The following is a 127,426-nucleotide window of genomic DNA, read 5'->3' as shown; positions in this document are numbered from 1 at the left end:
AACCAAGGTGATTGACTGATTGATTGACATTTGTATCACTTATTTTTTTCTCCATATATTAATATTGTTTTCCTGAGCTAAAAACAAATTAAACAACTGATTGATTTACATTACTGACATATTTATTTAGCACATATTTTTAGATTTGTTTATTGGTGTAATATATGTATGTGTATATATCTATGTAACGTTAGGTTACCCCTTTCCCTCAAGTAGGCTACACACAGGGATGCAGTGTGCTGTGTTGTTCAAAGCCATAGTAAAATTTCATTTTCCTAATCTTGGAGATCAAAATAATTAAAAGGAGAAAAGAAAGAGAAGACATTATCCAACTAGCCGTGTCTATGGGCCCTCCATGGATAGTGAGCCTATACACCTTATAAAAAGAGCTAAACGCCTCAGTAATTCAACATTAGACTAGGAAATGCGTTAGCCTCAGGAATCTCATATTAATAGTCACATGTCTTCTTTTTTTCTGATGTTGTAGGCCTATTAAATAATGAATTAATTATTGAATTAGTCAATTTACTATCTAAAACTGTGTTTTTCACTTTTTTCATATTGTGTAACCAAAACGAAGAGTAAGAACATTAATGAAATGAAAGCACCTTTTACTTAATTGTAGACAAATACCAATAGGAGCTCTAGCAGTATAGATTAATGAAGCAACCCCTGACTTGTAGAGATTCCGGAATTTAATAAAAGAGATGGCTATAGCTTAAATCATTTTCTATCTGTATACTCTATTGAGATGATTGGGATAATAACAGCTCTTAGGTGGATTGAAGAGGTTAAACCAGTGAGAGCTGTGATCTGTACAGATTCCATGGCAGCTATTCATAGCCTAGATACAGGTCACTCATCAAGGGAAGATTTGATTATTGAAATTAAACATTTACTATTGCATTTCAGGAACCTTGGAATCACTATTCAGTTTTGTTGGGTTCCAGCTCATAAAGGTCTTTAAGGAAACGAAGAGGCTGATGAAATTGCAAAAAAAAGATGTTGAAAAACAAATGTATAGGAATTAATGTTCCACTGGGGAAGGGTGAAGCCAAATCCATAATTAAGTAAAAGTATGCAAAGATGGTAAACTGAATGGGAGGCAGAGTTTAATGCTAGACACTACCATAAATTACAGAAGACTGTGACCGGGAAAAGGGTTACTTTGCTGAGTTTACACAGAAGGGAAGAAGTGGTCTATACCAGACTTAGATTAGGTCACACAGGATTGAATGCTACCTTACAAATAGTAGGTACTGGTACTGGCTTATGCATAGAATGCCAAGACAAAGAAGACGTAGAACATGTACTTTTTGTATGCGAGAAATATAATGATAGTAGAATAAACTGACAGGAAATGGAAGGAGAGAACGCAATACATGATATACTTGAAGAACAGGTTATGACAAGGGAGAGACTTGAAGCTTTATTTATTTTTCTTCATAATACTGGTTTAATGAAAAGAATAGAAAAGTTTTGGGTTTTTTTGGTTATGGTATTTTATTTATTCATGTTTGTTTTGAATTAATTCAAGCCTAGACTCTATGAAGTTCATGGTATTACACACTCCTGTACAGTTGGTGGCGGTATAATACAAAAGTAGTAATCTGCCAAAAAAAATTAAAAAAAAAGAAGAAGAAGAAGAAGAAGAAGAAGAAGAAGAAGAAGAAGAAGAAGAAGAAGAAGAAGAAGAAGAAGACTTTTTTTTAAATTGTAAATAAAGGGTACAAATCACATGTGAATAGCCAAAATATACATAACATACAACAAAAAAAATAAACTAAACTTTTTTAGAGCAGAATTTACACTTATGAATGTGAAATTTTGCCAAAAGAATTAATAAATTTATAATGAAGTACATCTTTTCTTTACTATGGCTTTTATAAAAGCAAAAAATAACATCCTTCCACAATAAGGCAAAGTCTTTATAAATATGGTCAATGATGAATCTGCTGAGGTTTTGCCAAAACGTTCTGGTGTGTGGGCAATGCCAAAAGAGGTGCAAAACAGTTTCTGGGTGGTCTTCACAAAAAGAACAGTTTGTGTTGACTTTTAAATTTAATCATGTAATGATTAGCAGGGTAATATCTGTGAATTTTTCTGAAGGATAGGAAGAAGACTTGTAGAGGTTACGCTCTTATTCTGGAAAAATCAGACCGGAAGTTTTCTACTTGTTCCTGCCGCGGCCAACATGGCCGATGAGGTTGATTATTTTGTGAGAGAAATTGAGAAAAACGACGGTTGTACCTTAAAGGTGAAGCAGTGCTACTTAGGAGACGTTGGCTGCGTCGTTTGGGATGCAGCTATCGTTCTAGCAAAATATTTAGAGACAAAACAATTTTATGATCCGTCCTCAGGAGTGAACGTCTGGGCTGGCAGGAGTGTTGTGGAGTTAGGAGCTGGGACAGGAGTTGTTGGTCTGATGGCAGCAACACTGGGGTGAGATAACAGCTTAGTTTGTGCGTGTATATGTCACTCTGTCGTTTAAATAGTAACGTTAATATACATATATCACCAACGTGTTGCAGTTTAACGACTAACTAAGCTGCGTGTACTCCCTTGCTTTGCAGTGAGTGGAAAACAGCCTTGATATCCTTTTTAATTAATAACCTATAGAAAGCCAAAATATAGTTTTCATTGACGTGTAACGTTATTAAATCCCATAGAGCTCTAGTTACTGTGACAGACCTTGAGGATTTGCAGACGCTCCTGATGGTGAACATCCAGGAAAACCAGGCACTTATCAGTAGTGGATCCGTTACTGCCAAGGTACTGAAATGGTTTGTACTTATATTTCGTTTTTTGGATTTCAATCATCCAAGCTGCATACTCAACATATTGCAAGACATTTCCAAATGCTAACTTTTTGATGTCTACTCTACTACTAAGGGGTGAAGATGTGTCTGACTTCCAGCCTCCCCCACATTATGTCCTCATGGCAGATTGCATCTATTATGAGCAGGTACTTTACTATGGTTTCTACTTTTCTTTGCTTTTCAATTTAAACAGGAACCTTTGCAAAATTGTGCCTGTATCACCATCATTGCAAAACAAAACAAACAAAGTGTAGCACTGTATTTCTCTTTGTGACTTATGATTGATTTCCACACAGTCTATTGTTCCGCTGGTGGAGAGCTTGAAGCTGCTCTCTGGACCAGAGACCTGCATTATTTGCTGCTATGAGCAACGCACAGAGGGCGTCAACCCAAAAGTGGAAATGCAGTTTTTTGAGGTGAGAGCCCAACTGTGTGTTCCATTTTTAAATGCTAATAAATATGTAAATGCATATAAAGAAGCTGAGATATTTTACATTACCTCTCAGTGAGTCATTGTGGGGTTTTGTATTACCTTTTAGTTGCTGCAACAAAACTTCAACTGTGAGGAGATCCCTTCAGACAAGCAAGACCCAGAGTTTAGTAGTCCAGACATCCGCATCCTGCACATCCGGAGAAAAGTCTGAGTTTGTGTGGTCACATGGAAATGAGATTTAAGTCTGGCATGTGTATAGTATTCAATGTATCTTTATTTCTGCACTCTTTTTAACAGTTTTTTTAAGAAAGACATGTTTCTAATGAAGAAACACTGGCCTGATAATATAGTGATTAAAAAAACATTGAAAAGCGAAACCATTGTTTAAAAAAATATTTTTTTTCATACACTATAAACCAAGTTCAGATAATATCATCCGTTTTATTGATCTGTGTAATTGTAGGGCTGTGAAGGTAGATGACATGTCCAAGTACAGACATGACAGACTGTGGTTCTCTTTAATAAAAATAGTTATTTAAGCTAGAGGGGTCACAAATAGACCAGGAAGGGGTGTTTTGTGTTCTTTTGGATGTTTGAGATTGAGGATTAGTCTTGCAAATGTTAGATTTTTTGTTTTTAATGTTTTTTTTTGTGTGCAAAACACAGTGACAGAGTGAAAGTCCAGAGTTTATAATAATAATAACTTATTTATACAGCGCCTTTCATGAAACCCAAGGACACTTTACAGAATTACTGTGGCTAAGCTAAAGGAGGTTGTAGGCTGTGGTAAACAGGTGGTGTTTCAGGAGTTCTTTTTAAAAATGTCTGCAGATAGGGTGTTCCAGAGGGATGGGGCTGCTCAGTAAACTGCAGGAAACTACAAACATGTGACTGACTGTGCTTATAAAGCTAGTGCTTTGTTCTGCTGTGCATGATTGAACATACATTGATGTGGATTTTTACATTAGGATAATATGCACAGTCATGTTAGATTGAAATTGCTAAACTCCCCCCCCAGAAATGAGCAGCAACAGACAGCCATAAATTGCTGAGTGGTTTTCATCATAATTTACAATTGTGAATGAGGTATGTCAATTTAGACATTGCGCATTTTAAACACTAGGGGGCAATCATTGCTCAAAGTCCCCCCCCCAAAAAAAGTTTTTTTAATGTGTGTAAATGTTTAGTCTGTGCAATAAAACTGCAATTAGATTATTAATCATGAGGGCCAAGCTTGTTATCACATAACTAAATATGAACTTAAGTTGTGAAGACAATGTTGTTACTACATTATTAGAACTTAGGACATTGGGAGAGGTGGGAAAATAAATCATGACTAAAATTCCTCAATCCATATGTTTATCTTTATGTGAATTGATATATATTTTAAAACTGAGGCCAACGTAGTGTTTGCTAGCTCTCCTGAAAGCTTTGGCCCTTAATGCGAGGGGAATTCCACCCCAAGCCCTAGATTAGCTGGAAGATTATGGCTCTTTTTCAAGCATAAACCATGAAGTACGCCCCGTACTCCCACAGGCATGCAGGGGCCCCTCACAGCCTTTCATGCTGCTCTTTGTTTACACAGCGGCGCTGTAGTGTAATGAGCAGGGTGGCCTCCAACGCTCAGACCAAATAAATATGTTATGGTGAAGTTGATGGGGTGGGGTTGACACTAAAGGTCCCATTAAATACTCAAATCACTTTATAGAAGAATGCAATGGGAGCCAAGTTTGATTATGCATTAATAAGATGCTCCTCATGCCCATCCTAATATTTCTCTATAGGAACTCCAAAGCTAACCTTGCTTAACGTCTGCTGAAACTGGACAGCAGGAACATCTGTGATGGCATTGTGCCTCATCCTTGGGGATTTTTTATTTAAACAGAAACAAGTAACTTCATAATCCAACTTTAAGTAGATGCTTTAGCTTTGTGTAGATTTAACGCCAAATAATTGTTTAAATACAACATTGTGAACAGTTTTCTCATCTGAATTACAAACAAATACAACCCTTCCTGTCCCAACTAATAGATTATTAACCAATATCCCAACTGTGATTGTGAAAACTGTGTATGAGGATGGAGAAAGACAGACTGTGTGGTTGGGTTGAATCATAGTTTAACAATCTGACCCCTGAGTCCTTGGACGGCCTTGGTCGATGATATGACCTATCACAAGAGGGATAGATTGAGATTAATGGCCTTTATTTTTTTGCACAGTTACTAATATTACTACAGTGGATCATTTAAGACAATCACTCCCTGTGGCCCTTCACTGCCCTCTCATTTCTGCCTGGGACAGCTGAACTGCTACAATCAGAGCCAGTCTACTATTGAGGTATCCTTTGGCTTTGACCAGGACATGTTCAACTAATTAATTTGACTCACAGCTGGTATTAAGTCCATGTCCCCCTGTGTGGTGGGGACAGGACCCAGAGGGGTTATTGGGAAGATTAGAGGGGAGCTCCACTATTGTGTCAACATGTCATCCTCCTGCCCACCCATAGCTCTTTCTCCCAGTCAGATCATTTAGAAATCTATTTTCCAGTCTCTCTGGTGCTCTCTCCTCAAATGTCAACCAAAGAAATAATTAAAATAGGGTAGTTATAGTCTTCTTGTGGTTGGCTAATTAGGCTAGCTCTACAGGGGAATACAGGGAGGCTGAGAGTAAATGAGAACAGCCCACAATGAAGCAGTGGTATCTCTAATCTGTTATCATATATACATTACAGTTGATTCCGGTGACCATAAAAAATCATTACTGAATAGTAGCGTACATGCTGTATGCACTGAGACAGAATGGGGACATTTTCTGCCAACAAATGGTGCTATTAGTAGAAATAACTCTTACCTGTGTGGAATACCTGCAGTAAGAACAACACAGTTCAAGTCCTCTTAAATAGCTGCATAGGCAACATAGTGCACTGCTTTAACACAGGCTTATTATTTACATACCGTTTATTAATTATGGCATGATGATGGAATTTGTTGGCTGTTTTGTCTTTTTGTATGTGATTAGTCTTGCTGTTGTCTTTGAGATTTAATGTGCAATTCAACCCAGTCTGCACTTTCTACACACAAAACATAGTGAGAAGCATCTGCATGGACTCAGTAATGCACGTGGATCACCCCACCCGGTCCTTTTGAAACAATAAAACATTAGGGAGCAATGCAGCGCCCCTCTAAACCAGATGGGGGGAGGAGAGTCTGACTCCGTGCAGCCTGTGTGATGTGCACCACTCTGCTGCATCACAGCCAAGTGACACAGAAGATCCTTTGTGTCACCATCCTCACGCTGCCTGGAGCCAAGAGACACTGTTCCAGAAAGGAAGACTCATTTTCTCACTTACTATTAGGGAGTGGCTCAAGAATAGACATCAAACTGGGCTGATTAAAAATAGAAGAAGGCTGCATAAATGTGTGGCTCCTCTCATCCTGCAAAGGTACCCCCACCTCCATTATCTCCCCTTCCACACACACAGATCATCTTTCTCTCTTTCACATGACAAACAGGGCCCACTGAACTTTATGCTGCACAGACAGACAACAGGCTAGAGCTCCATTCCAAAATAGAGTATTTGATTAGTGTTGTTTTGCAGCTCTGTCCCCATCTCCAATAATGAGATGCAACAACGCACTCTTTTTCAGTGGATTTTAAAGCAAGAGGTGGAAAGGTGCCAGTGAAGCAAAGCCCAACGGGACAACTAGCTACACAATGCTGACTCAACCCCCCTCATCCCAATGCACCTCCCCCTTGCAGGGGAACATGAGGAGGGTGGGGAGGCTGTTACAACAGCTGTGCTGCAGTTGAGGAACGACACAAATTCAGTACTGTGAGAATATTGTGCACACTTACATATATATATATATATATATATATATATATATTTAGGTTCTATAAATATAGGTTCAGTGTGGCTCAAATGTGGTATCAATAATAGTGTATTGATCCCTTGCTTGAAATACCACCTTTCATTATGTGGAGGCTTGATTGCCTGTGACTGGTTGCTGTCCCTCCGGCATTCTAGTGCAATGATGTATTTGTCATCATTAGGGTGTGTGGCGGCCCAGCACAGAGGAGAGAATAGCAGAAGGGAGGGTGCAGCATGTGTGTGTAGCGTTTCCCTGAGTCATTACTTCTCAGTATCTGAATCTGGACTGACTTGCCTTAGATGTGAGATTTTCTCCAAAGCACAATGCTGGTGTTGTCAAAGCCAGAGACGCTGTCACTCAAAACATTGTCTCCTCTGTAAGTACAGTAATCCTGTCAGATATACAAATGTAGTCAGTCATGGAGTGCGACAGTGTGGTAGCAAGCTGCTGAGGGACGCCTTTGAGGTTGCTTTGCATGGATCATCATTTTGTCAGTCAGCGTGTGGAGGCTGTGAGTGATTACATGTGGCTGGTGGATACTGCTGCTAGGTGAATGACTCCTGTCTACGTTACTGTATACTTCGATGTTAAAGTCACCCTTCAGTGTTTCTGTGAGTGTTGATGAGGTAAAGCCAAATTACAGATGCCACATGGCATAGGCCAGTGCTCTGCTGCATACTGTATGAATAAGTTGAATCTCAAAAACCTCCAATTGGTTTCATTTTGCTTTAGAAACAAATGCACTAAGTTTTTTGTTCCTCGCAGCCAAGAGGCACAGGACACCTCAAGCTGCAGCACCATCTATAATGCCACCCCTACTCCCCTTGTCCTATACTGTAGCATTGCTTACATCTAAAGGCAAGATGGTTAACACTCAGCTATGATCCTCTTTACTCTCTGTTACAGCTGGAAAAACACAGCATATGAGTCCAGGGACAAACTGGTTCACACTCTCACACAGCTGAGGCAAACATCCTGCAATTCTCAAGAGGAACCATGTGGACACATTTTAGGTTTTCACATAATGCAATATAAATAGAAGCCTGAGGCTTAAAAAAATGTAATTGGACTTAGATTGGATGTTTTTTTAAAGTGGAATAACCAACATGATGATAGGCCAGTGAGACTGTACCAACAAAACTGTATGGTTAGTGGCTCAAATTATGTAGTTAATGCTTGTATGAGCACTTTATCCATTAAAAAGCAAATTGGTTATGTCATGTGGACATCCAGCCTTTCATAATAATTTTCTGGTTCTCTGAATTTGTAATTTCACCACAGAAAGTAACCTTCAGTTGCCGATATGAATGGAATGCATTTTGGACCAATGCCCAGAGTGTACCTTGGACTTCACAGCCTCACATTTTCAAACTTATTTAGCTGACCTATACCACAGCATAACTCCTATAAAAACCATAGCACATTTGTTTAGACTGTTTATGAGTAAAACCTGCACCGACACACTTGCAGTCAAAACAAACTTAAGTCACACCCACAATATAAACAGAAAGGAGTGCATCTGTGTAAAAAGGAAATAGGGGTTTGCATGTAGTGTGGCATTCAAGAGCATTAACCTCAGCAGGAAACCTGAAACAACTTTCAGCCACTTCCGGACATGTTTTACACTGAGCTCTGTGTGAGTTTATTGTTCAACAGCTCATTTGAAAAGGGCTAGTGAAGGTGCAGAGGACAGAGAGATAAGTTTCATAACCAAAAAGGCAATTTTGTTTTACTGTCCTTGAACTAAGCTGTGTAAGCTATGGCTTGGAGTAGGTGTTCCATCCTACCATTTGGCAGATAAATAAACTGCTTTAATAATAGTGTTCACCAATGTGCACAAGAATATCTGTATCTGCAGGCATCTCAAATCCTACAGTGATTATCTAGCTGGGTGTGGCTGGCTGTTGAACTGTAGGCCAACATTAAACCAGCGATGACTATATTCACAACCCACAGTCAGAAAGGACTATTACATTTGTGCTACCTGCGCAAATGTTACCATGCAGCTGTAGTTAAAAGGGAAGTGAAGACAAGTGAGGAAGACACACCACACCCCTTAAAACCACAAACATAACTCAGGCTAGGTTTGTAGGCATGTAATGAGCAGCTGTAATACCACTCATCACAGTTTTTCCTGATGCCATTTTAAATCTTTGTCAAGTTGACTAATGAAAGGCGAGTACGAAGAGCTGCCATTATAACAAAAGGGAAAAAGGTGTGTTTCTATATTGCAGAACTTTGCTCACAGAGAGTGGAGTCTCTTTCGATTTCTTCCCATTCTTCCTCTTTCTATGTTGAATAGAGGAACTAACTGGAAACTTGCAGCACAGTCAGCCACCTATGTGATACCAAAAAAGAAACCAGGCCACACTGGCAGAGATCCCATCACGTCGTTGTCATAGTACCCACCCTAACAAACAGGCATTTTGGCCATCTAAGACAAATCTGTCATAGACATTCTTGTGCAAACCAGTGGAAGTATTGTAGGTCATTTGCCATTTTACATTGTGAATGATGACACCAATGAGTTATGAATCTGAAGTAAGCTTTTGCTTTGTGAGATTTAAATGAACATGTTGCTGTGCTGTAGTGAACACAATCATATTCAACTCCACCTTTGCAAAAGCTGACCAGTCTACTTCTTAAGCATGAAGAATGATACCTATTTCAAGAAGCTCCTATTAATGAGCTTTCTTCTATGACCTTTCCTCTCAGGAAGTGTAAGGAATTCCAGCCGGGCACAGAGAGAGTTGACAGAAGGGCCAGGGGGTCTCATCTTTACAGCGGCGAGGTCATAAAACATTGCTTACAGTCTCTGTCCTTGCCCCAGGGGCCACAGTCTTACCAATAAAGCTGTGAGGATCATATGGTTGTAATGAAGTGGTGGGAACCAAAGTGGCCATTACAGCCCAATTAAACTGCCATCAGCATCTAATGGAGACCCTTGACCAAGCCGTCACTGAAAACAAGTATTTACAAATATCCTCAGAAGCTTGGATACGTTCTCGACTTGCTTTGTTTGTGGCTGATCATTTCAATTATAGGCCCTTTTTTTGTAATCGAGCATTTAAATCACAGCTGCAAGAGGTGTGTGGGTTGTGCTAACGATCTTCTGTGGCAGTGGAGCCATATCTGTATCTATGTCACCTGACTTGTGTGACGGAAACCTCTGTGGTGCTAAAGCAAACATCCTGAGGCCTCTACAGCAACTTACTAAGCACCAGATTTTCCACACAGTCAATGTCACCGTGATTATACACCCAACACTTGTGGATGCAGACACATGTAGGATACAGTGTCTGATTGTCAGTGAATACTGCAAATACTTTACTTGTATGCTTGAAGACAGTGTTCATCCTATTCTTGGACTAACTGTGCTTTTTGAACAGCTTACATAGTGCCAGTTTTTATGTGGATGTGTAACACAGGAAACAGTGCCCTTCAGTATGCTGAGTGGAAAAATACAAAAATCTGCAGAATAACACTGACTAATCTTCTGTAGCCCGAAACACAGCAGTCAGACCATTTGTCACCATTAATCCTGTCTTTGCCAGGAGGACAAACACAGGTTAATCAGCTTGAATGAAAACTAAAAACATTATTTCACTGTGTCTACTAGTAAACAGTTGAACGGACAAATTCAACTATTAGTCATATTTTACTGAAATGATTATTCAGCAGCAGCAATAATTAAATAAGGTCAGTATTTTTAGCAGAGTAGAAAAGGGTAATAATACAGACACATCTTCCTAGAATGTTGAAAACTCTCCATAGATTGTGGAGAACTTTTATAAGGTCATATAAACACACATAATGGCTGTAGTATTGTCATTATTACACACTCATTATGCCCATGATTATGTGAAAAGAGTTAAACACATGGTTATGAGTAGGGGTGCACCGATCCGATATCGGTCCCGATATTGACAAAATAGAAGGATCAGAAAAATTAACAGATCCACAGGCCGATCCAGTTGTTAGTTTTTTTTCCCTCTGTCGCACATGTGTCGCATGCTGGAAGAGTTGAGTGTACAAATAAATAAGAATTCAATACATTACATCTATGTTACTTTGTCTTAGTTAGGAAAGTAATGTTTGGTTAGGAAAATCTGGTGCCTTTAGTCTCTTCCACATGGTGGAAGGAAGGTATAAGGTGGAAGGTATACAGTGTATTATTAATTCAACGGTATCGGATCGGTATCGTCAGATACACAAAGGCCAGGCATCGGTATCGGGACTGAAAAAGTCGGATCGGTGCATCCCTAGTTATGAGTGGCTCGTTCTTTTGAGAAGTGCAATAAATGGCCTCATTAGCAACTGGTATGTCTTCACAGGCAACTCATAACTCACATTTGTATCCTATTACATTTCCCTTTCTCAACACCATCACTGCATTAGTCAACAGACATCATTCTCACCAAGTGAAAAGAACTGTGACTGGCTTTTTAATGCCAGTCCCAACCAAAAGCAAACTCAGGAAGTTAGAGCTGACAGCTCAGCGTCAACTCTACTATGGCTCGCCACCAACATGCAACATTCAAAAAGAATTCACATTCAGCTGTATATCTCCACTGCCCCTCTAACTCTCATGCAAACTATCATGTGGCTCTGTTGTTCCAAAAAGACCAGCGGTTGGACTTCCTGTTTTGTACATTTTCCCCATTTACTGGCAAGGAAATTGAGACCAGAAACTTAGTCTAAGGGTGGACATAAACTCTTTGTGAAGAATCTGCCCAATAGCACTAAACCCAAAGAAATGTTAACACTGTGGACTTCTAATTTGAAATATGAGCATTCTTGAAACACTATTTATATAATAAGACAGTTAAAAATACATAAAATGGTTTTATTACTCACACAGGCCTAGTCACAATAACTGCCATTAATCCTTGAAAAACCAAACAACAGACATAACAGATTTAAAATCACTTTTTTAATAAGACATTACAATGACATTGTTCTGTACATGGTTTCCCCAGTCAAAATAAGAGTAAGAGCTGCACCACAGGGTGTCTTCAACATTTCACCAGTAAACGGCTCCCTCTGACTACACAACAGATGGACTCTGATGTAGGGTTACTGTACTTCCGTACTCATGCTACAGATATAGGCTAATCATATAATGTCCCAAGACCGAGGCTAATCAACTGTGGTATCAGATTGAGAGAGCTCAGAGCTGAATGACATTCCTTTGGAAAGACTGAGTCAACTGACTGTGTTACCCAAAATCAAAAATGCATCCCAACAAGCATGTTTAAAGAGTTACTGGAGGCCTGTTTGTTGAATATTCAGCACAAGCACGACCCACATAAGGGGACTGGGAGGTGTAACAAAACATGTCTGAAGTAATTTGGTTTCTCTGATGTCAAGACATGACAATGAAATATAAGCTGTTGTGATTTTTTTTTCTCGCCCCCCTCCCCCTTGCAGCAGTCAATACCATTGAGAAGAAATACTTTTCATCACAGTACTGTGTTAAAACAAATGTCAAAGTCCTTCTAGTATGCTACATGACTTTAAAGATCTCACCTCAGAAGAAAAAAAAAGATCCAAGTTCAATGCACCAGAGACTGAAGAACCCTGAAACAAGTTTTAATCCAAGAATGAAGATAAGAAAAACTTCAGCTTCATTAGAAGAAAAAAAAAAGGAGAAAAAAAAGAAAAAAATCATACAAAACAGGGAAAAGAATAGGCAAAGATGGTGATCTCTGTGGCTTTAACATTAGGACCAATTACTTTAATATTCATCAAGCAAGCCCCAAGACAATGGATGTGATATAGGCCTGCTACAGAGAACAGGCAAACTTTAAGCCAGCAACCCCAGTTAAAGATAAATTAGTCAATGGGTAAACGTAGTATTAAAATAAAAGGGAGATAATCATTTTTTTCTTAACCATACTCATTTTGAGAAGTTATTTGTTACTTGCAACGTTATTATAGTTTTGACCTAAAACAGTCAGCACTCAATCATTAAGATTTGTAATTTGAGGTTAGCCATGTCAAGCCCTCATATAGTCCATCACCTGTGGTCGCACAGGAGGGCTGAACATACCAATTCCTATCTCTGATGCGGGTCAATCCGAGCTTCTCTTGGATTTCGTGTGGTTTCATGGCATCAGGAAGGTCTTGCTTATTGGCGAAAATCAAGATGATGGCATCCCTCATCTCCCGGTCATTAATGATGCGGTGGAGTTCCTGCCTAGCCTCGTCGATGCGATCCCTGTCCGCGCAATCCACCACGAAAATTAACCCTTGGGTGCCTGTGTAGTAGTGTCGCCACAGAGGACGAATCTTATCTTGCCCTCCAACATCCCAGACGTTGAACTTAACATTTTTGTAGGTGACAGTCTCCACGTTGAAGCCGACTGTGGGGATTGTGGTGACAGACTGTCCGAGTTTCAGTTTGTAAAGGATTGTTGTCTTTCCAGCAGCATCAAGTCCAAGCATTAATATTCTCATCTCCTTGTTTCCAAATATTTTAGACAGCACTTTCCCCATTTTGAACTATTGTGCATAAATACTTTGTTCCTAACGAGAAAAATGTCTGATACCGTGCTGATGATTATTCACTTTGACTATAGCTTCCGTTTATGGGCTAACTTGTGAAAACATGACTCAGTGAGGAGCATATGTGGGGCGAAAAGTCAAAAATGCACACTCATGTTAAAACCTAACACACAGTACCTAAAGGCGTTTTACTTGAAAGTCTGTGCGTCCTATGAAGTGCTGGGACATTTATGTTCAGAGTATCACAATGTTTCCAGGGCCTATACACAACATGGCACGGTTAGACTAAGAAATTGGCAGCAGCTGTTGCAGGACGTTCATTTTGTTGCCCAAATCAACATGAAGCTGCGTGACAGAGACAGACCGTGGCAATTAAAAACTGCAGAGGGCAGACACGGTGTGTATATAAGGCCCCGAAAAAGCCGCGGTACTTGTGAGTTTCTTCTGGTGTCCGGTCCTCCTCATCGGGTGCGCCCTTGTTCTCTTCACCGCTGCCGGAGGAAAAAAATCAGCTTTCTGCGGCTAGTCCATCAAGCGTCGCGCCGGGTAACTTCAACGTGCTGTAAGGGACGTCTTCGAAACAAAATCCTCGGTGACTCAGCAACACATGTAGCTACTCATGGAACTCCACTTCTTATCCCCCTGAAAAGAGATTTAGGAGGAGGGTCAGACATGCCAAATTAGCAAGCTAGCTAACGTTACCGCTCATGGCTTCTAAAGAGGGCTAGCCATAGCAAGCTAACATTAGCTAGCTCGTTGACTAGCAAGCTAGCCTTGAGCTAACTAGATAACGGTAGTTAGCGTTTGAAAACTAATCATATCTGGATAGAAAATACGTGCGGCAGCGACACAATGTTTGACTCACATCTTTCTGAGTTGTACACTTAAGAAATATAAGTATTTTACCTCCTATCTCCCCCTCCTGTCTCGATTAATACACCCAGCTCTCGTCTTTCTCCTTTAAGTCGAGCTGGTCGCAGTGCTGCTACACCGGAAAGGTGTGGAGCTGCATTAACCGCCACTTCCTCTCTTACTTCATTCAGCTGCTGCAGCCTACTAGTACGGCTTTCACTGTCTGGGGTATCCACGACTCATAGCATAAACAATGAAATACCCAAACTGGCAGGAAATAAAATGTAACGTTATTTATTTGTACACCGTGGATCTAGCTAGTTATTAGTTAACGTTATACATAACAAGTATTGTTAGAATGTAACGTTTTGATTTATTCTAAACTGTTACTATTTTCTTTTAGGTGTCTTTTGAATTGCCACTTTAATTACATATTGATGGAAATATATTGGTACAATTGGTAATGTTTTCAGTATCTAACGTTAGTCTAGTGACTCTCTGTATGTAAAGGGTAACAGCCCCCCCTTGAGGCAGTTATAGGCTACCTAAATTCAGTCAGTCCCATGTCCAATCATTTTGTGCATTTCCCTTTGTCTGTTTTGACGAGGGATGGCAAGTTGCTGGCAGCATACGGACATGTGGATAATAGCAGCATACGGACATGTGGATAATAGCAATATCTGGCAATCGATGTCTGTGCTTTTTATCTGCAAACACTAAGAACTAGCATTCCTCCACAGTGCCAAAGTTGGGTATCCCAAATGTAATAGGTACCAATGTGATACTTCATTTGTCATTTAATTATCAGTAGAAATTTAAACAAATGTCTGAAACGGGTCAACAACAAGCCTCAAGTCTAAGCTGTCATTAAATCTGTGTCCGATGTCAATACCTTATAGTGGACACAGGTTTCCACCAACTCTCAAGGAAATTTCCCATCATCACAGAAATATATAATTGGTACATTATTCAGCTTGACGAGTAGACTAATTTATATCTCTTTGTCATCTAACAATGAGGAAATGTGGAGAAAGACATTTAAAAAAATAATTCTGAGGCCTAAGCTGTCTTTAAATGTGTGTACAGTGGCAGTTCCTTTACATCGGTCCGTCCACACGTCAAGATAATCTTGAAGCTCTGTGACTAGGGGTTGAACCCGGATGGGTGTTTAAAATTGTGACTTGTGATTGTGCATACACTAGCCGTATGGTATTAATAGCCTATACAAAATAGTAGGATCCTAATATTGATTTCTATTGATATAAAGTAGCTAAGTACATTTACTTAAGTATTACTTAAGTACAATTTTGAGGGACAGGCTACTTGTACCATGTTATGCCACTTAATACTTGCACTCCACATTAGAGGATGATATAAACTTTATTCTCTACAACCATTTATTTGATCATTATTACTACATATTGTTTTACATAGAAAATATTATGAAATATGATACACTGTCATAGTGTTCTACCCCAAAGTCAATGAAATGTTTTAAGAAGTTTATAAATTAGATCAACCTTGGCCAGATATGGCACTGAAATATTGCTTAAATGTTATTGCATCAGTTACAGGTTCAATTATATATAATGATATAACATTATTGCAAATGGCCCTTCTGCATAATTAGTACCTTTGATAAGTACATTTTGCAGATAAAAGTTTTGTATTTTTAATTTAGTTCATTTTTAATGCAGAAATGTAAAGAGTGGTTTTTGTTCTGCTTTGTGGAACAGCTAAAAGGGAAGAGTTGGAGGATCTGAGGGGCCTTCCTGGTTCATAAAATAAAAGAATTTGTTGAGATGTAGTCTGGTGCTGGGCCATTTAGTGCCTCATAAATTAGTGAAATAATTTTAAAATCAATATGAAAACTAACATAACCAGTATAAAGATTTTAAAATAGGTGTAATGTGTTCTCTCCTCCTGGTCAGTAGAATTTTGATAAAATAGTCAGTTGAAAAACACGTCTCAGGACTAAGCTGTGTTTAAATCTGTGTACAATGGCAATGCCTTACAATGGACACAGGTTTCTACCAGGCCTCAAAGACACTTCTCATCATTACAGACCATTATAAATAGTACCAGTGTATTGAAGAGTAGACTGTATTTGATACCTCATTTGTCATCTAACTATCAGTAGAAGTAGAGTGAATGGTTAAAAACTGGTCAAAAATAGTTCTGTTTCTGTTGGTTACTTTCTGTTTGGCTTTTTTTTTCCAAATCACCCACTCCACTGGGTGTACATACTGACCAAAAACATCTCATTAATACAGCAAAAGATCTTAGTGTTCCCAAGTTTCTTTCTTTGTCTTATCCTTGTGCTCTTCCTGTTTTAATCTAATCTATGTTGGCTTGGCAAGTGTTCCTCTGTTCTATACAGACCACATCTCAATAACCTTTTTTGAACTCTTTGCATGGCCCAAACCACAGTTTGATGCGATGGATTGTTTTTACCCATCTGGACAGATGCTCTGTCAGCATCAGACTCTTGAATGTTGTGCTGTACCACTGTATAGATTATTGCAAGGTGATGTATGTATGTAAAGCTGTTGTTGCCTCGAAAAATAACCATGTGTGGTCAAAATATCTGCAATAAAATAAATACATTGGAGCTTCATGTGAACTCCCTCCAAACAGGTGCTTAGATGGACTAGAGGTTGTTTGTGCAGTTACAAAAATAAGATCCAGTTGTGTTCAAAATAATTTTGAAGCTCTGTGACTGGGGGTTGAACCCGGATGGGTATTGTTGGGCGAGCTCTTTTTAAACTGCATGACTCTGTTCCCCTGCACATGTCATAATCCTGACTGGAGTTCTTACAGTAAGTAAGATACATTTCAAAGGAACTTAGCCAACTTGTATTTCTCAATCTGATACATTTGACCTTGTTTTTGTGTTTGTCTCATGCATGATTTTTATCTACCACAGCTTTTTTTTTTATGTCAATGCAAGTAAAACTGTAGGAGGTAAGAGATGAACAGACATACAGCAGTAGTTACTATTGCCTTCCACATGTCATGTTATCCATATTATTATAATGCAGCAATTTAATAATTAGCACTTAGTTCACATGCAGTTTGATTAGATAAATTAATAAATAAATAAAAAATAATTCTGAGTCCTAAGCTGCCTTTAAATGTGTGTACAGTGGCAGTTCCTTTACGTCGGTCCACACTTAGGTTCCAGCTGTTGGATTCTGCTAAAGTGCCTGCAAAGGTATTGCCATTTGACACCTTAGCAGACCAAGTGTGGACCCCACCACTTGTCCAGTGGCAATACCTTTGCAGGTAAATTCAGGATGCTTTGCAGCATGAGGTGTAGATTGTTTTTGAAACCTCATTTGTCATCAATCAATCAATCAGTTACTATATAGCACCTTTCAAACATGACAAAATGCAATTCAAATTGCTGAACAGTGACTGAAAAACATTAGACAAGATAAAGGAATAATAAGAGAAAAATATATATAAATGGATTAAGAGACCAATTATTAAAATAAATAAAAAATTAATAAAATATATTTAAAAAAACGACGTTTAAAACAATATCAATCATAATAAAAAACTAAGAATCATGAAAATAATTAACACAATAACTGTCATAGTATGTATGTATGTATGTGTGTGTGTATATGTATATATATGTATGTGTGTGTATGTATGTATATATATATATATATATATATATATATATATATATATATATATATATATATATATATATATATATATATATACACACACACACACACACACAATTTATTACTGAAATCATGGACATTATAACACATTGAAACAAATATAAACACTTAAAATAATAAAAGAAAAGAACATTTTAATAAAATTATAATTATAAGACACTACATGAGAGTCAGACTGAATAAGTAGGTTTTTAGTCTGGGTTTTAAGGTATTTATATTTCCAGCTTCTCTCAGCTCCTCAGGCAGGCTGTTCCAACATCTCGGTGCATAGTTAGTCCAGTCATTTTAAGCCAAAATGGGGGTCAACCTTGAACAAATTGCAACAGAAGCAAACTCAACTGATTTTGTATCCTCAATATGTCCTGAGTAAGGAAAAAAAGCCCAGAAGAATCCCATTAGGGGAAAGTTTCGAAAACACCCAAATATAGCCTATTCATACGCCTATTCATTCTTTTTCTCATGTGAATAGAATAAACATTTTAACCTTTAGATATCACCATGAAAATGACTGAGTTGACATCAAGACAAACAAAAAATGTATTACAAGGTTTTTGAAATTGTTTGTTACCATGGGCAAATGGTGCATAATCTAATTATGTATGTGCTAATTTGCATAAATACCACAACAGATCTAAACATTGGGTATAGCCAGGTGAAGATGTCTTGTTGAATCTTGTTGACATTTTACAGTAAAAGACTTAATGTTAAGGTCTGAATGGAACCCATTTAGGCTACCCATGAACATCAATACACAGAGGCAGGAAGAAGTACTTTAAACCAGCCTTTATTAATTATTATTGCAGAGATGGGGAACAGGACCTACCTTTTGTCTTCTGCATTCTCCTTACCCTTGTCTCCTGTTCTTCCCTCAGACTCAATCCCCAGAAACAGTCCCACAGACCCAGCCCCAAACCCTGGTCAAAATCGGCAGGGCCGTCATCGGCCGAAACATTTGGTGTGTGCTAACCACTTTAGCTAATACCACATCAGCTAGCTGTTTCTCCAACTTCAGTCAGTACAAGGCAGGATTAGCCGGGAGACTTCTTCTAAACTAGGGCGCACTTCCAATTTTGCGTGGAATACCTGCAGACGAGGGACATGTAAGTAATTCTATACAATTTATTTTGTAGATTAGGGTGAACTTGTGTGTGTTGTAGCAGTGTTTTGCCATTGAGAACGAGGTGGCTAACCACTAGCAGCGCTAGCTTCTAGCTAGTAGTCCTTACCTAGTTACTGTGCATGTGCGACTCCCAACAAAGATGGAATAGAAGTGTGATGCCTCACTCTGTAGCTAAAACGGAGAGCTCAACACACAGGGTTAAAAGAGGAGTGTAACCCTGACTGCAATGTGCAGTACAACAAAAATATGGTGTTTTTTGAAAATTAAACCATGTAAACCTATTCTGGTACAATCTCAAAATATAATTATGAACCTGAAAATGAGCATAATATGGGCACCTTAATGCTTTTGGGTAGCCTAAATGGGTTCCATTCAGACCTTAACATTAAGTATTTTACTGTTAAATGTCAACAAGATTCAACAAGACATCTTCACCTGGCTATACCCAATGTTTAGATCTGTTGTGGTATTTATGCAAATTAGCACATACGTAATTAGATTATGCACCATTTGCCCATGTTAACAAACAATTTCAAAAACCTTGTAATACATTGTTTGTTTGTCTTGATGTCAACTCAGTCATTTTCATGGTGATATCTAAAGGTTAAAATGTTTACCCTATTCACGTGAGAAAAAGAATGAACAGGCATATGAATAGGCTATATTTGGGTGTTTTTGAAACTTTCCCCTAATGGGATTCTTCTGGGCTTTTTTTCCTTACTCAGGACATATTGAGGATACAAAATAAGTTCAGTTTGCTTCTGTTGCAATTTGTTCAACCTTATTTCATAAAATTACTGGAATAAGTAGCTAAAAGCAGCATCACCATAAGTTTTTGTTCTGCTTTGTGTAACAGATAAAAGGGAAGAGTTGGAGGATCTGAGGGGCCTTCCTGGTTCATAAAATAAAAGCATTTGTTGAGATGTAGTCTGGTGCTGGGCCATTTAGTGCCTCATAAACTAGTAAAATAATTTTAAAAATCAATAAGAAAGCTAACATAACCAGTGTAAAGATTTTAAAATAGGTGTAATGTGTTCTCTCCTCCTGGTCAGTAGAATTTTGATAAAATAGTCAGTTGAAAAACACGTCTCAGGACTAAGCTGTGTTTAAATCTGTGTACAATGGCAATGCCTTACAATGGACACAGGTTTCTACCAGGCCTCAAAGACATTTCTCATCATTACAGACCATTATAAATAGTACCAGTGTATTGAAGAGTAGACTGTATTTGATACCTCATTTGTCATCTAACTATCAGTAGAAGTAGAGTGAATGGTTAAAAACTGGTCAAAAATAGTTCTGTTTCTGTTGGTTACTTTCTGTTTGGCTTTTTTTTCCAAATCACCCACTCCACTGGGTGTACATACTGACCAAAAACATCTCATTAATACAGCAACAGATCTTAGTGTTCCCAAGTTGCTTTCTTTGTCTTATCCTTGTGCTCTTCCTGTTTTAATCTAATCTATGTTGGCTTGGCAAGTGTTCCTCTGTTCTATACAGACCACATCTCAATAACCTTTTTTGAACTCTTTGCATGGCCCAAACCACAGTTTGATGCGATGGATTGTTTTTACCCATCTGGACAGATGCTCTGTCAGCATCAGACTCTTGAATGTTGTGCTGTACCACTGTACAGATTACTGCAAGGTGATGTATGTATGTAAAGCTGTTCTTGCCTCGAAAAATAACCACGTGTGGTCAAAATATCTGCAATAAAATAAATACATTGGAGCTTCATGTGAACTCCCTCCAAACAGGTGCTTAGACGGACTAGAGGTTGTTTGTGCAGTTACAAAAATAAGATCCAGTTGTGTTCAAAATAATTTTGAAGCTCTGTGACTGGGGGTTGAACCCGGATGGGTATTGTTGGGCGAGCTCTTTTTAAACTGCATGACTCTGTTCCCCTGCACATGTCATAATCCTGACTGGAGTTCTTACAGTAAGTAAGATACATTTCAAAGGAACTTAGCCAACTTATATTTCTCAATCTGATACATTTGACCTTGTTTTTGTGTTTGTCTCATGCATGATTTTTATCTACCACAGCTTTTTTTTTTATGTCAATGCAAGTAAAACTGTAGGAGGTAAGAGATGAACAGACATACAGCAGTAGTTACTATTGCCTTCCACATGTCATGTTATCCATATTATTATAATGCAGCAATTTAATAATTAGCACTTAGTTCACATGCAGTTTGATTAGATAAATTAATAAATAAATAAAAAATAAGTCCTAAGCTGCCTTTAAATGTGTGTACAGTGGCAGTTCCTTTACATCGGTCCACACTTAGGTTCCAGCTGTTGGATTCTGCTAAAGTGCCTGCAAAGGTATTGCCATTTGACACCTTAGCAGACCAAGTGTGGACCCCACCACTTGTCCAGTGGCAATACCTTTGCAGGTAAATTCAGGATGCTTTGCAGCATGAGGTGTAGATTGTTTTTGAAACCTCATTTGTCATCAATCAATCAATCAGTTATTATATAGCACCTTTCAAACATGACAAAATGCAATTCAAATTGCTGAACAGTGACTGAAAAACATTAGACAAGATAAAGGAATAATAAGAGAAAAATATATATAAATGGATTAAGAGACCAATTATTAAAATAAATAAAAAATTAATAAAATATATTTAAAAAAACAACGTTTAAAACAATATCAATCATAATATAAAACTAAGAATCATTATGAAAATAATTAAGACAACTGTCATAATATGTATGTATGTATGTGTGTATATGTATATATGTATGTATGTGTGTATATATATATATATATACACACACACACACACACACACACACACACACACACACACACACACACACACACAATTTATTACTGAAATCATGGACATTATAACACATTGAAACAAATATAAACACTTAAAATAATAAAAGAAAAGAACATTTTAATAAAATTATTAATACTATTAAGACACTACATGAGAGCCAGACTGAATAAGTAGGTTTTTAGTCTGGGTTTATAGGTATTTATATTTCCAGCTTCTCTCAGCTCCTCAGGCAGGCTGTTCCAACATCTCGGTGCATAGTTAGTCCAGTCATTTTAAGCCAAAATGGGGGTCAACCTTGAACAAATTGCAACAGAAGCAAACTGAACTTATTTTGTATCCTCAATATGTCCTGACTAAGGAAAAAAGCCCAGAAGAATCCCATTAGGGGAAAGTTTCGAAAACACCCAAATATAGCCTATTCATACGCCTATTCATTCTTTTTCTCATGTGAATAGAATAAACATTTTAACCTTTAGATATCACCATGAAAATGACTGAGTTGACATCAAGACAAACAAAAAATGTATTACAAGGTTTTTTAAATTGTTTGTTAACATGGGCAAATGGTGCATAATCTAATTATGTATGTGCTAATTTGCATAAATACCACAACAGATCTAAACATTGGGTATAGCCAGGTGAAGCTCCCTCTTAATTTACTCCTAGGATCCAAGGTTCTTCCTTTGAGGAGAAAATGTTGGGAACATTATGAAGTCTATGTTGGCTTGGCTAGTGTTCCTCTGTTACAGACCACTCATTAATATTTACAGTCTATGATCCAGAGTGAACAGAACTGCGTCCATGGTAACGCTCTGCTATGCATGGCAACGGTGTGTTATACTTAGCAACGGTCTGTTATTAAGAAATAACAGACCGCAGAATGCCTTAGAATTCATTTATATTATTGGATTTTATTACATGGCTTGGTTGAATTCTAAGGTTATTTCTTCAACTGCAGCGGTTGTGTAAAACTGTTTACTGTTTAAAACAATATCAATCATAATATAAAACTAAGAATCGTTATGAAAATAATTAAGACAATAATAAGTCATAGTGTGTGTGTGTGTGTGTGTGTGTGTGTGTGTGTGTGTGTGTGTTCTACCCCAAAGTCAATGAAATGTTTTAAAAAGTTTATAAATTAGATCAACCTTGGCCAGATATGGCACTGAAATATTGCTTAAATGTTATTGCATCAGTTACAGGTTCAATTATATATAATGATATAACACTATTGCAAATGGCCCTTCTGCATAATTAGTACTTTTGATAAGTACATTTTGCTGATAAAAGTTTTGTATTTTTAATTTAGTTCATTTTTAATGAAAAAATTAGTATTTGTATTGCAGTAGCCTGGGATTATAGCCTGGGCTGACGAGCCCTCCATCTGGGCCTGGCTCCAGACGGGGTCCCCGGGCTTCCTCTGGGCAGGGTCACTTCATCCCTTCCTCGATGTTTCATAGGATTTTTGAACCATTCTTTGTCTGGCCCCTCACCTGAGACCACTTTGCCTTGGGAGACCCTACCAGGAGCACAAAGCTCCAGACAACACAGCCCTCAGGTTCATAGGGACGCACAAACCTCTCCACCACGATAAGGTGATGGTTCCCGGAGAAGTAATGTAAAGCATTGATGTGTTTTGTTCTCCACTTTTGGAGTAATTGCAAACTTAATTCTCTCGATGAAATAGTAACTACATGAGTGATAATAATGATAAAACATAACTCAGCAACAGCCCAACATTACACTGTAGACTTACTATTAAAAAACTAATTAAAAAATAAATAATGTGTATGGTACAGCTTAAATACACAACATAAATGTGTAAGATAAATGTAAGCAGTGGTGGAAGAAGTACTGAGATATTTCACTGAAGTAAAAGTAGCAGTACCACAGTGTAAAAATACTCTGTTACAAGTAAAAGTCATGCATTCAAAGTATTACTCAAGAAAAAATACAAACGTATTAGCAATACAATATACTTAAAGTACAAAAAGTAAAAGTACTCATTATGCAGAATGTCCCATTTTAGAACAATGTATATTTATATTATTGGATTATACTTAGTGGAAGCATGTGAAGGCTACATCATTTTAATGTAGGCCTACACACATGTAAACACGTACAATATTTCCCTCTGAAATGTAGTGAGGTAGAAACATAAAGTAGCATAAAATAGAAATACTCAGGTCAAGTACAAGTACCTTAAACTCAAGTACAGTATTGTTATATACTTAGTTACTTTTAACCACTGTAAGTACGTAATTAATGTAAAGCATCCATCCATCCATCCATCCATCTTCATCCGCTTATCCGGGGTCGGGTCGCGGAGGTAGCAGCTCCAGCAGGGGACCCCAAACTTCCCTTTCCCGGGCCACATTAACCAGCTCCGACTGGGGGATCCCGAGGCGTTCCCAGGCCAGGTTAGAGATATAATCCCTCCACCTAGTCCTGGGTCTCCCCCGAGGCCTCGTCCCAGCTGGACGTGCCTGGAACACCTCCCTAGGGAGGCACCCAGGGGGCATCCTTACCAGATGCCCGAACCACCTCAACTGGCTCCTTTCGACGCAAAGGAGCAGCGGCTCTACTCCGAGCTCCTCACGGATAACTGAGCTTCTCACCCTATCTCTAAGGGAGACACCAGCTACCCTCCTGAGGAAACCCATTTCGGCCACTTGTACCCTGGATCTTGTTCTTTCGGTCATGACCCAGCCTTCATGACCAGAGGTGAGGGTAGGAACAAAAACTGACCAGTAGATTGAGAGCTTTGCCTTCTGGCTCAGCTCTCTTTTCGTCACAACGGTGCGATAAATTGAATGTAATACCGCACCTGCTGTGCCGATTCTCCGACCAATCTCCCGCTCCATTGTCCCCTCACTCGCGAACAAGACCCCAAGGTACTTGAACTCCTTCACTTGGGGTAAGGACTCATTCCCTACCTGGAGAAGGCACTCCATCGGTTTCCTGCTGAGAACCATGGCCTCCGATTTAGAGGTGCTGATCCTCATCCCAGCCGCTTCACACTCGGCTGCGAACCGATCCAGTGAGTGCTGAAGGTCACAGGCCGATGATGCCATCAGGACCACATCATCTGCAAAAAGCAGCGATGAGATCCCCAGCCCACCGAACTGCAACCCCTCTCCACCCCGACTACGCCTCGATATCCTGTCCATAAATACTACAAACAGGATTGGTGACAAAGCGCAGTCCCTGGCGGAGGCCAACTCTCACCTGAAACGAGTCCGACTTACTGCCGAGAACCCGGACACAGCTTTCGCTTTGGTCGTACAGAGATTGGATGGCCCTGAGAAGGGACCCTCACCCCGTACTCCCGCAGCACCTCCCACAGTATCTCCCGGGCACCCGGTCATACGCCTCTCCAGATCCACAAAACACATGTAGACTGGTTGGGCATACTCCCAGGCTCCCTCCAGGATCCTTGCGAGTAAAGATCTGGTCCGTTGTTCCACGACCAGGACGGAATCCGCATTGTTCCTCTTCAACCTGAGATTCGACTATCGACCGAACCCTCCTTTCCAGCACCTTGAGTAGACTTTACCGGGAGGCTGAGAAGTGTGATACCCCTGTAATTGGCACACACCCTCTGGTCCCCCTTTTTAAAAAAGGGGAACCACCACCCCGGTCTGCCACTCCTTAGGCACCGTCCCCAGACTTCCACGCAATGTTGAAGAGGCGTGTCAACCAAGACAACCCCTCCACACCCAGAGCTTTAAGCATTTCTGGACGGATCTCATCAATTCCTGGGGCTTTGCCACTGTGGAGTTGTTTAACTACCTCAGCAACCTCCACCAGGGAAATTGATGCCAATCCCCCTCATCCTCCAGCTCTGCCTCTACCATAGAGGGCGTATTAGTCGGATTTAGGAGTTCCTCAAAGTGCTCCTTCCACCGCCCCTATTACCTCCTCAGTTGAGGTCAACAGCGCCCCATCCTTACTGTACACAGCTTGGATGGTTCTCCCGCTCCCCTCCTGAGGTGGCGAACGGTTTTCCAGAAGTACCTTGGTGCCGACCGAAAGTCCTTCTCCATGTCTTCTCCGAAACTTCTCCCACACACGCTGCTTTGCCTCTTTCACGGCAGAGGCTGCAGCCCTTCGGGCCCTTCGGTACCTTGCAACTGCCTCCGGAGTCGTCTGGGATAACATATCCCGGAAAGACTCCTTCTTCAGTCGGACGGCTTCCCTGACCACCGGTGTCCACCACGGTGTTCGTGGGTTACCGCCCCTTGAGGCACCTAAGACCCTAAGACCACAGCTCCTCACCGCAGCTTCAGCAATGGAAACTTTGAACATTGTCCACTCGGGTTCAATGCCCCCCAGCCTCCACAGGGATGCACGAAAAGCTCCGCCGGAGGTGTGAGTTGAAAGTCTGTCGGACAGGGGCCTCCTCCAGACGTTCCCAATTTACCCGCACTACCCGCTTTGGGCTTACCAGGTCTGTCCAGAGTCTTCCCCCACCCCCTGACCCAACTCACCACCAGATGGTGATCGGTTGACAGCTCCGCCCCTCTCTTCACCCGAGTGTCCAAAACATATGGCCTCAGATCAGATGAAACGATTATAAAATCGATCATTGACCTTTGGCCTAGGGTGCTCTGGGTACCAAGTACACTTATGAGCATCCCTATGTTCGAACATGGTGTTCATTATAGACAATCCATGACTAGCACAGAAGTCCAACAACAAACAACCACTCTGGTTTAGATCAGGGAGGCCGTTCCTCCCAATCACGCCTCTCCATGTGTCTCCATCATTACCCACGTGCGCGTTGAAGTCCCCCCCAGCAGAACTATGGAGTCCCCGACTGGAGCCCCATGCAGGACTCCACTCAAGGTCTCCAAGAAGGCCGAATACTCTGAACTCTTGTTTGGTGCATATGCACAAACAACAGTCAGAGTTTTCCCCCCACAACCCGCAGGCGTAGGGAGGCGACCCTCTCGTCCCACCGGGTTAAACTCCAACGTAGCGGCGCTCAGCCGGGGGCTTGTGAGTATCCCCACACCAGCCCGGCGCCTCACACCCTGGGCAACTCCGGAGAAGAAAAGAGTCCAACCCCTATCCAGGAGTATGGTTCCAGAACTAAGACTGTGCGTAGAGGTAAGCCCCACCAGATCTAACCGGTAGCGCTCCACCTCCCGCACAAGTTCCGGCTCCTTCCCCCACAGAGAGGTGACATTCCACGTCCCCAGAGCCAGCCTCTGCTGCCCGGGTCTGGTCCGTCGAGGCCCCTGACCTTCACTGCTACCCATGTGGCAGTGCACCCGACCCCAGCGGTTCCTCCCACAGGTGGTGGGCCCATGGGATGGAGAGATGTCCGCCACGTAGCTTTTTCGGGCTGTGCCCGGCCGGGCTCCGTGGCAAACCCGGCCACCAGACGCCGCTGACGAGCCCTCCATCTGGGCCTGGCTCCAGACGGGGTCCCCGGGCTTCCTCTGGGCAGGGTCACTTCATCCCTTCCTCGATGTTTCATAGGATTTTTGAACCATTCTTTGTCTGGCCCCTCACCTGAGACCACTTTGCCTTGGGAGACCCTACCAGGAGCACAAAGCTCCAGACAACACAGCCCTCAGGTTCATAGGGACGCACAAACCTCTCCACCACGATAAGGTGATGGTTCCCGGAGAAGTAATGTAAAGCAAGCAAGATATAATGGGTACGGTGAGGGACCAGACAGCAAGCCAACATTGAATAAATATTGATTTTCCATCTGAATCATCATTATGGTTGATATTGAAATTTCAATCCAAAATAGGCTAAATGTTGAATCATCATTACCATATCGATGAAACCTGACGTTATTAATGTTGATGACAACAACATTGGAACAACATTGATCTATAGTTATCTTTATGATTGATTAAGCATTGATATTTGGTTTACCGGGCGATATTGCCAATGTGTTGAAAAGTGATTGATTTAGAGTTGACCGGGAAACGACCTGTTGTTGAAAAGACATCGACATAGTTGACCGGGAAATATGATTGAAAATGCATTGATATATAGTTGACCGGGAAATATGACTGAAAAGCCATCGATTTTTGGTTGACCATGAGATCATCAGGTGGTAGTACCAACGTACTGCACCGGACACATCTCATTTCTGGACTCTTGGGACCCATACGATCAGGTAAGCTTGCTTAATATGTAATGTTAAATATGAATGAATTGTACCAAATCAAATACTGTTACTCGTTAACATGATGGTTAGTGTCCATCATGCGTTTGGAATATGCAAAAGACAACTTTTAAAAATAGCTAATGTTAGCTAGCATTAGCTAACATTAGTAATTAGTAATATCAGTAACTAGTCTTAGAATATGATACAGATGAAGTTGGAAATGTTTTGGCAAGGAAATGATTGGATATGACTGAATTTCCATTTGTAGTTGCATTATAGCTTTTGGATTTTGCTGAGGACAACTTTTAGAATTAGGTCATGTTAGCTAATGCTAGCTAACGCCAGCTAACGTTAGCTAGCGCTAGACGTGACAGTATTTGTTGCTCTAATGGTGTTGTAATGTGTTTGTAGAGGGGGAAAAAAGAGATCACCTGCAGGAGGGACTGAAGCAAGTAAAAAGGTAACCTTCGTGTGTGTGCGTGTGTGTGTGTGTGTGTGTGTGTGTGTGTGTGTGTGTGTGTGTGTGTTGGGGTGTGTCCTGGGGGCGAGGCCTCAGAAATTTTCCTTTTCCTGAAAGGTGTTACTGCAAGCTGATCCTTTTTGCCTCCCTTTAATTCGAATAAACCCACGCACATATTCTTGGGCAATTTTGAAAAGTGATTTGAATGTAGGGAAAACATGATAGGCTAGCCTACAACACTGGACAAATTGCCTCATCCTAGGCCTAGGCTACTGAATTTGTTTCCAAGTGTGCATATGTGGGTGTTCTGTTTAACTTAAAGGCTCATTTTTTTCACCCAATTTACTTTTGCCCAGGCTGTGCAACAGTTGCTGCGCTATTCGCCAGACAAGGCAGGATGGACTAGACGACAAACCAATCAGACGTGAGAGGACCATGAACCGTAAATATGCTAAAGAGGACAAATAATGAAATAAGAGGCTAATAAAATGAATTTGTTTTTACCTTAAACAGTGTGGTGTAGTCAGTGTTTTAGGCTAGGCTATAGGCATACAAGCTTTCAAATGTTCCATCACTTTCCAACATCCTGGCTGTCGATACAGCAGGATATTCATTCCAGGCTATTTCATTTAGGGCATTACATTTTCGTATGCCTAGCAATACTTTTCTATGGCTTAATAATGATTGAAATTCCATTGAAATCACGTTGATCCTTAGTTCAGTTGAAATTTCAACATTGTTTCAATATTCCTGATAATTGAAATACCATTGAAATTCCGTTGATCTATGGACAGGATTTCAACGTTGTTTCAATATTAAAACAGGTTGCAAAATGATGTAGAATCAACATCAGAGTTTGATGTTGATTCAATGACTTAATGTTGACAATGGAATGTTGATTTAACATAGTTTCAATGACTGTTTGCTTGAAACTACTTTACTTAAGGATTTTAGCATGCAAATTTGCAGTATTCTTATGCAGTAATATATATATATATATATTACTTATATATTATATTATTATATATATATATATTATATATATAATCTTATTCCAAACAAATTCTTAAAAACATATTCTGCAGTTTTATTGTAACCACATACAGTAGTGCAGAGGAGTTGACACCATTGAAACTGTCCCGTCCATCAAGTTTGTTGCCTTTGAAACCACCCCCAAAGCACTGACGTCAAAGTGGACACTGTCCATCGGCGATTCAGGTTTCAAGGGCAAAATAATCGATAGGAGGGGTCCTAGATAAGGAAGACTCAAGTACTGTAGGCTAGAAGTGTATAATCAAAACGATGGTACCGCCCTCTGTTTAATACATCACATGATAACGATGGAAGCTGCAGTTTTGTATAAAAGCCCGAAGAAACGGGACCTTCTTTCAACGTTGGAGCACTTGAAGACCACTGTTGTTTTTTAACACTAGCAGCACGCGCTTTTAAAGGGGCAGCACCGGGCTCACTTGTAAGTCATCATGGCGGATTCCAGCAGCAACATGACAAGCCTTTCCCGGGCTTTATCACAGCCTACACTCGATTTGACAGAATCGAGCGATGTTAGTCCTGCGAGAACGATTCCGCTGCATCCATGCCGAAGGAGAATGTTATCGAGCTGCACCTCGATCGAGTGCATTGAGCCGGTGACTTCATATATCGAGGAGCGAGTCCTGGTTATCAACACCGGAGGAACAATCGGGATGACTCCTCATCCTGATGGTAGCTATGGCTTAAACAGAACTCACTGTATTGTTTTCTCTCTGCCCTGTGCTCTGGGGCAACTACACTGTGGAAGCTCGATGGCTTGCTATTAGCAGGCACGTTGCATGTTGTTCCCTTTTTATTGCGAGTATGAGGCGAACATGCGAGTGCATCCTAAAATAGTTTTGCCAACTACAAGCTACAAGCTTAAGCTTGGTTAGTTCAGTGATGATCAGAACCAGCACATTTAGCTTTAATAAGAAAATTCGACTCTACCTAGACATCCAACTAAAATGCATTGAGTTTGTAAATATTTTAGGAAGGCAATGCTCCCAATGCCAACTAACGTTACTAGACAAGCTGCCCCTCCTTTTGCTTGAGTGACATCACAGATATCTCTCAATGAATAACTAGATGTTGACATAAGGGCACTGGGCAACATCTGGACATTCTCTTATTTACTCTGTAATATACCTAAAGGTGTTTGTTGTTTTGACAATGCTATAATAAAATGGTATTGTTGTTGAAGATTTGCCTCTGAATCTAAATTAAATGGCCTGGAGATGAATCACACTTAATTGTGGATATGTAGGTCCACACATCATAGTGTCTTTCACATTTGCAGCAAGGTTGAGATCCTCCGAGTGGCACTGGCACCTCAGTGGCAGGCAGATGTCAGGACATTGACAAGCAAGTGGCACTGCAGTGGAAAGTGAGTGGCAGGTTTCTGGACGGTGGCAAGCGAGTGGCACTTGTTCGGCACCTCACCTGCCGAGCTGAGTGGCACCACAGTGGCAATTTGTAGCAAATTTCCTGGAAAAACCTACAGGAGTTTTGTGTGCATGATTTGTTTGTTGTGACAGGTCATCTGTCGTAAGTTGGTTTATGATTTTTATAAAGCTCTACTTTTTGTTTTTAAATCCTTTTATTTATATTTCCACCAACATGGTTGTGATTTCACCCATCACTAGATGCCCCAAGCTGCTACAGGAGTGCCACAGTTGACAGTGTCAAGAGTCAATCTAGCTGCTTTTGCATAGATGTCAGCAGTCAGTAGCTTTGATTAGTTAGATTAATTTGATGTATTAGTCAACAATGCCATTAGCAACCCGTTTTGTTGCCTAAACCTAACCAAACTATATTGAAAATAATAAGTCAGCTAAGTTTAAAAATGCATTTCTCACGGGATACGAATCTCCGTCTCCTGAGTGACAGTCCTGTCTATGACCCATTCATCCACAGTGATGTCCTGGCTTTTACTCTTAATAGTACTAGGAGGCAAGGGCTTGGTGTAGCTGTGAGAGATATCAGGCTTTATAGCAGCACTTTATGTCCGGCAAGCCAGACTACTCAGCTGCTGCTTAGCTGTCATGAAAAAGTGAAAAACAAACAAGTTTGTAACTAAAAATGTGTAAACAGGATTATTGAATTTATTAAGTAGCCCACATGTTTTTTGTTGTTGTTTTTTTTATAATAATAATAATAATTAAAAAAAAGACTATAAACCTAAGTGTTAGTAAAGAGTGTATTTTGATTACTTTTTATTTCAAAATGGGTGAAATCATAACCTCCTTGGCGGAGGTAAATAAATAAAAGTAAGTCAATAAAATGAACACCTAAAAAATGTAAGCTCAACACAACTCCTAAAATGGACTAACAGCAGCTGACCTGTTGTGACAACAAACCATGCACACACTCCTTTGGGTTATCCCTCTAAATTAGCAAATCGAGGCAGCGTTCCATAAATGCAGACAGATTGCCACTATGGTGCCGCTCGGCAGCTTGTTGACATGTGCCGAACCAGTGCTGCTCGTTTGTCCTGACAACGCTCTAAAACCTGCCACACGCTTTCAACTGAGGTGCCACTCAACTGCCAGTGTCAGTAATAAAAACACTCGCTGTCTCTCCACATTTGTTCTGTTTCTAGCCAGGGTCTTTTAATCTGCCACACGACCAAACCAAGGCTATGTCCCAGTTCCTGAAACATGAGTTGAGTCTACTTTGAACCATTAATAGATTGTGTGCTCTAAGGTTTATAAGAATCATAAATAAAGGGAATCCCCTTTTAGTTATGATTCTTATACATTCTTTTAGCCCCTGCAAGTGTCATTTCTTACATTTACCACTAGGGTTCAGTATGAGACTGATGTTTGGTGTTGAGATGATTTTAAATCCCCTGTACTGTTCTCTTTAACTGTTACTCATTAACAGTAATCCCACAGAGAGCAAGCTATGAAATATTACAATACCCCCTTTTATCTGTTTCTGTAACCCACAGGGTTAAGCCCAGAACCCAAAGCATTTGGGAAGAACCTACGCAAGTTGCCCTTCTTCCACGATAATAAGTATGCCAAGGAGACCTGCCTGTCTGAGTACTATGGAAATGAGACTCTGGTCTTGCCGTAAGTGCACCCAGAATTCTTTCAGAAGTCTTTTTTTTACCGTGTCACAGCCATCTGGGTTTATTTTTCTTCCACTGATATTTAAAGTGTAATTATCGGGTACCTGGAAGAGTGTAACCATCATGTGAGCATCATGCAGGGTCAGTGGTGATCACTGAGTCTTTTGCTTTACTTGCATGTAAATCAGTGTACAGTAACAACAAAGGTAATTGTCATTTGCTAATTCAGAATATTAGTCACCTATAATGAATTTAAAGATTGTCATGCAGTGTGTTCTTCATTTTTCGTCCTAGAGAGCTAAACCAGACATAATCATATTGTTTCTACAGTATTTGCAGACCACTGTGAAGAGAACTTAATAATATGTAGTATAGGCAAAATCATGTTAGAATCGATAAACACTGCACCTTATTATCATGACTGTTTATCTATACCCTAGAGTACAGTTGGTTTTATGGTCTTCATACAGTGCAAGATAGGAAAAAAAAGAAAAAGCAGAGACTGAATGGAAGCAACTCACTGTCCTCAGTGGTTTTAATGACTCTAAACTGCTTTTGTTGCTTTAACAGGAGGCCAACGCCCCATGCTGACAATCTATTTCATGGGTACTGAAGTACTGGTAGCATTGTGTGTGCCTGCACTGTACTTGAGAGTGGTTTGATGTCTCTGCAGTCCTTAAGACCAAATGTTTGGGTGTGCTTGCCTGATGGGAAATGCATGCCGACATGGCCTTTGGCAATAAGAGCAAATACCAGAAAGGAAACGGGAGCACGGAGCTGTGTATTGCCTGAAGTATATTTTGTGTCTCTTACTCTACACTTATAATATCACCTATGTCACCAACAAGCCAGCTGCTTTAATGTGTGGCAGAAGAGTAGCCCAGCTGAGATAGACTAGTGTTTCTTCAAGGTTTCATTTGTGAAAAGCTGCTGTTGGCATGCTGAGAAAAGCCAGGCTAATCTACTCTATTGCTGTTTGTTTAATCCATGTTGTCTTGATGTCTGGTGCTTATGCTGTAAAGCAGTGAGAGCGGAGCACCTTGTGATAGGCCTCCCCAGCCGATCAACGGCCTCTTAATTGTCAGTGATAGTGGGGGCGCCTCTACTAGAAACGTACCCTTACTCGCTCATTTCCATACTCTCTTCATGTTGACTGCCACTATGAAAACTGGCTGAGCGGCACTGGGGTGTATGGTAAAGATAAGGTATACATACATCAGGCGGTGGCAGGACTGTTGTGATCTGTTTGTAAGGCTTTGAAAAATGATTTCGGAGGACTTTTCAGCTTTACTCTCTACAACCTCGCACTGTTCCTACACCTTCAGCAACTACACAGGAGCTTTCTGTTTGTTAATTAGCTGCTTGGTAGATGTCTTAAATGTTAGCAATCATTTAACTTTGACTAATATTAAACCTTTGCTAACATAGTAATAACATGTATATTTAACATGAATCCATGAGCATGTTTTTATTAAATTTCTTGTCATTATTTTGTGGTGAAAGCATGATTTACTTTTTAATATTTCCTCATCCTTGAGTTGGCATAGTGTTAATATCAACTGAATCTACTATAGGCTTATTGCAAGTATAATACATGTTGATAGAATGCAGTTCCAGCCTATGTTGAAGAAGGGAATTAGTTTATTGATTTATTCAAAAGCTTTATTCATGTGATGTTGAGAGGCAATGCCACAAGGCTGTTTGCCCCCCCCCGCAACCCTCTTCTTCCACTTCTTAAGACACACACACACACACACACACACACACACAGAGACATACATTCATTATTCTTAAGCTATGAGGCATTTTAGCACGGGTATGCTAATGTGTAGCTTTGCAACACCTTAGGGTACCCTGCCAGATAGCTGAATAATTGGTGATTTCAATAGTGTTTTCTTGTGGCACTTTGGCTTCAAGATTATCACCAACATATGTTCTTGGGTCGTGTGTGGACTTAAGGCTAATTAGAAGAGTGTCTGTAGGACTCGTGGTTGGGTGAACTGGGGCTTGCTTGGTCGCCCCCCTGCTGTTCCATTCAGCTCCTATCTTCATGTTATAAGGGGGATGTCCCACTCTTTTTTTTAAAAGGGAGATTAAAAAAACAGAGTGTCCCAGGTGGGGATGTGGGACGCCTGAGTTAAACTCAACTTAGAGGCGACATAAACATGGAAAGCTCTCTTCCTTGTAATCGGAATAAAAAAGAAACATGGACTTTTCCCCTAACCTGAAATTACTTACTAAAGAACCCTCAAGATATATGGCATCAGCCACATAATGTCCCTCAGCTTTGCCTTTATTTACAATACTCCACAGAACATTAAGGCTTTACTGTGGAAAAGGAAAAATGGCATATTTAAAGTGCTGTTCTCTTTAACAGTGCCAACCATGCCCCTCCCTTTTACACTTCCAAAATTCTCCCTCTGTGTTTTTGCACCCCACTGCTGAGACAGAAGGCCCGGCTAAATAGACTTTGTCTCGCTTCGCAAAGTCAGTTTGGTTTTTAGCGTTCCCCTTTTCTTCTTTAAACTCACATCTCAAATATAACCAGAACTTGATCCAACTTTGTTAAATGAGCACAAAGAAGACAAATAATCATTCGTCATAGTGAAGATAATAATCATTCGTTTAACCACGTGTCCTTTGTGTTTTGTAGTGAACGTCTTTGCTTGCAAAAACTAAACCGCAAAAAAAAATTAAATGTGTGTATATAACGACATGAACTCATAGATAACCTCTCTCTCTTCCAGCCTGAGTAAAGAGAAGAAGAGGATAGTCTACACTATTTTAGAGTACGACCCTTTGCTGGACTCCTCTAATATGACCACAGAAGACTGGGCTAAAATCGGAAAGGACATTGAGGTACTTACTGCTGGATCTATTTTCAATTGTTAGGTTTTTGATTGACTCTGTTTCTAAACAAACACCTCATAATTTAATCAATCAATCCTATAATATTCATATTGCTCAGAAAATACAACATAGAATATGGTAGAAAATTGTATTTAAGCTGCCATTTAAATTATTCACACTATGTGATCTTTTTTTTCTTGTTTAGAAAAACTATGAAAGCTATGATGGTTTTGTGGTCCTCCATGGCACAGACACTATGGCTTACACAGCCTCTGCCCTGTCCTTCATGTGTGAACATTTGGGCAAACCAATCATTGTCACTGGATCACAGGTAAGATCTGCTGTCCTCAAGGGTCCAACAAACAAAAAACAAACGATGTGAGCATTTTAAGTATTTACTGCCCTCTTAAGAACAAGACATATTCTGTCTTCAGGTGCCGATCTATGAGATGAGGAATGATGGCAGAGACAACCTGCTGGGGGCGCTGCTGATTGCTGGCCAGTTTGTCATTCCTGAGGTAAAGAAATGGAGATGGAACATAAATGCTACTCGCCTACATGATATTAGATTATTAGAGACATTTCATTTTAATTTGGCAACCTCAAAGAGGGAAAATTAAAAAAAATTGCTGTATTTGTGAATGTAGGAGAGAAACAGAGTAAATATGATTACCTGTAGTGGCTTTCTTTTGTGAACTTTCCTTTATTACTATCAAAATAGTATATATAGGGGTGATAAATCATAAATTAAATGAATTCTAAATTAATTGATAAATGAAAATAACCCTATATATTTGTCATGTTGATAAAATACAGTGTGTTCGGTAAAGACTGGTGTCGACACTATTGACATGCAAAAGGAAACAAAAGCTCTCCTAAACGACTTACTAATGCTTTCTAATGACAGTGTTTTCACAATACTGGACAGCTACTACCAGAACAGGAAGAACACTGAAAGCGTTATCTATGTCTATCTAACTACAACTGAAGTGCAGTCAAAATGTTGTCCATTGACTTTAATTTAACTGCATTGAGGGAGTGTACTAAACAGGCTCATATGTTTTCTCTGACTAGTGAGTTTTAATAAAAAAGGATGCCATCTTTAGACTGTGTACACAGGTTTCCATGTATACGTTGAGTCCTGCAATGTTCAAATGATATTGTCTTTGTAGAAGAGCAAAAGTTGTGCATTAAATATGTATTTGCCTCTATTCAGGTGTGCCTGTATTTTCACAACAAACTCTACAGAGGGAATCGTACGACCAAGGTGGATGCTGAGAGTTTCAATGCATTCGCCTCTCCTAACTTGACCCCTTTGGCCACTGCTGAAGTGGGCATTACAAGTAAGCCAGTGTGGTGTAATGGGTATGTCTTCATGTGAAAAATAAATGTCACTTTCCCTAATCTGTTTTCTCCATCTTTTCTTTAAGTCAACTGGGATACGGTGTGGAGGGCAAACACCACAGCAAAGTTTCAAGTCAGCCCTGAGCTGAACAGGAACGTGGGCCTGCTCAGGCTGTTTCCAGGGATCACCACTGATACTGTAAGTACCCCTGAACTGGACCAGAAGTGTTTACTCTCTCTGTCACAGCCACCTGTCTAGAGGGCACTTGTCGTCCTTGGTCTTTGGTTGCTATGACACACAACAGAATAATTAGTATGTTTTTTTTTATTTTATTTTTTTATTCAGCTGCTCAAAGTTTGATGTATTGCTTCTTGCACAGTCTTGACTGCTTTGTCCAGACAGTATGTGGTACAAAACGAAAATAATCACATTACAGATCAATTATTAACTGCTATATTATTTGTTTGCATAATATTACAATTCACCTTATGTTAAGAATATAATCTGATGTCTTTTCTTTATTTATGGGTAATAACGCAACAAATTCAAATCAACACCAAATGATATAGTCAAATTATGAAAGGAGTAGATTTAAAAATTTGACCAGCATGCTGCAATTTAAAAAAAGAGAAGGGGAAAAAATAGTTTTAAAGTGTATTAAAATTGAATCAAAGATATGTTCTTTAAAGATTAACTGCTCAAAACGGCTGTTTTGTCTAACTGCAATAAAATATAGTTAACTTTAATTTAATTGTGTTATTACCCATCTTCCGTTACCTTCCCGGTCATGTAAACTGCCATCAAAGCTCAGCCAGAGAAAGATGAGAAGGAGTTATGGGCCATGACCAATCCTCCTGGTGTAGATACTGTAACATTTAGCTGCACCTCCCCATGCAGAGGCTTCTGGGAGAGTAACTTTACTGTCTCAATCTGCTCCCGCTGCCCAGCTTGGCTATCAAGACTTTCTTACAGCCTTTAACTGCCTTTATGAGGCACTGTGTTGATTAGGCACCAGGCTCTTGTGTGCCCCCTGTCTCTGCTATATAAGAGCTTCATTTGTAATCTGCGTCAAAAATTTTAATTTATTAAACTGCTTATCACAAAAAATACTGACCAAACCTGGCACTTTTAGTGTCACCTTCTTCTAACATTTAATGGTTACTGCTCTGGTCTTGCCAAGTGACTTTATGCTTGCTAGCACCTTTTAAATTAACTGCTCTCTTTCCTGCCATTTCTGCCATTGTAGTCATATGCCATGGCTAATGATGTGGTATAGGGCCTCCCTGCTACCCAACCAGTGACTGAGATACTGGTTGCAAAGATGTCACCAGATGGGCTTTTTAAGAGAGTGGATTGGTGTGAAAGGCACTGCAGGAAAAAGAACATGGAATACTAATTCTTCAAATTGATTGTTCACAGTCAAGAAGCCAGTTCAGTTGGTCATAAATCATGGGAGTTTGTAATGTGAATCCTTGGCATCTCTGTGTCCAGGTAAGGGCTTTCCTGCAGCCGCCCATGGAGGGTGTGGTCCTGGAGACCTACGGCAGTGGAAATGCCCCTGATAACCGAAATGACCTGTTGGAAGAGCTGAAGAAGGCCACCGACCGTGGTGTCATCATCATGAACTGCACCCAGTGTCTGAGGGGGACCGTGTCTCCACTTTACCACACTGGCTCGGCATGTCACCTACTACTCAATACTACCCCATTTTTACGACATTTTGTGACAGACTATCCAGTTGAGAGAATATATATATATATATATATATATAGATATAGATATAGATATATATATATATATATATATATATATATATATATATATATATATATATATATATATATATATATATATATATATATATATGTATGTATGTATGTGTATATATGTATGTATGTGTATATATGTATGTATGTGTGTATATATATATATATATATATATATATATATATATGTATGTATATGTATATATATATATATATATATATATATATATATATATGTATATGTATGTATATGTATGTGTGTATATATATATATATATATATATATATATATATATATATATATATATATATATATATATATATATATGTGTATATATATGTATATATATATATATATATATATATATATATATATATATATATATGTATGTGTGTATATGTATATGTGTATATATATATATATAGTATATATATATATATATATATATATATATCTATATATATATATATATATATATATATATATATATATATGTATATATATATATGTATATTATATATATATATATATATATATATATATATATATATGTATATTATATATATATATATATATATGTGTGTATATGTATATATATATGTATATATATATATGTGTATATATATATATATATGTGTATGTCACAAAATGTATTATTTATATACATGACTTCTCAGGTATTGCTGAAAGCAGGGCTGATACCTGGCAGTGACATGACTCCAGAGGCTGCCCTTTCAAAGCTGTCCTACGTATTGGCCAAGAAAGACATATGTCTTGATGCCAAGAAAAAGGTCAGTGCCTAGTTTCAAAAGTAATATTGCTTTTAACAGAGATGTATAATAATAATCATCAGAAAAAGAGTGAAGCTCGGGTGTGTTTGTGTGTGTGTGTGTGTTCTAGATGATGGCTCAGAACCTGCGAGGTGAGATGAGTGCTGAGTTAGCAGGAGCCAAACTGTGTCTGAGAGATCGCTGTTTCATCCAGGCCATTGCCAAGTTTCTTAGCATCAGCTGCAAGGAGGTGAGGGCACCGCCCATACACAGACTTCAACAGTGTGACTACCTGTCACTTCACCGAACATCTATGCACCCATCCGATACCACATAATTTAGCCCCTAAAAAATGAACTTTTAAGTATTTTCACCCGGATAACAACGGCCGTTTGCTAACATTAGCTCTCCGCTAGCTTGTTAGCAGACCAAACCGGAACCAGTCTCGTATTGCTAGGCCTATCTCCACAGCGCTGTGTCAGAGTGTAATGTTTGTCAGAGCTAATGTTAGCAAAATGCTCGCAATTTGGCAATAATTTACACTGGAAAATCCCACCAGTGAAACTGATGTGTACAGTAAGCAAAGCTTCCGTTTCAAGGGGTGGCACTAGTGTTGCCAATATCAGTTTCACTACTGTTTTATGCTGTTATTGTACTATTTAAAATGTCTTTTATTTAATTAAATTGATGCACAGTTTTTAGTTATTTATTTACTGTATTTCTAGGTTTATTTATTTATGTTCTTTATCAGTTATGACTGGCTGTCAAACTAGATAATAAATGAAGTTCAATGGCATTCATTCTTTATGTATTTGTTCATGTTTTACAAAGGGTTTCAAGCCAGGCCATACAACAATGATAGCAATCATATCACATTCATACAGTCTTAGTAGTATACAGCTGTTAATATATAAATAAAATATATATATTTTTTATTTTGAATGCAGTGGCATCGGATTGTTAACTCGGTTCGGCCGATGCAAGTTTAGGGATTGGAATCAGTATCGGGAAGGAAAAAATGCTATATGAACATCTTTATTTGAAAGTTTTGTGATTAAAGTCTGTGGTGTGTACAGGAGCTGGAAGCCATCCGTGATGCCCTGACTCCCTCACTGGCATGTGCTGCTGCTAAGACTGGAGACGTAGCGACCTTGGAAGCCCTAAAGGAAATGGTAAGCAACCCTATGATCTCAACTACACATGTACAGTTGATAACCATTACCGGCTTTTAATTGTTTGTCAAAAAATGTAATAACCCTTTCATACACACACCCTTTGTTTCAGGGAAGTGTTTGCCCTGTCAGCCTATTGCCATCAAAATTAAATGCGTCAACCTTCTGAGGCTATGACACTCTAAACGCAGCTTAGCGCAAAACTTTTATGCCAGCAGAGCAGCATTTAACCTGGCTTACCTCGGTCATGTTTTTTTGTACGGTCAACGCACCCAGGTTTAACAAATTTCCAGGGTCGCTATTCCCGTATTAAAAGGGTATTGGAAACACACAGGCACACAAGCAAACAAAACATGAGGCTGGACTGGTAAGGCAGGCCTAGAGTTGCCCCAGCGGTCACGTGTTTGTATGATGCTCAACTTGTATGCAGTCGCTGCTTGGATTAGTCTTTCTATGGACACATTTAACGTGTAAATGTGCTACTAAATGTGCTAAATTTTTACCACCCACAGCAAATGTTTCATACATTTCCCCTGCTTGTGATGAACTTTGTCTAATAAGGATTATTTTTTTTTTCACTTTGATTTTCATTTATCCTCCTACTCCTTATTTATTTATTTATTTATTTATTTATTGCCTCTGTTCTACGTGTGCTGCTCAACAGTAATACAGAAATTACAGAAATTGGACTGTTACGAATAAGGCTGGCAAAAGTAGGAAAGAGCTTTGGCCTCACAGATAATACTTTATTACTATAATAATTACTGTATTGTTGGTCTTTCCATTTTATTTCAGATTTGTTGACAATGAGAAAAATATAGAATATCACCAGACTTATCCTCTATCCACCAGCTGAAGTACACTTATGTTTTCATGTTTGTCTTTGGCACAGGGCAGTAACTTGTGTCTGTGTGACTATGATGGACGTACACCCCTACATGTTGCCGCCTGCGAGGGCAACCACAAAGTGGTGGAGTACCTACTGGGTCTTGGAGCATCAGTCTATGCTAAAGATCGCTATGGGGACACACCCCTAAGCAACGCTGTACACTTCAGGTAAGAATCGCCTCTTTTTAAACAGTAAGGCCTGGTGTGTTTTGTTTTCATCTGTCTGTTAAAGTAATAATGTTGTTTATGAAGTTCCAAACACAACATTTAAAATCCCCCATTTGGCCATTAGCAACCATTGAGTGTTGCCTCAATATGTTGTTAATAGCTGCTATAGAGGGGACTTCATTAAATGAACTGCTGCAAGGAACAGTAGAGAATCTGGCACTGCCTAAATGACAGGAATGGAGCAGCGGCTGTCAGAGGGGGGTTGAGTCCAAGGGAGCAACTCGTAATGAAGTTTAGAGGCCAGGCAATAATTATAAAATAATTAGGCTAATTGTCATCTGACAGTTTAGACAGTGTTTATTTTAACCAAAGCTTTTTTTTTTGTCATTCGTTGACATTGCTGTAAATGTCTATGAGGGAAAAGCCACGCTTAATGTTTCAGTTTTAGCGCTATGCTGAGCCTCAGGGTGAAAACGTTGTATATGTCAAAGCAGTGCCAAATGGCTGTTGTCCTATTTTAACGGTTGGCACTGCAAGTAAGGACTTGTTTTCTTTGTGATGATAGAGGGATGCATTGGAGCGCTAACTCCTGCCGTCTTCACTTCCTGTGCTACACACCTCCGCTCACTTTGCCCTTCCTGAATGTATTTCATGAAATGACTCTAAGTAATGAAAACTGGAGTTTTGAGTTTGAGCTGTCAGGATGTCACCATGTCTCACACACTTTGAATGTCACTGACATTTTACAGTGCACTACAGCCTGATGCCCATATAAGGAGTGGCAGAAAACATAGAGAAAGCAGGGTTAAGGAACAACTATAGGGAGTGTCCTCTGAACCAGTCCTACCAACCTGCTCCCAGTTTCACAGATGAAAGATACTGGCTTCTTAACACTCTACAGGAAGTCTGCTGAATCATTTTTAATAGTTTAATTGGCTGTGCCTCTACATACCTAACAACACTTAAGCGTCAATTTGAACTCCTAGGTAACTTACCTTATTACATAGCAAGCTCAGCTCTTATTTATAAACTCTTTTGTTTTATTTAAAAAAAAATCCTGTCACCAAGTGTCACTGCAGGTGACTTGTGTGTGGGTGGTTCATTGCAGGGGATAAGGAACTTGTTCTTACATGCCAAACTACAATCACCAGCCACACTGGCTCTGAAAGTCAAAGGGTATTAAATTGTTAAACTTGTAAAAGTTATCCTTTTTAACAGGATTTATTAGTGATGCTTTTAGTATCAGCTGTGTTTAACTGAATGATATGCTAGTAATATTTATGTACTACATATGTATATATGTCCTCTAAATAATGTAGGAAGAAGGAGGTTGTGAAGCTGCTGAGAAAGACTGGAGCCCACTTCTCCAAAGATGAGTTGGATGAAGCAGGAACCGAACTGTGCTGGTGAGACACACAAAAAGTCACAAATGTATCAGTTGCTCAGCCATCATCACAGTGACCCACGCTACATAGCTGACTCAGGCTCAACCAGTTGTCCCACTGTCACACAAACTGTAGGAATGCTCCCTGGCAGCATAGCTTTGGATCTGTTATGTCTCTGGTGTCGCCAGGTGTACGACACACCATCTGGCCTCTGTTATTATGTACCTGAGATAGCCGACAGGTTTTGTCAAGATAATGCGAAAACATTGGAGTCCTGAAGTCCAACACTATTGATTTATTCCCTTGATGTGCTGGCCCAGTTTTAGAAAAAGTCTCTTTACACAACTTGTCCTTCAGCCAGTGGCTATTTGATTGTCGATAATACAGATTTTAGGAAACGGAGCCCTTTGCCGTATTAATTCTGTCATGTCCTTGTGTGTGTCAGCCTGGCAGCCTGCTCTGACCTGGTTGGACTGGAAATGTTTAGTCTTGCCGGAGCTGATCTGAATAAACCGGGCTACGATGGACGGGCAGCAATTACAGTGGTGGGTTCTAGGGACACGTATTCCACTTTTAAATAACACCATTCATGAAGTGAAAACCCTGTCTCATTAACCCTTTTTCACCTGTCACAGGCCCAGGAGGCTGTTGGCAAGCAGGACGTGGTGGAGCGTATAGTCCAACTCCAGAGAGAAAAAGCCAAGGTAACCACTATTTTCCATTCTAGCTGCTTCATATCTCTATTTCTTTCAAACACTCAACAGCTTTAACTTAATATGCACACTAGTGTAAAACTCAGATTGGAATAATTCTCTGTGTATAATTGCCTCCTAATAACACGTTTGTTTTGTTTAATTGCAGACAGTATTTGGTTATGAGTATGATGATGATGATGAGGAGGAGGTAAATGAGATGTAGTAAACGTGCATTTCACAGTTTATACATTTCCCATATTAAGCATGATATCCAATTTAGCATGGCTGCTTTGGCTCCCTTTTTCTTTGGTGTACATGCCCTTGTGCCTATTATCCATCCATCCATCCATCCATCCATCCATTTTATGAACTGCTTGTGTATCCCAGCATGCATTGCACAAGAGATAGGTTACACCTCTGGAAAGGTCACAGTCTATCACAGGACTAAAACACACATGTATACACAACAAAGGCATTCACACCTAACAATTTAGAGCTGCCACTTCACCTGGCTCCTGGGGGAAACCCACGGAGACAGTAGGAGAACCTCAAACACAGAAAGGGCTCAGTTGTCCATGCTGCGACAGTCCTAATCATCATCACAATACGATGCAAAGAGAATTAAAAGTATGGAACGAAAGAGCACTTGTAATTGTTATGGAAAAATGCATTTCTAAAAAAAAGTAAGATAAGCATGCCTCGGACCTCTCTGTTGTTCATCAAAACTACGTCAGATAGTCTGATCACCTTTTAATGCCTGCCCACCAATGCCTGTGAATGCTAAACCTGTGCAGCCTGCTTTACACTAGGCTGACCAGGGTGTGTTTGTGTGTACATACTAGTAGTTAATAGCACTGAAACACCTCTCACCTCCCCAGTGCTCCCTGTTTATCTTGCCTCTTTTTTTTCTCCGTGGCAGACCGAAGGGATCGACCCCCCGACAGGACTGTGAGCTGAATCTACCTTGACCAACAGGAATCGTCCTCTGACTATTTGAATCCCCCCCCCCCCCCCCAAGCCATCCTCTACACACCGTCCACGGTCCTATTGAATTTCACAGACTTGCTCACACTTTGAATGCTTAAATACTTTTTAAAGCCATCGCTGCTTACAGAGTTTCCCTCCAAACCCATTGATTGCGCAACATTGTGTAACCACTGTTTTAAGTGCAAGCTGATCACAAAGGGCTACACTAGATGTATGTATATGTTTGATTGTTGCACAGTAGTATATGTAATATGAAACATATCATCCTGAATGTGAAGGTCTAATCAGGGATTAAGGGTGAAACTCACCTGCGCTGTTTTAACATGGAGAATGCTGAAAGCTCCCATTACTCTTTCAACAGTGAAGGAGGTGTGCTAAATTACTTTATCAAGTAATGTCTCTTGCTATAGCAATATATTCACGTTATCTGAAACTACAGGGTACATTCACAAATTGTATTTGTAGGCTTATTTTTAAAGTGAGATGCTAGAAAGTATCATTTATTATCTGGTGTGTTATCCAAGTGTAGCACTTGTCCACTGCTCCTGAAACAGAGCTCTTCATTTCCTGTTGTTCAAACAGGTACTACAAAAACCCGTAGTTAATTTTCAGACTCATCCAGCCTGTTTCTTACACTGATTACTAAGCTGGAAAAGTTGCATATCTGACTTTGAAATGGAAATTCAGATTATTGTGTGAGTCAATTAAAGACTGCCTACAGTACAACATTTTGTATTTTGAATGTCTTTTTAAAGTCTTTTGCATCCATGAACAGTGGACTTGCTTTGTTTTCCTTATCTTTGTTGTGTATCGAGTAAACATAGCTACTCTTGTTTTGTTTAAAAAGTTGATTATATATCAATGAATATTAAAGTGCAAAAAAATTTAAATTACTTTAAATTGTTCCTGCTATTACCAATGCAGTTATTTCTCTACTGTTGTATTGCAAATGTGTGTGTGAGAAAATGATTCAGTGATCTTCCTCCTGTGGAAAAAAATAAATAAAAGGAACAGAAATAAATCTCTAGTTTCAAAGCAATGTCTCCTGTGATTACTACTGTCTTGCACCAAACGCTATACTCACATGAAACTGCATATACTGCTCCTGGCTAAGGCCTCCTGAACAATTTCTTGATTTGACATGGTTTTCTGTATGAATTAGCGCATGTCTAACCAATTGTCGGAGGTCATTTCCCTTTGTGTTCTCTACAGATATGTGTTCTGAATAATAAGTGGATTCATTGTGACTACAGCAGCAGGCCTTTAGGAGAAATACTACATCAAACCCAAATGTGGAGCTATCTGTTTGAGCTCTTACTGTCTTTACTGAGAGAAATATCAACCAGAAATGACAAAGATGACATTAAAATTCCTTATGTCCATGTGACTTCTCAGCCTGCAGTAACTGGTATTTGCTATCACTGTCTTGAGGGCGGCTGCCCCGTTGTGCACCTTGCTGGTGGAACCCAGTTCAGCCGGTTGGACCAGCATGGGCCTCATTCCTGCTTTTGAATGAGAGGCTTGTATGAGCCTAGCCCCAAAACCCTATATAAAGGGCTCTTAAGTCTGTAGTCATTCAGTCTGGGCTGGGATGACACCAATGACACAGCATCGCGAAGACAGAGCTCACCCTCTCCAGGTAAGCACTCTTACACAGCTTGCAGATTTCTTCTGTAAGGGTCTAAAATCTGCCGTAGTGATGCGTTTACTACCAACAGATCATTTTAATAAACTATTTTTTTCTTCTTTTACTAGTGGAATCAACAGTTTGAAGGACAGACTTCTTTTCCCTAAAAAAAGTGTGTGGTCCCTCTGATTAAGTGGTTCTCAACAGTTCAACAGTTCTTTGAAAAAATTGTGAAATGTTTAGGACCACTTGACCAGTCAGACAAATGCTGCCAGCTTGGGAAAATGCTGCCTTTGAATGGATCTTTAAACAGGAAAACGTCTCTCAAGGCCTGACTTTGAAGGATTTCAGAAAAACTGTGATTTTCTCTGCTTCTCTGTTTCCTTAATGTCTCTCTCTGTGTCTTCTACTCTCATTGTGCCCCCTTGTGTTACATTGCCAACTGCAGTCCAGGAACTGTGGGGAGCTGTAAAAATCATCAGGCTCCAATAATTTTGTTCTGCTGGCACACATTTACATTTTTAACAGCTCTGCTGCTGCAGTAACACCCATCTTTCTGCTGATTTACTGTTGCCACTATTCAGAAGTACTGATTAAAACAAGTCAATAAAGAATCATTTGTCTCTGTTGAGTCTGTGTGGGATGTTGGACCCCAAGTCTACAGGGACGCTCGCTGTCCAAAGTACTGAAACTTACTGCAAAATTACTGTCAATTTTTATCTCATTTTCTAAACTAGAGAAGACTTTTTTATGTCAGTGTAGATACATAATTGGACATGGTCAGAGGTGGAAAAGGTATTCGGATCCTTTACTTGAGTAAAAGTACTAATATATACCACAGGGTTAGGGTTTTTAAAGAGTTTGTTTAGCTTAAAAAGTAGGATAATTATCTTAACACATAAAGGAAATGCTTGAGTTTATCACAAACATTCACAATTCCAAATCACCAAATGTGGAGATACGTCGTTTTCACTGGACAGGAATGGTAAGAAAATTGTAATCTGAAAGCAACTATAGGCTAGCTGTCTGTGGAGTAAAAGTATAAAGTTATATCAAATGGATATGCTCAGGTAAATTATAAGTAGCCCTACTTCGATTATGTAAGTACAGTACTTAAGAAAGTTTAGGCCTACAGAACATGGGTCACTTTTTTTCTGCTTTTAACTTGATTTATGCAAAATTTCCTGTAATTTTGTTCTCTGTTACACTGATTAAACCACTTATTAGTCCAAATCTGGACTCAGTTAGACTGCAAATGCCTTAATTAAATTCTGAACACACGCGTTTGCGTTCAGATCTTGTATTTTTTGGGACCAGTTTGATGGGAAAACCAGACTTAAAGACTCAAAATCTGACACAAGAAAATCCGAATACCTTTTTCCCAAGGCATAGGCTACTTTATACTGCATATAAATCATTCATGAACGCACTGTGCACCGATTATCCCCCCCTCTCCTTTTAGACAGCCCCCTTCTTCTTTTCCCTTTGATCTCCTCCATGCGCCAAGAACTATCAATATTTGCTAAACGTTTCTCACAGAGCCTGTCCGTGCACCAGGAGAAGCTGCAGAGGTCTCACGAGCAAGGGGATAAGACATAAGAGAGACAATAATGAGATGCCCAGAGCGATTCCCCTGTGCGGGCGCAAGGGCAGCAGATGTACATGCAGTCCCGCAGTCCCAGGGGATCCGTCCTCGGAATTTCATCAGCGGCCCAGAGAGACCCAACCAGACCTCCTCCAGTGGGGAGGGATGGGTGACGGACGTGGTAAATCATCTTTACTATGGATTGTAATTATCGGTCTGCTGACAACCCTGCTTCCCCCATATGTGTGTGTGTGTGTGTGTGTGTGTGTGTGTGTGTGTGTGTGTGTGTGTGTGTGTGTGTGTGTGAGAGAGAGAGAGACGAGAGAGAGACGAGGGGGTGATGAGTTGCGTGGATTGCAAAGTGTTTGTGGGATCAAAAAATAATGTATAGGCTACATCCCTAGAATATGTATTATTTACTCCCCTCTTCTCAGCTGTCAAAGCACCATTGTTCCCTAAATCTAAATCTAGATTATTTTTAATGATTTCTGACCTGCTGAAAAATAAAATAAAACTTGTAAACTTAAAGTTTAATTAAAACTTTTTTGACAGTCATCTGGACTCAGGTGCCTCGGAACCAATCCGCTAAAACAGACGCGTCTAATGATTAAAGGGAAAATCCACCCTAAATATAATTTCCCTTTAGCTATATTTCACTGTTTTTTTTTCAGATAAAGAGACACCACCTATTTCACAGTTCAAGATCATCTCACTTGTCATAATAACTAGCAGCCAACCTGTGAAAACAGTTGTTGAATGTCTTCCGTTGCTTTGGAGGCAGTTTTCTAAAGGCTGAGATATTAACCCAATGATATCATTATCTCTGCTTGGACTTGGAGACTATATGATTTAACAAAAAGCCTGTGTTACAAACTGAGAGCATGGAGTTAAAGCAGAGACGGTTTAGAAGTATATAAGGTATAGAGGATATTTGGTTAAAGGTCTGGCATTTATAAGTAGGGGAGGTTGCATTATGGGAAATGTAGGATCCAGTGTTTTTGGAGCTTGCCCCACACTAGGAACTAACCGCCAGGATATCTCAGCCTCTGCTGCTTTGATTTTGACAAATGTGTCTGTCTCTTTGGAGAACCTCCAGCATTATATGAGTGCAATACAATACTAAATCCCAGGAATATCCCTTTTATCCAAAAACACTGAACTAGACATGTAATTCATACAGAAGTTGTCACAATCAAAATGAGATTTGAATGTAGTTCCCAGCTGTGAATCAGAAAACATGCTCTATCTCAGTTAAATCACCATATGTGCTGCTGTCCTACTGTGCCACTGTTCACCGTCTGTGGAGCAGCTTCATGTGGATGACATCATCACTACAGTGGGTCTCTCTGCAGTTGAGCTGCAGGAGAAACTGGTTCAAACTCATACATTAAATCTGAGCTGACAGAATGTTTTAGATTGAGTTTTACCATAAAAAAAAAAAACACATTTTCTTTACTGTAATACTGCACAGCAGTTACATCGACATAATGGCTCTCCTGGACCCCATGCAACTGGCCTCAGCCATTCAATCTATGGGATAACTAGCCTCAGCCTGCTATGGTGAATACTATTCATTGAATATTGATTAGCAATTATGAACTTTAGACATCAGATGCATTATTTAGCATCAATAGCTACAAATACCTTAAATGACCAAGTTGCTCAGAGGTTCCACAAGAGTTTCATTCAGTGTGTACGTTGATTATTTCAAAGCAAATGTTGATTGATATAGCCTTGAAGTATCTTAAAATCAAGCAAAATCAAATCAATTTGAAACTATCCCTACAGATGATCTTTATCATCATAGTAAGTAAATATGAAATGTGTGTCTCCTATGAGATATTCCCTTGTGAAAAATACAATGCAATAAAACAACCCTATAACCATGTACAGTACATCCTGCAAGAATATTATATTATATTATATAGGAGAAAGGAATTCCATAAAGTAAGCTATGATGAGGTCATTACCGCATGCCACATACACACTATCCCTACATGAATATTACAGGGAATCAGTCGTTAGGGGTTATGGCCAGGCTTGTCATTGTGTTTTACATCTTCGTGTGGGGGCTGACAACGACGCAGCAGCAAATCGGGTGGGAGAGCAGGTCATCACTATCTGACAGGGGGGCGAGTGAGTGAGAGAGAGAGAGAGAGAGAGAGAGAGAGAGAGAGAGAGAGAGAGAGAGAGAGACAGAGGGAGAAAGAGAGAGAGAGAGAGAGAGAGAGAGAGAGAGAGCGAGAGAGAAGGAGAGAGAGAGGGAGAAAGAGAGAGAGAGAGAAGGAGAAAGAGGGAGAAAGAGAGAGAGAGGAGAGAAAGAGGGAGAAAGAGAGAGAGAGAGAGAGAGCGATAGAGAGATAGAGAGAGAGAGAGAGAGAGAGAGAGAGAGAGAGAGAGAGAGAGAGAGAGAGAGAGAGAGAGAGAGAGAGAGAGAGAGAGAGAGAGAGAGAGAGAGAGAGAGCAGCACATGCACAAGGTGCTCCTTCGCTCTCAGACCTCCAGCGCTCAGAGATCAGGCATGACCAGCCTCGGGATGGATTAAAAAAGTATCTTACTTGGATGTGAACCTAATTGCATGCCGGATGGATTGTATTGCTTTATTGTCTTCTCGGACTACTGGAAATCTGAGAGGTTATTTTACGCACACGTGCAGACAGCGCTCACCGTGAGTCACTGGATGTCCGGATTAAAAAACCCTGTGGATCTTTTTGGAGGATACGAGAGAAATAAAGTAGATGGATATACTACAAATCAAATAGGTTTCCCGAGGAGTGGAATATTTTTTAGGCTACACTCGCAGCCCACATGGCTTTGCCAAACTCATCGGGGTCTCCCGGAGCTGGGATGCCCAACCCCAGCGTCATAGACCTCGGCACAATCTTCGTTGACTCTGACATCATATTTGGATTTACAAGTCACCTGCTAAAGAGAAAAACAAAGGTAAGAGTACCCTGTAGGAAACACATGTTATAAAAAAGAATGATATCATGCTTGTGTAGGCTACATTTTATAAAACAAGTGTGAAATAGTGACTAGACAAACAACTGATGTGGGTTTGTCCGGTGTTCAGGACCCTGAACAGCACCTCGCAGCATCCTCAATCCCCTCTCTTGCTCTAAACTTCACCCTCGCATCTCACTCATCATCACTTTGTCTTTTTCAACCCTTTTGCAAAATTGTGCTGCAAATGAAATTGTCTTTGCCAACGAAAAATCATGGAAATCATGTAATCAAATTAGAAGCGGCTCTCAATTAACACCTAGCCGATTTAAGTAAGGTTTATAACTTATTGTGGGAGCATTTGTGGACTGTGAAGATTTATAATGACTAATCATAATCTTAGTTTTCTGTTTCCTACATCTTTGAGAGTCGTTCAGACACTCATTTTGCAGCCTCAATCTTGTGCAGCCCAACTAGAAAACGGCTTTAAATGACGATACAACGTATTGGACTATATTCAAATCACCTGTTATTTGGCATGAGTTGTAGGCTACAACCAGATGACAAAAGACTGTGGGTTTACCTAAATAGGTCGTTTAAGGCCAAGAAAAAGAGAAAGTGTTTCAGAGCGTGCGGCCACTGTCGGTTACATCACCCACATGAAATATTCAAAGTTTACCGATTAAATATTTAACCTTGGTACCTCAACCCCCTCCAGTTTGAGAGATGCTGTTCTTTATTTTTGCCAGAGGATGGCGCCAGACACTAACAGCACACAGAGGCAGTCCTGTCTGGAAGGAGAGGCAACAGTTGCTGAAACTGAGCGGCCACAGCTGAAACAGAAACCTAATGATATAAATGATCTCTTCTATTCTATTCTCTTCTGTTCTATTCTATTCTAAAGGATGACCTGGAAGACCAATTAATCAAGACATAATTGGCACATAAGGAGCGTAAAGCACCCTGAACTCAATTTATTCACGTTTTACTCTGGTAAAATGTGAATAACAATATGAAAATTATGTCAGTCTTATGATCTTATTGGAGGGTACACACAACCAGAATTATTTGAAAATATCACTGAGTTTTCTAATAGTGGGACTACTTGTTTCCGCCTGAACCCCTGTATAAACTTGCAGCCCACCCTTATTTAAGCCCACATAACTCGTACTTAAAATCCTAATGGAGATCCCGGGGAATTTTGGGGAAATATGTATTAATGATTGGTAACACATTTACAATATTTCCATTTCATGGAATGATAGAGCCATAACAACACGGAGTCTGGGATTTGAATATTTTACTTAATGTAGCTTCAATGGAAAGGTGGAACAAGCTAATACATACGTGATTCTGTCCGACAGTGTGGAATAAGATGACTTTCCCAACCTTAGAGTAAGAGGAAATATTTTATGGGGGGGAATTCGTAGACTAATATATTTCTGTTCACCACGCAGACACTTGAGAGTGGTCTATGGTATAATAACAGCTCTGATCCCTTCCTGCGCAGGAAAAGTTTTCTTCAGCCCTCCCATTCCAGGATGATAATACCGCCTCCTGCTCACCGCTGAGTGAGCGCCCCACCAAAACTCCTCCGCGGTAAACTTATACACACTCACCAGTTGCCTTCGGCCAGAAGCTACTGGTCCAGTACATCAACAGATGACTGGTGACCCTCAGTCAGGTCTTCAGTCTAGCCTATGGCTCTGCCCGGCGTTTTTTACAGCGGCAAAACCTGTGAGTTTGGTGTTTCAGGAAGACGTTCTCCTGAAGGTGTAGCCTTGATCTGGGAGAATGAGCTCATTTTGGGGCAATTCAGCTCCTGATGGAAGGGACCCTAACAACCGCATGTTCACTGTAAGTGTCTCACTGCACACGATTAAGTGTATACATAGGAATAGGATCATGTAGGTTGTGTCGTTTCCACCTAACATAAAAGCAGCACAACTTGCATTTCATTGGTGCGCGCTTGGACAGGTGCTTTGTATTCAAACGGGTCGTCAAGGTACAAACAAACACACTTCAGCGCACTGGAGGTGTGACCTGCTATTATTCCTACAATATAGGTTAACCAAACGTTTTCCTTATGCTGAAGGTGGATGGATGTCCGAGTGGAGAGTCTCCAGTAGCCCCCAGGAAAAGACTTCAATCTGCGGAGGACGCGCGGTGCAGTAGCCGGCCTCCCCCTGAGGGCGCCGGGTCGGTTTCCATCTCAGAGTCGGAGGAGAAGGGAGGCTTCTGCCAGCAATGTCAAAAGAAAGTCACAGAGCTGAAGAAGCAAGCGCTAGCCCTGGCAGACCAGAATTCACTGAAGGTTAGTTTAATAACTTTTTTTTCTCTTTTAGGCCAATCTCATTTTCAAATTGAAACTGTTTTGCACTTATTTACACCTTAAAGTTTGAAATACTGAGATCACCTGAGCTGCATTGTTTTTTCACAGTATTTCTTGTTAAAAACATAGTCAAATTAAATTAATAAAAATTAAACATGTGAGTTAGTTATACTCACTGTTTTACACATAGCAGTAGGGAACTCTCTGAACTGCTGTAACATTTCTGTAGCACATACTGTACTAATTGTCTTTTGGCCTTTCTTGCCCACCTGCACCTGCTCTTAACGCTGATATCTAAAGACAATGACATTCGATCCTCTCTATGGTTTATAATTGTACCAAGAAAGCTCTCACCATCCACTTGTAAAGTTGTTTATTGCATGCTTGACTTCAAATGCTGGCCTTGGATGTGAAAATGGATGCTTTTGAGACTTTGAAAGTGGCCCATTGTTTGGCTAAACAATGCTTATCTCTTCATTTTGCTGTTGGGTGTGGAGGGAGGGGGGGCTAGTGGAGTTGAAATGACCGAGCTGCTCATGTTGGAGACTGAGGAGGAAGTTAAGTCCCAGTCGACCTTCTCTGTGCATTGAAAGTGTTCCTGTATGGCTGTTCCCACAATTCCCACCGCTGTTAAATATAGGTCCTGAGACTGCTGTTGTTGTGGCGGGCTGGGTTTACCCTCGGGTCGCTTCTCCTTTGTTGTCCCGTTTTAGAGAGAGAGAGTCCCAAAGTCGGATAGGATTACAGCTCTTCAAGATTCACCCCAAATCCCGCATCACCTGATTTTCATACGGGAACAGGTAGACAAGGGACAAGGGGGCATTTCTGAAGCACCTGGGCTCTCTGTTTGAGACATCTGCATGTGTGGTCTAATCTTTGTTTTGAGTATATCAGATCTGTGTTCAGGTATCAGGTAAGTTCACTCTGTAAACACAATAAGCCTACCCCTTACTGCCATTATCTGCCATGGGAACTGACCTCCCTCTTTTAGTGTGGGACCCTCCAGCAGTACTTTGTGGCCTTCACCAGGTGCTCTGTGTTGTAGAAATAGATGGGAGCAGCTAGTTAACCCCCTATTTTGCACTTGTTGATGGCTAAATTGGACCTTAATTCTGGGGTGGAAAACAGTGATGGCAGGGTGCTCTTATTGCACCAGGGTTATAGTATGGGACGACAATAAATCCATTGTCTTTGTGAGTTTGAGCTACCCACCTGTTGGGCCTCATCGGATGGACGTGGTTATGGATGATCGCTTCCAAATTGCTTCCTCCGTAGAGGGAATAAGGTCAACAGGGCGACTCTGGTGGCCTGTTGGTGTGTCTGCGATCACCATACCTGCTAGGGTTCGGCCAGTGTTGTGTCTGTGGCTGTCATGGGAAAAACAAGAGCGTAGACTGTTTACCCGAGGTTGCGCTTCCCCTCCCTCCCCATCCGCCGGCCATTCCGTTTTTGTGAAGAGGAAGTCGGCTTGGTCCCCAGACATCCCTCTCCCCCTTACCCTGCCTACAGACTTATTGTTTGAATACAGTAGTATCAGCGAGTGGATACAAATTCAAGGAAGAGTGAATATGCTTTTCTACATGAAAACTACTAGAGGGAAATTTCACTGTTCACATACACACTGAAGCCTCCCAGACAGCTTTTGTGTTTTCCTGTTACGGTCAAGAAGAACCTGCTTACACTCCTATCCTGCAAGTGTGCAAATACAGGGACGTAAAGGCCTTTTCCCTCTACACTATAGCCTAAAGGTGTATGGGTGAACCTGCCAACGGTGCAGTAAATATTTTGCACAGAACCCACTTGGCAAGCATTAGAAAACTCAAGATGGTAAATTATTTCTTTATGTGTCCACATCCACTGGCAGCAATTAAATATTTTTCATACCTCCTGCCTTTAAGTTCATGCTTTATATCAAGAGCAACAGTGCACAGGGTCTTGTATTTGACAACTTTTTGAAACAATTTAAACTTCACATGCAACTACATTGCCCTTTTATACACTTAATTTGCAATGATTTTTCTTATTATAAATATTTTATGACATTGTGTTGAAGTGCTCAACCCCAAATTAACTTTGCTGAAATGATGTCCTTGAGCTACCACCCTTAAGTTTCAGTTGCCTTGTCATTAAGAAAGCAGATAATTAAAAAAAAAAAAAAAACCTTGGAAAAGGACAGACGGAAAGAGTAGAGACACTGACAACCTCCAGACTGGATCTAATCAAGGGAATTCACCTACTTAATTTGCATAATTAAAACCTACAGTACGGAATGACTTCAGTAGTGAATAACAGACTTATTAATTTATAAAAGACAGATTTAATAATTGTAGACAGTGCTTATTGTGGCTGGACACAGTGGCTAGGTAAGGTATGATATAAAGAAAGACTATCACTTTAAAGAAACCAATTAGCTTCTTACTGTAATCAGAAGATTATATCCATCCTCAGGTCATAAATGCTTACAGTTCTCTGCTTTTTCTAAGTCTCTGGCCTGGGATACTTCATATTTATGGTTGAGTGTCATTGACAACAAAAGGCGATTAGGTTTGTATAGAGCCAGTATCTGGAGTCATTGTGACCTGTAAGAACTATAATTCCTTGCCCGTGCCCAGACTGCAGCAGCTCAAGCCCCTCAGTCACAGTTTAGACAGAAGCTCTGTCACTTGATATCTAATTTTTGAAAAGGCTAACAGTTATTGTATTCGCTGATCCATGAGATAGATGATATTCAGGGAGAATGGGAGCCAAAAAGACGGGATTATGTTGATGAAATATGCAAGGAAGTCCTTCACTACAAGTTGTACAAAAGTATTTTAGGAATTAAGCTAATTTGCTTTCTTGTGAAGATTGATGCATGTACGGTTAATATGAAGCTTGAGCCAACAGCCAGTTAGTTTAGATTAGCATAAAAACAGGAAATAGTGGAAACAGCTACAGTAGCTTAGCTCTGTCCAAAGTAACAAAATATGCCCACTAGCACCTCTAAAGCTCAGTAATTAGCACACTAGATCTTATTTGTTGAATCCATACCACAAAACAAAGAGTAAAAACAACACATTGCCATGTTATTGTTATCTATTTCTTGGTCGGACACTTACACACATGAGAGTGCTATCAACCTCCTCATCTAACTCTCTGCAAGAAAGCTAATACACACAATTACCAAAATGTCAAGCTATTCTTTTAATTTTTCAGCTGAGAATAGGTTTGTAATATTTGTATTTTTACTGATAAAACTGAAGGTTGGAAACATGGAAATATATTAAGTCTTCCATTTTATAAGACAGAGTTCTAGAGCAGACACATTGGAGTTTGGTATGTTGCAGAGACTGCAGGTCAGTGACGAAGTCAGCAGTGCTAACACCCACTCATAAATACTGGGGCCTATGAATATACAAGCAGTCTTGGACCTTGTGAGCTCCACTAGTACACTGACTGATTAACAGAGATGGTCCTGCAGGGCTGTGAGGGCTTGGACATTTGGATTAAGTTGAGGCGTTGGAGGTTGAGGTCAGTTGCAGCCAGGCCTTACTTTTCTGATGACCTTTGCCCTCCTGATATGGGGAAACTGCATTTAGGACCAGGTCACTATGGAGATGAAGGTGTAATGAACTTAAATTGTGGTGACAGATAATGAGCAAACTGCCAGCTAATCAAGAATAACGTGCGTGCAATGCTGATGTATGCACAAGGTGTCCAAGCCTATTATGGATGGTGTGTATGAGTGTGACTATGAATGTGGCTGCAGGAATTAATTTGTTCCATAAGGCCTTCTGCCAGTTTTTTCATGTCAAATTCATAAATTATGGGACCAGTAATTCTCACAAATGACTCATTTGGATTCATGTTTGGTTTGTTACTGCTTTGTTCATCGTTTGACCCTCGACCCACTTTACATGCAGAGTTATTATTGATTCCATGTAAAATATTACAAATCAGGTTTCGTGGAGCACAGAAGAAAGGAAATTGATCATCTACATCGTGCAAAAAAGAGTTTGTTTGACTATGTGGGAAATAAACTTATTTCTACACAGCCATTTGTGTGTGTTGTGTGACATTAATACATTCGGTGCCTGCTTGCCCACATAGGAAATTTGTATAGCTGACTGCCAAAGAAGGAGAAGTGGGGCAGAGTGTTTATTTGCCATGGCCAAGGAGCCAGCAGGAATATTGCTTTGTTGATATTGTTACTGCGCATAAATAAGTGTGTGAGAGAAGTAGTTCAGGAGAGACAGAGAGAAACAGGAAGAAGTGGGTGATGGTGAATGGCTGCACATCTACCTACCTGGCTACTGTTTCTCAGGCAAGTTGGGGGGTGTTACTTCTCCTTTGTTGACTGACCTCTGACCTTTCTGTCAGTTCTCCCAGTCTTTATGGTGGTTAGAGTTTCAGGAGGCCGACCTGGGCTGGAACAGGTGTACGCTGCCAGGTTCGCTGCGGGAGGGCAGACGACAGGACAGAGTGACTGGCAGACGGATGGAGGGAAGGATAGAAAAAAGACGTGTGTGAAAAACCTCTCCGGTGCTGAAACTTGAGCTAACGTAGAGTTAATACAGAGCATGGCCATGTTATTCTATTCACCTCTAAGCACCTGAGCCCCTGGGGCTCTCTGTGATGTGTGTGTTGCGTGCCTCTGTGGCTGCGCAGCAGTGCATGCACTCCAGAGAGCCTGGGAGGAGATGAGAGACGAGACAGGAGAATAGAGGAGACTCTGGGCTCGCCTCATCCCTGCATGCAGTGTGACTTCTGCTTTATGGCATGTGGCTGTATAAAACCGCAGAGCAATAATCTGGTGTCAAGTGGTACAGAGACCACAGACATCAGTCATGTTGCTACCGTGCTGTATGGTATCTGTGAGCCTCAGCAGCATGCAGCTGTTCACTGCCACTTCGCCTCTAGTCTCCACAGCTTCATTCATTCAGTCTTTCAGCTGTCAGATACCTCTCCGTGTGACAAATTTGCATGCATTGTGTTCGCTTTTTTTTAAACTACTGTTAGGGCTGGGCTAACAGTTCTTAATTTAAATCACATGTTTGCCAGACTGTTAAACATTAAAATGTTTACATTCAAGACTTGTGCCTTCTTTTGTTAAATGAAAAAGGCTTTTGTATTTCTCAAAGTAATTTAAAAAAATGACAACAATCTTTTGGTAGTTGTACTGTATGAAACTCATCTATCTGTTACCAGTAGTATTAAGTATTTTCAAACTAAACCAAGCTGTACTCACTGCATTACAGTATTATAGTACAGTGGCATAGAAGAAAAGACTAGAAAAAGGTTCACTTTTTGGTTCAAGTACTGCAGGAATTTAATTATCCTGGAAGAGAAATCCTTCATCTCCTCTATTTCCCAGCCTTTATCTCCATCTGGAAGCTGCACATTGTAGCCACAGTGCTTTGAATGTTGACAGTGGAACAACTCCGTCAGTAGTTAAGAGAGCGTAAAGAGTTTCTCATTTACTTTCCTGCCTCCAGATTTTCACAGCTGGTCCCGCTTTTCAAAGTAACTGACTTTCACTGGCCAGAAACCTTTTTTTCTAATCTTCCGGCAGCTCTGGAATGAAGGCCACATCTTCACTATGTCTGCTGCAGTTTCATTTTACATCTTTAATTTGGTGAGCTGAAAGTGAATTGACCGCAATTGTTGCTGTCCAGTCTGCTACTTCGCAATTGCAAGGGTAAATTGCTATGAGGCAGGAAATAGGTTTAGGGTGCGCAGATGCAAGGGTTGATGAGTCTGGAAGGAAACTAAGCTGCAGTAAGGCTGATGCTCATTGCCTTTCATCAGGATGACAGTGAGGGAATCTGTCAGAGGAGGATGAGGAATGCTCCACCTGGAATAACTGCCATTCCTTACGTCTGCACTCCACTGCTGGCTCCTCGGAGGAGCGGGCAAGTTAAAATGGGAGCTGACTGTGGGTCCTCAGCAGATGCCCAGTTGCCCACTAACACACACACATATATAATCTCTGTACACAGGCACATGCACATAGGTAAACCAATTCGTGCCGTGAGCTCAGACATGCACTCATAGATGCACAGAGTTTACCTGAATGTGTCCTTTTCTGGCCATCTGGTCATTTCTGGTGCGGCTGCATGCCACTGTAATGTCTACAGAGAGTCGTCCAGATGTTCCTGTTACCTGTCAAGGTGAGAAGAGCTATTTAGAGCTGCTTAGACCTGGGGATTTACTGCCGTCTTACTGTAAAGGTTGCAGTGCCTCTCTCATTTACTAGTCAAATATGTAAAGTCAACCTATTATCCTTAACAGCTATTCAGTAAAGACGTTCAATCAAAGTGTGTGACTTGGGAGAGCAGCTGCACCTTTACCTTTTATAATGAGCTGATGAGAAAGCATTAAGCTACCAGAGGCTTCACGCTTGGCAGAGCATCTTAGCTTTTCTTAAATATCTGTGAATGTTGGCCTGAAGTGTCCTGTTGCATGTAAAAAGATATGTTCTTAACAATGGTACAAAAATAAATAAAAATAAAATTATAAATGTGGAAGAAACTTTTCTTTTTCATAAATAGTAATACAATTACTTACTTACTTACTTTCCTTGGCATTTTGGGAAATACATTTTCTTGCTAAATATAAAGCTACAACCAGGAGACTAGCTAGTTAGCGTGGATGGTTAGCTTTTTATAATAACCTAAAGACTGGAAGCAGGGAAACAGCTAGCCTGGCACCTTGGCTCTGTCGAAAGGTTCCATTAAAGCTCATAAATTAACACGTACTGTATCTCATTTGTTTAATCTGTGCAACGTGTTTTTTAACATTTCATAGAGCCAGGCTAGCTATTTCTCTCTGCTCTAGTCTTTATGCTAAGCTAAGCTAACTCTCTCCTCTGTGTTTTCTATTTAACAGACATTTATGAGAGGGGCATCGAATCGATCGTTTTCATCAACGCTAACTCTCAGCAAGAAAGTGAATTAGCATATACCAAAATGTCCATTCCTTTAACATGTTCATTAGCAACCTGCTAGCTAGCATTGTGCACATTTGTTATGTGTGGTCATTTTGAGTAAGTGCAATAATATTTAAAGCACCTGTTCACATGTGTTTATTTACTGAGTGTTGTATCTTCTGTGGAAGAACTGAATGTCCACAATATCTAAATAAGTTTGTGAGTTTAATACAACCTGGCAGGCATGACATCTTTACAAGTTACTTAAGTTACTGTCACATGTCTCTCGCTAGCAACAACTTCTTCGGTCTAATTTAGCTAGTGTTGTCATCTGGTCTGCGGAACATACTCTGATTCAGAACTCAGTGTAGTAGCGCCTCCTTCTGGAACATCCCTTATTAGCAGATACCTTCTCAAACAGGGTAAGGAAATGAACAATTCCTTATTCTTAATAGGTAAGTAAACGACATAGCTTACAGATAAGCATTTCTTGTAACTTAATGTTACAGTTAGGATACCACACTGAGTATTTTAATTCAGATGTGACTCGGTCAGGCAATCAAAACTGAGGCCTGTTTTGTTTTATTAGCAATCTTTTTACAGAATTCTTGAATTAAAGCACCAGGTAATGCTGAGATTGTGACAACACCTATATTTTTTAGCTATATCCCCATTGTTAGTTTATTTGAATGATTGCCATGCATAATAGCACTAGTCTGAATGGGTTTGCTGTTGCTGTTTGGTGAAGGATCATGTGTTACAATGAGCCAGACTGAAATGAAACAATGGATCTGCTGTCTAGGCTTACAGGGTGATGTGTTACAGCACAGGTCTGCAGAGCATTAGAACTGAGCAACAAAAGCATACAATGTCAATGAACAAAAGAACACAAATTCAACAAGAAGTGTAACCAGTGGGAATTAATCAGTTTGACTTGTTAATTTAGGGTGGGGCGCCTGTGCGTGATGTGTATGTGTATGTATGTTTGTTTTATGCAATCTTGTAGCTCCATCTGCCCGGCTCCATATGATATGATGAAGTGAGACACGCATGATCTAGGCAGACTGCAGTCCATTATTGAGTCTGATTCATAGTATTGGAAAACCATAGTTGTTGAGATACATTTTCAAGACGGTAGACAGACACTGAGGAGCACTGAGTTTGAGGTAATCTCCTGCTGGCTCCATAAAACGTGCTCGATTGACAGCAGTCCTTGTGGTAGCAGACAAATCGCCGGGCTTATAGCAATGTGCTGAAAGAGAATGCCAGTGCTGTGTGTCCTTGCCAAGATGGATATGCAGACAGCAAACTCTGGGCTGTTTGGGCGTGGCTCCCTTGCTCACAGCAAACAGTGGATCAGTGGAGTATGGTGCCTAAAGTTGGACTCGACATTGCCTTGTTTGCTTTCCTCTTTGGCAGATGTTAATGGAGCTTCTACTACTTCTCACCTGCCAGCTCAGAAGACGGCCTCTTTGGCATTATTTACCCTAAGAGTGTGGCACATTAAGTGTTAGATGATAGAGAAGCAGATTTATAAAATCTGTGATAAATGTTTTCTAATGAGCAATCCCTTCTCCAAACAACCATTGTCAACGTGCCAGGAGCAAGGCACTTAAGCAGTTTTTGCAGGAATTTAATTTTTTCCTACTTACACAAAGTCAAGTAAACTAAAAGATGACTGATATAAAGTATTTTTTCATGTAGTTTGAAGGTATATTTAAATATAATATATGGGTAATATTGCTGAAATTACCCAATGCATTACTTGCCAAATGTATTTTTGCACTTTTGATGTATACATTTAGCTAATTTTTAGTTATTATGATCACCAAAAGCTGATGGTGAATATGTTAGCAAGTAGTGGCTTATTCACACAGCAACATCAAGCAGACACGTAGGAACATTAGCATTAGTTTTGAGTTGTGTTTCTGGCTGCCTGCCAAATATAAGTCGAATATTATTATTATTATTATTATTATTATTATTATTATTATTAGTAGTAGTAGTATATCCTTTTACCTCTATTTTGAGCTCTACCAACTCCTGAGGAAAATACCATTTAGTGGCTTAATACAAGTGCAATTGCAAAGCTTGTAACCCTAGTAAGCTGAGTTAACAGATATCGATAGACTTCATACAAGCTCCTTAAAGTGAAATACACTTTCTCAAACACTATTGTGTACGTGTTAGCAAAGTCATTTTCACATTCTTTTTGTTCGGGACTACTGTGTGCAATTTGATGTTTCTTAAAAGCTAACCAGTCCACTCCTAAAGGGGCCTCTCAGTGATCAACAGTAAACTGTGCAGCAGCTGTGTGAGTGCACCAGTGTGCTTTCATGTCATATTTCTATATATGTGTCTGGGTGACAGTATGCATGCATCACTGTGTTATTCTATTTGTGTTTGTGTAATAGTAGATGGATTGTGATGGGTTGTGTTGTGATTGGTAGATAGGTTTGTTAACCTGTCTTACTGGGCTCCCCAGCTTTGCGTTGGGCACATTCTTTATTGTCAGGAGCTCATTCTGATACCTATAGTGGCCCATATATCCTGGCGCTGCGTGAAAATGCCAGTCAAAGTTCACGCTGCTCATGTTCATTTCATGCTTGAGTGTCCAGCTCTGTGAGCCAGGATGAGTGTGTGTATTGATGATGTGTGAATGTGGGTATAAGTACCAGAGGAAAAAGAAAGAGACGAAGCACATTCAGGGTCCCTCCATCCTTTGCATTTTGCCGCAGAAGTCATCCTTCATCTTTCTGAACTTAACTGCGACCAATTTATGATTGCATTATTTTAGTCAGTGTTTTATCCTCATTCCAACATGTAGGCCTGGTAGTGGTCTGGTTAATGGAGAAGGTGATGGAGAAGGTGACTGGCCAGTGCTATTACTTTGGTACTCGGCGGGCTTAGCTTTAAGGGGAATATGATGAGAATACAAGCTATCTTTATCTCTGATATTAGCATTGCTGTTTTTTGACTTGCTCCTGGTTTGGTGCTCATATCAAACATGCCACTTATATGTTGAAAACTACAGTTCACTTAGTTATTAGTTATTTTTTTAGGAGTTCATAAGTTTGCTCCTATTTCGGCTGTTCAAGGTGATATGGGTTGGATTCCTGGTTCAATAATGAGAACATGTGAAATGATAAGGCTGTGGAATCGTTTGCTTAACATGTTTGATAATAGGATTAATAAAAAGGTGTTTCTCTGGGCCAAAGCACACAATTCCCCGTGGACTAATGACATATATGATGTTTTTGAAGTTGAATTGCATATATATATATATAACATATACATATATATATATATATATATATATATATATATCATAATAATTTAACTTGCAGCATGTACACAATCAGAAGTAAGTTACTTACACCCAAGAAGATAAAGGTTGTGCAAACTATGTAAAATAGGAGAAATTGAGAACGAATCACATTTTCTTTTGTATTGTCCGTATTATGATGAGTTAAGAACACCGATCTTACATGAAATGTCTGTCCAAAATACTGAAATGTTCTGGCGCATGGATGATGACCAATTGGAGTGGTTGTTTAAATTTAATATTTATAAGTTGGCAAGTTTTGTTTCTAAAGCTTGGCAAAAAAGACTAGAAGGGTTATTTGTTTAGGGTATGTGGTTACTTTGGCACCTGGTCCCTTATCCTAGGTAATGGTGTCTTGTAAGCTTGTGTGGGCTCATATTTTATTGTATGCATGACACAATAATAAAAAAAAAATTCATTCATTCGTATTAGCATAATTATTGGTCTATTGTTATATCTAATGAATATCCCAAACCTCCTATTTGCACCAAAACGTTTATCCCTTCTATCTATCTAGACAGAAGCAGCAGAAGAAAAGAAGTGTAAAGTGTGCTTTTATTTTTTTTTCCGTTATTGAATCACTTGACTTAGCAATTTGCCTGCTGACACTTTAAAGGAAATAGCATAGCAATGCATTCTACAAAATGGCAGCAGGGTTGCCTTTAATCCCATGAAAAAAGGTGTCGCTGAGTTTCTCAATAGGCAGAACACGAAAAAAGGTCAACCTCAGCTGTATGGATTTTCATAATGTTTTTTTTTTACCAGAAAGAAGTCAATCATGATACAGTAGCAGTGGTGTTTGTCTGTGATTGGCAGGTGAGGTCTGCACTTTCGGGTAAAACATTTAAGAAGCTTCCAAAGCAGTGAGGGCTGAGATACATTGTGGTTTTTGCTTGACATAACTTTTCCATAAAAGAGAAGAGATTTTCACCCCTTCTTTGCAACTTTCATGTGATACACACACATAGTTAGTATAGCCTCAAGTACTGATACTTGACAGCCTTCCTTTAATATGTCTGTCTCATCCAATGATTCGCCCAGATAGAGAGAGAGAGAGTGCACTTGTACAACACTTGTAAAATCTCAAAGTTGATAGAAGTGTTACATTGTGCCTTTAACTTTGAGAAACCGCATCAAGGTAAGGAAGAGCAATGACCTCATAATTGGCAAGTTAACGCAGTTTTTTTGTGTGCTGAATGATGAACTTGGCTGGCATTTTTGCCCACTTGTGAACTTTTAAAGTATACACATTTACTTTGGAGGTCACGGGAAAAAGATCTAAATGAGGATAATGAGATTTATTTTCAGATCAGCAGAGATATGCTGTCTTAAGAAACGATGCCATCTTGAGCTTGTCAGTACTCCCAGATGCTTGTGGCGTAAACCTTCCCCTGCCTCTCTCCCATGATCTGACTCCCATTAATAGATCCGTCCTTTATGCTTCCCCTCTTGTTACTGCTGCTCTATTTTATGATGTCACTCTCTCCGCTGAAGAGCTCTGGGCTGTTTTATCTCCTTCGTGTGTGTCGGGTACTTAAACTTAAACCTCTCTGTTTACGAGTCCCAAACTGCCTCTCCATCCTGCGTTTGCTGCTCAGTATCAGTTCAGCATCGCCCATAAAAAAACCCAGCCATCCTCGCTGTTCTGGGAACTCACTGTTGGGCTTCACTGTGCAGACCCCCAGCTAAGTGCTGCCCATTCCCATGCTGGGTTTGAGAACAAGTCTGGGTGGTGATGGCGCAGTAGATATGACACATGCCGTTGGTGTGGAAGATCCGGGTTCAATTCCCACTGTCATACATCAACCAATGTGTCCCTGAGCAAGACACTTAACACCTAGTTGCTCCAGCAGCTTGTGTCCTCTGACATATATAGCAATTGTAAGTCACTTTGGATAAAAGCATCAGCTAAATGACATGTAATGTAAAAGTCTGCAAGAGGGTGTGTGGACATATATTGTGTACATGTTTATTCATAAAATTGTCTCTTTCTTTAGCCCAACTGAATGTGGTTTGATTGTCTTGGCATTTCACTTATGTTTGGAGCTGCTTTCAGTTGGTATTTTGTCATCATTAATGTGTTGTGTTTGAGGTGCTCAACTGCGTCTCTCAGAAGGATTTAAATCGACAAGATAGATAGAAGCTGTTATTTACTGCTCTAAATTTATGCATCAACAAAAACATTGCTGGAATGCCTTTGAACGTGTCTGTGCAACACGGAAACGCTTCCCTCCCTCTGTGAAAAGGAGGGAAGCTCTCGGGGTGCTGTGTCTTTGGCCTTGGTGGATTCCTGCATAGCTTTACTGTTCAGAGGAGCGGATGCTACTGTTCCACTGTTCAGTTCTCTGACCCTTTGCTGTGTCCAACTCACCTCCCCCCTCTGTCCTCCAAGAGCAGCAACTCAGAGCAAAAACTTACAAAACCATAGTCATTCTCTTATGTCCGCTGCATGTCCAGACAGCTAGCAGGCCGTAAAATGTGGTCAAACTTAAATGTGTGTTTTATTTACACAGCATTTTTACAGGTTGTGTCAGCTTTAGTTTGACGTTTAAGCGTTGTGTTGGTTTCCAGGAGGAGGCGTCAGACAAGGCTATGCTGACCTTTGGCTTGACTTCATGAGCTGTTCAGATATAATTCATATGATCAACATCTTTAATTAATCTCTTCTTGTGATTGTAATCCTGCTGGCAAACATGAATTTGATTCTTATTTGTGAATGAACAAACAAATTGTGATTTTTCTCCTTTTTTTTCCTTTTCATGTGCTGCTCCTGACCTCTCTGCTCGTGACCCCAAACACAGGTAAATGTGAACATATGTATTCAATTTCTATAAAACTGCCCCTCTGTCTGTGTGAGCATTTCTTCACCAAAATGTATTCACCGCTGACACACGGTCATTACCACATCCATCTAGCGAGACGTTACCCTCCTCCTCCCTATTCTGTGTATCCACTGACCCCTCTACCGCCCCTTGTCCCACGCTGGGCATTTATGTCTTCATCTCTGTGTGAGTGAGAGGCTGTTTTGGCTGCAGCATTCAATGAATGGGTGAAACCAGGGCACACTTGAACTCCCACAGAAGCGGTCACTGGAGACCACATTTGAACTGGATTTGACCTGTCAGACTATACCATCTCTTTTATGCCCTTTTAACATGCACTTACATTCACATCTATAGTCAGTTTTCATCAGAGGTTGGTTCCCATACTAGAAAGCTGTTCAAAAAGTGATTCCTGCTCGAGTTGTTAAGTTATAAAGGGTGCTGTAAAAGGCCTACAGTAGCCATTCAAAGTCATGGTGGCACTATGGGGATGGAGGGCTCGAGGCTCCTGCAGCAGCTAAACAATGCTTAATTAGCTCATAAACAAAGGCTAGTGGGGGATCAGAGTGGGCAATCAAAGTGTCCCATTCCTTTGAGCTTCTCTCGCCATCAACAAAGCCCCTCTAATGGCCCCGTCACTCCACTTGTTGTGTCTCACCGCGGTGTGCTTCCTGACAACATAAAAGCCTCGCATTCCAAAAAGAGCCTCGGACAAGAGACGATACCCGTCCACACCTCCCTTGGCCAGTGCACGCACCCCCCCCAACCCTTTCTCTCTCTTCTAGATATTGACATTGCTCCTTCGCTCACCTCTGCAGTGTATGTTGGGTTCCCCGTGGCGACCACCGCAGCTTTCATCTCCCCTCTTTCAGTCTTGTGTCCGTGACTTTGGTGGTCTGTTTTATTGCGTTCCTTTGTGTGAGGCTGTGCTGGCACGCTGCTGGACGCCTGTGAGGAAGTGCTCGGATGTGCCAGGTTCTGGAGAGGTTATTCAAGCTTGGCATTAAGACAGGTTTGTAGGTGATGTGTGTGTGTGTGTGTGTGTGTGTCAGGTGTGTCTGTGTGCATGCCTATGTGTGGCTTGGTGTCCATGTTTGCATAAGACTGTGAGCGTGTTATTTTTTGTATGTTTGGACACGAGGCCCTCTAAAGAAAACAGCCGTCCACTGCCACACGAGGACAGCCAGGCAGCAGGTCGGAGGCAATCTCTGCTTGTTTGTGCGACTCTATGTTATCATCTCCTGTTTCCTGTCAAAACAGGAAAGGACAGGGGAGAAAATGGTGGCTAGGAAAGTGCTGCCTTGATGTGTGTTGGCTGGAGGTCCAGCTCTGCCTGACAGTGACCCTCCTGGCCTGGAAAAACAGACCTGTTCAGGGCGTAACCCACAGCGGGATACTTCATGGTGTTATTTTTATCACTTTCATAAAGCACAGCGAGGGATGCTTTTCCCAGCTGTTGACACAGGTCTCGGCCATTTTTGTCTCAAAAACAGTGAAGGAGCGGCAGGCGGAGAAAGAGAGGGAGACGTCCCATCTGGCCGTGTCCCTTTGGCTGGCAGCCTCGCATGATTGTGGTCTCTGTTTAGGAAGGGAAATCCTTTTTGACATTTTGTTAATCATGAAAGCGAGACACTCCTTTTCTTTGGATGATCCCTGGACCTCCATCACAATACCTTTTCCGTCAGGCTGCAGTTGTCATGTGATTTTATCCATCCATCACACATATTTGTTAATTCTTTTATGACAGGAGCACACACACACACACACACACACACACACACACACACACACACACACACACACACAGAGAAGACCGAGCAACTCACTGAAGTATTACTCTCAACCAAAATACACACATACACACACACACACACACACACACACACACACACACACACACACACACACACACACACACACACACACACACACACACACACACACACACACACACACACACACACACACACACACACACAGAGAGAAAAGACTGACCAACTCACTGAAGTATTCCTCTCAACCAAAATACACACACACACACACACACACACACACACACACACACACACACACACACACACACACACACACACACACACAGTAGACCTGGTAAATGCTCCTTTATTGGGCATAACTGTAAGTACATTCCAGCCAGCAGAGCCAGCTATCAGTGTGGTTCAGGCCGTGGCTTACTGCTGATGGCATGGCAGGTAAAAGCCCCGGCGTCTGCTGTGATATGGCTAAATGAGAAGGCACAGACAGGCATGCTGCACAAACAGCTCCCTGATTAGGGAGATGGCTAATTATTGACTGTTGAAAAATGATAACCATCTCCTGCTCTGCTCTGCTTAGGGAGTCACTGTGTAAAACCAAGAGTTGCTCTTGTGTGGAATTCCAAGAGTTTGAAGGCAGAGCTAACTTTAGCTCTTCATGGGGTCTCTAAAAAAGATCTTGCTGCTCCCACAAGAATGCTATTGTTGGATTAACCAGGTTGCACCAAGCAGGCTTTTTGTTTTCCTAGCAATTTGTGTTGAGGCCTGAGTGACCACAACTTTTATATGTAAGAAGCGATAGAACACTACCCACTGCTTCAGTTGCCAAGTTTGACCTTAATGGAGAATGAGATTTTTTCTATGGTTGTGTATTTGATGAGTTAGTAAACATGAGACCGGACAGGTAAACATCGGTTCTAGCTCCTTCAGCACGTAGCGTCTAGGCCAGCAGCAGTGGTCTGCTCCTTTCTCCGTGACCCAGATTAAGATACGGCGTGCGCTTGTTGACTGGGGTCGATGTCATCAGCAGGAAGGTCGTAGTTCATTTGTCTTTCTTGACAGACCTTCAGGTGATGTTCCAGTGCTCTGGCAGAAGGCCACACCAACGCTGACCTCCATGAGTCGCGCAATTAGTTACCCTTTGACCCCTCAGTTTCACAATCAAACCCTGAGCAAGGACCGGGCATGCTTCTGCATCCCCAGACCCACTTTACATGTGTGTGTGTGTGTGTGTGTGTGTGTGTGTGTGTGTGTGTGTGTGTGTGTGTGTGTGTGTGTGTGTGTGTGTGTGTGTGTGTGTTTGCAGCTCAAAAAGGCACAGATGTAGCATGTGATTCAGTCTGACAGGATGTAATAGCTTCTTCTCGTTTCAGTCTACTTCATGAAATTAACAAAATAAAGCGTTTGGAGGCATGCATAAAAATGTACACCTCCAATTTAATGATATATCTGGCTACTTTCCATTCTCCACTCATAAATATATAAACGATCCATTAGTCTGCATACATCTGCTACAAACGGTACATTTCTTCCCTGCTTGAGTGACTATTGTTGTTTAACTGCTCTTAACTGTGTTTCTCATGCTCTAAAGTACAGTTAAAGCGCATCACTTAGAGCTTATGCAGACAGACACTCAGATGAATGCCATCATACCCTTGAGCCAAATATATAAATCTCAGTGCAGACTCAGGTTTTCCATTTTCCCTCTGTTTGACATGTGCTGTCCTTGCAGTGTGGCTCTGAACATGCAATTCAGCTGTGAACCTGCAGCTTTCTTTTATTTCTCTCAGGACTACGTGTTTATCCATCACGATGAATTCCTCAACTCTCACTGAGCTCTTCAGTGTTGTGACATTTCATATGAACAGGCAGAAAGAAAGCCCCTGAAGACTGTGAAGAGCACATTTCAACACAGAACTACACAAAAGTGCCAACAACTCCAAGGTTATGTCTTCATTTGGTGATGTGAAATGCCAGCAGCAAAGTCCTTGTCTGCCCAAGATGGCGTCACTATCATGAGAATAGAGGCAGTTACGTAACTTGTTTCTTGTTAAGCTGAGAAAAGGCTAGATTAATCATGTAGAGGCTTGTTCAAAGTTGGATAACTTACAAAGCCTTCACAAATTGGTCTTCTTTCTCCAGTGTCTGCTGGAATGAGCATTACTCCATCTAGGCTTTTTTAGCCACGCTAGCAGCATGGCTCTTAGGATGGCAGTGTCTCTTTCAGTCATTTGGTTGGTCTGTCGGTCCATCACTTTGGTCCAAACTGAAATATTTCTACAACTATTGGATGGATTGCCATGAAAATGTGTGCAGAGATTCATAGTTCCCAGTGGATGAATCATAATGACTTTGGTGATCCTCTGACTTTTTAGAGCCAGCAGCAGGTCAAAATTTCAATGTGTCCAATACTTTGGCTTATGACCAGATACCTGCAAAACTAAAAACACGCTAAACTAAGATGGTGAACATTGTGAACAATATACCTGCTCAACATCACCATTCTAGCATTGTCATTGTGAGCATGCTAGCAAGCCGACGTTAGCAATTACATGAAAAATAACAATGTGTTTATGTACAGCCTCAAAGAGCTGCTAGCTTGGCTGTAGTCTCTTAGTTTGTCTCTCTTGTTTCAGTTTGTTCAGTATTATCAGAGGAATGTTTTCCATTTAACTTCATTGCAACTGAAAACATTATGAAATAAAGCAGAATAGGGAAAGGCGATATATATCGTCTAAATGAAATAAAAATGTCTATCGTATATATATATATATATATATTTTCATTTAATTTCTATTGCGATGTCAAAAAGCCAACGGCCAAACTGCGTTACGGCAATATTTACATCATTTGGACAACACTTTACGTCCTGATTCTTGCATGTAACATTCATTTTTCATGTTCTTATAAAATGTGAACATTTAATTCACACAGGAGCATACAAAATAGGTTATTTCATATTGTTTATTTATTTATTGAAATTACCAGAAAACATACTATATTGGATATATATATTGTTTATTAAGAAATGAAATGACCTATATTGGACATATCGCCCCAACACCTTTTTCACATGTTTTAATAGAAGTGAAAAATGAATATTTTTCAGCCCAACCAATCTTCACCAACTAATTAGAATATTAAGTGAGTTGCTTTTTGTTGCGGGCCATAAGGCCATTTGCAGGATGCTATTGTTCCTAAAAGACAAAGTGACATAAATGTGCATGTAAAAACATTTTGATAAGCCAAGCATTTCCTCCTTCCAAATCCTTCATACTCAGTAAGTGGATTAGTGTGTGCTATTCTCCACCGAGATAGTTCAGCCTACTTCCTTATCTCGCTGATGTTCAATTCAATGTGTCTAGACATCTCAATTAGCAAGAAATGAAAAAAACAAAAAACAGATAATGGTTAGTGCTTATCTCAGTGTGTTCTTTCTACCAGTACTCTCACCAGCCTACAACTAGTTCTCATAAACAGACAACAGTTTTCCTGGCTGAAAGCCATGGGCTGATGTTAACATTTTTATTATTAGTGATACATTGTGTTCTCTGAGAAGTCATTGGCATGGTAATGACATCTTTCATGATAAATTAGTATTCCCCCCCTCTCCCTGCCTTACCTACACTCGGCTGTTGCACCAGACTGCTTCCGCCACTCGCAACTCTGCTGCTCCATTGTTCTGCCAACACGCAGCAGCTTTGTGAGACACAAAGCATGTCACTCTCTGAGATAATGCTCTGCAGACTGGGAGTGGATGGGATAGGGACGCTCAGCACAGCTCACCTTGGCTCAGGATAATTTGTGCTTTGCTGTATGAACACGGTTAAGAAGCCAGAATGGGGGAATAACCTTTGGCTCGTACTGTCCCAATGGCTTTGTGTTGCTAATCAGTTACCTCGCTGCTCACGTGTCCGCGCTGGCACCTAGTGAAAATTGAGATATCCACCAAACAAAAAAGTGCCTTGCTTAACAATAACCACTTACAGTGCCTCATTATGTGGCTCTTCTTACATACCGTATATAGTCACTCCATGTGTAGAGTGGGAGAGAGTGGGAGGGAAACTCCAGCAGCAACAGCAAACTTGAATATTTATCCATGCGGCAACTTGCCAGCATAATTACTGTTCTGTCCAAAAGGAGAGTGGAGAGAATATTTGTCATAGGATACTAAACATTACACCTTGTCATCACTTTCATACCATTTTATTTTCATGACTTAGAGCATGTGTAGCTATGCATTTTCATACAAGGTGTTTGGGATGAAATATTGCAATAACCATATAAAGCGAGGCCAATGCCCATCTTGTAGATCCATGTGTTCCAAGTATTTAAATGTAAAAATGATTAATTCTAATCATGTTGATGTATAGACTGAGATTATACGATCTGGAGGATGTTGATGAAGATACCGTATGCAATTACTTCTGTTTCAGCATGAGTAACTCCTTTTGCATTTGTCTTTGATAATTAACCATTTGCGCGCACACTTGCATGTCACACTTTACCCTCTCTGTGGCTGAGGGGAGTCCTGCGATGGAGATTAGTTGCCATAAGCTTTATCAGCAGGTTGTTTTCTCTGTAAATAAACTGGAGGGAACTGGGAGTGTTCTGTTTCCCAGTCCAAACGAAAAAGCCCTCCCGTAGAACAAACTGAAGGGAATGCAGCTCTCTTGGTGCGACAGTTCAGACAGAGGAGAAGCAGGTGGCTGTCATCACTGCATATAGACTGAGACTGGGTTTGAAATACAAGTGAAGTAGTGGTTTGTGCTGTTGGAGGGAACTATTGTATCAGGATCCTCTATTCTGCAGTAAGTGTTTTAGAGTGGGCTCTTAGACAAAAATAGATCTCTCAAAGAGCTCCAGTGGATGGATACCGAATACTGTTTCAATTTTACACTGCACAGTCCACACTAATGAGGACTTTGCAAATGTACTGAACAGTAGTGAAATTTTGATTATGACTTTAATTGCTCAGTTTTAGATTTTAAATGCAAGTGGTCATACGTTTGCAAAATGGAAGATTCAGAGGAGAGGACCAAATACTAATCTCTTCTTTTCATTAGCCAATGGGCTCCGAAAATGTGCCAGATGATTTTTAACCCTATTCCCTTGTTTTCAACCTCCATCCCCTCACCCCACCTTTTCCTCCATCCTTCTGTCCTTGATTTCACCTGCAGTTTACAGCAACACCTGGCTCCTGCCTCTCCAGCTTGCCTGTTGAATCTTTCATTATGTACTCATTTTGGTTTGTTTCCAAAGCCATGCCTGGTTGGTAGAGAAACTACGTTGAGAGCGTCTCTGAGCCAAAAATCAGCCGTTCTAATTAGAGGTGCACAATCGTTGGTGCAAGTGTACATAAACTCAATCCCCTGCGTCCCTGGTGAAAACAGCATAGCAGGCAGCCCGCTGCTGTCTGAGGTGCTCCACAGCAGCAATGGGCAGGGAAGTGGAAAATGTGGAGCATTACTTTTTTCACAAATGAGAAAACTTTGGAGGGATGGTTCATGTTGTTCTCTCTGTGCAAGCCAGAGCATTGTTACCTCTCTGAAATCAGTTTCTTATTGAATTGAAGCAAACTCCAACACAAACATGTTTGTTTAAATGCGTTAAGCAATTATTTAATAAAAGTGAACATTTAAACACAGTAAAAAAAAAGAAAGAATAAAAAACTACACATTCTAACATATTCTAAGTGTTTCAGACTGCTTACAGAGCTGTAGCGGAGCCAAAGTAGCGCACTTTTTTATTTAATTAACTTCATCAGTTATCGGTAAAATAAAACAAAGATACAGATAATCTGCAAATTGACAAATAACGGCCCTGATAATCGGCCAGGCCGATGATTGGTCTATCCCTAGTCCCTCACTCTCCCACTGGTGAGTTCAGGCTGGACCTCCCAACAGCCTCACCCCGGCCAAAGTCGATGAAAGCTTGACGGATCCGGGACTGAGACAGGAGAGAGAGAGAGAGAGAGAGAGATAGAGAGAGAGAGAAGTCTGTCTAAACAGTCTGAAAGGGGCTTGTTTTCTTTATGTGCGTGAGTGAACAGGAAAAGGTAATTAACTGGCCAAGTGGCGAAAGGCTGGAGTGATGGATGGGTGTGGTGTAAAGAGACAGCTACACAAGGGGAGACACACACACACACACACACACACATGCGTGAGTTTCACCCATTTCTCCCTCTTGTGTAGAAGCCTGGTTTAGTGAACCTTTTATGTAATTGCACTTTTATAAAAACATGTATGCGAGTCTCATTCTGCTTTCAGTAGGAGAAGCTACAAGCACTCATGGGTCGACCATATGGAGTGGTGACACGTCATTATGTGAGGTCATTAATGGTTGCAGGGTGGTTTGGCAACGACTCATGAGTGATTACATCTGTCTCTATCTATGTTTAACCTGAGGGTCAGCGGGATCTATGGCCTTTTTATTTTTGATGGACAGTGACATCTGTTTTTATGGATGACAGGAGAATATGGAGGCTGCACTGTAGCGTACTGGAGCTGTATCACAGTGCGAACAAGCCCAAAACAAATCAAGTGTCACACCAGATCTTGTCAAGATTTTCTAAAAACAAAAAAAGGTCACCACTGTATTTTGTAGTAAATCTTGTGTGCTCATCCTAACGGCAGATTTGCTCGACTCTGTGATCGTTCATCAGAGGATGTGTCGCTGTGATATTCTGGACAGGTGGGGCTATCATGTGTTGAAAGTGTCACAAAGGGGTAAAGCCTATTTGCATTTTCTGTCAGCAGTTCACTGACAGTTAAAGAGAGGAAAGGGCTAAATCACACAGGGCAGACAGACTGACGTCTATGTGAGCTCCTCACAAACAGATGCTTGATACAGGGAGACTTGGCTGGTCATTAAAGGGAATACTGATGCAAAAATCTGATGCACTTCTCCAAACAAGGTAATTGTCTGTTTGATCTAAAAACAGGGAAGTTTGTTCACTGTAATGTGTTGTTGACTTTGTAAGTAAGCAGTTTGTCTTCAAGATAGTTGCAGAATTTGGTAATTTTATCTTATCTTTCTGAGAAAAATGTAATATTGCAAAGTCAGATGTGAAAACACAGAATATTCAGTATGCCTCAATTGGTGCTTTCACCTTTAGCCATGAGGTGTTCTTGCTATAAGAGATCAGTCTCTGAAAAGCAAAAGCAGAATCATTTTGGGACCATATCTGTCTATCTCACAGAAGCTTAAATTCAGATAATGTGATTAGACTTAGACAATAGCCAAATTTCACATTAGGAATGCGGGAAAGGCAGCAGAGATGTTTCATCATTATTTGATGAAATCTCTTTGTGCTCCAATAAAAATCCCAAAGAGTAACAGAAAAATGAAGCGTTTTTTCACACAGCCACGGAGGATGAATGCATTCATTACCATAGTGCTGTCTGCCTCTGTCTGAGGCAGTATTATCAGGTAGGTAATGACAGTGTTGCTCGTGTTGCTGCAGATACGGTTGCTTTGTTTGGGGGAAAGTCTTATTACAGGTTTGTTTAATCTTGTCAAGTCAGCAAACAAGGGGCAAACATCTGTTTCATGTGATTTGGTGAGCCGTCCCAGTTTGTGTTCTACCAAAGGCATTCCCACTGAGTTAAATAGCATGCTAGTGTGACATCCTGAGTCATTGTCTTCTCTGCCTCCGAGCAGGCAGTGGTTAAATTTAATGGTCTGTATCCCAGATCTGCTGCTGCACTAAAAGCTCTACCTGATACCTAATCAGAGTCACTGGCCTTCTAGCACTCCGCTCCTTCAGGGGATCCGAGTCGAGTCAGGTGGCTTGAAGGTGGTGGGAAAAGTTTAAAAGGGAGCAGGGGGCAGAGAGGGATTACACCACTGGATGGGTTGCTTTCATCCTGGGAATGTAATCTGTCTTAATGCCCTGTGCTCACCTGGGGCAAGGCCAGCAGCTGTGCTCATTTTTCTTCTGACTTGTTTGTCATGGTGAGCCACGCTAACTGTGGGAAAGCAGGCCTGCTGGAAGCTCTCGTCCTCACCCTGTGATCTGGACGGGGCCCTTGCAGTTTATTGGGGGGCCAATCCCTTTGAGACTTATGGAGACGGTGTGTGGTTAGGGTCAACACTGTCTCAGGCCAAGTAAACAGAGATCGGCTTGGTCGCATCCTTACAGGGAAGCAGAGGCAGGGAAAGTCAGGAGTTGAAAGGGCATTCAATTTGGCAGCTGCTGTGCGGTCTTGACTTTACAAGAAATGCAGTCATAGGAAGTACTCAAGAATTGTAATGTGTAAACAGGACTGGTGCTGGTGAGAACAGAGTTCAGTGAGGACAGATATAAAGCAGCGTGGTGTGACTCTTATAGAGGAATGTTTCCATGCTGGTAGAATAATAAAAGAGAAACCTGGAAGGCAAGGGAGGACAGAAAGGAAGACTGAGCAATTTAATCTTAAAGTCAACTTTCTGAACAATTGCAATGAACACAAAGGATTGAGGAATATTGAAAGTGTTATTGCTACAATGCCGGTTCTGGACTAATTCTGGGGGAAATTGCACTATGACTGATGTTAGAAATAAAGAAAGTAAATCACATTCAAACAGAATGCCACAGATTGCCAGCAACTGTAAAATAGTTTAGATATGAGCTGACAAACTGCAGGCTCCAGTATGTCAGAACTTTTCACTTTATTTTTTTGTCATCATAGATGCACATTGATACAATTTTGCTTAATTTCTCTTTCTGCCACTGCAGCAATGGGTCACAGCGAGCTTTTATGTCTGGGGAATATCTGTTGGGCTCAACTGGAATAGAAAATATGGCTTCCCAGGGTATTTTACTTTCAATAGAGCGTGCCTAAAAGTCTCTCACTAAAGTGGAGCCTCATGCATTTCAAATCAGTATGACATCAGAAAGTAAGAACAGTCAGAAGGCAGTTTCACTTTGTCTGGTTAGAGAAAAAGGTGTATTGGTAAATGAGGTGTGATTTGGGGAAGAATCCTATGTGTGACTTTCCCCGGTTCCATTTGCGCCCTAAGGAGGCATGGGAGAGAAATCATGCACATCTTTCTGCCTGTCTCCTCATCCATACAGTAAGTAGTTACGGCTGAGCTTGTTTCCATCAGCCTTTAGGCATGGGCTGTCTGTGATGACACTCTCCATCAACCCAGAGAGAGAGTCAGTTAGTCGGGTGGCTCTCTCTCCTGCTACTTCTGCTCTGGTTTTCATCACAGCTAGTGGGAGGGACAATGACAAACTTAGGTCTCTAAAGCCTGAGACACACCAAGCCGATAATCGGCCGTTGGACAGTCTGGCGAGGTCAGTGACTCGAGTCTGTTCAGTGTGTTCCGTGCCATCATCCGTCCGATGGGCTGTCAGCCTTCATTTTGGCCGATTTGACATGTATAATCGGCGGGGCGGGCACTGCCGGCAGTCAGACTCAAATGACCCATCTGATTGGTAGAGTGCTAACCCGGAAACGGGGAGCGGAATGAGCGTGACTAGAGTCTCTCAAAATCTGACGAAAATCTTTTAAACTGACCTTTGTTGATCTGAAATGAAGACAGATTCAGCAACTGCATGGCCTATTTCTCGCTTAAAATGTTTTCAGAAATACGTTTCGGTGAACTATTTTAGCACAATATGAGATCGAATTCTGAACAAGCCACCATGACAGTCTGTCTTTGAATTTCCGGAGAAACCAGACCCACGTGACGCGTTCGTCCAATCAGCTGCTGGTTTTCATTTTTGGGCGACAATACAGATTAGCGCCGCCTGCTGTTATGGAGACGTATTACGTCTCGTCGCTTTGGTGTGTTCCGAGGCACTTTTTTTACCAACTCGGGGAGACTGATCAGTCCAACTGCCTTTTCTGCTGAGGGTCGGCCGTCTGGTCAGTGTGTCTGGGCCTTAAGGGCAGCGAAGGGCTCATTCCAAAGGCAGGGCTTTCTCTCCCCAGTGCGCTCAGCGCACCTCCTTTCCATAATAAGGCCATAGCATCTGACTGCATTTGTCCCCAGAGTTTAATAAAGATCAGCGCTGACAGGCAGTAAACCAACACAATCACCCACAAGCCTCCAGGCAAGGGCCACAACCCCGGCCTACCTCCTCCCACTTCTCTTTCTCTCTCTGTCTTCTTATCCTCGCTCGTGCAGTTTAACTCTCTCGACGGATAAACCTCGGGTTGAAAACCAAAGCCGTCTCCCACTTGTACAGAGCAATGGCCGAGGAGCCAGAGCCCTGACCACGCCTCTCGGGAATGCTTTGAACATTTGGTTTGTGTGTTGATGCCATGCATTATATACTTCTCCACAGCAGTGCTGCTCTTCACACCTACTTGCACCTGTCAGTAATAGATCATATTGATGATAAAAGGAACAATATGGCTTCAGCGGACTGGGTGCACATATGTTTCATGCTTTTGACTTCATGCGTACGCACAAGCTCGCTTGAACGTGGTAGCACAAACATGATAGTAAACTGTTTAAGCTAGCAACTACATGGTAACTTTTTCAGCAAGCTTTACTGTGTTAGATTTCTATATTTTTATATCCAAACCTACATTCTCTGAGCGATGTGTGAAATATTTACTGATCTTGATGTCTTCTTTTGATATCCTCTGCTCCGCCTCTCAAGTGCCATACCGAGATGGATTCTGTGGCCTTCCGTTTCATCACACCCACATCATTCTCCTCTGCATCCCCAACATCAGCAGCACCATCACCCTCCTCATAAGCAGTGTGGCCCTGACCCTTTATTCACTCCACTGGGCATAAAGACAGCTTTACAGGAGATCCCCGCTCCCTAACCTCCAGAATCCTAACTGAATAGCAGATGGGCTCAGCTTTGTGTGTCTTTTTATTAGCTCCCCTAAATCAACACCTAACAATGCACACACAGAGAGAGAGAGAGAGAGAGAGAGAGAGAGAGAGAGAGAGAGAGAGAGAGATGTATTTCTTCCATCTACCAGTGCCTCGAGGTGGGTAAGGGGTGGTCGGAGGGTAAAGGGTGAGGGGTGACTGGTTATGACTTTGCTTCAATTTCCTGTCTAGGAAGCATATACATGAAGCCAGACTACACTATGAAACTAGCAGCCAAATGTGTGTTCTTTAGCTCCAACTTGTCATGGACTCTTTCATCTTATTTCAGCAGAACTATCATGTCTTGTGCATAAATATCATGCCTGAGCGCAACGATGGAGATTGTCCACGTGCCAGGATCTAGCTGCATTAGATATCATTTTTTAAAGCTCTATCATAGCATCATATTTCTATTATACGCTTCTTACATTTAAATGCATTCATCACCATAGCATCAACTTTTCACTTGCACTTGATCTACCATCGACCCATCTTTCATTGTGAGATTTATGGGATTTTCTACATCCTGAGTGTATTTCTTACTTGTGCTTGCATCCTGTCCGTGCCTGCCCATGTGTAAAGTGAGTAGCCAATATAGTAAATCATTAACCAGAAGCACTCAGTCAGCATCAGGCCAGCCCGGTTACAGTCCTATGCATGATTGTCCTTTAAGTAAAGTGATGATATGGAGATTATGCTTATCCGTCATTTAGTATAATTGTGTGGATACCACTTTTTTTAATCCGTTTTTGAGAATAAGGGAAATGTACAGATGATCCATTTTCTGTAAGGCTGTAAAAAGGTTGCATGATCATACTATTATTTCTATGGGTGTTTGCAGAGAAAGGTCATCTAAAAGTCTTTGTATTGAGCTGCTTTCATGGGGAGGAGATTAAGAGTCCCTCGGCCTAACTCTGTGGTCTCTGGGTCTATTGGGTTAGCTGTATTAAGTGGCACTGCATTAGGGTAGAGGATTGCTGTTTCCCCACTGCTTCACTTCTCCTGATCACCTCGGAGGTTCCACGGAGCAAAGGCCTCATAAACATTTATGTATGGGCTGTGGGCTCCTGTCTTAGGCCAAAACTCCACTGGGCAGAAGCCTAGTGCCCCTTTATGCCTCTTAAGAGACTGTCTGTGTGTGTAAGTGTTTGTGTGAGTGTTTGTTTCCCTAAAACACAGAGAAAGTTATGTTCCACCCTCACTTAAACGTGGGGTATATTCGCCGCAGCCGAGCTCTCGAGTGCCAGTGTGACGTCATGGGAGCGCCGTAACGGTTTATACTGACGCGTGGTGGTCCCGACACTAGTTGCAGTCTTCTCCTGAACAGAGGTGGTGCAAATGAGGAAAGACTACCGACTTTGCTATTTCTTAGGACTAGAAGAAGAAGAAAAAGGTAAACAACGCCAGAACTGGCAGCAGCATTGACGTCAATGCTTCGATTTGATTCAATGACCTACTTCGTCGGATCAAGCCTTTCATTCGCCATAAAAGAACTCATCTTAACCCAGTAAGTTTACAAGAGAGACTTGCAGTCACTCTGAGAGTCCTGGCATCCGGTTGCTCTCGAGCTCGTTCATGCTTCCTGTTTCCGCCCTCTGGTCATTCACTCAAAATCCTGGTGCGCCAGCGAGATCTACGTCATTTTGACGTCACATTGGCACGCGAGAGCTCGGCTACGGCCCTTAGGATTTGAATAGTTCATTGATAGCTCAGCATGCCTCCAGCTTCCTGGAGGTAGTTTTTTTTACATTTAGAAGCTTATCATATGATTTCATGCTGGGACACTTATCATATGTAAATTGTATGGCTTTGGGCACTAGAGTCCCCTCAGCTGTTATTTTCTTTTGTCATTCCTCCCAAGCAGAGACAGACACCCTAGAGAGCCTTCTTAGAGACGAAGTGAAAGGACAAAACTCTACCCCCCCCCCAGTTACTAAAAGCGCTAATAAGCTGAAATCTGCTTGGCCCTCTTATTTTTAAAGCTTCACAAATATATGACATATTTTACTTGTTTTTTGTTGCTCTTAGGAATGTCTCCGTGGGATCTTCAAATAATTCCTCCGAGCCTTATTTCAGAGTTGTCTCCTCACGTTTGGCTTGTTTCGTCTCAGCTCCCCAGCACACACAGTGAAATGAGCACATGCCTGGTAAACCAGATCAGCAGTCTTAAGTTGCATGCAGGCGAAGCATCTCAGTCTAAACAAACAACCATCCTGAAAAAGAGGAAGTGGTTAAAGCAGGGGTGTGAGGGTCCCGGAGGGCAGTCGGGGACCACACTGCTAGCAGACCACTGATGTGCTTGGAAAATGTGAACAACATACAGGAAATCCTTTCAGAAGAACAGATAGTGAGATATGCTCGAGATCAACTTGCTACATTCATAGAGTTGTGTTAAAGCCCCTCTCTTGTGTGTGTTTACTCTGCAGGACCCTGGATATGCAACCTTCCTGTTTGAGCAGCTCCAAAGACCTGGGAGCCATGATGCTGGTGTCAGCTGTTGCCAGGTGTGCTCCACACCTCTCCACCAACTGAGGCAGGAGGCCTTGCAGACGCTCCATGCTCCCATCCTCACACTCAGCTCAGACATGGCAGCCCTGCCCACTACATCCTTCTTACCACAGCCTGCTAGATACACTGTGTCGTCCTCCAGTGTCCATGCAAAACAACTGTCCAAAGGACAAACAGCTGCCCACTCTGTCCTGCCCTTAGGGGAGAGGCACAGGGTACCAGGCTGGTCCCAGAGCCCCTCTATCACTTCAGGGCCTAAGACAAGTGTCCAGGTAACAGTGGCAGAAGGGCAGATCAGTGGATCCCTGAGCTCCGTCACCATTCAGGCACAGCAGTACCTCGAGGGCATGTGGAGCATCTCCAGGGTCAACAACTTCATCCCTCAGCCTAAACCAGTATGTCTTTAATGTGTCCTTTTCAACTTCGTATTACATTTTATGCATTTTCATCCCTTTAGAGTGAATTTAAAATAATTGCAACAGTAGAATGAGTATACATTCTTTGAGGGCCAAATAGGGTTACAAAGTATCAATACATTTCCAAGAAATTAGTAAAATGAAATTAATTACTAGGTTTTATGGCATGTTTTGGTTAAAGTATGCCTTTATTATTTAGAAATGTGACCAATAATTTGTGACCAATAATTTTATATTTGGATTGATTCCTCCTCTTTAAAATGTTAGACTTTCACGGGCGCTCGCTCTTTCATTGGCGCTGCTGTGGCCAATGGCGCTGCTTCAGAGGCTGATGTGTGTCCGGCTGCATCACATAAGAGATTAACATGGAGGAGGAAGAGATACGTGTTCCACCAATTTCCTTTAAATAATCGACAGCTTCCCTTTATCTGTATGCACTGCCATTTCTCCTCTACTCTTCTCTTGTGTCACTCGGCGCTGATCGTCAGACCGCCCCTGTGCACCACACACACACACACACACACACACACACACACACACACACACACACACACACACACAGACACAGACACAGACATACCTGCATTAAGGCTAGGTTATGTTACAGAAGACTATCGCGCTTTCACACATATCATGTTATTGTTGAGCTTCACATACCGTAGGCTTACATTATGACAGTCTTACAACAAAATTATGATTGTGACAAAGTGAGACAGCCTTTAGGTAGTGGTGGGTGGAGTACTGAAAATCTTTGCTCGAGTTGCTGCAAATGTAGCAAATGATCGTTGGTAGTGCTCTGAGATGCATATCGCATCGGCCTCAGAACGGAGATGCACATCCCTATAAAAGAGATATAGCCCTGCAGAGAATTTGTGAGTTAGAACTTTGCAGCAGTGCTGACCTCTCATTCCTCAGTAGTCAAGGAGTCAGAGTGATCTGGGGTCAGAGGTCATCGCAACACTAATCTGCTGACCTTCTCCTCAAGGGCGTTTCAGATGACTACCCCACAGCGTCACCATAACTCTTCTCTCATGTTGCACAAGCATTAGTCTGTGCTTCGTTTAATGTCTAAGATACTTAGGTTTTCCCTTGGTGTCATGGGCTAGATCATGCTGTACCTTGTTTACGACTTTAAATAATGAACTTGCACATTTACACAAGTTTTACAGTAAAAAGTATAAGTGTTGACAGTGTTTTACTAGCATCTTGGAGCATATTTCCGGCTGCTGATATGAAGCTTTTACTGACGTCTCTTTTTCTGCGTAGACGGGGGCATCTGGTCTCAAACCTCTGTGGCATTCTTTACCAGGCAGACTCAGTGTACAGACCAAACACCATACTAACATCATCTAGTCCTTGCACTTTAATATTTCCCATCAGATATGTTGTCTAAACTGTAATTTTGCCATTTGTTCTAACTGCAGTCTGTCAAGGGTCTTGGCAGTGTTATTCCTTCCTTTCTGCTTGACAATTGAAGACGGATTTTCACTCCTCCCTTTAATGTCAACAAGTGCCTTTAGAGATGGTTTATGAGAGGCCATCAAAAGCTTTTAACTGCATGTACGCAGTCTAGGGCAAATCAAATGGCTTGGCACAGAAGGGAGAGGCTGACTTGTGTTCTCCATCTGTGTGTCGAAAAGCAATTAGTGGCCCTTGGAGCTGGGATGAGTTGCTCAAAGCCACATAGCTGAGGCTGGGGCCCTCCTTGGACAGAGAGAAATGTCCCTTCAGGACACGAAGTACAAACACAGCAGAAATGGGTGTTATTTTCTCAAGCTTGTTTCTTTCATTAAAACCAGATCCTTCAGCATGACAAAAACCCACACACACTTTACGAGGATTGTAAGTTACGCTGTGCCGAAAGGCACAAGCTTCAATTCATGACTCCCTTTTGGTTTCTCTGTGGGGAAAGCATGCACTGTTGTTCAGACATTGGAGCTGAGATGGACTTTGTGTATGTTAGACAGAAATCCTGTCAACCAGGGAGCCTGGGGCGCTCCCACACACAGCCCATTATAGGGCACCTTCATTCCCCCATTTGGAAAAAGGCTCTGGTTAACATCTGGAATGATGTGTGTGATTGTGGTTGTTGGAATTGAAACTATCTGGCTCCCTCTTTGTAATTGGCTGATACTGGTTCATATGACTGTAGCTGCCTTGAATTGAGCAAATGGCACTCAAATTCACGTCTGTTGCAAAACCCAAACTTAGATAAGCTCCAACTTCACAATTGCTGAAGCTATTCCTGGTTTTATTGGCTGTTTAAATAAAGAGCTGCAAGCTGTTAAGGTAATCCAGAAAAGCACATTGCAAGCAGTGTATGCTACTATTTAAAACAAGAAATTGATTCCAAATCTGCGATTCTCCCTTTGCCCCAAGAAATCCACAACCGTATGTGCACTAATCTATAAAGACCAAGTGCTCTTCACCCATGAGAGTCTCCGTTATTAGCCCACTGGTTGCCTGCTGCCATTGCCAGCTCCATTGCCACCAATTTGAAGCCCAGCAGATGATCTTGGCTGCTGTTTCTTTAGTGCAGCTGTGCTCGCATGAAAATGGGCCACAGAAAGCGACAATGACATGAGAAGAAAAGAATACAAGAAGGAAAGGGAAGGAAAATTCTTGCCAAATTAGGAAACATTTAAAAAAAAAAAAGAAAAAAAAAAAGGCAATTATGTTTTTGGTATTTGCTTATAGACAGTGGACATTTTCTGTCCAAAGAGAGAGAGCTAAATGTCAGTGTTTTACTTGAGTCCTTTTCTCACATGACAGGACTTGTAACAGTATTGTTAGAAGTCGATTCTCCCCTCAGTTGGATTATCTTGGTTATAGCGGCCACCTAAGCAGGACCGCCAGATTAACACAAGGCCTATTTCACTTCAGCAGTAATCGTCTGTTGACTGCTGGGATCAAAGGTCACATGGGAGTCCTGGTGCTCTCAGTGGCTGAGGAGAAGATAGTCTGCTGATAGGGTGCTGGCCTACACTGCTCACTTCAGGATTCACAGGAAGCACTCTCCCCAACTCTTTTTTTCTCTCTTTCGACTCTCTCCATTATGTTCAAATCTCTCTCGCTTTGTCTCTTTCCCCCTCCCTTTTCTGACTTTTCTTTCGAGTGGCACACCAAGGCAAAGGGATCAGAGAGAGCTGGGGGTTAAAGGGTGGAAGGCCAGCTCATTACTGGCTTTTGGTGCAAACGGGCGAGCACACATGGCTCCACTGACACGGCCTAATTACCTGACCAGGGGATAGATCGTTCTTTTCAGCCAGAATCAGGGCCAGTCCAGGTCCAAGGCTACAGAGAGCAGCTTGGCTGAGGGGCTTAAGTCCCCAGTCATAATACCAAGGGGAATACTCTGATAGGCACTGTGATGAGCTCAAGTGTGTGTGTGCACCTACAATATATGTGTGTTTGAGTCTATAGTTTGTCAGTTTTGAACCCACACCCCACCTATGAACAGCTGTCCCTGTATGCTTCAGAAATTCACTGCCACTTGATTTTAAAACCGACACTACGCCGTATCAATCAGTGACAGATTTGATGAGCTACACACATCAGCTTCCTGTGCGGCTGCGTGTGAAGTGCTCTAGTCTTTCGTGCCAGAGTGTAATGGGAGTTCCTAACCTGTCACCGACACCAGCATAGTGTGAGGCTTTCCGCTCTGGCATCTGCACGAGGATCTGTATTTGGCTCATTTCAGTTTGCAGTCAGTTTTTCTTTCCATGGGGTACTTCTCAAGTCATAACTTCACATTCCTAAGCTTGATATCAGACTTAACCTCCATGATAAAGTCTCAAGAGAGCAAATCCAGACCTCTAAAACAAGACTAGGATTCAAAAGGAAGAAAGTGGGAATTCATGGAGAACATGCACTGCCGGTCCACTGTTTGATGAATGCTCAGTGAAGCTTTTCTGGGAAAACATAATGCGCCTGTGCTATAATATAGCAACAAATTGTACTGCATGTAAAGCTAACAGTGGTGGCACTCTGCAGAGCAATAGCCAAGCCTCTTATGTGAATGTCAGAATGTAAGTATGTCCTCACATCCTGATGTATAGCATTCACATGTCAGGCTTGGCATATAAATAGTGCAGCTGTCAGCCCGTGTTGACAAATGGCGGATAATAGAAGGCCGGACACTTTATGAAAAAGACTGTAAAGGATGTTATTTTAGCTGCCAAACATGAATCTGGGACAAACACTGAGTTGGTAAATATGCGGAGGGCCTGAACTGTGTTTATAATACATATCCTGTCAAATGGCACTGAGACTGCAGCGCTGTGTTGTGCTCAATTTAAGGTTGTTGCTGATTACACAATGTTCATGTGTCAGTGTTATAAATGTTTTTAGGAAAACTTTGGCCTTTATTTATTTAATTTCCGATGCTGAGAAACCACAGAACCGGTTCTTGTCAGCTGCTATTGATCATAGTCTCGCTGGATAAACTAGCAGCTCCGGGAAGGGATTAACCTTTTGTCAGTATGGTGACTTCAGCTGAAGCGTAGTCTCGGAGTTGGCTTTTTGGCTTGTTTAATTAGCTCTCTTCACTCCCTCAGTTGGACTACGAACAATCAGTGAACCACTGCAGGCTCCAGAGCTCCAGCCAAACATGTATGCTCCATCTCCACTAAGCTACACCAGTTTTAGCTTCACCCTTAAACAGAAACAGAGGGCTTGAAGGCTTTAGTGTATGACTGGCTTCTATTTGTTCTGGACTGTGCATCTGTAGGTCTGTGTTAAAACCTTTTCAGCCATAATCATACTTTAAACTTAATGTTAAACTATCATCATCATCATCACAAGAATGAAAATGGTCTTTATATGACTCTTTGGAAAGCGTTTCAAAAAATCTGGTAAATACTTGTTTTCCTTTATCTAGCTCTAAAACTACTGCGTCGATGAAACTGGTATAGCTGTTTATAGATGACCTGCTGCAGCACATATGTAACAAATATGAAGACATACAGCTGGTACATGTATACCCAGTGTGGCTTTGGTATTAGTTACCAGAGCCCAAAGGCTAAAACAGATGCAGCTCACCTCTGTTTACAGTTCAACTACTAATCTTCCAGAGGAGGGTGTGCCCATGCAGGCACAGTTTTGATACCTTGTAAACATTTATGGAACAAATCTCATTCCTCTGTTTGCTGTTGATGCTGTTTATTCCCTTTAAAACTCGCTCTTAGATAGTCCTAACTCAACATGCGGGAAGTGCCAAATTAGTCATGGAGGTATAGATATAATCGGGTGCAGAGTGAAGTAAATCGCTTGTGATTTAATTACTAATTAAATGTGGGTTATCACTTAATTACAGTAGGCTCCAGCCAGAGCAACCTCAAGAGTGTTGCCAGAATCAATGAATGGTGCAGCATCCTTGCTGTTCTGTAGAGAGCTCTTTGCTGTGGATACTGCTGACTCCCGCTAACCGGTGCTGGCTGCAGCAGCTGCCTGTCCATCTGTGGCACAGGGGGAGCAAATGGAGTGGAAGGAAGGTGGGCAGGAGCAGTAAAACTTGTAAGTGAGGGTTGTGGTCTTATCTCTGTATCTGTGTGTCAACAGGCTCAGGGTTTGATGGGGGAAGCAGACAGGGATGTCACAGCCTCGGAGGCCCCAGTCACCACCATGACCACCAGCAGCAGCACCCTGACGCCCTGCCGACTCAGGAGCTCCAGCCAACCGGGACTCCCAGCACCCGTCACCGCTACATCCACCTCCCCCTCTCCTTCCTCCTCTGCAGCAGCCTCCTTCTTCATTAAGTAAGCGCCTTCCCCCGTCCTGTCAAATCGCACCATGTTTGAGTCTGTCAAAACGTTCAGAGATTAGATCGAGCTGTTGCGGTGCTAAATGAAGTGTTTAGTGTTTGTGTGAGCCTGTGTGCGTACACGCCTACATGCATTCAGGCTCCTGTGTGTGTGTGTGTGTGTGTGTGTGTGTGTAGGTGCACAAGAAGAGAGCTGAAGAGGAGATATGCACAGACTCGCCTTTAAATGTCTGTCGAAGGTCGTGGTTCATGGTGTTGGCTTCCATGAGGGGCACATGTTCCATAGAGATGTTGTTCTTGCCATGGTTGAATTATAGCATTGCCTTGGGATACGCACCATCATGGGACTAAATGAACCTTTAGCTACAGGCACCACTGCCCATGAATGGATAATAGAATTACATAATTCGATATGAAAAGGGACTGTCTCACGAAGGGGCTTAGGTTAAAGCCGAGTATTGTCCTGAGGTATTTCACGTTTAGTTCTTTTCTTTTCTTTGTTTTGCTTCTTCGACTTAAAACAGGTCTTCAGATTTCGCTGCTTTGCAGGACAGTTATTTAGTTTTTCGGTGAAACCATTTGGTCCACGTGTTTCTCAGATTGAGCGAGGCTTTTTCAGCGCTGCTTGGCTCTGGTGTTGTTGTTGCCCCGGGGAATACTTCACCCTCTCCAGGCGGGTGGACGGCTGGTGCAATGTGCTATATTGTCATTGATAGATTCCCTGGCAGGCCAGCCAGTGCATACATTCCCTGCCTCTTCTCTCCGAGGAGTGCTCCGCCATAATGAATGTTGGCGAAAGAGAAGCTGGCTAAGAATGATGCATAGGACCATTGAAGCTCTGCACCACAGGAGGTGAAGGGACTTGTGGAGTGTGACAGGAAGCCCATGGGGGATCAATGTGCAGCTTAGCTTTTCTCCAAGCATCCCAAATGGAGTTTGTCTTGCCAGCTTTCACAGGGTCAGAGAATATCAGTGGGACCATGAGGCCTCTCATTTAGCTAAGGGGACATTCCAGATCTTCCACTAAATATGCAACTTCCTGTGCATACCACTTCCTGTCACAAGAACAGTAAACCTGAACAACAGTGAGGTGTGGCCCACTGCTAGACAGGGTTAATTCCTGACACTGATTTATTAGTTGTCATGTTTTCTTTGGACCTGAGCTCAAAAAGAGTAGCATAGAGAGCCATGTCTGGCCAGCCAGTGTGTGCAGGGAAAAAGAGGGAGGTGGACTTGTTTTTCCCTGAAGCAGGTCCTGGTGGGGCAGAGGGGCTGTAGGTGGAAGCACAGTAAAAGGTTCCACCTTTCATTTCATCCCAAAGATAATTTGCTGCCAAGAATGTGGTGTTTTACTTGGCCCAGGGAAACACAATGACGATGGGCCAGTTTTAAACAGCATCACATTCTGCATACACAGAAAAGGGTGGTGGAGATGCACTGTGCTTGATTTGAAGCACACACCCGTTTCCTGACCCTCTGCAGCTGTTGCCTGCAACAGCAATATCATCATCGTCTTCTTGTTGTTTTCTTTGTTTCGTTTTGTCAATCACTGCTGATTGAAATGTAAATCCCCAAAAGTCAAAACAAACTGAATCAATCAACAGATTTTTTTTGTTTTTTGTTGGTAGCGCCTTTATGTTTTAGACTTGATTGAAAACTCATATCTGATTAGTATTCCTTTTTGTTCTCGAAAGATACAATTAATGGGATGCATGTGTAAATCCTGAGAGTCTAAGATGTAGGAGCAGAATAACCAAACAGCAGTTTCTACCCCGATGGAGTGAATAGGGCTTATTAGACACTTGTCTGACATTCACTAAAACCACTCCACTCAGAGATGAAATTTTAATTAGAATGCAATTAGCTAGAGTCTAGCTGCCTTAGCTAGTCTGCTGCTGAGAGACAATAACATTGTTTAATTTTTCCTTGCAAAAATAAGTCAACCGTTTAACTGGTTACAAAAAAAACATTTCCTTTGTTTAATTTAAGATGTCTACTGAGTTGAAAAATCATTTTAGTATAAATGTCGATTTGACAACTACAGCGATCAGCAGGCCAGAGTCCCATTTCTGTGCACAAATTAGTTATGTGTCCCCTATGAATAATAATTTGTGTCCCTGGATTCCTTAATTGTGCCGTCAAATAACTTTCCTTTAAAATTCCTTCAAAAGTCAGGTAAAAGCATTAAGTTATAAGAACCTACATACATACAGAATGTTTTGATTACTCAGTGGTAGAAGCAACCACAGGTTAACAGCTGTTGCAACAAATTACTGAATTCCTTTCATCAGATTAGTATCTTAGTATTAAGTCAATGCATTCATTTCAGTGTATATGTATATATATATACTAAGTCTGTTAAAAGCAACTCTTTGTAAATTTCACCTCCCTGAAAAATATTTTATGGGATAACAGATTGTTGTAGTTATTAATTCAAGGGAACAAATTACTTATCTGAATCGTTAACCCTTATACCTGCCAGGCAGTGTACTGTAGATGAATAAGAATGTGATTTCACTCTCTCGTGCTGTTGCTCATGGGAGAGCTTTCTCTTCAAAGTCCAGCTATAACTGTTATCTTGTGATACTTCTATTTTCAGAAACTTTGATCACACAATGAATGTATCTTTTAAGGCACTTTTGAAATCACAGTTATGGAATCATTAATTCATCCTGTTTTCTGTCTCTGGTAATTGTGGAAAGCAAAGAGATGACCCCAGGGTCAGTAATGACCAATGGATGGTGTGTGTGTGTGTGTGTGTGTGTGTGTGTGTGTGTGTGTGTGTGTGTGTGTGTTGCTGGGGGTGGGGGTAATGAATTTAAAGCCATGTGTTCAGCTGACTAGCACGTTAAACACTGATTGCCTTGTGACAGAGCATATGATTAGTGTATTGACACAGTGTTGTGTAATGAAACCAGGCGGAGATCACAACAGGGGCTAGACGGTGCGGCTAACTGCTGCCTTGCAGATCCTTCTACCCATCTTTCTGTTCCATTAACACCTGCTGATTGTGATGGTGTATTTATTACCCACACGGCACGTGGGATTTCTTAGTGCTTACTGCTGAGAGGAGCCGGCTGCTCAGTTTGCTGTCTACTTTTCTCGGCGTGCTCATTTCTGCATATCAGTATGAGATGTTGGTCCCTTGTTTATGTTTGTTTGGAGGGAGTTCATTCCCTCATTTATTTGGCTCCCTCACACTAATCACACTCCAGAGAGTTATAATTTACTCACTCTAAAGATATATGGAGGTAATGAAAAGAAGAGTATAAGACCCTTGGAGTCACAACAAGTCGGTAGAGATTCAGAGACTTCGGAGGTGGCACAAAGGCTGGCGGGCGGACTGTTGCAGGGGCAGGGCGGACAGCTGTTTGCTGGAATGCGGCCCTGAAGGAGTGTCAGGAGGAAGTGGTTTTATGGTCGTCCATCGCCGCCCTGCAGCTGCTGCCCAGGTGAGTGTTTGTGCAGTGATGATTGTGATTGTGCAGAAGGAATCCCGCTGTAATTGTGGCAGCAGGGCCATTTAGCCTCTGTTCTCCTGCACACACAAGACCCTGCCTTTGTGTCAGCAACACTCACTTTGCCCTTCATCCCCATGGCTGCTCTGAGTAACCATAGAAACAACCATTAGCTTGTGGGAATAAAATGTGACTAATTTTTTTCTTTCAAAAGTGGAGATTGGAAATCAGGAAGTTGAAAAAGGCCATCTCTACTCCACTGGACTATAATTTAGTCAGAGGGAGAGGGACAAGCTTCTCTCCAATAATGAGTCCTGCGTGTTGCAAATTGGAAGCACTGCAGGATCACAAGTGCTTGTTCTTGTTCTCAACAACGCATGTTGGATGCCTTGCTGAAGTCCATTGTCTGTGGTTTGAAGTTTCCATGAGGAACTTGGCCACTGAGTCCATCCTGTTTGTAAATGTGATGCTAGGATGTGTTGCTGGGGGAAATACAGTAGTTCTAACTTCTTTCATGGTAGGGGTGATCCGTACAAAGAGGCTTGAAGCAGACAAGGCAGGACAGTGCTGTGTTTGGTTGACTGTGCTGTGATTGACAGCGGGGGTCTCTGTCACTGACAAATAGGCAGGACAGATTATGTGGAGTAGAGGGGTCTGCTAAGCACAGTAGGTCTGGCCCACATGGTAGAGGGATAAAGATACAGAGCAGGACAGTAGCTGCCTGGGACGAATGTGCTTGTAAATGTTGTCATTTGCTCGGACTGATCAGAGGCAGGAGGTCTGTACCTGTGGAGAAGAATATTGAATTCACTACCATGGGAGTCAAGTAAGTTATGTTGTATGTTATGTTGTTGTACATGCAGCAAAATGCATGTCTGTGTCAGTATTTGATTCTGCCTGTTGAGCTGTGTTATCTATTGTATTCCCTCTCTTTCCTCTCTTTCTTTCGGTGTCGCTCTTTCCTTTCCGCTCTGTGGAATTTGCCGTTTTGTGCAGTTGGAGTTGATCTTTCTTTCTCCCTGGAGGTGAGAGGGTAATAGTTTTGTTGTCAAGCCACAGCGAGATGGATTCCTCCACCAAAGCGAGCAGAATGTATAGCATGGCAGAAAACATACTGCTGAAATGCTGGCTCCATTTTAAGGAAACAGCCACAGTGGAGCTGAAATGTTAATACTACCTCTACCTCCAGAGCCTGACAAATGAGAACTGATTCATATCAATCTGTTGAATCTGAGCAACACATGCCCAGGGCAGCGAATGGCTCATCAGAAGTATTGAGTGGGTGGTAGCTGGGATGGTTGAGCTGCTCTGTGGTATTTGTCTTTGTTTACTATTGGATAAAACACCAGCTGGCATTTTTCTGCCATAATCAGACTGATGGGACTAATGGCTGCCTCTGTGCAGCGGCAGACACAGTGGCAGCACCAGCTGAGGCCATGAAGGGGCTGCAGCCTGTAGATAAGCCCAGGTGTAAATCTATCCAAGGCCTGTCAGGAGCTGTCAAGGCGGAGGTGTTGATGGAGATCCAGCCTGGCCTTGCAGCCTCTGGGATCTACAGCAGGTAGATACATCCCACTACCCTCATGCACCTTCTCATCCTCCATCTGACTCATAATCCTCCACAATTCTCGCGTAACAAACATTGTTTTCTGATATAGCGATACAGATTTAATCTTCTCTTTATTGAAGATTGTTACAGAAAAGACCATGTCCAGACAGCCTGGTTGGCTCTTATATATTGCATGCTGCACAGGAGTATATACTGAATATTGCATGAGAAATTATTATTGGATTCTGTGTGTTGCTCTTCACATAATCGGTGTTCAGAAGAATTTGCTGCGCAGCTGTAGTAGCGCTCTCACTGTTGTGGATTCCCTTGCCTCTTTTTGGGTCTGTCACTTCCCTGGGATATGATAATATGGTTTGATAGTGCTGTGCCCCTGCAGCACCAGGGTGATGGGCACTGTTGTGGCAGGCAGCATAGAACCACTTGTGCCTGTCATCATAAATGGCAAACAGCTCCAGTGATAGAGAAAAGAAAAGCAGAGCGTTTGTCTCAGCCTGTGTGAGGGATAACCCCGGTGCCCTTTCTCCTGTTCCCCCAAATAAATCCCTGAGTCAGGAAGTCTGTCTGGCCCACTCATATAGCCTGCTGGGGGCCAGTGGAGGGGGCACTGACAAACAAAGAGATGAAGCGCTGACTAAAGCCTGTGCATTCACCCTGGGTCCACGTCTACTAAGCCCTGTGGGGGGAGAGAGAGAAGCACTGTCATCCACTCCTGACAGATTCCTTTCGTAAGTGGAGAAATGAGAGGATGTGAAGCACAGACCTCTATCCTGTAGGCTTGCCACCTTACATAGGGCTGCCTTTGTCTCTTAGTATGTTGGTAAGGGTGATCAAAAAGGCTAGGTTGTGTGTGACTAGTTGAATGTGGGCAGGAGAGGTCACACCTTCAGGTCAATCTATTTGCAGCTCTGTTTGCCTTCCCACGTCGGACATTCCCCAACTAGATAACGGCTCTGATAGTTGCCCACAGGGCTCCATGATCAGCACATTGGTGTTTAGTTATCATGTTCGACTCAATTCTCTAACCCCCCCTTCCTGTTGAATGGATATTATGCATCAGGCCTGTGGGCGATGAGGGATGCCATCTAAACCTCTTTAGTGTCCCTCAGTGAAAGGTGTCATGCAAATGGAGTCCATTATCTTTGCCATTACATCCGGGTGAGACACAGTGCGAGAGTGTTGTGGAATAAGAGAGTGAATTGCAATAGCTGGTGGCAGGGAATACACGTTAGGAAATGTTATGACCTATTGTGTGCAGATGCAGAATAGAGCCCGTGGCCTCTGCTCCCATGAGCTGCCTTTATGTCTTACAATCCAGAGAAACAAAGATGGCTCCTGGTGGGGCTTTTTAGGCATCACTGCTCCTAAATGCTCAGCCTCACCATGGCCTCTATTTAACATGAATAACTAATAGCTGCCTAATCAGTGGTTGTAGGTTGATTTCCCCAAACACTAGTAGTTAATTTTTTCAGACACAGCACCCCTATCCTTCTGTTTGTCAATGGGAAGGGCCCAGTTTTTATGGATGGAGCTCAGATTACCACTGAGGATAAGGCCATTGTCAGGACAGGTGGTTTAGCGTTTACCTCATCATCACCCACAGCCTGTTGTGCTGAAACGTTTCACCATCATCCCACTGTCTTCTTTTTTTAATCTAAAATCTTATCAAGAGGTAGTTTGCTGCTGGGGGATTGAAATAGTTCAGAAAGCCCAATGGCAACTGTGGGGAATTAAAACCATGGAATTAGGGGACTGATGAGACAGATGAAACATGCTGTATATTGTTGACAGAGTTTATTATCTGCAAATGTTTAAAATTAACCTTTGGCTTCACTGTAGACTGGTGCAATAAATACATAATAATCCACATCAAGACACGAGGAAATCAGTGCTTCTAGCACATATTCCACATCATATTTGTACCACAATGTACTTCTTAGTAGAGAATTAATAAAGATTACAAGTTATTGTGTAGGATATTATGCACTTGACCTTTTCTTTTCGGACACATGCAAAACGGTTGTATAAAACTCTCCTCTGTTTCTGTTGCTGCTTTCCTCATGCCCAACGTCTTGAATGGAAAGGATTATAGCCTGTAATCGGTTCATGACCCGGCACGTGAGAGCCAGCTGCAGTGTGCTAAAAATCCCATTATCCCCATACGCTCTATGTGGCCCAGTGAGTGTTGCTGTGTGTTATTCCTGTGGTTGACTTTATGAGTGTGTGATACAGGATAAACTGGTTAACTTGAATAATGCGGTTGTAGTCACTAACGTCTAAGCGGCTGTTCTCAGGGACACATTTCCCCATGCAGTGAGATTAGTAATTCCCTTTTCTATATACATCTGTTATGTGTTTATTGATCCAAATAATAATTTCTTCCTTATATGCAAAGACATGTCACTTCATCTTCTATTCCCAGATCTGCTATCATAGCCATCTTCCTGACCGTACAGCTCATTTCACCTGACTTGGACGCCCTCAAGTTTTTGTGAGGTTGCCTATTGACTTGAATATAGATGAAAGATTAAGAAACACATGTTAGAAATCCCCTCCCCCTGTGTTCTGTCTCTCCGGACGGCCCACTGATTAATCACTCCCAAATGTTCTCAGCAGCCTGCGGGCCTGTTTGTTGTGATAGCCTCTGTGTGGAGAAGTGCAAATAAATAATCACTAGGTGTCTCACCCTGGCAGCAAGTGATTAATGAAGTAAAGAAGTGGAGCAAAAGTATGTTGGCTTTCTTCCTTTCAGTCTGGCTGTCTGTCGCTCCCACACTCTTCATTCTCTTCAGTTATCCTCCATTCTGATATGGTGTTATGTACTGTATTGATCTAAGAGGAAAATATATGTTTTATTCGAATGGGACATGTTTGTAATAGTCTTTATTCCATTCCTCAGTCCTGATAGTTCACACCAAATGCTTGCTTTTGGGAGGAATTGTTGGGTCTCTGTAAATTATAGTGTGGTCAAGACCTACTCTATATGTAAAGTGTCCTGAGATAACTTCTGTTATGATTTGACACTATAAATTAAATTGAATTGAATTTGTGTCTTGTATATCAAATATCCTGCCTCCACTGCGTGATGTACAGAACAGGAGACGGAAAGGGAAACGCAGGTCAGTCAGCGATGACTTGATGCCTAGAGTTTTTCTCTGCATGCCCTGAGCAGAACAGCCTTCCAAAGGTTTTCAAGGCAAGGTGTGGGTGGGATGGCGGGTGAATTGGAGTTCAACGTGTGTATTAAGAGTGTGAAGTTATTCCAGTTATTGCAGCCTTGGAGAGAAGAGTGTAGCAGAATACCTGGAGCAGTGTCTGAGGAGCAAAAATGCACTGAAAGAGATGAAAGCAGCTGTTAATCTTTGTCAGCAGTGCCAGGGGTGGGGAGGCTGCAGTCTGCAGAGCAGGGAAGAACATCTCTTCATTATCATCTGTCACCCATCAGCTGAAAAGTGAATTTTCTTCCAAGACTTTTATTTTTTGCTGCCTGAACACATTTTGACGTAATAGCTGCGCACTTTCCTCGCTCGCATCCAAAGCTGCAGTTTTTTGGAAGCCTCTTGTAAACAAGTTAGGGTAAATTGCTTGAGACTTTCTTTCGCGGAGCTTTTGACTCTCATTGCCGGTATCTCCAATTCTTTCCTCTAGGGGCCTTAAATTGGCCCCTTTATCTCATTGACTGACAAATGGGTCCTGTAGAGCTAATGCCATGTGCTTTGTTCACCTCTTCATGGCCTAATGTTCAAGCTAGTTAAGGCCATAATAGCAAGATGTGATCCTGAATGCTAGGAAGAACAATAAAATGAACTGTAAATAGAATTATAGCCCCTGACTTTTTTCTTTAAATTTCCATCATTTGCTTATCTTAAGCCCTGCTTAAGCCCCTAACTTGGCAAGAGAGCTTTGTGGCCTTTCAGTGTGGGGATGGTGGGATTGGTGGGTGTGTAACTGTGTAGGGTGTCTGGAGACACAGTGCTTTATAGGCAGAGCATTAAACACAGAAAACACAGGATGTCAGTGTTACCACAAGAAGGGCTTGTCACACACTCCTGCAGAGCATTATTGCACCAAAGATATTCCCTCCTCCATCATTAAGGGTTTAACCTTGGCGCAGAGCACTGTGTTTGCACAGTCCTTTGGGAGGTGAGAATCTGTTGGCATGAGCCTTCTCTTGTTGATCTGATGTCCAAATGGACAGAAGATGAATCTGCTTAATGTAGTTCCTTTTATATTTTACAACACAATCAGAGTACAATTAATTAAGAAGTTGCTTTTACCTTTGTGTTGATACAAGCCAGTGTTTAAATCTAGTGTTGTTTACTCTGATGTACTGTAGGACCAAACTAGGTTTTCTTGAATATTGATGAGTTTTTTCACATTTTGGCGCCAACTGTTCCATTTATTCTTGGCCGACTGGGGATTCCCATCTTTGGGAATAAAGCAATTCCAAGCTGGCTGTGGCATAGCCCCAACGCTCATTTTTTCCTGTTTCCTTCTCAGGCAGAAAATGATTTACCTCCTCATGGACAGCGTCTCACTGGCACAGAGCCAGGCCCACTGATCGAAGAAGGGACTTGGCTGAACACTCTGCTGCTCCCTGTCTCGCTGCCTCTTTCTTTCTGTCTCTCGTCCTCCTTCCTCTTGCTGACTGTATTTGGGGATTTCTTCTTCTATTCCATCACAGTGATCTGTAATTTATGTTTTTTTCATCGCCTCTGCAATGCTTTCTTCCATGTTCCCCACTTGCACTCACTCTCTTTCTTCCTTGTGTTTCAAATGATCCCCCGTTATTCAAGCTATTCTCCAGAGGATGCCCTAATCCCTCGTTTTCCACCTCAGTCCACACACCGATTCAAAAGAGAATTTAGGATTTTATTTACGCAAAGCTGCGTGTTTGTCTCTTGCTCTGACAGAAGAGCTCTTTGAATCTGCATTATGACATGAATATTACAAGTCAGTTACACATGGCGACATCAGTGGGGAATATTTTCCTTTTCTATGACAACACATTGTATTCACAGATGTTACATGAATGCATTTGGCCTTACCTAATTGGCCGGGGATTGGTTTAGTGAAGATGTGCGCGCAGCCTTGGGCAGTCAGCACACAAATGATGCCCCATTTGGTATTCTGTGTCCAAGGCCAGACTGTGCAGGAACAAAAGGCTTGTTGAACACCTTGTTGGAACAAAGAGATTTTCTAAAAGGCCTTGGACCAATGTGTTTGAATATCCTGATATTGTTCAGCTAACTGGACATCACATTCATTGCTGTCTGGCTTAACTGGGATCAGTTTATCTATTTCTGAGGATTTATAGGAAGTGTATAAATCCTAGCCTGGAGGTGTTTTGCAACTTTCTGCAAACTGCTGTTGTGTAAACCGACACAGGAGAGAGGAGCTCTACGTTCAGACTTCCATTAAAACAGCCAAGCAGGAGGAAACAGGCTGGCAGTCAGTTGAAGCTTCAGAGCTTTGGATTGATAAGATTAAACTGACAGCCAGATAAGCCTGTTGGTTCTTTTTTCCATTTTAATGTATCTTGGGCTGCCGAAGGAGAGAGGAAACACATTTTTCAAAAGTGACTGGAGAGATCTGGGTTTCGGTTGATGGTATTCTGAACGATAAGATAACCAGACTGCACGAAAGGGGGAATGTCTGTTTCTCTAGCTCCAGGTGGGCACCTTTTTAGCAGCTTCTGTGAAGTAAAATTGCAAATATTTGCTACAATTAACATTTGTTGAACCGTGTTCAAATGTTTTAGCGGCGTGCATATTTTTTGTTTTGAGTGATTTAGGATAAGGGAGAGGAAGTGAAAAAAATTAATGTTTATACCAGTGGTCCCTTGATTGCAGGGGGACTTTAGAAAGGAGACAGGCTCATTACCAGACTAAACCCCAGCGCCACACAGGAGGCTCGGATCAGCTTTGTCATACATTCAACAGCCTGTGCCTCTGTTATTGTCCCCATGTGCCTAATGCTGTGTCTCAGGTAACCTGAATCCGCATATTTCTTTGGTTATTTTAAGAACCCACCCTATGTGACCCCCTGAGTTTTTAGTGTTGGGGTAATGCATATATTTATACATGAATGGCCATAAATCTGGTGGATGCTGACACTCAGACAGACTCACACAGCAAACCATCTGTACTGACCCATTTAGATACAGCTACAAAGGTTGACTCTAAGAAAAAGCGTTTTATGGTGAGGAAGCATACGTCTCATACTTAATGATCGGCATCCTGACTTCGCTAGTAAATCTTGCCTGGGTGGGCCTTCTTGCTGCCAGGGCTGGTTGGCAGAGTATGACATCATCTCCCCCGGTCTGTGCGCCACATGAATCTGTGTGTGTTCACAGGCTGATGTCATGGTCACTTTATCACCACTGAAGAAGGCTGCAGGTGACCTGGGATTGTGGTCATTGAGTCCAGCACAGAGATGCAGATTTGTTTTAATCCAAACCAAATTTGGCAAATCAGGCAGTAATGTCTGTCTGCACTGTGGAGGCTGAATAGTCTGATGCTCTTGCTTTAACTGAACTAAGTCTGTATATCTCTAACAGCTCAGGTTGTAGATTTATGTTATCCCCCACACCTTTGGGGCACAGGGCTGTTTGATCGTGTCAAGGGCAGCCCATCAATAAGACAGTGTGTACTGATTTTAGCTCTGGGGAGGTTTTCTATTGATTATCTTATGACTTAAAAACAAAGCACCTCACCTGATAGACCGACACACATCCAGCCCAATCAATCATGACCATCTGCTGATATGGCATTTTGGGCTGAGCAGTGTCTCCAGCACCCGACAACATGGCTTCATGCACCTATATCCACTCTAAAAATCTCACAAATGTCTCTACTACTGAGTCCAGGATAAATTCTGAATGTCAGCAGCAAAGGAGTGAGCCTGACTCATTGTGCTGTAGTCATTATCGTTGCATGGTGTCGAGGCTGACTGGAGCCCAGTATTCCCATCTCCATTCATGAAGAGCTATGCCGACCTGCTAATCAGCAGCAGTGTGAGCAGACTCACTGTGATATCAGAACCAGTGATCTGATCCCTGCATGAATGGCCAGAGCAGCCTTATCTTGTCTGCGGAGGGAAAAAAGGAGAATCACAGAAAGGAAATGTCAAGGATAGTAAATGTGGCAAACATGGTAATTAGCCAAAGAAAGGGGCTACCTAAAGAGGTGTGAAGCTGGCCTGGAGAACAGAGACAAATCTGCACAAACAAGCTAATGGATGTGCCAGCTAACAATTCTCTTGGGCAGAGGAATTTTTCTTGTTAATTTGAAAAGGCTTGAAAAGAGGGCTGGAGAGATTATTGACAGCAGCCCAAAGTGAGGCTTTGAACGCAGCGGGCAAACACAGCTTCTGTTCTCCAGTCATTGACATCCTCTCCTCCTCACTCACTGTCAGTCCCTTTTATAGGGAAGGACGAAATCTAGATATCCTTACTTGAACAAAGACACCAGGAGACCTTTTATTCCAAACGATCTTTGATTTTACATCTGTTTTACTTTTACTCATTTATATATATTAAAATCATTATCTGTCCCTGAGGTCTGTTCATAAGGAGACAGTGATGGAGCTGAAAGACTATCAGGACACTTCCAATTTGTGGCTGTTTCATATTTTTACATAATTTTGATCTATAACACTTGAAATCACAATAAGGGTAGTAGCAATGAGCGTGAGAATAATGACCGGTTACAGGGTGACCAATGTCCACATTAGTATTGTGTCCTACTCATCAACTGATGCCAGTCACGGTTCAAAGGGATTCAATGTAAAAGTAGCACGTGGCAAAGCTTCAGGAGACGGTTGTTGCTCTTTAAAATAAGCCCACCTCAGGCAAATTAATTCAGACACACTGCAGAAAAGCAGAGGTAAGCGTGCTGTGGCGAGGAGGAAGATAAAGGTTATGCCATATATCAAACAGCTTCATTACTACAGTATACTCTGCAATAGGTAGGCAGTGGTGGGGTTTTATTTTCCAGCTTTTATTTTTTTGCTTCCAAAATTTAATCCAGCAGAGTTCATAAAAGGGGCACTGTGTCAGAGGGAGAGAGGCAGAGAGAGCTTGGTGTGGGTTTGTGTTGAATGTACTTTCATCTGGCAAGTCTCACACCCACTCTGTCTGCCGATATGTTGTAGTAGGCACTCTGCAGCCAAAGCAGCAGCCTTTCAAACAAGGCTGGCTGGTTCGGGGGCTGAGAGGGCTTACTGTTAAATTGGCAGCCCAGGGAATACAGGGTACTCTCACCCCGGCGCTCGCCCACTCACATGCTTTCATTCCCCTTTTTACCCTTGACTGGTTGCACTCTTTCTCACTGGCCTGCATAAATCTGCCCTTCTTAGATGTCATCTGTTCATCGTTTGTCCTCTCCTCCTCTCTGCCTTGCTCTCACTCTTTTTTTAATCTCTCTTAGCTTTCCAATTGAGTTGGAGCATCGCTCATTCAGGCAATCCATCTTTCTGCTCTTAAGTATATCCTTCCTTATCTGTGTGTCACTCCTTATAATTAATAACACTCTCATTCATCTGGCTAATTACATCCTTCAACAAGGCAAAAAATACAAATGTGCATACAAGTGTGCACTCTCTAGCCACACAAACACACATACACACTCGTGCTCATTCATGCATGCACTGTAGGCATAATAACCAAATCTGTTTGAAGTGTGGGACCCTAAAAGAAGAGAAGGCTCCTGTATGCATTAAGTATTCATGTGACGTGTGGTGGGGGGCATACGTGTGTGTATGTGTGTGTGTGTGTGTGTGTGTGTGTGTGTGTGTGTGTGTGTGTGTGTGTGTGTGTGTGTGTGTGTGTGTGTGTGTGGAGAGAAAGAGAATACTTGCAAATTGCGCCGCGAGCAGCCAGTGATCGAGCGCTGACACCTCGTCTGGCAGTCGAAGGGAAAAGGGGCTGGGCTGAGGAAAGAAAGAGAGAGAGAGAGAGAGAGAGAGAGAGGAGAGGAGGGCGGCAGGGAGAGAGGAGGGAGTGTGTGTGAGTATGAGAAAGAGACAGAGAGAGAGAGGCAGGGAGAGAGAGACACGGCAGGACAGCTGCCAGCATTTCACCGATAGCAGGAGAAGGACCGAGAGGTGGAACAGGAGTAGGAATTCTCCTCATTCTCAGCCACCCAAGGAAATCTTCCAGCCTAGCCAAGCGTGCTGATTCTCTTCCCCCTCCTCCTGCCTGTAAGCAGCAGAGACTCTGGGAAGGACCTGGGCATCAGGACCTGAAGCCACTCACAGCAGACACACCACAGTGGATTGGAGACAACCATGCAGCCTGTGGGATGAATGCAGAATGGGATGTGAAAGAAGAAGCAGAAACTGAGTTGATGAGCAAGCTGTTGTTTTTTGAATCTCTGAAATGACGCTGAACTTTTTCTGATGGAAGAGGCATGGAAAGAGTTAGAGGGGCTTTAGTGGCGTATCAACAGAGGAGGTGCGCCTCCTCATCCTGACCTTCTTACCTCCTGCTACAAAGCTCTCTAGACCTGCACCCCTCACTGTGAACCTCCTACAGGATATTCATTCTGTCTGCCCATCTCCACCCTGCCCCACCTGCCGCTTGTTCCATTTAGTTACTATGGCGCCCACGCCTCCTCCTCATGGTTCTCCCTTCGCCCCCTCAGCTTCTTACAAACCTCTGTGAAATCAAGCGGAACTTCGATGATTGCGATCGGAGCAAAGAGGACCCCTGTGCCCCAACTATTGAGCAGCCCCGCCTCGCTCTGTTCTCGGCGACTGTGCCGGCATATCAAATGTGCAAGTAATGGAGAACAGTGACAACACAGACATGGACCGCAAAGTTGAACTCTATCAGTTGTCTGTTTTTTGACTATAAGCATAAACCAGATAATGGATTGGAAAGAGCTGTAAGTACACCATTGCAGCATTTTCTTTACTGATGCATGTTGAAACCAACCTGAGCTTCAGTTTGTATAGCACTCAAAAGAGAATATACAGTGTGTGAATATTTTGTTCAAACTTAAAACTGACTAATGTCAGTGGTGCAGTTTCTCCTTTGAGCGTTTAAGACCAAGTTGTGTAGGGAAACAGCATCATTAGCATGGAGATTGGGAGTGAACAGGTGGACAAGCTGTTGTGGGCGAAGAAATCTGAGCCTCTCCTCACCGCCTATTTTCCATCGACTGATCATACAGTTGTACAAGGCAGCGAGGGGAAGAGAGAAAGAGGGAGAGATAGAGAGAGAAAGTGACAAGCAATTAATTTCTCTGTGTGCATGTGGTTGTGGTGCAAAAAACACACGTGCACCGATCGTCATTGTGCAGCATGAAGGTTACAAGCTCAGCTTTAGCTTGTGAGCACTCCTCACTGGTCAAGACAATTAGGAATCAGTATAAGTCCTTTTTCCCTTCATGGTGAGTCCTGATGCTTGATTTATCTCTTTGCTGAAAGAGGAAAGAGACAGAATGAGGTGAGAGAGAGGGAGCGAGAGACAGAGACAGAGAGACAGGGTACATTTATCTTGAATGAATGTGCTGCAGATACCTCTCATAAATGCGCATAAACATACTCACCAGCCTACACACACACACACACACACACACACACACACACACACACACACACACATGTAGTCGCACACGGCCACGTGTACTCTGATGTAGTTTCCCGTTTCTTTCTCTCCATCTCACATTCATCTATTCATCAATTTTTTTTCAGTCACACGATCCGTCTCACATGCTATCACACATAGGCAGCTCCCTGGGGAGAGCCATCTCCTGTAGCCTTCTTGGATGCAATAATTATTCCATCAGCCAGCAGTGTGTTCCCTGATTGTGCTCTTGGGCTGTCGCTGCAGGGGGCGTACAGTGGAGAGGGGGAGTGTTGAGGAGAGGAGGGGGGTCGGTTGTCACTGGGACGCAGGAAGAGAGAATGGTAGGGAGGTGGGGGGGGGGGTTGTGATTTTGGCAGGAGCCTACCCAGTCCTGTCCGAAGGAGCCCAGAGGAGGACTAATGAGCTCATGCTGGCCTATTAGGAAACTGCTGCTCACCAGGACACACATGGTTCTGCCCTTTTTTGCTCTTTCACATGCTCTGCTTCTTTCATTTCTCCTAAAATCCCTTGCTCTGCAGATTTCTCATCTTTTAATCTCTCACTCCAATTTGATTTCATTCCCCATCCCACTCTTTCCTTCGTGTTGACAATCGCGTCTTTGTCTTCCCTGCATTGCTCTGAAATCCGACTGCTTGAGTAAAAACCATTTGAGTGCATTTGAATTTCCTCGGAGTATTACTTTCCTCCCTGACCTTGAATTTCCAGCTGAGGAACGGTGTTAGCTGATCCAGGGCGAGGCCATACCTGGAACCACTCAAAAGTCTGGCCAGATTCCCTGCAGACCATGCAGACATATTGGTGCTGTCCTTTGAGATGAAGGCGTTTAGACAGAAAGGAGTGTATGTGCACGACTCAGTTGGCCCTGTGTCCAATCTATGTCTCCTCAGTGCTGAGTCTGGGAGACAAGAGGCCAGGATGACAGTGGATTTTAATTAGAGGACTGTCAAAAGCTGGATTCAGTTACAGCAGAGGGTTCTGCTCAGGCAGACATTTGTCTAATAAAGTAAAGAAGACAGTTGGGTTTACCTACTGTACCTGCCTCTCAGCTGCTGGTGCTGGCCTGCTAGTCTAATGTAAATTATCAAAACTCCCAACGCTTCAGCTTTGACTTGAATGATGGGTGAACATACTCCGTCATAATTGCTTAGCTTAAGTAATAGAGATAGTTATAGTAAATCCCAGAGGGCAGTGTTTCAGCAGTCCTCACCTGTCATGTCTATGACAATTGTTTTGTGTTTCTGCTATGGCAGCCTATATTTGGAGCCCTGCCTGGCAATCGGTTTTATGGATTTGCAGAAAACATCACCTGAGCATAACATTTTTTATTTGCTTATGTATAAATTGTATAGAATGGTGGTGTTCTAAGTTTAGCTTCAACCTTATTTATTTCCCTTCCCAGGGCAGCTCAGAAGCTGAATCTGTCCTCCAAGCGGAAGAAGCACCAGCCCTCACTGCTCCATCCACAGGAGCCCTCCATTTACCCCACCAACTTCAGCGGCATCCTGCAGGTCTTGCCGCCCCCTGCCCCGCCATGCCTACTCCGAGCCGTGTCCAAAGTGAAAGAGAACCCAGGGATGGGAAAGGTGAGAGCGGATCAGTATACTCAAAGCTGGATGCATGATTTAATGCTTGCAAAGTACAGATATATACAGACTCCGCTCATGTTAAGCCCTCATAACCCCCCACCCTATACAACCACACATACACACATGCATACAGATACACACAGGCCCCTATTTGAGGGGTATAATACAGGGGGGGCGACACACTGGTCCACAGGCACCGTGCCGTCTGGTCCAGTCCATGCAGATCTAGTCAGGAGTCATAAGCCTCCTGGAATGTCATGAATTCATGCAGTTTGTGAGACCAGAATTCCTCTGTCTGAATACAGAAAGACAGCAAAAACTATAATCCACACATCTGCGGTCACGTTTAACAGCAGGATTTCTAACTCCATTTTAGGAACAGACCACGATGATGAAAGTCAGGCTGGCAGCAATAGGACGATCATTAAACAAAGCTGTATAAACACATCGCTCTTCCTTTGTGGTTTATTGGCTATTGTTTGTCTGAGCTGGCGTCCTGAATTTCTAAAGCAGAAGAAGTCCCCTAACAAGATTAGATCCCACCTGGATAGGAAATGCTCGCTTCTGTTGCCAGGTATCCAGACGGTTGAGACTTTGACACATATTGTAAATCTCCCATTGACACAAGGACTTCATAAAAAAAAAAAACTTTTATTAACAAGCCTCCTCAAGCCCACACCTGAGGTATACTATACATCCGTACAGCCAAAGGGCCCTGGCTTTAAAGGGGAAATCAAGATATATGACATTGTTCCAAGCCAAGTTCCAAGTTCATCAGACCAGGTTTTCTTATAGTAAAACAAAATGATCAATGTGCTTTCTTTGATTATTTGTCTCTGTCTCTCTTTCGTTTGTGAAATCACAGTTGCGATGACATTTTCAGTAACTTACACGGTTTTGATTTTGCCTGTGTCTGTTTCATATTCTTCAGTGAATGTCCTGTTTCCATCAAACGTATGCAAGTCACTTCCACTCTTCCACTTTTGACCTAGACACAGTTCTTTCAAGCATCGACAGTTGAGTGGATGGAGGAATGTCATGCCACACTAATGGATTTTGTGGGGGATCAAGGGGCAGGGAAACAGGGCCATTAGCACTAAGTCCGAGGTGTGAAAAGGCTGTAGCAATCCTCTGTGGCCTTCAGTATCTGATCTCTGCCAGCATAAATACAACTGAGACATTACCTCGCCTGCTAGCCTCTGTCTGGTAGACAGAGACCCAGCAGTCATATTTGGAAGCCCAGTTTAAAGGTCATAGCAAATGTAATTTACTCAACATATGCACACGTCAGTCATGATAACAGCCCCCTGTGGAGTATAAAGAGAGTTTGCACTTGGCCTGCAGAATGCAAGATGAATTCACTAACTGAAAGAAAGGGATTTCCAGTGTCATTGTTTCAGAGTGCTGGAGCCTGAGTCTGTAGCAATATTTATATACTAGTCGTGGGAAGAATGGGCCTTTTGTGTAGGCATGAATTGCAGGCTGAGTGAAACAGTCCTCTGTCAAAAAGGGAAGGGAGTTAGCAACCCGAGTTAGCTATATTTGAAGGTTTTTATTTCAATGCCGGAGAGGCATCATAGGCACCTTTTTCAAGAAGCTTTGAAATGGCTCAGGATTGAGTTTCCTATACTACTGTAGGATATAGAAACCGTTCAGTTGATATAATGCTAGGTGTAACACTAAACACTCAGAGAGCTGACAGGGACTCCAAAGACTGCTATACATATCCCAAGAGCCGTTTATGTCTCCTGTCAGTCACAGATATGTTACCGCAGTGGCTTTGGAGATATACTGTAGTAGAGGTGTATTTCTGACCATCAGATTGTAAGGCCATATAGAGTTGTCAGAATTACAAAAGAAGGTGATTGCAATGTAGGGGGTATCATGTAGCCTGACATGCACAAGCACGACCACACCCACACAAACCACACGCAGTACATCTACACAGCATGGTAGAGGCAGGGAATGGTGAAATCTTTATGTACTTGTGCCACTATACACAACTGGCAGAATTACCTCACTCCTGTAACCATGGCAATGACGTAAGACACGAATGGGCTTGTAAGAGCAGTGCCGAATCAACACCTTTAGATATAAGCCATCATCCTTTTTAGCGTCGTACCATGCAGGCATGATGAGCTTTCCCGTGACCTGTGGAATGCGTTAACACTGTTAGCTCAATTCATGAATGTCAAGCCCCAGAATGCAACAGGGTGGGTTTCAAGCTTCTTAATGGGGAGCTGCCATTTTCCAGGCAACAGAGGGGAGGGAGAGGTGAAGTAGGAATAGTGTGTAGGAGGGATAAGAGGGGGGGCCATATGCTCCTGCACTCCCATGCTGGTGAACTGCTCCTAGTCCAGAAAAACAACCCCGCTCGAGGGATAATCCCCCAGCGTGGCGCCTCACACATTAATTTCCACAATTTTCTGCTGTGACTTTTAATACACACCTTGATGCCTTTCACTGACACCATTAGACAATGTGTTGACCCATCAGGTTCATCAGTCAATGTGAGACTGAGTGTTTCCATGGCAACCATCGATGTCCATCAACTCTGACATAGTGGATGTGATGTTAATGCACAAAGGCTGAGCCATGCTCTCAGTTTGGGTACCTATAACCTATAATTTCAGAATGCCTAACTTACATTTCTTTTCTTTCATCTGCTAGTGCATTGTAAGAAAAAGATGTTAAGCTTAGCCTGTGATTTTTTCCTCCTCTGTGCTGAACCTGAAAAAATGAATTTTTACATCTCTCAGCTGAGTCCATTTTCACGTTTTATGCTTGCTCACTTTCTAATCCACCCTTTTATTTCCTTTTTTGTTGTTGCCTATCTGTCTCACTCTGTGGTTTAGGTGAAAGTGATGATGCGTATCTGTCCATCTCTGGAGACTGCAGACTCCTCCGAGTCTCAGTCCTTCTTGAAAGTGGACAGCAGGAAGAAGCAGCTGACCCTCTACGACCCCGCGTCCAGCCCACACTCCAGTTCAGGACACAGGAGATCCGCCACTGTGGCGGTCCCAAAGATATTCGCCTTCGATGCTGTTTTTACCCAGGATGCCTCACAAGTAAGGGCCGGCAGGGAATGTGTACTACATGTGTGTCTGTGTGTGTACGCATGTGTTTTTTTTTTTATGGTGTCGTGTGGGAATTCAGCCTCTCAAGGGCAAAGGGATGTCTTCATGCTGGCAGGGTGTGCCCAGGGGCTTAGAGAAAAAATGCCTGTCTTGGGTCAGAGGGCATTCTTACCAGTGTGGGCCAAACAGCTGGGCATTTTAAGCCCTCTGGGGAATGATTTGAATCCACTCCAGTTATATCTTACCTCTCCTTTCATAGAACAGCTATATCTAACCTCAGCACTCTGCAGCCCACAGCAGGCATACCCACCGAGATCAAAGACAAAGGTCAGATACATGTTTACTATATGCTGACTTGGGAGTAGACCAGTTTTGCTCTCTCCACATCTTAAAACAAACACTATAGACTTTTAATGGAATGATTGGATCTATGTCACAAGTTTGCTAAAAAAAATCTGAGGTCAAGTATTGTATGCATTTCCCCGTGGTGCAGTAAACTCTAAATAGCTAAGAGAGCAGATGTGAGAGTATTGTGTCTCTGTAGTGATGAGAGCCTTAGATCTTCTATCATACCACCTACTTGGAGCAAGTATTTTCCTAAGTAAGCCGCTGATAGCTAAAGCCTAAATGTTGCTGCTGCAAGCTGAAGCCAAGCTGCTAGATTGTGCCGCTGGGACAGCACTGCTGGTGGCTAACAGTAACAGCAAGCTGTTCTGCTGTTAGGTGCCTTGTTTGCAGTGTGATGTATGGGAAGGGGCCTCTGCTGCAGAAGCCTTGCCCCAGAGGACCCATGCTGAAACAGATTGCAAAAACGAGCCACACGTTGGGGCACACATAAACAACCACACACTTCTGAGTGACAAAAAATACTGAAACCATTAATGTGATTTGGGTGTAACCAATGCCAAATAACTATTTAGTTTATAGGATATCGTTTGGATTCAATTGTTCTCAGTATGCCTTTTTGACTGTATTTCTTGGATGTGGCTGAATTGTAAATTGACTGTGAGGGGTCTGTCTCTGTGTGCTTTTCACAGGCTGAGGTGTGCTCAGGGACAGTAGCTGAGGTCATCCAGTCTGTGGTGAACGGTGCAGACGGCTGCATCTTCTGCTTCGGCCAAGTCAAGCTCGGTAAGCTCCTCCACTGGCGAGAGATTAGACAAGAGCCTTTGTTAGCTGAAGAAAACTCTCATTGCCCTTTGTTAGCTGCACTTGATGTCCACAATTGGCTTAGCGGTGCACCGGGGTGAGTCAAGGAATGTGAGATTGAAGGAAAAGGAATGGGTAGTGAGTCTGGGGTGGAGGTGAGGGGGGTAAAGTGTTGCATCCAAGCTTCAGGGCTCAGTCTGTAATTAAAATCTTAGTAATTGGCCTGGGCAGTGCTCTTAGGCTAAAGGGCTTGCTCTCCTCATGCTGCTGTTTCTACCAGGTATAATTCTCCATGGAATTACTCTGGAATGGGTCCTTAGAGTAGGGTATTTTTATTTTGCATGTACTGGATTTTTTTTTTTTTAATCAGCAGTGGTTAAACACAATAAACCTCAGAAAATATCAAAGTCAATGTCTTTTCTATCAACTTTCTGCCCTTTCCAGACAGCGTGATGAAAGATTTATTTATTTAATTTTAGTTTGAACATACAGTGAGTGGAGCTAGCTTTCCGACACAAGGCAATATTTCCATTTCCATCCCCCTCTCTCTTTCACACGTCCCCAGGCAAGACATACACCATGATTGGCAAAGACAGCTCCACTCAGAGCCTAGGCATTGTGCCCTGTGCCATTTCCTGGCTCTTCAAGCTCATCAATGAGCGCAAGGAGAAGACGGGCACGCGTTTCTCTGTCCGAGTGTCTGCGGTGGAAATCTTTGGGAAAGATGAGGAGCTTAAGGACTTGCTGTCTGAGGTGTCCACCGGCAGCCTGCAGGAGGGCCAGTCCCCTGGCATCCACCTGAGAGAGGATCCCATCTGTGGCACTCAGGTGAGGAGCATTCCACCTCTCCACTCTCTTTGTTCGCTTATCCTTTCATTCTCTGTGATTTATACAGTCTTAGTCTGTCTGAGTATTGATCTACCTCTTCCTCTCTCAAAGATGTTTGACTTTTTCTTGTGAGTGAATGTGTGTGTATGTTTTCTATCTCTCAGGACTTCCCAGTCCGCCTCGCTCTATCCCACCTGCCTCTCAAATCCTGGTTTTATATTTCCACCAGGCCCATCTGTGGTATTGATGGCTTTCTTCTTACCTTTATACTGACTCTCATGTCAGCATCCATCAGCATCTATTACCCGTGTGTTAGCGCTAGCCCTCTACAGCACAATAGAAGTGTTATTGGGGGATGGTGAAAGACTGTAGGTTTGAAGGCACTCACAGGTGTTGCCGTCAGATGTTGTTTTTTGGGGATCTGTATGGACTCTGACTTCAAAGGCTGTGCAGTTCTGTGAAGCACCTTCATGCTCTTCCTCTCAACAGCCACGTGTGGGCTCCCTTTCATGATGCCCCCCGCCTTCTTTCTCTCTTCTACCTCCTCCTTTTCCCCTCCTCTTTCTGTATGTCACCACCACCATCGTCACATCCATGCAGAGGAAAGTGCCCCTGCCTCCTGCTCCACCATGACCTCTCCTAATCCTCCTCCCTCTGTGTGCATATCTGTTGTTTTAATCGCCCCCGAGACCAAATCTAATGGGCAAGAAATGTGTGCCGGGGTCCAATTAACTGGCTCCCCTTTCTTTCTCTTTGCTCTTCCCCAGTATCCTTTTCACATCTGTCATCTTTCTCTAGCCCTATGTGGTCTCAGTTGCTCACCCCAACCCTGTTCTCTGTCTCCTCACCCCCCCCCCCCCACAGCTCCAAAATCAGAGTGAGCTACGTGCTCCGACGGCTGAGAAAGCTGCCCTCCTTCTAGATGCGGCCATCGCCGCACGCAGCACCAGCAGACCAAACGTGGAGGAGGAGGAGCGACGCAACTCCCACATGCTATTCACTCTGCACATTTACCAGTACCGCATGGAGAAGAGCGGCAAGGGAGGAAGTTAGTACCATTAGATACATCTACAACTCTAGCAGTGTTCCAACAAGTTGCCACCTCACATTTATGCAATAAACTAATGTGGTCATTGTTCAATTTCACAGCACTTTTACATATATTCTAGCCTATATGTTAAGAATGAGTACATTTGCAGTATAATTTATTTTACCATATCCTCTCTTAATTATAGCTAATTAAAGGTGACCTCCCTTTCAAACTGAATAATCATGAGGTGGTTTTGTTGTGAGCTATGGCAGAAAAGTGCACTATAGGTATGATTGGAACATTAGACAGGCGTCTTAATTGCAATGTTTATGTATGAATTGGTTGTCACCTCTGCAATTCAGAAATGTGTTTGTATGCATCTATTATGCTTTGGTCAAGAGCGAATGAAGATTTGAAGCCTTACTGACAGGAGTTTAATGTTTTGCTGCTGCAGTAGCAATTACATCAGTCACCCACGTAACCGTGTGTAGCCCTGTGACTTTTACAATGATAGCCAATTCCCTCTCGCTGTATTTTAAATCAGTAGGAGGGGACTGTACACAGGCCTCCTTGTTACCATGAGTTACACATCTGGTGGGAGTTAAGCAGTCAGGCTGTAATTTGAATCACTTCAGTGTGAGAATCTTACTCATACATAAATTAGACAGTTCTAGTCTGGGGCTGAGCCATGCCACTCCTGTCATCATGGCCCTGTGCGTGAGTAACTGCCTTCGAGGAGGGAGTGTCTGGATTTAGCTCACCTGGTTCTTCTTCTGTCATTGGCACAGTGTCAGGTGGACGGAGCAGGCTGCACCTCATCGACCTGGGGAGCTGTGAAAAAGTCCTAAGTAAAAGCAGAGACGGAGGGGGAGGCTTGTGTCTTTCTCTAAATGCACTGGGAAATGTCATCATGGCTTTAGCAAATGGAGCAAAACATGTACCTTACAGGTAAGAAAACCTGAAAGAAACTACTACTAGTTTTACTGTCTCTTTTACTGTGTTTTAGCTCCTATGAAGTTATTGTCCATAAGTAATAGTTTTTTTTGTTTTGTCTTCAGTCTTGCAGGTTTGCTGTGTGACAGTTTATTTTGTTTGTTTAGTTAGTCTCATAATAGCTTTCACTGTTGTTGCACATGATTATGCTGTATTATAGTTACTCAGGTATGAAAAGATGAATGACTCGTCACAGGAGTATTTGTCAGCTCAGAGAAGTCAAAATGGCTCCTCCTGGAATCATGTTACCTACCTTTATTGTTCTTTTGAAATATTACTGTGCCGTTTGCTGATAAACATGTAAATGCGCCCTGTAGGGACAGCAAACTGACAATGTTGTTGAGGGAGTCCCTTGGCAACATTAACTGCAGAACCACCATGATCGCCCACATCTCCGATGCCCCCGCCAACTACGCTGACTCACTCACCACTATCCAGCTGGCTTCCCGCATCCACCGCATGAGGAAGAAGAAATCTAAGGTACACTGATAAACTGATTAGCACTGATAAATATGGTTTAACATATGCAGTAATAAACTGATAAATAACTAATGGAAGAAAATCCAGTGGTACATTTTTACAAGTTAACTACAGGCATTTAGCAACTTAAATTATAATACTTCTAAATAACAAATCCTGAATAACTGTGCTTCATTTAATGTCATTGCAAAGTAATTATTAATTTAACATTGTACTTAAGTATTGCTATTATAGCAATTACATTCCAAATGTTCATATGAAACTTTGATTGCATTCCTCGTATTTCATGCCATGACTCATGTCCCTAAATCTTTCTTCCTCCTGTAATTTTGGAGCTATTAAGTAAATGAATGTGTGAATGCTTCTTCAAATGAAAGATTATTAGTGCAGTAACTCAGAGCTAGTTTTTCTCGGCACCTCAACACATGATCATGTATTCAATACCACTGCCCAAGGAAGTGTAATGCATTCCCTCGGATAAGGGAAATATATGCTTCAGATAATTAGGTGGAATGACAGCATGTATTTATTTGGTATTGGTCCCAGGCATGATTACAATGCAGTCCACGTACAGCAATTTGCATTATTGACATTCATTTCTGTGTGACTATTGATGTGCACTTTTAACCTTTAGATAAATATCGACTGGTAATGTCATAGCAATTCATATTTGCCCTACGACTGGTTTCTTTATGATTTGTTAAGAAATTAATCTACTATGAATTATAAGAATTAAAATGGTTTTGTAAAAAAGATTGTTACATTAATATTGTAAGAAGATAGAATCACATTACTGTCAGCGCTTAATGAGATCATTTTTTAAACCCAGACTAACCTTTCTTCTGCTTTGCAGTATGCATCCAGTTCATCTGGAGGGGAAAGCTCCTGTGAGGAGGGGAGGATCCGCCGGCCGCCCCACCTCCGGCCGTTCCATCCTCGGACGGTAGCCCTGGACCCAGACCTGCCCTCCATGCTCAGTGACCCCGACTACTCCTCCAGTAGTGAACAGTCTTGTGACACTGTCATTTATGTGGGCCCTGGGGGAACTGCCATCTCGGACAGGGAGCTTAGTGACAATGAAGGCCCACCTGCCTTTGTTCCAATCATTCCCTCCCTGAACAGAAAGAAGTCTGGAAAAGACGGCCCTCTGGACAGAGACCAGTTCTTTAAATGCAACACATTTGCTGAGCTCCAGGAGAGGCTGGAGTGTATAGATGGCAGTGAAGAACCCACTGCTTTTGTTGGAGAGGGCAAGCGAGGCCAGGCTAGCCCCAAGGCTGACATATCTAAGGAGAGCCAAGGCTCTGTTTCACCAAAGACTGTAGCAAATATTTCTTACACCCAAGAGGGCATCTCACCCAAACAATCCCCTAAATCTGTTACTGCACAACCATCCTGCAGCCCGAACACTAAATCAAAACTGGACAATGCCAAGACACAATGCATACCTGCAGAAATGGCACCATCAGATAGTGTTCAAAATGTGTGCAGGACCAGCGCTGACGGCGAGAAAGCCTTGGTTTCAGAAAGCAGAGTTAGCACTAACAAACTCGCAACTGCTTCAGCGCCCAATTCTGAGCCTGTGGTGAGGGAGAAGGTATACTTCAACAAGAAAGCTTTGCCCAAGCCAGCCCCACCTCCTTCACAGCAGAGAGCGGCAAATACTGGCAATGAGGAAAGATCCAGCACCAGAATGCCTCCTGTAGGAATGAGCCACCAGGCTGTGAAAAAGAGGGATCCTTACACTTCCCCTCTGCTCAGAGCTCCGGTGGAGGTGTGCCAGGTGCGCTCTACCTTGAGGGAAAGATGTCTGGATCGGGACATCCTGAGAGCCACTGTGACGTTGCAGCAGCCCGTGGAGCTGAATGGAGAGGATGAGCTGGTGTTCACTGTGGTGGAGGAGCTATCTATAGGCAGTATTGTAGATAAGGGTCGGCCATCCAGCATTATCAGCTTTAACAGCGACTGCTCCCTTCAGGCCCTGGCCTCTGGTTCCCGACCTGTTAGCATCATCAGCAGCATCAATGATGAATTTGACGCATACACGTCGGCCTTGGGAGGATCAGAGGTGAATATTGCAGTGGTCACACCCCTCCAGGAAGGAGCAATGGAGTGTGTAGATAGCAGGGGTTCATCTATCAGCTCTTGGCTGAGTGAGGTTAGTGTCTGCACCTTGGAGAGTGAAGGGGCTCATTCCACAGACGTCTTTCTTCCACAGGCCAAACACATGGGACCAGAGGCCGCCTTTCACTTTGATTCCCTGGATATGTTCCATTGTGTGTCCTCTCCTAGAGATGCCAAGAACTCCTTAAATGACAGTGGATTCAGTTTTTCTGAACTAGACAGTGATAGTACCGCCTCAAGCAAACTATCTTTGACAAAGTGCCCCCCATCTCCAGAATCAGCCAAAGGCTCCCTCAGATTCACATCTAAAATAACTAAAGCTCACTCGCTTAGCTCTTCTCAGCTTCCACAGGGCCCCTCCATAGTCCACTCCAGTCTGCCCAGGAAGATTAAACCTACCTCATCCATCTCTCATAGTAGTAGCAGCAGTAGCAGCAGCAACAGTAGAGAGCCTCCAAGGCAAGAGGCTAAGCAGGAGGATCCTTGGCAGTGTGTTGACAACCACTCAGAGCCTCAGTTTTCAGACTCCAGCAGCACTAGCAAATTCCTCCGAAATCCCCCAAGTGGCATCCCTTATAGCAAAACATCCAACAACAGCAACAGTGTACCTCGCCCATCCAAGGTACAGGGGTCTACCTCATCCCAGAGGGTGGTCGATGGCTGTGAGAAGTCAGTCAGTAAGAATCCACCAAGCAAAATGCCTCAGCTGAGACGAGGTGCCACCACCCTGGGAACTGTGCCCGTCATCCATTCCTCCACAGACTACAAGGGGACCCAAGATATTATTGCATCTACCACAAGCCTTAAATACTCTTCCCTGGGGAAAAACAACAAGGCTAGCTCACAGAAGGCGAGCAATCTCCCTAAACCTGGTTGCACCTCACCTCCCCCCCCTCCAGTGAGAAAGTCCAGTCTTGACCAGAAGACTAAGATCCTGCTGCCCCAAAGTGCCTTAAAGTCAGCATATGGGGAAGTAGGAAGGGCCTCTGGAGCAAGGACTGCTGTATCAGAGGATGAGCTTGAGGTACGTCACAGAGTGGACAGTTTCAAAACCTCCAGCCTCAACACAGCCAAAGTTACCTCCAGCTTGAAGGCCAGAGGGCCGAGAGGAGAGGCTGGGCAGCATTATGGCAGCCAAATGTCCCTGGAAAGGTGTGAAAGCCTGTCCTTATCGGGTTCCAGAGCTGCGCTTAGCAGAGAGAATAGTGGGGCAAGTCTTGGGAGCAAATCCAGCAAGTCCATTCCTAGATTTGGTATTCCTAATTCATCCAGCTCTCCTATAGCTACATGCCCATCATCCCCATCAAGTGGAAGTATTGGCAAACCTGGTCAACTAAAAGCTTCTGTAAATCCCAGAGCATTAGGAGCAGTCAATGGTAGTAAGGCACGTTCACTGTCAGTCAACAACTCCAAGGGCCTAAGCTCCTCTACCAAATCTTTGGCCACCCCTGTGACCAGAAATACCAATGCCAACCTCCCTCCATCAGGACGGACATCAGCTCCTCGAGCCACTGCTGCGGTCAGCAGTAAGCCTGGGAGAGGAACTATCATGGGCACCAAGCAGGCCATAAGGGCTGCCAACAGCCGTGTGAGCGAACTGGCAACAGGCAACATATCAGGCAAACACATGAGAGGTTCAGGAGATTCAGACAGCGGGAATGACAGTGGGGTGAACGTGAGTGATGACAAATCCCCCATAGCCATGCTGCCCTCTCCGTACAGCAAAATCACAGCACCCAGGCGGCCTCAACGCTACAGCAGCGGCCATGGCAGTGACAACAGTAGTGTGTTGAGCGGGGAGATGCCTCCAGCTATGGGCCGCACAGCCCTGTTCTACCACAGTGGTGGCAGCAGTGGATATGAAAGCATGATCCGTGACAGCGAAGCCACAGGAAGCGCTTCCTCTGCCCATGACTCCATGAGCGAGAGCGGCATGTCAACTTCAGGCAGAACAAGGAGCTCCAAGTATCCCAAGAAGAGAGCAAATGGTGAGAAACTCATTTTGATTTTGGGGTTTAACACATACCAATGCAGTTTCAGGTAATATTCACACACATCATACTGGTAATAGCAGTGTGAGATCTAACAAACAGTGCTGTCTGTGAAACTGCACGTATCCAGAAATATATGCCCTCTCCTAGGATATTAGCCATATAGCAGTTCTAACTTTATGAATCCATTCTTATTACATTCACAAATTGGTGTATCATTGGATTTTCTCTCCTTCTGAATCAGCAGAATACATTATTCATCCATATGGGAAAATGATAATGAATGTTTCAAATAAGACAACCTCAAATGTGTGATGATCAGATAAGATTAGTTGAACAGGAGCAGCAGTGACCTGGTTCAGGTTTTTGTAGCCCTGTATATATAACCATTGGAATTCATGTGCATTAAACCATCCTTTTGAAACCCTTATAAATATTCAATCACCGCAACTCTGCCGGCCCATGTAAAGCCTTGCATCACTTTACATCTGAATGTGAGACTCATACATATTTTCTCACAAATCCCAGCAAACACTATTACTTTATGTTACCATGGTTCCTGTCTGACTGTATGCATGACTTTATAGGTTTCCAGAGACGACGGCTCATCCCTGCACCCCTGCCAGACTCCTCTTCCCTTGGGAAGAAAGTGGGCACATCAGGCCAGTGGGTGGACTTGCCTCCTATGTCAGGACCTCTGAAGGAGCCTTTTGAGATCAAGGTGTATGAGATTGATGATGTAGAGCGGCTCCAGAGGCGGCGTCAGGAGGAAACCACAGAGGTGAGCAGAGAGTCTCTCCCGACTTGTTCTACATGGTGGTACATCTTGCTGAACTTGTTTAAGATAATGTTATGTCTGGATTAAGGTCTCGTGAATCCCTCTTGCTGAGCCTCAGCCATATTTTGAATGTGCGACATTGATGCAATGCACGCTCAAGATGTGTCAGATTGACTTGCATTGTGGGAATGTCTTAGCTCACTTCTTCCCAGTTTCTTTTTAAAGAACAAGACAGTAATAATATGTCTCAGACGTCTGACCTTCAGTCAGCTCAGTGGCAAATCCCGGAGTTTAAATGTCTGCGTTCAGATTCCCAGAGCGTGGTATTTTGGCAGCGTTCCTCGGGAATGTCAAGAGTTCAGGAGGCAATTACTGATGAGGGTTAATTGGTTTGGATATGAGTGATGACTCGGCTTACTGCTGACGATGGTGATGTGTGCGGGGGAGTAAGAATGAAAAGGAAGATAGTGTGAGAAGATTGGTCAGGGAATGTGTGATGAATGCAGGGGCACCCAACACCAGCCCAAATCAGCTCTCTGCTAGTACTCATCATCACTGGACACCTGACCGCTTTTAATAGCTGACTCCTCTTCTGTGGATCATTAACTGCTCGCACAAGTTTGCCGCAGCCAGACAGGGATTTGTTAAGAGAAGATACAAAATCAGCTAGATGGGGTTTGATTTACTTTCAATTACAGAAAAAGGAATTTTTCCAGCGGTCACTTCCTGAATGACAAAATTGCTTTTCTGTGACTGTCCCTCACTATTCCGAAATTACATACTGTTCATATACTGTTACTATATGCTATTGCTATAATATTATGTCTGTTGAACATGCTAACTTGTTTTATCTGTTTCCCCCAATCTTGTCTTTAGCTACCATTCCAGGACGTTGACAAGGTGAGCTAATTTTATTGATGACTGAGGTTTTATTATTAGCAGCACAGGCTGTATTACAGTCGTTACATAACCATAATCATACATCAGCCCACAATGAAGGAAACATAATTTTTTACAATCGTAAAACATGTCCCACATTTACATCACAACTCAGCTTCTTAGACTGTTTTTTTATTTTTTTTTATTGTATTGGCTACTTTATTGTTCAGTATACAGTAGCTTATAGTACAGTACGGTATACTCTTTGAGGGCTGGGTTCTAAAACATGACATAGTAATATGGTAGCTTAAGAATTACTTTTACTTGTAGTTTTCCTACTAAATGCTGTGCCAGTTTGAAGTTTGGGGATTTTTTACTTTCAACAACTGTAATTAATAATATCCCTTGTTCTCTCAGGGCCTGCTTTATTTCAACAGTAAACTGAAGATGCTGGAGAGAAGGCAACAGCAAGTGAGGGAACTGAGGGCAAAGTATGAGGTGTTGTTGGAGGAGCTGGAAGACACCAAGGCCCGACTAATGATGGACCCCTGCAAGTGGATGGGAGAGTGTAAGTGACTGCTAAATGTTATTTTACTTTAAGTTGATATCTAAATGTTAAAAGATCTTTAGAGACCAACCATGTAACCAAACATTAATTTCCCCTTTTCTTAACAGTTGAGGTGGACCAGAATTTGGATAAAGAGTCTCCGGAGTATCTGGAGGCTTTGGCACAGGCCACAGAGGAGCTGGAGTTTTGTGTCAATCTATGCAAGTCCCGTGTCATGATGGTGACCTGCTTTGACATCAGCATGCCAAAATCTGGTGCTCAAGAGGGACTGCGTGAAGTAGAAGTCTGAGGACAAAAGAAAGTTGAGGTAGAGAAATGAGGAAGTGAGAAAACAAAGGATGATGAAATGTATCTATTGATATCACTGGAATGAAGAACAACAAGTGACAGAGGTGACATGAGAGTGGATCTTTGCATGAAAACAACGAGCTACAGTGCCTCGCTGACCAGGACATTTTTTAATGGCAGAGAAATGAAACGCGAGCACAACTGTTGTTGCCTGTCATGGCAAGGCAGTGGCCATCACCTACTCAAGAGTCAATGAACAACACCTGGAAGTGCCTTTTGTATTGTTTTATTTTGAGTCATTATTTTTCATATGGTGCAGGTATCTTAAGCATACCTAAGCAAACCCTGAACATATTGCTTTTAAGAAAAATATTTTATATTGCATTGTATAGTGTATTTATATGATTATGTGTTGTGTACAAATATCCTTTTTAAAGGAAAAAAAATAAAGAGGAAAAAAGAAAGCAATAAGCTAATGTTATTGCGCTCCCAGACTTTGCCTTTTCTCTTGTTTCAAACCTCAGTCAGCATTTTATCCATGTTCATTCAGCCTCTTGCGCCTTATGTTAACTCTCTGGTTCTGTAGTTTTCTAGATTTTCAAACTGGACTATGTTATCTCATCAAGGACTGCATTTGCTGTTGTCACATCGCCTGCCAGCTGGCCTGTGAAAGCCAGCAGGGTTGAGTGAAAGTTTTTCCCTCCAGTTGCCTTGATCAAAATAGGTCTCAGTGGATGCACTAAGGTAGAGCAGCAGTTATGTTGGGGGATGGAGGGCTTATTCAAGCTGTGCTTGCCTGTGTTTATCTTACTGAAAATGAGTGATTACGCCAAAACATATCAATCAGAGGGCCACTGTGATGGATAGTGAGCGATTATTCTTGATTCAGCCATTCTCTCTGGTGCCTCAGTACAGTATATGGTCAAGCAACCCTCAGAGACTTAACCTTCTCTACACTAACCATTGAGGATAGCATGATGAATGGTTACACTGATAGCAGTGCTAATCCATGAGCCCAATTTTTCTCCAAATGGGCTTTGACTGGGTGCCATTTATACTCTGTAAAACAAAGAGGCACAGATGAGATTGCACAAGTCTACTTGCCTCCTATACAATACTTTTTCAAGCGCTACCAAGCCTCGGCTCTATGCATTCCAATACATTTACTGCGACTACTGTAAGAACCTCAATGCTGACTAAAGGGCAGCAACACAGTTTGGCCTCTTTTTTTTCCCCGTTACATTTTTTGTATTGCTTTTTTAATAGGCAAATTAACAAAGTTGATCCAGTGTCTCAAACAATGACTCAAGAATTGTTAGTTTCCTGTGAAATTATGCAGTGAATAAGAGGAAATGATCGGGACATTGTTTAGGAAAACCAATCATGATATCAGCTCTTTGTAGCTGCTATAATGTGCTTTGTTATAAATCAAACGGCTGACACAGAACAAAGTGATCGGTAAAAATGATTGTTATGAAAAACAAACGGCCTTTGTTGTATTTTGGTATGTTTGATTTCTATATCTGTGACAAATATGACTTTGTTTTTTTTCTTTCTTTTACAAAGATGTACTCTCTCAGGCCCTCTCTGAAGATGCTGCATGAGATTTTTTAATCATTTTTTAAGAATGATTTCTACTCCATTTTTATCATTCTAATTTTTTACAATAACTTCAGTTTTCACTAATGTGGGGTCAGGCTCATAAATTAAATAACTATTACCAAACCAAGACCTTTTTTTCAAGAAATTATTATATGTGAGGTCATATTTCATATCAAAACTCATATTTTCGAATATCTTAGTTTTTGTATAGGATTTTCAAACCCTGTGTATAAATGTACGATACGGCAGCTTGTGTTTTACTTTTACAGTACCTGTGAATAAAATGTTTCTTCTAACTGATGATTCAGAGTTGAATGTTTTTCCCTCGGTCACATATTCTACAGTCATGGGATTTATTTTTTTGTTTCCACACCATTGCAAAGAAGAAAAGGCTGAAAGTTTGCAATCTTCTTGGGGAATCCAAACATTATTGTCAGCTCTACATCACTCTACCCACAAACAACAGTCTACTTGCTCTTTCATTTTTTTTTCTCCATTAATTGCCTCCTACATTACAGGTACAACCTAAACCACATAAGAAATTAAATGTTGACAAAAACAGTATGACACACTGACATTGGTGTAGCTTGCTTACTTTTGCACACCTTCATTTTCCGTCTTTATGCAATTTACAAACTCATAAGATTTCCATTAGTTTGATATAAAACTACACAATGGGGTATATGGTACTCTTGGCATTAGACAAAACATGTAACAAATAGTCTACATTTTAAATTAATTTTGTTGCACAAAATAAAAAAGGCATTCAAGATCCACAGTAATGCTCTGACTCAACTATTAACTATAAATGGTGGCTACCTAATTTGACATGTATTTCCCTAAACACCGAGGGTAGGCTATCGGTATATGGAAATCTGGAGAAATGCCAATATTAGGGCTCTTAACGGAAAATGTTACACCACCAGCAGTTGAATTTTGCTAATGTAACATGTCAGTGTTGGAACATCAGAACAACTTATTCACCACTATCATACTGGGGTAACGTTAGCGACAAATCTCGGATACATATCTGAAAACAAATCCAACCTCCAGCTATTTGCACAGCTAGATACCACTAGAGGTAAGTGTGAGAATGTTTGTAATGTGTTTGAACTGACAAGCTAGCTAGCTTACACGTTATCATTTGTATTGGTAACGTTACGGAGTTTGGTTTGGAGACCTCGTGCAATTCCTAGCTAGCATAGCTCTGTCCAACTGAGCAGAGGTTTAATCAGCCAGCCGTAATTGAAAACACCTGTCTGCCCACGCAGTAGGCCTAACACATTACATTGAAACAATTTAATTAAGCATAACTTCAAGTATGGCTATTTTTTGTTGTTGTTACATTAGCGTCACATGACACCACACAAAAATACACTACCACTGGTTTGTTCCACCATGATGTAATTTTATATCTTTGCTTTAATGTGCATTTTGTAGCAGTTTTTTCAACTACTGTAGGTTTCCACAGATTGCTGGACCCAGTATGCAGGTTGAAATTAGTAGTTTTTTTAAAAACTAAAAGTCTCAAACTCCCAAACTTATTTAGCCTAAATTTTGTGGATGATATTGTGCTCCTTGTGGGAGAATATACAGTTGTCTCTGCTTCTTGAAGCAAAAGTAGCTAAATTAAGTGTTGAGTTTGATATATATATAAATAAATAAATAAATAAATAAATGAGATAAATTAGAAAGGTGCAGGTCCAGACTGATAATTACACTCTGTATCAGGAGGGCCTTTTGCTCAGTGTGATACATGGAGTCCTGTTGAGTATTATACAGTAGATGTGCAAGTGTGTTCAGCTAGAACTTGAACCCTGCTGTGCAATAACATCTTGACCCCTCCTGGTTAATTCTGTTTTGATCAAAAGCATAAGCGGCTAATTTGGCTGACTTGTAAGACCAGCTGGTCACTGTTTCAAATCTAATTCTTTGGGTGATTTTGTTTTTTTGCTCTTCAGGCTCAGTGGTTTTTGGCCTCTTTGACACCTTGTGAAGACCATCCCAGGCAGAGTTTACCGTACAGAGGAATCAAATCAAATGTGCAGCTACACATGATTCTGACATACAATGTAGGAAATTGTATTCTTTTTTTTTTAATAAGTATTCAGTTAGTCTTCAGCCTGTAGTGATTTGGCAGACAGCAAAATACTTTTGACAAATCATTCAAGATCCTGTTTGGCTCAGACTGTACCTTGTTGCTCTTAGGAAGTTGGTGTCTGAGTGGAAACAGTTGGCCAGGGCTGCTGCAGACGTCTGATGGCTTCTGAGCTCAGTCAGCTCCGTGTGTCCCAGCCCACTTTGCCTCAGGGCTCTCATCATTAGCAGGGAGTTAGGTGTTGTATGAGAATAGAAATGAGTTCACTGAAAAGTCAGGAGTCCTCTCTCACCCTTCACCCCAACCCAGCAGTGACCCTGTGTTGGAACTGTACTCGCTGAGAGTTTTTATCCGAAAGCAATCCCAATCGACTCCAATTCTCAGTCCATTTGATATATTTCCCTTTCTTTATGTCTTAACGTCTTTTGTTTCTATTATCGTCTGCTGACATTGCAACGTCTGTACTGTAAAAAATGGTTTCTCTTGTTAAACCGAGTCAGCGCAGAGTAGAGTTCACTTTAACACTTCCTACAAATGTGGGGTCCAGATCTCTCAAATAATATTGCATGCATTTAGACCTTTTAATTCCTTTTGGTATTCATCATTTTAGATGACATCTTCAGTCAGACTGAATGTCGAATAGCTTCTTTCTATCCGCATCTGTTAGGCTGCCTGCATCTGCCCTGGGCATTGTTAGTGGAAGTAGTTGCTCACATTTGGATTTACAGCTCTGCAGTCCCACAGATTGGTTGGTCTAAACCAAGCTTTCTTCTTTGAAGAAGACCCATAAACCTGACCAAATGCTGCCACTTATTCTCAGTAATTAAAACAAGCTGGCGCCTTAAATTATCAGAGGCTAGGCAAGATGTAAGCCTCACACACACACACACACACACACACACACACACACACACACACACACACACACACACACACACACACACGGTCTCTCTGCCTGCGTGGTCGTGCTTCAGGGGGGTCGTAACCATTGACATCTCTATTCTCAGGACATATTGCATGTGTGAGGAGTTTTGCACCAAGACAGAAACTGTTTAAGAGTTGTTGTCCTGAAGGCTTTCCGCCATGTGCACTGTAAATTCAGAATGGGTGGCCATACAAGTCCGACAACATGCCACTGAGCTGAGATAACGCTACAGGCAGTAAATCAAACCAACGCAATCCATAATGTAAAAGTGAATTAATTAGCCTTTCAGAGACAACTTGAAATGATCTATCACTGAAGATTTAACCTTGTTTGCTGTGTGTAATTTAGCAAGCATCAGGACAAGAGAGGCTAGGGAACTAGCAAGCATTGCCATTATAAGTTGGAATGATGTAGTTACTGTAGGGCTAACAATTCACCATACTGGTACAAACTGTAATGTGAATCATCTCCCTTGTATTACCATTACTGAACACCCTGAGTCCTTGTCCAGCCCATCTGGTTTAGATGGTAATGAGGAGCAGAATGTGGGTCATGAGTTTAAACCATAGGCTGTAAAAATAATGGACGCAGCATCAGTGATGTCACCCATTGGTTTGTGGATTGCCATTTTGAAGCCAGGAGTTTGCATTTTGCTCGTTGCCATCTTGGTATTTTGGAGCCAGAAATGACCATATTTGGACCAAATGGCAGAGCTGGGGAGGATTATGCGTCTTAAGTCAGTGTTGTGTATGGTTTTAATTAGAGATGCACCGATTACAACTTTCTAGGCCGATTCCAGTTTCCGATTTTTCATTGAGTTTGACCAGCCGATACCGATTTTAGCCAATTCCGAGTTCATTTTTTCTAACCACTTTACAGCACACACAAATATTTATTTTCTATCTTTTCTTTAATAGAAAATGTTACATTTTGCATAGAACATAGACAAAATTTTGAATACAATAAAATAATGAAATGAAATAAATATAGCCTTAATGCAGATATTTCTCAAAACACACACAGGCCTTTTTGAACGTCAACAGTAACGTTACCTGAAAACAGCGTGTAGTTTCTTTTTTAGGAAGTTTGCTTTATGTGTCATTGTGCATAAATATGAACACTACCGTTGCTGTCAACAGGCTTATCTGCTAACGTTAGTTACCAACGGTTACCTCGGAACAATCCAGCAAATAGACGGTACCCTAGAGTGCCGTTACCTGAAACAGATGATTTAACGTCACCGCTCATTTTACACACAGTTTAGCAACAAAACTAAACGCTGAGGGAAGATTACTACGGTTTTACTGGTGGTTTTGAGCAGTAACCCTGCATGTGCACGTGTGGTGCTGATGTTGCGCGATGTAAATCATGCGGCGCCCAAGTGAATTTGACCAGCATAAAATCGGAATATGTCAGACTGACCGGCAGGTCGCCGGTCATGGCCGATGACGTGAAAATCGGCCAATTCCGGTCACCGGCCGGTCAATCGGTGCATCTCTAGTTTTAATTAGTGCTGGCAGGTGTGACCAAAAATGTGTATCACAGTATTTTTCAAGATTCTGGCGGTTTCACAGTATATCACATTATTTATTTTTTTCTTTTGCATGACTGGGCCTTTATTTAGGTTAATAATGGCTTATTCTACTGTCAGGAGTACATGGACTATAAAAACATTTTAATGTCATGTTTACTGAAAGCTTTGATTACTATAGGGTTTGCTTGGCCACACGTAAACATACACACCGCTTTCCTGAAGCCAAGATGCGTGTTATCTGTATGCATTTTCAGCTGTCCGCGTGTATGTTTACGTTGTATACAGCTGACTGCAGTCTGCAACGTCTTTCTAAAGCCACGTGGCGTGTGGGAGTTGGGTTGAAAAGAAAAAACGGTTTGGATTAAGAAAAGAAGAACGGGGTTGGGTTTAGGAAAAGAACAAACGTGGAAAGGAAATGCCACACGCGGTATGCAATCCCCGCTTTCCTGGGTGAAAGTCCTGTGTTTTACCCATCCACCACCCCGACCAACCTCCTCACGCGGATTTTTGGCCTTTCATACGGCGCCAATTCACACACAATCGCAAGGTAATGTAAGTCAATGGAGGCCAAACGGCATTGATAAACATGCAAAATAGCGAGTATGCGTCTTCATAACACGTAAATCATGGCGTATGAATTGACGTGTCATACATACGCCACTTCATGAGATCAGTCTGAAATTATACATTATACAACGGAAGCAGAATGCATTAAACGGTTGCAGAATGTAAACAATTTTTATTTTGTAAACCGTAAGTAGTGTTCCGACCTCGTCTTTGAGTAGCTGTTTGTTGATATTAGGGGTGGGAATCACAGCTTACCTCACGATACGATATGCGATACATGGCTCACGATACCGATAATATCACGATACAGCAATAATCGATATATTGCTAGACAATCCTATAATGATACATCACGATATCAGTCATTCAACCAATCAACTATGAATACAAAATGCCAGTGAAAAGGATAAGTGCAGGTTTTCTTTCTTTATTCTAGTGCAAAACCAGCCTGTGTATGCAAACCAGTACATGTTATGCTTTTTAAAAGCTTAAACTTTTTTTTTTTTCCAGTGGTTAAACTTTTAAAGCATGACAAACTTGTTTTTGTGTCTATCTGGACACATTTAACTGCTTATCAACTTGTTTTATATAAAAGTAGAACATTTCAGAATCTACCAGCCTCTTTTTTACCAATATCTCAGTGATTACCAGCTTCCTTAAAATAAACCTGGGAACATTTCAGTGCTTTGCAGCAACTTGCATAAACCTAAGCACTAATAATTCGTCCTCCTCATGTTCTTCTTCAGGAACAGCAACTGATCGGCATGCTCAGAGGTAAGCATACTTCTCTGAGTGGTGATTATGTCACCAGGGGCCCGTTTCAGAAAGCAGGTTTAGTGAAAACTGAGTTTGTTAACCCTGAGATGAGGGAAACTCTGGTTTTCCGTTTCAGAAAGGGAGGTTATTTAAACCTGAGAAGGAGGGGTAACTCCAGCTCGTTCCAGAAAGAGAAGTAACTTAACCTCCTTCTTTCAGTCTCCTCCCTCTGACAGCGCTCTTTCATTTCCTTATTCATTCATTCATTCATTCATTCATTCATTCATTCATTCAGTCTGTATCAGGCGCATTTTAGAGCAGTGTTGTCATCTGAATGAATAAAAAAAACGTGTTGGTTCATTAACTCTGTTAGGCAGACTATAAAACTTTTTTTCTCAAAAGTGGCATGTCCTTTTGTCAAAGATCCCGTTGATGGAAAAAGCTGTATTCACAGAGAGCAAACATAAGTTGGGAGATGATATTGAGGCCCGACTAGATGTATTTTCATTTCCAGATAACTACCTATTTGAGAGTTATCGTTTTTCTTCAGTCGATCAGATATGTAGATACCTTATCCGTCCTCATCACTAACGTCACCCATCGTGGACATGCTTTTACATCCCAGCAGATTCTTTGTGTCGCATTATGTTTTTTGCAAATGGCATTTTTCTTTTTCAAGATTTAAATGATTATAAATTATAGTTCTGTTAATGACATGGTGCTGCAGCCTCAGAATGGGATTAGTAGTAGCTTACTTTTTCGCCCACAGGATTGCACCTAAATGAAATTATAGGTGTAATACCATTCCAGTTTTCACCAGTAATATTATAGGTTACCTGTGATTAAATATGAAATTAATACACTGTCAACTTGAGCAGCAATTTTCTCCCACACCAATTCTCGCTATTTTG

At 41.9% G+C, this 127,426-nt stretch overlaps 4 protein-coding genes and 1 long non-coding RNA gene across 7 annotated transcripts; 4 read left to right on the top strand and 1 right to left on the bottom strand.

Moving 5' to 3' along the window:
- The first annotated feature begins 2,168 nt into the window (after positions 1-2,168).
- On the top strand, positions 2,169-3,629 carry vcpkmt (valosin containing protein lysine (K) methyltransferase). The gene is made up of 5 exons (XM_078277977.1): positions 2,169-2,442; positions 2,670-2,783; positions 2,893-2,965; positions 3,116-3,235; positions 3,359-3,629. The coding sequence occupies exons 1-5, from the start codon at positions 2,195-2,197 to the stop codon at positions 3,461-3,463; spliced, it is 660 nt and encodes a 219-aa protein (XP_078134103.1). The 5' UTR covers positions 2,169-2,194; the 3' UTR covers positions 3,464-3,629.
- A 9,071-nt stretch (positions 3,630-12,700) lies between these two features.
- arf6b (ADP-ribosylation factor 6b) lies at positions 12,701-14,647 on the bottom strand. The gene is made up of 2 exons (XM_078277515.1): positions 14,538-14,647; positions 12,701-14,273 (listed from the first exon to the last, which is right to left on the bottom strand). The coding sequence occupies exon 2, from the start codon at positions 13,620-13,622 to the stop codon at positions 13,095-13,097; it is 528 nt and encodes a 175-aa protein (XP_078133641.1). The 5' UTR covers positions 13,623-14,273; positions 14,538-14,647; the 3' UTR covers positions 12,701-13,094.
- A 15,266-nt stretch (positions 14,648-29,913) lies between these two features.
- On the top strand, positions 29,914-45,856 carry aspg (asparaginase homolog (S. cerevisiae)). 2 transcript variants are annotated; one of them, XM_078277713.1, is made up of 17 exons: positions 29,914-30,411; positions 32,672-32,795; positions 35,542-35,653; positions 35,850-35,975; positions 36,079-36,162; positions 36,861-36,987; positions 37,075-37,187; positions 38,481-38,666; positions 39,434-39,547; positions 39,657-39,776; positions 40,603-40,698; positions 41,591-41,754; positions 43,074-43,160; positions 43,585-43,684; positions 43,775-43,843; positions 44,001-44,042; positions 44,754-45,856. In XM_078277713.1, the coding sequence occupies exons 1-17, from the start codon at positions 30,171-30,173 to the stop codon at positions 44,784-44,786; spliced, it is 1,938 nt and encodes a 645-aa protein (XP_078133839.1). In that variant the 5' UTR covers positions 29,914-30,170; the 3' UTR covers positions 44,787-45,856. The 2 variants fall into 2 exon arrangements, with proteins under 2 accessions (XP_078133839.1, XP_078133840.1); XM_078277714.1 differs by lacking the exon at positions 44,001-44,042 and having other exon boundaries at positions 29,915-30,411.
- Positions 45,857-46,407: 551 nt separating this feature from the next.
- LOC144535140 (uncharacterized) lies at positions 46,408-47,071 on the top strand. The gene is made up of 2 exons (XR_013503642.1): positions 46,408-46,460; positions 46,577-47,071. It is a non-coding gene; the product is annotated as an uncharacterized LOC144535140 (long non-coding RNA).
- Positions 47,072-52,532: 5,461 nt separating this feature from the next.
- Positions 52,533-120,935, top strand: kif26ab (kinesin family member 26Ab). 2 transcript variants are annotated; one of them, XM_078276835.1, is made up of 16 exons: positions 52,533-52,833; positions 53,072-53,290; positions 81,385-81,861; positions 87,442-87,638; positions 104,662-104,845; positions 107,704-107,916; positions 108,963-109,056; positions 109,640-109,902; positions 110,767-110,950; positions 111,721-111,880; positions 112,243-112,405; positions 113,259-116,517; positions 117,108-117,301; positions 118,175-118,198; positions 118,595-118,745; positions 118,853-120,935. In XM_078276835.1, exons 1-16 carry the CDS (start codon positions 52,771-52,773, stop codon positions 119,032-119,034), a joined length of 6,027 nt encoding a protein of 2,008 aa, XP_078132961.1. In that variant the 5' UTR covers positions 52,533-52,770; the 3' UTR covers positions 119,035-120,935. The 2 variants fall into 2 exon arrangements, with proteins under 2 accessions (XP_078132961.1, XP_078132962.1); XM_078276836.1 differs by lacking the exons at positions 52,533-52,833; positions 53,072-53,290; positions 81,385-81,861; positions 87,442-87,638 and adding an exon at positions 101,705-102,555.
- Positions 120,936-127,426: the final 6,491 nt, after the last annotated feature.

Source organism: Sander vitreus, chromosome 20, assembly GCF_031162955.1.
Source record: "Sander vitreus isolate 19-12246 chromosome 20, sanVit1, whole genome shotgun sequence".
NCBI classification, from domain to species: Eukaryota; Metazoa; Chordata; class Actinopteri; order Perciformes; family Percidae; genus Sander; species Sander vitreus.
The sequence above is the reverse complement of the archived record's forward strand: the minus strand, read 5'-3'. Positions and strand labels throughout refer to the sequence as shown.

What these genes read in the sequence shown, in the direction of transcription:
- arf6b (XM_078277515.1), bottom strand. Translation starts at nt 13,622, where the DNA reads ATGGGGAAAGTGCTGTCTAAAATATTTGGAAACAAGGAGATGAGAATA.
- vcpkmt (XM_078277977.1), top strand. Translation starts at nt 2,195, where the DNA reads ATGGCCGATGAGGTTGATTATTTTGTGAGAGAAATTGAGAAAAACGAC. An exon ending in CTGATGGCAGCAACACTGGG is followed by an intron (nt 2,443 to 2,669) that starts GTGAGATAACAG and finishes TAAATCCCATAG; the next exon opens with AGCTCTAGTTACTGTGACAG. An exon ending in TGGAAATGCAGTTTTTTGAG is followed by an intron (nt 3,236 to 3,358) that starts GTGAGAGCCCAA and finishes ATTACCTTTTAG; the next exon opens with TTGCTGCAACAAAACTTCAA.
- aspg (XM_078277713.1), top strand. Translation starts at nt 30,171, where the DNA reads ATGGCGGATTCCAGCAGCAACATGACAAGCCTTTCCCGGGCTTTATCA. An exon ending in TTAGCATCAGCTGCAAGGAG is followed by an intron (nt 39,777 to 40,602) that starts GTGAGGGCACCG and finishes TGGTGTGTACAG; the next exon opens with GAGCTGGAAGCCATCCGTGA. An exon ending in GCAGGAACCGAACTGTGCTG is followed by an intron (nt 43,161 to 43,584) that starts GTGAGACACACA and finishes TGTGTGTGTCAG; the next exon opens with CCTGGCAGCCTGCTCTGACC.
- kif26ab (XM_078276835.1), top strand. Translation starts at nt 52,771, where the DNA reads ATGAGCTCATTTTGGGGCAATTCAGCTCCTGATGGAAGGGACCCTAAC. An exon ending in GCAAAACATGTACCTTACAG is followed by an intron (nt 111,881 to 112,242) that starts GTAAGAAAACCT and finishes TGCGCCCTGTAG; the next exon opens with GGACAGCAAACTGACAATGT. An exon ending in CATTCCAGGACGTTGACAAG is followed by an intron (nt 118,199 to 118,594) that starts GTGAGCTAATTT and finishes TTGTTCTCTCAG; the next exon opens with GGCCTGCTTTATTTCAACAG.